The sequence below is a fragment of the Aquila chrysaetos genome, chromosome 23, assembly GCF_900496995.4.
Source record: "Aquila chrysaetos chrysaetos chromosome 23, bAquChr1.4, whole genome shotgun sequence".
Lineage (NCBI taxonomy): Eukaryota > Metazoa > Chordata > Aves > Accipitriformes > Accipitridae > Aquila > Aquila chrysaetos.
Genome location: NC_044026.1, coordinates 19,665,542 through 19,809,166, shown reverse-complemented (window position 1 = coordinate 19,809,166; position 143,625 = coordinate 19,665,542). Strand labels below are relative to the sequence as shown.

The window sequence follows — 143,625 nt, the reverse complement described above, 5'->3', positions numbered from 1 at the left end:
TGAATGGAAACTCTTTGAAGGGCATACAATATAGGTAATTCTTCATTTCAGAAAGGGAATTTATAAGTTTAGTTTAGTTCTGATCTGTCTGTTTTTCTGTATTGAGACAGTACACTCGGTTACAATGTGAGACTGCTTGCTAAGGGCCAGTTCCTCAACTGGTTCGGTCCTTAATTAGGGAGCTATCTAGTGGTGGTGACAGAGATTGTATTGGTAAAATTACAAGAAGGAAAAGAACATCGAAGAGCTTCAATTTTTAACATTATTTAATACTTGCTTAGGAGGTAGGCAGCTCCCCCATTATCTGCCTGGACCCAGGGTGCTCTGTGGCCTCTTCTGTTCCTTGGCAGACTTTCCAGTTGGGAGTGGTGCCTCAAGACCAAGGCAGACTGGGGGATTTGTCAGCAGTGAAAAGTCTGTCAATCATCCCCATCCCAAAATAAATGCGCTGGGAAGTGTGTATGAGCCACAGGAGAAGGAAACAAACCTCTTTGTATGAAAGGGGACCTGTAAGACTACAGTCTAATCTTCTGGTGTTTTCACTCTTAAAAAATACAAGTTTGCTTTTCCTTGGTCTGTGCGTAAAATTAAATCTCAGGGTGTGTAATAAAATGTGTAAACCAGCAAGCAGTGTAGAGCTGACTAGGCTGCATGGGCATTAAATAACATCAGAATAGGCCTTTTCTGTTTTAAATATAAATGATGAGGATATAATGATTTCATGACTGTCACATGTGTGACAGAAAACAGAGACTAATTATGTGACAAAACCTAGAAATTCTCAGTAAAAAAAAAAAGGCTAGGTCAGACAACTTCTGACATTTTTCCATACTCAGTATTTTGGGGTAATCTCTAACCCCCTTCTGTGCAGGGTGAGTCACCGTACTGTATCCTGTCTCGTCTTATTTTGATGCTCTGATGTAAATGACCATTGTATGAACTGGAACAAGTTGCCCAGAGATGTGCTGGAGTCTCCACCCTTGGAGATACTCAAAACCTGACTGGACGTGGTCCTGAGCACTGCTGTAGCTGCCCCTGCTTAGGCAGTCTCCAGAGGTCCCTTCCAACCTCAAAGACTCTGAGATTCTGTGATCTATTCTGTGCTGTAAAGCAGATGTTTGATCTAATTCCTCTTGAGGTTTTTTCCTGGTTTCTTTGTTGTTTTCCATTGTGAAACTTCCCTGTAAATGCACGTAGACTATTCTCAGATGTAAAACACCCAGTAAAACTAGGATGGTATTTATCTGCCCTAATTTTAGAAGTCTGTAGCAGAGGCATCTGCTGCAGAGTTGGTTGCCCTAGATGCTCCTTATGGTACATTGAGAGAATTTTAGGGTTATATTCAGAGGCGTATTTTTGTTGTTTATTTTAAGATAAGATGAATAAACCTTTGAAGTCTCTGTTTCTGTCCATCAGCTAAAAAGGCAGCCAAAAGTTACAATTTCAGATAATTCAAGCTATTGGAATGTTTTGGGTTGTTTCATTGAGTTTTTTCCAGTGTCTTTTTCCAAAGTTTCAACTACCATTTCTGCTCTGAACTTCATCTACTGAAAAAGCCAGGTGAATGGGATACACCATTTTGTTACTAGAATAATGAAGTAGCACTGTGTTACTTTTTAGTAATTTCTCATCTTTTGAGGCTTTGACACCCGGAACCTTTCTGAAATCTCTCGTTTTTGTGGGCACTTTGTTTTCATGGAAGAAGTAGACAGGCATAAGACAGTTGTTTACATATTTTGAAATACAACAAACCCTACCTGCTAGCACTGGAATGCATCACGTATATTTATTGTAGATTTTCAGTACTAGATTAAGTCTAAGTTTCACAGAGCATTGCCACTGTGAATTTTAAACTCAGTTTACTTCATTTTTATCCAATGTGTATAAATGAAGAGCGTACTGCAGGCAAGGTCTACAAGAAGTTATCTACAGTAAGTACTCTGTTATTTTGGTTTTGTGATTTCAGTAAAATTATCGCTGCAGTATTTTGATGAAATATTTGATATAAAAGCCAGCTCAAAGCAACTGCGATATGATCAAGTGCATAACCTTGATCAGGAAGTTGTCACTGTCTGCTTAGAGAGTCCAAGCTCTCCTGTCCAAGCAGAACAGAGTCTCTGCTGAAAGATGATTTCTTGTACATATCCAGTTGCTGTTGTGCAGACTTGTACCCACGGAGCTCTACTTCATTTGCTTATGGACAGTTAACTTTCTTGTCAAACAGACATATAAGTAGCTGAAGTCAGTCAGCAGAGACCTGGAAAGGTCATGTCTATGATCATGCAATATATATGAATAGTCTCTATGAGCACAGAGGAAGACAGCATTCCTGCTTCGCTATTGTCTGGGCATTCGTGGCTAGTTCAATATCGGCTTTTCCTTGTTGCTGTGTATAGACAGAGTACCATCTTGTGAAGCCTCCTGCAGTCTGCGAGGAATCCTGTGAGGAAAATATATTGCGGGATAGCATGGGGATGAAACAATAATGCCTTGCGGGCTCCCTGAAAAGTTGCACGACCTTTGAATAGTGTTTAGCCTTTTTTCAGAACTTTTAAGAAGAAATGTAATTCTCTATTAAGATAGTTCAACTTGTCTCAAAGATTTTCTTTTGCTTTTGCTTTGTATGTTAGATTCAATAGGCCTTCAAAAAAGGACATGAGCTCAGCAGCAATTTTTCCAGGAATAATCCCTAAATTGTTAACTTTGAAAAGAAGGCTCTACCAGAATTGCATGGTGGTCAATTGCAGCAGCAGCATTCCACTGAGGAAGAGGTGATAGAGAAATGTCTGGCAGCATTTAAACCTAGGCAGTCTGCTGCTGACCTCCTGACCCTGTCCATTACAGCTGAATGGCCTAATAATGGGACGGTCCCCCCCCTGTAACTAGCTGCACTTCTTTTATTCAGCTGCAGAGAGATGAATGCAGGAGCGCCTTGGGGCTGTTACACAATACTGCAGGAAGTTCCAATGAATCCTCATTGCTTTTCTTTTAGGGAGGACTGATGTATATTTTGGAAAACTTAAATGTCCAACTTAAATGCACTTACACTGCCTTTTTATTTGGCAGAGGGAGGGAAATGAAAGGCTTTTCTTATGTACATCTGGAATTGCCTCTTAACTAGAAATACTTCCAAATAAGGGTAAGCCAAGTAAACACCCACTGGAAAAATTATTTTACTGCATTGCTATTCCTAGTGGGTATTTTCTTTGGTTTATTTATTCAAGTTCTAGTCACATCACGTGCATGGATGAGATTTCATAATTGCTATTGATTTCTATGAGAATTTTTTTTTTTGTTATAAACCAGTGTGATGTAATCCTTTAAACACCAGCATTTGCCAGTGAATATCAGTCCAAGGGTGGCAATTCCTCTAGTTTGCCTGTAATCTCTGAAGGCAAGCATAGCATTTCCAGTGAAGGGTAATATTGATTAAAATTTTAATTCTTCTAAGCTTCCCTTAATTTGCTTTACTTTGTGAATGGTGACACCAACAAGTCATGTCTCCATACATATTATTAATTTCTCTCCTGTTTCAAATTCCCTGTTGTCTTCTGAAGAGTTTATAGGTACATAATTACTTAGAGAATACAGAGAAAAATTATGTTGTGCTGGAGCTGTCAAGCAGAAAGAAGATGGAACTACTGTCCACGGCCTTCTTCCTTCATGATGGACATTACATACTTCTGCTCAGTGTACTTGAGGAAGTGTTTTAAATATTAACCTCAAACTGTTCTACCTCAGCCAGATTTCCCATCTTTTTTTTTTTTTTTTTTTTTTTTCTGTTTGCTATCTTGGCTTTGTTTTTTACAATGAACTTTTTCTCCGTTTCCACATTATGTTTATACAGCTGCCATTATAGCTTCTGTTACTACAGCCACAATGTTACTAATGTAGGAATCTTCCTCAACTACTGCTCTATTTATCTAGGATATTACAGCTAACTTCTGAGGAACAAAGGAAAGGAAACTGGTTTTGAATAGTGGTCCTATACATCTTACAAACTAGCTTCTGATATGTAAACACTTTCATTCCCTGCTTCTTCTTTACCCACATGCAAATACAAGATCTGTACCTGGGCTTCAAGATGGACAAAGAAGTCAAGCACACACCACTTTCTTAAAGGTAAGAAGCTTACTATTTTGGGGGGAGGAGGAAAGTGGGAGAAGAAGAGGAATGTAATGAAGTGGGTGTGATTCATAACAAGGTATAGTATGTCACCTTTATAGGCTGAAAAACATCTTAATTTTGCAATGTTCTACATCCTCAGTGTTTGGAAATATATCGAAAAAGGCAGTTACCTGTTCCCAAATTCTGCTTCAAGGACAGAGCAGCACAGTGCTTGATGGGAGCTGGGTTCCTGTACATGGGAGCAGAATATCTGTATTGATCTAAAACATCACTCAAGAGCAGTTCGAATTCCACTGACTGAAAATCAACAGGAATTGGAAGATGTAATCCCAGCCTGGTAAGTGTGACTTTGAGGTGCTGGACTGGAGAATGGGAAGATACTGGTTACCATCCACAGGTGACTTGTTTGGAAAAAACTTAGTCCTTTGGAAGGGTAACCATGGAGTAACACTGGAGCTGATTTTGTTAAGGTCTTCACTGCTTTCTGGATAATGAAAGGTCAAAGTATACCAGCAAGAGGACTGAACTTCTTTGTCTCAACTGGTGATGGACAGGATGAGAGAAGAAACTTTGTCTTTATAGAAAAGCATGCCCTTTTATTTCTAGGAATAACGTTTGGGTTCTCTGATGGTTCAAAAAACCCTCAAGTGAGAGTTTGGGCCTTTGATGGCTTTGGTGAAAGAAGGCGGCTTTATTAGTGCTAATTAAGCTTAAAAGTTCCACTTGGTGGGAGTTAAAAAAAGAAGCAAAAGTGAAGTTGTCAGCTATATAAACTTGTAAGTGAGGAGGCATTCCAAATGCCTTCATACATACCTGCTGTATTAATGTGAGGGCAGATGAATGAGTAGGTATTTGGAGAAAGAATTAAACACAGACAGCTCAAACAGTACCATTTTTCATGTGGTATTTCAAATGTGTTGTTTCATTGCTCCTTCTTTATTTGGCTTATGTAGATTTGTTAGTTGTCAGACTGCAACTGGAAGATTAATTACAGATGCTAGTGGTAATCGTATATTTTCATGTATAAATCTACTACAGACAGACTTTGAAAGAGAAACACTGTAGGATTGCAATGTATATTTACTTCAGTCTGAAGTACCTAATAATATATGCAAACAATGTATTGCAAACAATATCTTGTTTGCATTTCTTTTAGGTAGTAAGGACTTTTACTACGCGGAATGTGTCTTTGATGTCAGTCAGTTCACAGTCATCTACCCACTGGCCAGTTTCAGAGGGACTGAAGGAGATTGCTCACAAACAATTACGCAAGAGATAATGCAAACTTCCTGCAAACAGGGAGGGATGGAGGCTCTATTAAGAGCCCTCTACTGAGGAAGACTGCAATATGAACTGCACTCTTACTGTCCCTGTGAAAGAAGGTGTAGCCTTAAAACCAGAGGGAAAACATCCCTCAGAATCTGCACTTCATCAGCATCAGAGGATTCACACGGGAGTGAATGCAAACAATAAATAAAGGGTGACACACATCCATTAGAGATGAGTTTTCAGGGAACTAGTTGTTTTAATTGCCTGCGTGATTCCTTTAAACTAGACACATCTAAGAGTTAAGCAGCTGCTCGGTGATTTTGCTCTTGCAGAAAACAGATGTTTCTGCACGGTGCAAGAGCAGCGGAAGGCAGTCTGGGAGTTTGGAAGCAGTACGTTCCGTGTGGCTTGGAGGGAACCCGGGGCCACCTTCTGCAGCCCTCACCCATCTGATAAGCCCTACTCTTGGGAGCAGCATGCGCTAGTCACAGCAGTCAAGGGTCACCCTCAGGATTAGCAGAATCTCAGCGTCGCATAATGCTTTCACATTTGTAACACGTTTCTTCCTGCTAGCTATAAAAGGGAATTCACTACTACCTGTTGCAGTGGGTTTGATTTGCATCAGAAATTGATCTCATTTGCAGTACAAGATATAGGTATGAGCTGCTTTCACGTAAAAAGGGCAGATGAGGAATAAGATACTATCAAACATTGCAAGCGTGTAACACCACCAATGAACTCTTTGTCTTTACAGGCATAGGTTACAAATTACTTACGTATTAGAAGAATAATAAAGATGTGAAGCTGGGCCTAATAAATCACCCCAAATTACACATTATATGCATCACAGAGGTGTGTATGAAAAGACCTGTAGTTGAGTGGTCAGGACTGTATTAAATTGCTGTAATCAGCATACCAGATCTTGGCTTTGAATTGCTAGGAGAATGACTGGAGGTGGTCATAGCATGTGAAGTAACAGGAAGATAGTGAGCAAATATGTTAAATTTAGCAAAGGGTCAGAGTAACATGATGATCCATGAATGACCTTCTGGTCATGAATGACTTAGAAGATGGTGGCTCTGATTTAGCAGATCACTTTAATCACAAATACACTTGCTTATCTCTTCTTGCATGATGGAGTTTCCATGCACATTTGTACGTAGAACTGGAGTTTCTAACCCAGCCCTCTGTAAAAGCACAAATGCAGTAAGTGGAGGTAGCTGAGTAGTATTATAGTTGCCGTAAAAAAAGTCACTTTTGACCTGTTGTTTTTGAGGTAGGTTCAATGTCATGGGGATTTTTAATTTAATAACATGTAGATACACTTCATCTTTTAAAATAGTCACCCTGCGTTGCTTCTGTCTCTGCACATTACCGTATCCACAAAAGATAATTGTTTAAAAAACGCTGAGTGAGAATTGGTGCAATGTCTTACCTTAGCGAAACCTAAAAACAGAGTAAGGTTTGATTTCATTGACAGTTTCTTATGAGATTCTCTTGCATATTCTAGCTGAAACTATTGCTATTTTGGCTGCGATGTCTTAAAAAGAAATTGCATCCCAATGTTCTTTATATTGCAACTTTGCAGCGTTGTGATTTGTTTTTACATTTGGTCTAAGTTTTCCATGAGTGTTCTATCACACTTGCAGTACTTTCGGCATGTTTGTTACTTTGATGGTAGACCTGGTGTGTTGAAGGGGAGAAGCATTTTGCTTTCCATTTGCCACAAACACTCTTCAGTGAACAATGTCCTGTAAATTCCAGTTCCGGGATTTGAGGGATTTTAAAAAGAATTTCTTTAAATACCTAAAAGCACTGAACATGCTCCCATAAATTTTAAAAATTATGGTGAGAAGACTTTACTACCTCTTTGCAGCCTAAATATCATCATTTGCAGTTAACTTACGATGATTTAAAATTGCAGATAACAAAAACAACTATAAGCAAAACCAGATAAGGCTGATTTATTGTCATTGCTCAGGGTGAGAGAAATGCAAAATCATTAAGCAATCCCATGCAAAAGAAATATGTCAAGTACTTTCAGTTTTCATAATCAACAGTGCTGTTTATCTGATAGGGAAGTTGGAAGATATTTCTTTAACCTGAAGTACCTTTCTAAGAATAAATCCTTTGGGAGGATGTGGTACAGTTCTCTAGGGTAATACCATCCTTGGAGATCTGAGCTGACTTAACACTCTTCAGTCACTCTGGAGAATGGTATCAGCCAGCTGTATCAAGCCAAAACCAACAGTCTGCAGTTTGGCTTGAGGAGCAGATTGTGTGGCATCCAAGATCAATTTGTAAGGTAAGCATGAAAAAAGTGGGTCAGACCCAGTGTAAACAGATGTTCACAAATGGGGGATTGGGTGAGGGATTTAGAGTCTGTAGTGCTTTTTAGGAATCAGGCCTTGATTTAGGAGCTAACTGCAGATGAAGATAAGTTATTTTAAAAGGGTCATGGAGGTTTCCCTAATTATGTATTTCTAGCCTTAAAATTATGGGAGCTGGGAAAAAAAAGGAAAATTACTGAGGTATACCCTTCATTTTTATAAATGACTAAGTGGAAGCATAAAAGAATGGATGGAAGGGGAAAAAAATAGGGATTTGGAAGGTATAGAATAAAAGAGATGATATTTTTGAGAATTTCAGAACTTAAGTACTTCACCTCTCTCCCCACTGTGAGAGGTGATCACCAAGAACAAATGATTTCTTGCACATGGCAAGTGAAGGGAATGTAGAAAATGTGGTCAGTGTAATTGAGCAGGATTCCTATCAGCTGATTTGCTGCACATATATTCCTGATACAGTAGCAGCTCCCAAAAAGGAAATGTGATGTTCGTTCGCTTGTTGGTAGTTAGTGAATATGTGTGTAGTATTAACATATGAGTGTTTCTCACTGTGGTACTCATTAAAAATTTGACACACCCAAAATCCTTTTAGTGCAAAGTCATAATTTCCTAGCAATATTAACTTGGCTGCATTGAAGAGTAAAGCATAGAACAATGTGGAAAGGACACACTACACTTAGGCATTTGATTAATAATTGAAAAGAAACTCCTTCTAACATTAGAAAATACACACCAGTTGTGGAGTATTGGAATTTAACAGAAGTGTATGTAATATTCAGTATAGCATCTCCAGTGATACTACTGTACATCTCAGATAGTAAACTACATCTCTATTACATGTAATTACTTCTCCTAGCAGTGGTGCAGCATAGTTCCATATGGAACAAAAGCTGTTTCCTTACTTTTAAGTAATCGCTGCTGCAGCCTGCACGGCTAAGGTGTGACTGTGAAGCAAATGTAGTTAATAATGGAGGGAAGCTTCTAAAGATGAAAGCAATATGTTATGCCAAAACAAAGAGATTGAATCAAATAGGGAGTAAACTGATCTAGAGGGAAATCCTTTGCTAGAGGTTAATGCTACAGGATAGCAACTAAGGCAGAAAGGGAGTTACTGGAAGTTATTTAAGAAACAGACAGCATGTCTAAAAGCTGAAAGGGACCTGCAGAAAATTTTGGAAGACCTCATTTCACCTTGAGGAAAGAAGGACACAGGGTTGAAATACTTCAATTCAGTTGAAGCAACAACCCCAGATGGGATACTTTGTGAATTCTGTAAGAAGTGATAAGTCATTGGCTTATGTGGCATAAGAATTTAAAATGTTTCTACGAAATTGACATTTTCCAGGTGTCATGGTTTAACCCCAGCCAGCAACTAAGCACCACGCAGCCGCTCACTCACTCCCCCCCCACCCAGTGGGATGGGGGAGAAAATCGGGAAAAAGAAGCAAAACCCACGGGTTGAGATAAGAACAGTTTAATAGAACAGAAAAGAAGAAACGGATAATGATAATGATAACACTAATAAAATGACAACAGCAATAATGAAAGGATTGGAATGTACAAATGATGCGCAGTGCAATTGCTCACCACCCGCCGACCGGCACCCAGCTAGTCCCCGAGCCGCGATTCCCCGCCCCCACCTCCCAGTTCCTATACTAGGTGTGACGTCCCATGGTATGGAATACCCTGTTGGCCAGTTTGGGTCAGCTGCCCTGGCTGTGTCCTGTGCCAACTTCTTGTGCCCCTCCAGCTTTCTCGCTGGCTGGGCATGAGAAGCTGAAAAATCCTTGACATTAGTCTAAACACTACTAGCAGCAACTGAAAACATCAGTGTTATCAACATTCTTCTCATACTGAACTCAAAACATAGCACCGTACCAGCTACTAGGAAGACAGTTAACTCTATCCCAGCTGAAACTAGGACACCAGGCAGTATATGAGAAGCAGAAGAAAAATGCATCTGGAAAACACTCTGATTTTACTACATGGCTGAAGGACATCTGAAGGAGTTGCTTGCAACCCTGAAGACAGAATCCATCTGCACTGGAGCTAGTCACCCTGGACTCACTGTAGATTCAGTGGAGGCAAACAGGCTTGCTAGGACACACTCTTCATTTCAAAGCGTGTGTGTACTTGGTCCAATAAACCTGTATACTTGTTTGTAAAAGTCTAAAGTTAGAGGAAAGGAATCCAGTCATAGGTACCAGTAATTCCCTTGAATACTGTGTGATTTGGCTTGGAGCAAGAAGTTTCAGAGGTTAAGTTAGGCTTCAGATTTTCAATGCACAAGACTGCTAGGTTCCTCACAGTCAAAGCTGGAAATACTGCTTTGATATTTACACCAGTGTGCTTGTTCAGAGCACTTGCGTACATGTGTGCATGGATATATATGCACAAAACTGAGAAGTAGCATATGCAGAGCTGCAGTTCTCTGATAGGGCTTACACACACGCACAAATGTACCCTTAACACTGCCTTTGAAGGAGGTGCTAGACTCTCCTGGGAAAGTTGGTCATTGTCCAAGATTACCTTGCTGACTGTGAGTTGTAAAGCAGCATTAGGAACACCTTGAGTCTGTGAGGTTGGACACAAGGAGAAAAGACACCTTTCTAAATCTGTTCTTACTGTCTGCTCCTCAGATGGCAACTGTACCTAAGGCTTACAGACGTAGACCAAAGAGGCATCTGTGCCTGAACAGCTCACTATACAAGTCTGTGAAACCCCTCAGCCCAGTTCAGTGCAGTCCTTCCTATATGTTTTTTAAAAGTCTGTGCACTAATTTTGATTTTTGTGTCTCACTGTATTTCAGTGCTGACACCCTTTATTCACGCCAAGCCTGGCAGTGGGTATGTTGGTAAATCTGTATTCAACTCTCCTTAAAGCTTCTGTTCAGCTCTACAAAACTGGCAGTCTGGTGAATGACAAGATGACAAGATTTGCAAGTATGTGAGACGCTGGTCTTAATAAAAACAACAAAAGTCTGTGGTTGAGCAGAACAACATGCTGGTGGATTGACAGCTCACTGCTTTCATTTCCTCTTCAGTCTCTGCGTACTGCCGTGCTTTCAAGAAAAATGCCCACAGAACAGGTTTATATTACGAGATTATTATTTACATGCTCAATGTCATCTATCAGATCTGTTTTGCCACCTGCTGGAACTGATTTAGGACCCAATGCTCTCCACCCTTTTATCTCAGTGGGGCTGCATGCCTGCACACTGTTAGGGGAGAGCAGGGGCCACCCACGGAGAGCAACGTGCAGGGAAAAGCTGTGCCCCCGACAGCACGCTTTCCAGCAGGGTGACCTAGTAAATAGATGATTAGGATGATCAGAACATAGGGATATAGTTTTTCCATGTTCATGTCTGTAGTCCTGATTCCCTTGCTAAGAAGTTTAGGACAATCTGTAAGTCTGCTCAATACTTCCAACCAAACGAAGAAGCAGTAATCAGAATTTTAATATGTATGCTATAGTTAAATTGGTCTGGTCTGTATGTCTCAAGATACTGGGAATTATTGCTTAATCCTCAGCACTGGACGAAAGGAAGCAGATCCAATGGGGATTAAATGCGGTAGCCAATAAAAGTCATACTCTATGAAAATATTACAGTTAGAAATGAAAGACAGCCTTTCCAGATAGCTTTCCTTGAGCTTTTACAAATGTTTAGACAGCCTAATCTAACCACATATTTAGAACAGCTATTTTCAGTGAGACCCTTGTGAACTGTACTGTTAGTTAGCATTCTTGGCCCAGGTTAGCAATGGAAAATATTTCTTATCTGATTTGGCTGTATTTATAAGTGAAAGACACGTAAAATGTATTTTGCCTTTTGAAACTTTTTTGATTTACAAAAAAACCCAGGGGTCATAATGTATCAGAAAAATTGCCTGTGAACATTTATGTAAGTGTCTTTGATGCTACTCTGCAATGCTTTTGTAAGCATTTTATGTATAACTAGCAACATATTTTACATGTATAATCTAGGTTTATGTAGCTAGTTTTCTCCAGTATTATAAACAGACTTCAGTGTCTGGGGGTATAGTCAAAGCTTTGCCACTTAACCATGAAGCCAGAGATTGACAGTCCAGCAACAAGCCATAGGAGCTACTTTTATATTTATATATAATTTGAAATGATCTTTCATATCACAACATTGCTGTTTCCATCCATCCCTTAGAAAAGTGGGGAGAGGAAAAATGATCCCATATAAAGTCAGAAGTTCAATATTTTGGCAAATTGGTACTAGTGATCTGTAAATCAGAATTCTCAGAAGGGACCTGAGAAAATAAATTCTCCAGCAAGTATATGTGTCCTTTATTAAAAAGGCACTGTTGATATGTCCAAATTGCAGATTACTTCATATAAAATCCTGTATGTTGCTTTGGAAAATGGTATTCAAGGCTTAAATGAAGACAGAGTGACAGTGAGGACCTTGTGGGACAGTTCCATGCAGACAATGAAATATATGTCATAAGAATGTAAGATCTTATTTGAATGGGACTATCCACTTTTTACAGACTCCTCTCCTTTGTATCATCTTCTCCTGCATTTTAAAATACGTATTGACTGATGGCAACTGTTCAGTTTGAGAACAAGGTACCTCTGCTCCAATAATTGCAGCCTGAAGGACACTTCTTGGTAAGACTTAATATGAGAGTTGTTCACATTGTTGCCATAAGCTATAACTGTGGGCTCATCACCTTCCTTACACATCCTGGTAGCCTTCAAAATATAAATTTACAAACATACTCTCAGAATTTGAGATCAGAAAGTTCCTAAATATTCCATAATGCTTGTGCTTTTATTAATTGGTCAAATTTTTCTTCATTTTCATGATACACATCAATCCCTTGACCTCTGCATTAATTGCGAAGTTGGAATTGGAACGGGGACCTTTTCATTGACATCAGCATGGACAGTTTCACCTGGGCTGATCATTCCTTTTAAATTTCTTTTGCAATTCTAAAAATTTAACTACCCCAGAATAAAGTTCTTCTTTTTCCCAAAACAGGACAATAGGATAACAGGACAACAATAGGCCTGTAGTTACACTTAGCATGCTAATTTTCCTCCAGATGAGTTTGTCTTGTGTATTGCCTACTTTTCCAGCCTTGGGGATCATCTGTGAGACTGTAATGGGAAGATAGAGTGTCTCTTTAGGGAATGAAAGTAGACACCCTAAGTCACTATGAGTCTTGGATCAATCACATCATGGTGGGGTCCTCTCATCCTCTGTCTCATCTGATCTTTTGCTTGTGTTCTGCTTCCTCTTCTGCTGAGTGCTCTTTATTGTATTCAGAACAATGGTGGGTGGGGTGGTATGCATGCCAGAGAAATATTCTTAATGTGGAGTCCAGCTTGGCAGAAAGATTCATAAGTAATTATCTGTTGAAATGTGTTTACTGTATTTGCTTTGGTCCCTCAATAGCAGAAGACAATTAAAATCAGGGAAGTCAATGTTGCTTGCATCAAAGTCATAGAAGATGCAGATCTGCACAAAACATTCCTAATAGCATACATTTTCTAAGCCTCAGGTAGTCCCTTGGACTATTTGATAATGTTGATTAAAAGAGGGACAGGCCCTCTCCCTGAGGTCGAGAGGCTGATGTCCAGATTTCTTCAGGCCAACCCATCAGGCTAGTGTTTATGAGCATGTTGGCTGAATCCAGGCTATGTAGTATTTGGCCAGGCATCTCCTCTAAGCTCCATGTGATGTTCTTGTGGCTTTAAGTCATAATTGCCCCTTTTTATGACTTTTTAATCATCATTATCCTTAATGACTTAATTATTAGATCATAATTATGTATGTAACATGCCTTGGGGCATGGCAGGAAGAATCTTGTGCATGTTTGAAGATGCAAAGCCTGCTTGAAGACTATCATAAAGCTCAGTGTGAGGGGAATCAGGGAATCCCCTTGCTACAGTTGTGTTCGTTGATAAAGAGATCTCGGGAATGAACTATTGCCAGAACCATACCTGGGTGTTGCCTTGGAGTGAGCTAACTAGAGTGGTCCAAAACAGGGCCAGGGAGCAAGGCAACCATGAGTTAGGGCAGAGGAGCAGAGATCCAATACTCAAAACTCTCTGACTGTCTCTTTTACATTTAGCAGTCTAGAGGTATCCTCAGTTCCCAGTCAATCCTGAAAAAAGTTGATTAACACCTCCTTATTGGATTAAAATCTGCTTCTTAGTGTCTTTTATGGAGCATTGATAATTACTTTTGAAAACCTGAAAACATTTTACTACATGTCCAGCTCTTTAAGATTTGGTACCTGTCAGATGAGGACTGATCTTATCCCTGAAGAGCTTTCTGTCAAAGTGAAGACATCACAAGAGCAAGAGTTGAAGATTTAGGTACAGATCATAGGTTATTTTGCAGTGTTTTAAAACTTGTTGAAAATTTGATATTAAGGTAACTACTGTTTTCTAACTGGTCACAGCAGGTATATATTCCCAGAAGTTTTTTAGTTAATTAAGGTTTAATTTCCTTTGGACTCATGTCTGCCTGTTTTCTTTGCTTTTTTTATTTATTTATTTATTTCTTACTTTTAATAAGTAAATGCTATTTCAAAATCTAAAAGGGGTTCACTTTTTAAATTAGAACTTCTTCTATCAAATTTCTCAGCTGCACTTAAAGATTAACCTAGCAGTTGATACGAACTTAAGATCTCATTATTTTACTTGGTTCTTGTCTTTTCCCTTGTCTTTTAAACGGCATAGGTTTGCTTGCCGTTCCCTGACTGCCCTCCTAAACCTAGAGGATTTTTTTATGAATACCCCACCAAAAGGCAATGCCAGAGGCTTAAGTTCATGGTGTATTCATCAAATACCACCAACAGAGTAATTCACAGATGGATGAGGAGGTCTCTCAGAGCTGTCGTGCCATTATAAAATACTCTGTGTAAAATCTTATGGTTTATATGGCCAAGTTAACTCTTCTACTCTACAACACTGTGACTGGTGGGTGATCCATCAGGCTTTCTGTGTTATCTGGAAACAGTTGCGGAATCTTGGACTTGGGAGCAGATGTGGGAAACAGCAGGTAGTGGTCTGATCCATAAAAAATAGGTTTGCATCGGGTGTGAGACCAGCAGGCTCAGAGATGAACAAATACCGGGGCACTCTCTGAGCTGCTTCAGGACTCCTCCTGTCCTTTGAGAAGCCTTGATGGCACCTGGTGTTCTGAACCCTGATGTCTGCAGTGGATGGGCATTAGCGATAAGTAGATCATTTCACAGAGGTGGCTGACCAGGTGATGATGGATCTGAAGCGTTCATTTATTCTTGGTATGCAGGCAGACGGAGCCGGAGTGGCACTGTCAACTTGAGGATGAAACCTCTTTACAAAAGCCAGTTGGCCAGGGCATCTTCTATTTTGTTTTCAATAGGAAATGCAGGGTGAGGTTGACAAACTGTGTTTATGTTTGCACATTACTGATAGCAATAGGATGTAATACAAACATGAAATGGGGTTTCTTAGAAAAGCACAGAAGTGCTTTTGTGTTTTAAGTGTGAAAAAATCATCCTATTAGAGCTAGAGATGAACTTTGTGATATACATACCTTACAGTATACATTTACTTCTCTAAACATCCTTGAGAGAGATGTCAGGGAGCTGACTTACTCTTTTATTGGCCTAGTGGTTGTGAATGTTAAAGCAGTGAAACCAAATGTAAATAATAAACATTTCATCCCCACACTTTAAGTTGCACCAGACAGGTTTTATTTTCAGATTACTGAGTTGTTATTCTAAAGTGTCCTTAAATAGGTATAAGTCCTGAAATTAACTTTTGGGGCTTTGCTGTCATTGTAAACCACTGTGTGCATACTCTCAGGTGTTCACTGCAAGGTCAATTATGCTGACTCTTGTACTTGTTCTCAGACCATCTGTTAGATATGCATATATTGCTCCAAGGATGTTGCTTCAGGGTGCTACAGAAGTAAGCAGGGAAATCACCTGCAGAAAATAAAAGTATAAACCCCTCTGTTGTCATCCTCTTGCTTCATACCTCCCACAATATAGTTTCAGTTTGCCTAGGACTTGTATCAAAATTTGCTCCCTCTGAACCTCTTCTTCATTTCTACTTCTCTGCCTCTCTGACCTGTTAGTTGCCTTTATTTGTGAAAATGCCTGTATGGGGAGTGGGAGTCTCTGTACAGGAGAGATGCTGGGTGAAGGCAGTTGTTCCAAGGAATTTTTACTGCTGAAAGTTCCTGCAAAAAGCTGCTGCATTTTTGATGAAGACAGGGAGAGGAAGGGAGGGTGAATACAGGTGTCTTTAAGCTATCTTGTGTCTCTGGCTTGGCCTTGGAGTTCCTTGCTGGCCTTGAGGGACAGGATGTTTTCACAGTATATTCTGGCCATACCCACCGGGTCAAGAGTCTGGGACTTGGGCACAGAAATTATTCCCAGGGAGTTGTTTCTGCTTGGTTCAAGGCCTCATCTCCCTGACAGGACATCAGAACTAGGAAGCAAGAAACATCTGAGCCCTGGAACTTGGCCAGGTGCTTGAACTTGAGGTATTCTGTATTACTTTTAGCTGAGAACTTTTTTGAGTAGACTGGATATGATTAAAATGTCCAGAAAAGGCCAAAGGCTAATTTACATTTTGGGTAAATACATTTGGTTGTGAGACTAGTTTTTTCTGTCATTCCGTTATGATAGACTAAGTCATGCCTACAGTTCCACCGACCGCTTATGTTGGCAGTCTAGCCTGGTGTCTGAAGTGCAAAGATGAAACTCATCTTGCATTTTCCACTTCTATCAGAAAGCCTGCCTCCCTCAAAGAAGTGTCATGATGAGTTGGATGGAGCTCTCCAGGAGGACCTGAAGATGATCCTGCGGTAAGGACCACTTCAGCAAATGTCCTTGCATGAACTCAGCTTTAAGTGGCCAGGTCTGTAACGTATTTGCTCTTTGACCTCTGAGAATGCAACAGTCACTGGACTAACTGAGTATTTTCCCATCTAACAGATGTTTTATGATGCTATTTTTATCATTATAAAGCTGCATCAGATCTCCCTGATGTCTTGTAGCTGCTCTACTGCTACCATCCACCGTACAGACACTTGAATTATATTGCTGTAGGACTCTACAGTACTGGATGAGAAAAAAGGAGATGTTTAAACTACAAGCTGTGTTGCTGCTCTTCCATGTGGAAATATCTAACTTCTTGTTCTGACCGAAGAGTAATTGCCAGCTGGTGCTACCTTGTCCATTGCAGCAGGAGTACAGAAGCATGTCCAGCAGGAGCAGATAAGGCTCTTTAACTTGTCCAAGACGTTACGAGAGACTGCAAGGCTAAGGATGTTGATATCCTCTGCAGTCACATCTTTCTTTTGAGAAATTCTAGCCTTGATGTGCATAATACAACAAATGTCTACTGAGTTAACACAAGTTGGTGCAAGCTGCGCATACCCTTGAGTCCCGGGGTGATTTAGCAACAGAGCCATGTGTACTGGAGAAAATGAGAACCTGTTATAATTTTCTTCATCTGTTTTGCTTGCAACCCATTCAGGATTCAGCAGTCTGGATACTCACTGTGCTTTGCAGTTGTACCTCGCTTTCTTACCGTACAGTAGAAGAGGATGAAGTGTCAGATTGAACGTAGACTTTGAACTGGTGATGTTGAATCCATCCTCTTGGTATCTGCTTCCTTCCTTGGCTTTGTGAGCTGTTTCAGACATCTAACTTGAACAGGTAGTGATCTTGAGATGTACTTAAACACCAGCCAGCGTTTCGCAGTCTGGAGGCAAGGCCCTTGCTACAATAATAGGTGTGAAGGATGGCATCTGCTCCCTGGTCAGAGCTCCCCCTCTCCCTCCTCCTCTCTCTCCTCCTTCTCCTCTGCCTTCCCTCCTCCCTTTTTTCTTTCCCTTTCTTCTCCTTAACCATGAGACCTCTTTTATCTTTCTATTCAGCTTGCCTTATTTCTCTGTAGAAAGCAGCAAGGACTTGTAAAAGTCACAAGTGAAATAAAGGCTTGTGAATGCTATTACATGCCTCTGTAATTAAAGTTTGATTACCGTTCCAGTTGTGCCCTCATTAACGGTTATGTAAACACAGGTGGATGTGAAGACAAGCAGACAGAGAGCTCCCATTATTGTAGATAAATATGAATTACAGGAATCCAGAGAGAGGTCTTGCTCTCTGGATCAGGGGCCATGTAGGTTAGGCTCCTTAGAAGTTGGAGTTACACAAACAGACGCACAGGAAGCACTGAAACTAAAGAAACACCAATTTCTTCATACTTGGGCTAGCTAAAGCTGTTGCTCAGCAAAACAGCCATCCTCTCAGTGGTTTTCCATCTTTCCAGGCATTAGGTATTACAACTGTGAACTAGAGAAGGGTAACAAGGCAGCTGTGCTCTTCGGGAGGTTGGGGCAGAGTCTTTCAAAGACGAAGCAATTCAAAGGTGTGTTCTTCTCTCAAAACTTCACCCAAAAATGTTTGTTTGTGATTTTTATCTGCCTTTTGTTGGCAGTGCTCCTCCTGCTGCGTGCCGTTAACAGCAGCGTCCCTCCTCTGAGCTGGGCCGTGGCGTGGCTGAGAACTGGACTGGTGGATATTGCGGTTCGCATTTGCTAAAGCTAAGAGTATGCCTGCCCTTCAGCCAAGGGTGTGTTTGTAGCTTGTGTAGACATTCCCTAGAGAACTTCAAGCCAGCTAGATGGAGGTGTGGATAGCAGTTTAGCCACCGCAGCCTGGAGCGCAGTAGAGGCACAGCACCCAGTTGGGTTGGCCCACCTCTCAGGCAGGTTTTTCAGCCTGCGCGGAGCTCTAGGTTTGCTGCAGCAAGTAGACAATTAGGCTATCTATCTAATTTAAGGGTAGCTGAAGTGTAAACTTAGGAGATGAAGCAGCAGTCTGGCTGGTGTGAGGGCTGGCTCTGGAGGTGGCTGGTTGGTTCTGCCTCCATCACTCCACTCGCACAGCTTCGGCAGAGTCTTGTCATGCTCTGAATCTGAGACTCTGCAGATTGGATTTTGCATATTTTTCTAAATTTTATCAATCCAGCTTAGCACTTAGTGTGATGTTTCAAGCATTCTGCTATTTGATGGAAATTTCTGATGCCAGTAGCCGTTATACTAACCATTGCTTTATTTCAAAAAATATTTTTAATGATTATGTGATAATTAATTTAATGTGTACTGAGTGACCTCAAATTGCCATATAGTTGCTGTGTCATGAGTGTCTTATTAAATCTAAGTTAGATTCTTGTTTGCAATATTTGAGAAAATTGACCCGATTTTTCTTTTTCTATGTAATTTTCAAGAAAACAAAAGTTCCTCTCTGTGTGGATTACTTAGAGGGAATGTACAGATCTGCTCATAGAATCATCTTACAAATACTTATTTAATGACCTTCACTGGGAATTATGTTATTTCCCTGAACATTGCACCATGCTGAAACTTGAAACTGTGCAGAGTTCTCAAGTGCAAAGTCTCTGGTGAAATAATACGTTATCTGAAGTAAAGACAGTGAACTGCCCCTATTGATTTCCAATTTTAACTGCAATCTAAGACTGATCAATTTAATTGGAGTTTATTTAGGGCATATCCTCACAAACCTTCCATCATCTGAGTTGTCCTATTGATTTATGGCTTACTCTTGTGTTAAAAGGCCTGAAATATCTTCCTTTTGTGTTTTGTTACATTTCTCCAAATGAAGATGGTTTTTGTTTGAAGTGTTTCCCTTTTAGTTTTGTCTGGCAAATAGTGACACTAGTCTGGACCTATCTGCGGGTGTAAGTTATTTTCAGATAGCCAAAGGAATTTACTGTCTCACCTGAAAGAATTTCAGCTTGAAGAATATGAGTTGTTCAGCATTGTCAAGAAATTCTTCTGTTCCTTGGGTGTGTATGCATGCAAGAAATGTGTAAGCTAAATATGGTGCTATTTATCGAGTTCTAGCCATCTGTACTGGCCTTTTTTCTCTTTATGTGCTGTGAAACCCAAGTATAGAACCTGCAATGCACCATGGTAAGCAGTTCTGGTAAATAAGCTGCATTTGGTCTGCATATTCTATCTTAAAAATTAGTGGAAAGTACCAAGAAAGTATGATTAATCTGTTCTTAGGAATATCTACCAAGTTCTGGGTCTTTTGTATGTCCTCTTCCATCACAAAAATACAGTATGGCAATCAGTGAATTGGAGTTTCTGTGCAATGCATGTGAGACTGTTACTTTGGAATAAAGACTCATATGCTTAAAATATTGTTGAATAAATGATACATGATGTTTGCAGATAAATAGATTTAAACTTCTTTTTATCTGAATTGTTCGTCCATTTGAGACATCAGTGTTGATCAATATTTGAAATAGACTTAAGTAAACTAAATTTTTAAGCTCATCTTGCAAAGAGCTGACTTGTTGCCACAATATTAATCTATTAGCTGCTCACCCTACAGTGACATAAATGTCTGAATTCTCGGTTCATTACACAGTATTTAACCTTGTTGATGTCAATCAGCTACAAAAGTAGAATCATGTAGTCATGTAAATTTTACTTAAATACTTTTTTATACAGTGCTAGATTTGAAAAGAAATACAAATGCAAGCCATGCACAGAACTGAGCAGGTGGTTCTACAATAACAAACTCAGATAAGAAGCTAGAATGTGAGTATTGTGAACTTGTGTTCATATATTAAATGAAAACATAGGGCATAGTCCTAGGAGGTGTCTGGTCAGATAGCAAGTCTGTTCACTGCTGTTGCAGGCAGCCTGCAATATAATCTCAACATGCTTCTGAGTTTTGAGCTCCAACGCAAAAGTATTTAAATTGTTCTCAGTGCAGCAGTAGGCAGGAAAAATTATAAGAAAGCTGTGTGAGGAGCAGGGCTGAGATGGTGCTGGAGGGAGCACTGATTTGTATCCTGAATTGGAGGAGAGAGACGAGAACAATAGGGAAAGGGATGGGGGCACTGGTGCAGGTGGTGAAAATGCTGTTTCCCAAAAATCCATCATCAGAGTTGCTCTGCTGTGCTATCAGCTGATTTCTCTTGCTTTGCCTTTGCTTTCACTAACAACTTTGAGCTAGATTTAAAGTCCTCTGAAGTTAAAAGAAGGGTTTTTTTCCTTCTTTGCTAGTCTTTGTGTCTGACTCCTAAGGGAAAGACTAGGTATTTTTTGTCTTCTGCCTGCAGCATCTAACTTGCTTTTGCAAATGAGTTTGATTCAGTGCCTGAGGGTCTGTTCAGTCTTCCTGCCAAAAAGCCCACTGAAGCCAGAGGTGGGTGAATTTTTCCGATGAACAGTTTGTTTTGAGAAAGATGCAAGTTTGGTCTTTCCAAATGTATTTGTAATTCAGAGCTGAATTTGGTAAGTAACAGTGATGAACCAAAACACACACAAAATATTACTGAGGTGTTTCCCTCCAACATTTCTAAAACAAAGAGCCTTGATTTTCTAGCGCTAGGATGCTGAGAGTCCCTTTAGTACAGTTTGGGGGTCTCGCGAGGGCAGAAAGGCAATCACCACCCTCACCGTGAGGCTGAGGATCTGAGACCCCTTGGGTTTGAACTGCTTTCCATCTTGATTTAGAGCAGAGACCTGAACTATGCTCTCGTTCTCAGAAATGTGCCTTCCTTGCTGATTTGCAGAACATACCACCACAGGTACTTTTCACTCTCCCCACCGAAGCTGGTTTGCTTCATGTAAGCAGTTAAACACTCGCTGGGCTGATGGGAGAAATTCCATAGCTGGTATTTAAAAACCTCAGTGCTGCTCCTGCGCTTTCCCTTGCTTCTGCCAACTTACGAAGTGGAGAGGTGATGCCTGTGAGAAGGACAGAAGCAATCTGGCCGACGGCAGGAGGGAAAGCTCGCTCCAGGTGCCTGGTCTGGCTGGTGGAATTTTGCACCAGCCCTGCCAGGGGAACAGAGCAGCTCATCCCTGAACTGTGCTGGGGACAGGCTGTAAAAGTGTCCCACTCACCAGGCTTGAGGGCGCGAGGGCATGTATTGCTTCTTGCCTGTTTTGTGAATCCGGGTCTGTGTTTCAAATAATGATCCCATAAATGAGAGATGTGGATGGCCAGGCACTCCAGTTAACTTCCAGTTAACTACAGGTCAACAGAAAGTTACTATCGTGGAGTCCTGAGAGTATAGTGGTTATTTTTTGTTTGATCCCTTATGCTGAAGCAGTGCGTCTGAGGCTAAAGCATGTTCATTTATTTTAGCAGGCTTTCAGCTCCTGCAAGGAGATTGATATTAGTATCAGAAGGGAAGCAGATACATTAAATGAGGTCAAGGCAACTGTACATAAGCATTAGATAACACATTATTTTAAAATGATGGATGAAATAGTTAAAGTATTTTAATGGTAAACTACTGTACAGACACAGACTGTCCCTCGAAGCATGGGGCCTGTGGAACTGTGTGAGTATTGCTGGCAGCCTGGTGCACGGGAGGTACGAGGGGTGGCAGCAGGTACACAGAGAGAGGAGCTTTTTCACACCCAATTCAAAGAGATGAAACTCCTGCTGTCCTTGTACGAACCAGTGTGGGCTGGGTGGGGGAGGAAGCCAAAAAATGAGAAATAGGTAGCTTTCACAAAACAAGTGAGAAAAGGCAAAGCTAAAAAACAATACAGTTCCATACATGTTGTTAAAACATAATGACCCAGTTAACTGACAACAGCTGGAAAGACTGGATTCAAATAATTTTCTCTCCAATGTCCATTTGTGATGAATACTTAAGAATAAATTATGCAAGATAACGATAGTTACAGAAGCGTGACTTGTATTTAATAGAGCTGCTGCTTGGGTGTCAGATGTAGGAAACCAGCGCTCTGAAATAATAGGTACATGGTTGTTTTGTAACAACTGTAGTGTCTGATTCTGCAAATCCTATGCAAATCCTAAGCCATGTGAGAGTGGAACTACTCTTCTGAACATAATATATTATATGAGTTCAGCAATATAGATTTAACATGCATAATTATCAGAGCCTTTGTCTGTGTTATAATTTTAAATGTTACATCTCCATTTTGGTTTAAAACTGTGGAAATATACAGAAAAAAATGCATGCACATCTTGGGGCAGAAATAATGATTGTGTTCTGCTGCAATAAACACAGTTTTTTTCCTTTTATATCTGTAGCTTCATGAGCTTTCATTAAAAAAACCAAAATCTTGCTTTTTGTCAAAGATAGTTTTTAACTTTCCTTTTTAAAATCTATTCAGAAACCCCGATGCCACATAAGATAGAACACATTAAAGAAAGTCAGTCTTTCTCTTTTCCTTTCCCTCCCTCTCTTTTTTTCAAAGAAGTAACTTAAAATATGTGTGCTGTGTAAGAACGTGTGCTGAAGTTTCATGTTTCAGGTAATCTTCTTTAAAATAATGGGAGTCTAGATTGCATCAGTTAGTTTAAAAACTGCTATGCTATTGGTAGGGACAAAATGGGATTAGAGCCAAAATTTGACTGTGTTACTGCCAAAGTCTGTATCAGATTTAAGACACATGCTTCTGCAAGCTTCCATGAAGGTTGTGAAAAAAGTTTTAATACAGAGTTGGATTACAGCTCTCGAGCTCAAAACATTGGCCATTATACTACCATCTTAAAAGCCTGCTGTAACACGGAGCACAGAATAGAGCAGATTTCTTACATTTTCTGGACCACAGATGGATTTTGGATGCCTCTTTGTGTCTTGATGGAAGATATATTAACTTCATTAACTGGAATCCATACCTGATCACTTGTGACCTTGTATGTTTATACATACAGATATATATCTATTTAAACCCTTATCATGATTTTCTTTCAAGTGTATCTAAAATCTGCTCTAAGAAATTATATTCTCTAGATGAACTTAAAATTGTTTTGAGCAGTAAAGAGCCAGATATTTACTCTCAGATATTGGAATCCTTTGTGAGTTTATAAGAGAAATTCTGGAAGCTTTTCTCTTCTGTACTGGTGATAGAGAAATGCATTTTGAAACAGACGCCTCTAGCTGTATGACGACGACTGCGTAGTAACCTGTGGATTTTGAACACCAGAATGTACAAAACGTGGGCAACTGTGAATATATTCATAGTTTCTTTTCTACATCTGCTGCAGGGATCTGACTATGAGAATGGGTCTGTGAAGGTAGGTGATCTTTATTTACTGTCATTCTTAATCCAAATTGCCAGAATTACATACATTTCACGTGCAAGGTGGTGGTCTTTTTGCTGTTTTGGTGCTTGGGGTTTTTTTGTGATGGTTTAGTTGCACAGATGTTTAGCAGTCACAGAGGAAAGAATCTATAAAGAAGTTCAATCCATATTCACTGTTAAATATTTTATGTCTTTTTACTAGTTATTATTAGGTACTTGTATACTTTGTTGTTAAATTAAACTTTTAGTGTCAGTCATGCAAAATAAAAGCAAAATCTAAACAAAAATGCAAGTCAGAGCATCTAGAATACTTGTTAAATACACTTTTTTATTTCAGGTATTTATAATTGCAGGAATTAGTATCCTGGTATTGAAAATTTTCCTCTAAAAACACGTGTTCATCAGTTGTTCACTTGTTTGCCAGAAATCAGAGAAATGTTTTTCTTTTGTTTTATTAGGAGATGTTATCCAGGACTTTAAAATAAGCAGCAACTAGTAATAATAGAGTACATTGCCTGGCAATTAACCTGTCTACTGAATATAATACATGCAATAAAATTTAAGCTGAAGCCTCACCTTGAGAGTAGGATTTTTCAGATCTGACTTTCTGAGACAATGTGAGAACATCCAGGACAATCATTTAGAAAAATCAGAACAAAAACTGGAACAAGTTTCTACATGTGCAGTGTGTCCAAAAAGGATTAATTCAGTGTGTGGTCCACAACAAATTATTTGTTTTTCACTAACAGAGCAAAACAAGCTAATACTTTTGTTTTCACTTCAGAAAACCTCCCGCTTGCAAGAGATGACCACACACTAGTCTGTGAACTGCACTGCATGCTGACCTGTGTTTGAGAAAAGAAATGCTAAGTTACGTGCTTAATTGCAGACTGCTGTTGCCAGCATGAGAAGTTAGCAGTGGTGAGCAATGTGTGCCTCAGGGTGACTAACAGCTAACCCCTTTGCCTGCTCACCATTCACAGGCTTTTAATTTACAACCTCAGCAATCAGTTCTTTGAAGGCATCAGGACCAAAGTAATCAGTCTTGTATACATTACCTTTATGCACTGCATGACAAATCACTGGTTTCTTGCGTGTAGGAATCCCACTATTTAAACCGGAAAGCATTTTCTAATATAGAATATGAACCATTGTATAATTGGCAGTGATGATAATTCTGTCCTCGCGTGGGACACAAGTTTATTCAGCTTAATAGTAAACCACTAGTTAGTCCTTTAATTAAATTTTGAAACCATATCCACTTTGCCTAGAATAAATGCAAGAGCTTTTCTTGCTAATTTATACTGGTTTATAGTTTATTCACTGTGATAGGATTGCCCATCCAACATATGTACATCTGTAATTGTTTTCATTGAAATCTGGCTACCACTCTCAAGCAGCCAGCTTAGCCACAGGGTACTGTATATAACAACAAATCACTGTTAGTTTCCCAAAGGTATTATTGTGTAGATCACACTAAAAAAGGGCTGTGTTTCACATGCATTGGCCGCTGATTGCCATATGGAAAAGACTGGTTTTCCGCTTGTTCTGTCTCTTTCTGCGTAGACAGATATTTTTGGCTAAGCTGTTGATTATTTTTTTTTAATGTTTTACATAGTATGTTAGGTTTCTGGGTTGTTTTAGCATGTATGACCTGTGGGCTTTCGTGTGTGTACATATACCCCCCCCAAAAGTCCTTCATGTTACAGTGTTTAATTGTACACAGGGTTATGCCTATTCTTACCAATCGCATTTCAAATTGAATTTGCAGAACACAGAAACAATGTATTGCATTCACCTACCATACCATATTTTTTTGACATTCTTTAAGATCAATGGTAGTATTGCCTGGATATAAAACACAAGGTCAGGATGCAGGTAATATGCAATTAATGAGACCCAAGAAGGGTTAACACCAGCAACCTGCTGTCCTCCCATGATGCGTGTTCACATAGCTGAGCTCTGCCCAGGAGACCTGAAGTTTTAAGTCTGTTGATGCTGTGAACAATCAGGTGGTGTCAGTGTGGTATCATGCGACAGAGTTTTCAGGGGGCTAAGGATTTAAATACTCTCTTACCCACCTCCCGCAAATATCCTAACTAATGCCGTGAACGTTAAAAAGCTTACATACAAGCTGCCATGATTCAGCAAGGGTCGCCATTGTGCTTGGCTTTTCCCAACGCTTCGGAAACGCCCTGCTCTTCTGGATACAGGGCTCCCTTTTCCCCCATGTGCGCACCAAGGCCGGTTGTCCCCTGCCCGTCAGGCCCAGCTCCTCCTTGTCTCTCCATTCCTGACCTGTTCCAGTCCCAGCATTTGACCCGTGTTCCCTCACCTCCAGGACTCAGCGTCTCGGTTTCCCTACTAGGCTCCCGTTCATGGCCTCCGTGTGCCGCCCTCCTTCCCACTTGCTTCCTCCTGGGTGGGGATGTCCTGCTTCTCTCTCAGACCCCCAGGAGGTCTGTCCAAGTTCCTCAGAGACAGCCCTACCAGACCCTTTTGCTTTCCAGTCCTGTCTGACCACGGTCCCCCCTTCCCTCCTCCATCCCTAGCTTCTCGCTTTGTCTCTGTGGTCACGACTTCCCGGCTTTCTTTCTCCTGACCCCGGTTTCTAGCTCTGGTCTCCCTGGATGCTCTCGGTCTCCTTGGCCAGGTCTTGCCCTCTTCCATCAGTGTTCATCTCCTTCCCCTTCCACAGGCAAATCTGGCAGCTTCCCTTCGCTGGTTGCCCGACGCCCGTGGTCTGAGGGCGAGGAAGGGCAGGTCCTCTGCTCTCAGCCCCATGGGCTGGACCGGCGGTGGCCTGCACCCACATCCTGCTCCGCTCCCAGATGGAGTGGGGTCAGCACAGGTCCCATCTGCTGAGCGCCTAGCTGCTAAACTGTGGCAGGTCTCTGCTGTTGCTCTCGGAGGTTTTTACGTTTGGGTGGATTTTTGCAGCGACAGCAGTAGACGTATCTGGGCCAACGAAGGTTCCTCAGGTGTCAAAACTTCACATCTGTGACCCACAGCAGGGAAACGCCAGACGTTTGCAAAGACGAGATTGCCAGGAAATGTTTTTGCGTGGATAAAGAAGGACCTTCATCCTCAACTGCAGTCAAACCGTTTTGACAGCGAAAGCAAAAGAATTATTAAAATCGTTTTGAGGCAGACATCTGGCGTGGAAAGTTTCAGCCTGAACATCTAACGTCTGGCAGTGTTATAAACAACTGGAAAACAGTCTCATGATGGGAAGCGGTGGGCAGCCTCAGACCGGGACAGCGCAGCCGTGCAGGTGTCCGGCAGGGCTCCTTAGCTGAACTCGCATCAAGGCTGGCAGCAAGCCCCCTGCCTCGCACGCCAGTTGCTTGGTTCACGATGCCAGCCTGACGTATGAAGTCCTCATTGAACAATTAGATTTCCACATGGGTTTTCTGAAGACTGAGCATTTTTTTTTTTTCATCAGGAAGTGCTTTAAAAATTCCATGTTGAAGTTTTCTCCTGACAGTCTCTTACGTTTTGGAACCCCTCAGCTAGGGAACCGCAAACTTCACTGTCTCTTTTCCTGTCTCTCCCCCACACATTTTTCCTCTCCTAGAGCAACGACAGACATAGGCTACTTTTTCCAGAATTTTAAAATTAGATGCGAAGAGCTATGTCCTATATTCACCAGAGCTGAGTGAATTTTTTGCCAAGAAAAGCCAAAGATCTGTCAGAGCTGCTTCTGCCTTCCAACACTAAAACTGCCTGTCTAATGAGGCTGCAAGGTCTTGATCTCTGAGAATTTGAGTCTCATTGCTCTCTGCCCTATTCTGCCCCTTATGTTGTTAATAAAGTGTTAGGGGGAAGGCAAGAGAAAGGGACAATCGGTAATGCCCAAGGTATAAACAGACTCACAGCCTTGTCTTTTTGCAGAGGTCTTCTCCCCATGGTGAACTCTCCTTTGGCTCATTAGAGAGAAACCCACAACCGGTAGGCCTGAGGAGTATCACTGAACTAGAAATCTGCTTTCTGATCAGAAGACCGAGGGGTTAGACATGCTTAGCCCAGGAGGTAAACATGGCTGCTCTCTGTTATGTGCACTCCTTTTCCACAGCTAAACCTTTTTTACTTCTGCACTAAATATTGGTACAGCCTTGAGTGGTCGTTTTTGCTCTAACAGATCTTAGATTCAGCGATCTCATATTGCCACTGTGAACTGGACAGAGGTGGAAGCCACGTTCCAAACACAGCTGGTACATCATCTTTATCCACTGGTGAGGGTGAAACAGCACTTCCCCATGATCCTCAGGCCGTGGACCACCTAAGTGGAGAATGCCGTGCCCTTGGGAAGGCATGGAAATGCTGGAGAGCCATCACACCACGAGCGGAAGGAATCGGGAGGCTCTTTGCATCTCTCCCTTCTCAGAGCCAGCTGCAGTCTGTCTGTCTGTACAGCCAGAACAGAGCTCTGCAAAGAAACCTGAGCAGCAGAGCTGGATGTAAGCTTTTGTCTCTTTAATTACCACTGACACTGTTTTTCTGATAGACCTACACAGCTCTCTAATAACTGCTTGCAAATGTTGCTTAGTTTCTAGACAAGAGAGATTCTAACAAATCTTCTATCTCATGGGTTATCTTCCTCAAAGGCAACTCCTGAAAGTACAGCACACTGCTCAACAGCTAGAAAAAGCAACTCTAAAGGTTGTTGGAAACAATTTGTTTAAACTAGGTTTTTCATCCTCACATCCAGCTTCCTTTCGAAGTTGACAAACTCTTTCAGATAAAGATTATGAAATTGTGGTTTTCAGAAGTATTTTATTATCCCAGCTTTGTCACTGCTGCTTTTGATTCTCTGTGATTACCATCTCTTATAGGTATGATGAGCCAAAAACGTGTGAAAATGTACTTGCACCACTCCTGCAGAAATGATTGTTTGTGCTTTTCCTGCAGGAGTGGGAAGCTATCAGCCAATTTGTTCTGACTTATCTGCTACTGCCTTGACAAGGTACAGTGAAGGATAAGAGAACAATTCTGTATTGTTGCTATGCCACATGGCATCTGTCCTTGGGTCTTATCAGTTTGGAAAGGGAACTACTAACACACTGCTACTTTTCAAGAGCAGTTCTCGCTCATGAGAAATAGCAAAAAAATCGCTCCCATTCCAGTCCCTCTCAGCTAAGATTGTAATGTCTGAGGAAAAAGCAGAGCTCTGAAAAGTACATCGGGCTGTTTAGATTAACAAGATGCAGCATTTGAGAAATTCATTCTAATAGTCAGCTGTTTGAAATGAAGACAGCACTAATTAAACTTTGACATCGGTGGCTCACATCTGAAACTCTGAAACCAAGGCAGGGCAGGAAGGCATGTTCAGAGGGCAGTGGAGCAACTTTCTGTTAATTTGTGGTCACAAGGCAACCAAAACAAGCAATCGGCTCAGACTCAGCGAGTGTTGCTTGTCTCTGTTACCTGCAGCCTACTTGTGCTTTCTCCCTCACAGGCATTTGCGTTGTTTCTAACCACTGATGTGGTGGTATTGATGCAGGGTCCTACAGGAGGCAGAAATAGTCTGCTTGAAAATGGAAAAAAAACCTGGTGCAAACTGGCTTGTGAGACCTCTGCCATTGTGTCTGCAAATTTTGTTCTGATCAATACTGGCCCTGCTCCAGACTAGATCTGAGTAAGGTTTACTTCTGTCTTATCTGCTGTCGACACCACATTGGTATTTGGGAAAAATAAATAAGGTATAGTTGCTGTAGGTGACACCTCATTTATTCTTATTCCCATTAAAAACCTTGTACAGCAGTTTTTATAGTTATCACTAAATGACTGGGACCTGTGTTTCTTTTAGACCTTTCTCTCAGGGCAAGTAAGTCCAGTTACAAAACTGGCCATTGCTGTTTCTTGGGCTTGGCTTTGAGATGTAGTCCCAAAATGACTGTATTGTTAGCTTTGCTGAGGGGGGGGGAAATGACCTGAGATACTTTGCTGCAGGGAAGTAAATCCGATATGATACCTTTCCTACAGAAACCCTTATTCCTTAGGAATTTCTTATTCCTCCCGCTATGTGCTTATCTACTTTTCCACCTGCTCCCTACCTCCCCAGCATGTTTTGCAAATCTTCATGATTCTTGTTGGGATTTGAGGAATGGAGACAAAATGCTATGTGCCCCCACGAGAGCTCCAGAGACCCCATTTGCCCATGGGAAGACCAAGCAGAATTTGCTCTTTTTTCATGTCCTTGTGAAAGAGCTGTATATATGGGCTTCTGTATCAATGAATAGCGGAACCATTGAGCATGGTATTTTAGTTTGCTCGCATTAAGAAAAATTCAGCTTCCTGAAGGACATCTGCATATTTTTTCTATTTCCCCCCCAAATGTGACTTAAAGCGTGCGACCACTCAGCTAGTGGTAGAACGCCATCTAGGGTCCTTGCTGCTTCAGCAGAGTCATACCGAGTACAACGGACGTGCAGCTGAACGTACGGGATTTGGCAATCCAATGTGGGTGCCACAGGCGTTTGGAAAGGGGCGACTGCTCTCCTTATTATCAGGATGTCAGGATGGCTTTGTCTGAGCCGTGCTTTTGGATGGGAAGTGTGCTGGGCTAGTTTTGAGAATTCGTTGTCGCTGACTGCAGTGTGGTCACTATTTGCGTGCAGTTGGGGAGGGAATTCTATTTGAGTCAGGTTTAATTGCAAAAAAGTTGCATCATGTTACTGTATCATATGTCATGTTGCACATAGAGAATGTGCCATACAAACAGGCAAAACTTTTCACTTTAATTAGCAATGTGACTCAGAAACCACGTTAGGATACTTTCCTGAACTGCTAGGGAAATATTACTTAAGAAAAACTACAATTCCAGGAAAATGTGTGCATGTGATTGGGGTAACATAAGTTCATTCAGTATTGGCAATGACTTTGCTTTGTGAAGTGACATTTTGAAACCTGGCTATCCAATTGGCGAGTCACACTTCCAAAACATTTATTAAAGTGTCTTGGGGAAAACCCAGAAACCAATGAAAGCACTAACTGAAGGAACCTTTATCACATTAAAAAATATTTTCAAGTATTAAAAGAATACATAGTCATCTGATTTCATTCAGGTTTCTGTTACTGAGCCATTCCAAAATCACTGTCCAAACCCCAGTGACTTCCAAAGAATGGACAAATATGAAAAGAAAGTGACTACAGTGTGGACACGCTCTTTGTAAACACATATAATGTGCTATTTTTGACATATGTACCCTGTCACAGCGTTAGACTAGCACCTAACATTGTGTATGATGAAGTAAGCGCTATGTAAGGTTTCTATAGCTGCGGTCTGTACCGAGCATCACAGCTTCCCGAACAGATTGCAGCAATGCAAGACGATATGAACAAGCATACAAGCAGAGGCCCAGAAAACATACTGTAAGACTCCCAAAGCTGTCAGTAGCATTTGGGATATATCAATGAGAAACCACCCTGGACATTTATGACAATCCATCTGTGTCCTTTCACTGACCAAGCAAATATACTTTGCGTGATCACCGTAGGAGGGACCTAGAGGTAAACTCTCAATGTAGATGACAGAAAGAAACTCCATACCATAGTAGACCTACTCTTTTATTCCATCTGCCCGTCTGGCGTTTCCATCACTGCCAACAAAATGATGCCCATTGAATGTTGTTGCCTTCAAAATCACACTTCAGCTGCTGTGAGGATGTTTCCCATGAGAGCCAAAAGACCTCGCTGTGGGAAGAAATATTTGTTTAATGAGAGTTGTAGCTGATTCTCAAAATGTTTCCTGGCTAGAAAAAAACCTCCCTCATTTTGGTGTAAAGATCTAGCTGGCTAAAATTTTATAGTTGTGACAGGTGTTTTGATAAAATATTATCAGTCTCTTGCTTTGGATATGAAAAATATGAAATATTCTGAGATTTATGCTTTCACAAAATCATGTACAATTTTGATATTTTCAGTTCTTTGCTTTGAATATTTTTGTTCATTCAAACCAAAAATACAGCAACTGAAATGTCTCGTCTCTGAGGATTTTGATAATGTAAGCATGCTACTAAAGTGCAAGAAGTCTGATTTGTTTGCTGTAGCACCACAAAAGATCTATTCTAGTTCAAAAGGCCATTCAAAATATGAAACAGCTGTTCTCTTGAAGCCATAGGATAGCTAATATGATTTACTTGTGAAAACATATCATCTTCAGCTAAAATAGAAGCTGTTTTATCACCACCTTGACCACTAAGTTTAGGAAACGGGTAATTAAGTCTCCTGTCTTCACTGCCAGTAAGGCTGGAGCCCAAGGAGACAGACTGCCAAGGAGAGGAGTCTGGAGTGAACTTTTTACCACACTGAACCTCGGAGGTGGAGCAGTCTAGAAGTTGCTTCTCCTCCAGTCTTTGGTCTTGGTCAGATGATGTACTGACAAGGTTTTAGCAAAAGAGGCCTTCAGACATCACACCTGTATCAGTGAGAAATGTGACAGTCTCAGATAAATGTCCCCGTCAGCCCCCTGCCCCCTCATCCTGGTCAAACTATCAGTTTTACCTTTTCACATTTCTCCCAAACCCACAAGTAACATATCTGTCAGTCCTCCTTTCTGTGCTCTGGCAATGCGCCACTGCTCTTCTTACAGGACAGGCTCTATGCAGGTTCTCTTTCAGCAGCCATGACACAGAGACTTCAGGATGAAGTGGTGTGATCGCACAGTCACCCTTTCCTCAGAGGATGCGTGGCCAAAGCCAACACTCCTTAACTCTCAAGGCAGACAAGAGAGAGGTTTCACATAGGCTATGGGTGGGGGAAGCAAAAGTTTTTTTCCCGTGCCGGCTCTTCAGTCCTTGATCTTTTTCTGGGCAAGCAGGCACTGATGAGGGTAGAGAGGTGACCTTCAGGCTTTCCACTCAGAGTACCATTTCCTCCTCCGCAGGCACAGCAGGAGTAGCCGTCCGGGCATTACAGCCAGGCGACGCAGGTCTGACACGTGTATTTTTGCTGGTGAGCATTATTCAGAGTCTCCCTTTGATGCAGTTGCAGAAAATGCTGTAGTAGTGGGCACAGCTGAAAATATTAGCAGGCAAATCAAGGTATCAATTATCTGAGAGGGCTTTGGAAAACAAAAAGTGCTGCCCTGGTGATTATCCTCCGAGCCCCAAAACCCCGACTTCTTTGATGACCATATGTCTGATGCAACCCTACGGTTTCTCAACTGTAACACCGTCCTTACTAATTTTATATTCAGGGAAACAATGTGGAAGCCATTTTCAACCTCTTAAAGAAGAAATTCAGCCCAGTTGCACATTTTTTGCTATATACTTGGACAACATAGCTGTACGCTTTCAATACAATTCTCACTGGAGAAAGCACCCTTTTAAAAAAGTGACAGCTGGAAATCTGCCTGACAGGGCCTAAACTTCTCCCCACCATAAGCAGCATGTCCCTCCAGGTTATTACTGCTGTAACTCTGGTGATCAAGTGAATGTTCGGTCTGGATAAGGCAGTGCACTCAGAGAGCCTCAACTTTTTTCTAAGTATTAGAATGGATTTGAGTATTTGTTTAAACAGTCACCATTTGAAGGTGGAATGAAGTACTGCATACTCCTGAAACTTCATTCATACTTCTGATAATGATGGCAAAGACTGTAATAGTCACTGAAAAATCCCGTGACAAGCCATCTGTTTCAGAGAACAATATTAGTAAAAAGTAAAAATATTTCATTGTGTTGTTTCTCTGTGGTCATGTTCACTATAATTAAAAATAGCTTATTTTTGCACTAATAATGCATAGATAATCATGCTTCCGGAGGGGATACAGTCAGGTATGGGACTTCATACTCAGAAGTTCACAGCTGACAGAGAATCAAAATTCTGATTTTATTGGAGCTGTTGAAAGGTAGATGTTCTTCCTCTCCTCAGAAATGAAGTAACAATGGTGATGATAAAATTAGTGTAAACTAGTATGTGTTAGACATGTGGTAGAGTTAGATGCCTCATGCTAGATGTTTATAGGATGATGCAGTTGCTTGTTGATAAGGCAGTAAGTCACTCCTGCAAGCCTGATGTTTTCAAGCTGCAGAAGATTCCCTTACTATTTTATTACCCATTACACAACACCCCAAGGATACAAGATGCTGTATTGTAGACAACATTTGTTATAAAATTCAGCAATGGTTGAGTCCCTGCTATCTCAAAATCATGGCCAATCACTCTGAGCAATATCTTCTTGTGTTTCCTTGGTAATCCCTTTGGATGAATGCCTTCCTCTGTTTCTCTCATCTTTTACTTTGGTTGTAGACACCGGGTTACGGATAGTCTCTTTATTTTGTGTTTGTACCTGACCCCATACTCCTAGGAGCCACAATAATGCTAAAAATACTACTAATAATGATGAAAATCCTTAAAAGGAGTTCTTCTTACTGCACAGACTCTACACAAGCTTGTCATCCTCACCAGGAAAATGGTCAAACATGAGACCTTGTGCTGGTTTTGGCTGGGGTAGAGTTAATTTTCTTCATAGTAGCCAGTATGGGGCTATGGTTTGGATTTGTGCTGAAAACACCACGACAGACCTCACAATAGCAGGAGCTGCCCTGTTTTCCTGCCAAGAGAAAACAAGACTTTTCCACAGGAACTCCCTTGCAGTTCCCTGGCCACATCAGCTCACAGTCTGTGTGCTGCGAGCCACAGCACGGCTGGGCAGCTACCCCACGGCTTTGAGGCCATCAGCCAGTCCCAGGTCCTTCAGACCTTGGTGCAGTTGCACATCCTGGTTGTTTATATTTGTGTATCTGAGAAGAATTGACCACTGTCCCTCATAAATTGCTTGTGCTTTGGATAAGGAGAGGGGATTTCATGTCGTTTGAGTGCTCTCAGTTGAGTGGGATTCAGGTCACCTAACTACAGCTGAGCTAGTGACCTGCCGACTCCTCCTTCAGCATCAGTGGGGAGAAAGAGGCAGTTTGGAGGCACAGTTTATCCGACAGACTTCAGAATGAGATGAACATTCACCCAATGGACCTATTTTTCTTCATTAACTATAACAGGAGTCTCAGATAACTAGTTCATATTCATACAGGTGAATGACCCATAGGATTGTTTTTTTTTTATTTTAATGATCATGGGGTGGCAGGGAGCTGTAGGCACTCTATCTTTGCAAGGTGAGCCCTGAACTATGATCAGCTCATACACTGTCATAAAAACACCTTGGGGAATGCATCACAGAAGAAAAGGAGGTTATTTTCAGGCATAGCATACATAGCAGCAAAGTTCCTTGGTATTTTCATGTGGCGATGAATCATCTACCTAGTATTTAAACTGGTTTGAGTGTAGTTCTGAGAATAGCCTTTGGGCAGCACTGGAACGGGGGGAGTTCAACGTCTGGTTGCGTGAAGTCTTTGTCTTCTACATGCCTTCTCTTGAACTGAATGCAGCTGCTACTGCTGCATTAAGCACAGAATACTCACATAAAGGTTCAAAATGTCCTCACATGCTGCCAGCACTCTTTGTTGATGTCCAAGTGCCCTCACTTTGTGATGAAAGTCTCCCCCCCCCCAGATTGGTTAATTTTGAAAGATTTAGTCTGAACTTAGCTTAAACCTGTTTGGCCATGTTTGTGATACAATGGCATTAAGAGAATCATCGCTCTGGGTTATGCAGCTACAATCTGCTTTCCCTGGCAAGATAAAGCTGTTACCTTCTTTTTATTGCTTAACTGCTGAGAGGATGGATCATGAAACAGTGCAAGGTTATTGAGAGGTTCCTTAATCATTTGTCCTGGCCCCAGACGCAGTGATAATGTTGAAGAGTTCCATCAGTATTTATGCAGCCCTTGCCACAATAGTATCTGTGACCCTAACTCAGAAAAACATTCCTTTTCAGAAGAGCTCTTACATGTGTTTAGCTTTTAGCAGAGGTTTATGTCCCACTATGGATAAGGACTGTGAGGCTGGGGCTTAAGGAAGGTAGTCATCTGTGTAAGCTTTCAGGATATATTTCCTGGGTCTGTGGGTGTGCTTGAGTACAGTCTGAAATGCAAGCAGGAATTTCCTCAGATTGAGCAAAATATGGATTTTAGTCAACCTTTATTTTTGCCTTTTCATGTACCCAAAATATTATTCACCATGCATCTGTTTTCTTAATAAAAATACTGATAGTTACTGATGGCCTTGAAAAGAATTAATTTTGGGTCCTAGGCATGTGTTTGTGCTATAGGTCCTCATATAAATTTAGGACTTTAGTGGGCCTTTCTTTTACTATTGTATTCTACACAACTTTCCTCTGTTGTTCAAAATACCTCCAAGAGATCCTGAAACACAGCATTAATACAAAGACCATCTGTGTTAGGCTGGCAAGAGCAGCACATGCAAAAAAAGGGGTTCCACAAACATGGGTTCTGCTGACTCAGGCATCAGTTTGAAAAGGGTAGGGTATTTTTTCTTAGGCAAGAAACCTAGGAGCTTGTCAAGCATGGAGAAAAGGTGCAAACTGCTGAGCTGCAGCACCTGGTAGGAGATTGTCAATACTGATTCTCAAGAAGGGGCCCAGCTTGAACAATGTAGACTATGTGTGGGATTGTGCATCTGTATGACATGATGCATGAGCCAAATATTTGACTAGCATAAATCAACGGGGTAATGAACTCACTGTCTGATTTAAGCCAGCATCCAAGGTGGGGAAGGCCACTGAATGTATCACAGCTTTTTCTCTTGTTCCTTTCCAATGGTAACTACTTTTAGTGTTTTTCTGGCATCTGAGACTGCTAGGAAGAAGATAGATAGCCCATTATGGTTTCTTTTGGAAGGACTAAAGTTGTAATTATCCAAAAATCACAATGCTAACCCACGTTATCATTTCCTGATGTCAGTGATGTTGCTCATAGCCCAGATAGAGGAAAATAGATATTCCTCTTTGAATTGAAGAATAGTTTTGGAACATATGAGTGATCAGTGTTATGAAAAACATACAGCTTCCTTTAAATATGAATCTGATTTTTATCTCTGGGTATGGGATCCATTCTTAGATAAGGTACTTCCTAGAAATACTATATTAAGAACAGCAGTAACCTGAAGAGATAAGAATGAACTACTTAAACCTACTACTTTGATATTTGTTATTGATGAGTTCTATGCAAACATTTCTTGTGGGCAATAGCATTATGTGTTTGGTTGACTACAGGGTGTACATTTACAGGTACTGAAAGTTTAGGACATTCGGAGCTTTCCAGTGATATGGCTCCAAAGGTAATTGGTTCATTTTGGGAGCATGTAAAGGACATTGCCCTGGCCCTTTGCCAATGGCTCCTTCTCTACTTTCTTTCTCTCTCAAGCCTTAATGTATATTATAAGCTTTCTGAGGCCAGAGATCATCATTTTGCTACCTGCGTGAACCACGCCAAGTGCAGTGCAGTCTTGCACCACATCCAGGTTGCGGCCATTACAACCAACAACTCCCACAGTGGTGACAGCTAATCCCAGCTGACTACTAAAATCTGGGTCAATGTAAGGGAAGTGGAGTGAGGGCATGGCAGGGAGAAAAATGGATGTTCCTCTGCACCAGGAGGCTGAACAGCTCAGCCTGAGGTAGGTCTTAGTAGACTCCCACCTGGCAGAATATGGGGAAAGGAGTAAAAAGAAACAACGTAAAAGCATAGTGGGATCCAAGCAGTACAAGTTGATGAGAGCAGAGTGAAGAATGGGAGGGGAACCTGGAAGGAAGGACTGTAGTTGTCAGAGAAAGCCTGAAAAAGGGAGCTAGGAAGTATGTGAAAAGTAGGAAATAGCATGTGCAGATGACTACAGTCAGGAGAAGCAGACAGATAGCAGTTCTGTTCCTCTTGCTTTTTGTGAGGAGCTGGATCTCCCAAAAATGTCAGTGGAAGTTTGACCTCTCTGCATGCTTCCCCCTGCTCTGTGTCTGAGTGGGGAGCTCCCCTCCTGTTCAAATGCTGATTTTAACTCAATATCACTGTGAGAGGGGATAACGTCCTTGATCATCACATGAGGGGTAGGTTTGGGATGCTGTTGAACCTAACACCTTCCTCCAATTTCACATTTTGAAACATTTATTCACCTTTCCCTGCAAAGCTGCACTTTTTTAAGTGGGGCTTTTCAGTCAGCCAGATTATGCTTGTCTATATCTAAAGAGGGCTTGAATTTAAACTGCAGTATGTGAAGGAAGTCTCCACATCTGCGTGGTCCTAGCAGCCCTATGGCACATCATCTATGGCATTATCTGAGACCGTAAGGGGTTCTGTGTTTTCATTTGATGATGTCCTTTTCAAAATAGGATGACCAGAAATGAATGCTTTGGAAAGATTTCATGACAACACGCTATTCAGTGCTGCTGTGCCGTAGCAAGAGGATGCCTGCCTGAAGCAGTTCAGTCTGTGGTGTCCGAGGCCATAGGGCTGTGCCCGGCTGGTGGGGCTGGTGCACCTTCCCCACTCTTTTCATTTTTTAAGCTTTTAGTTTTGAATGATTTTAAGTGGTAGATAGCTACCTCTATAGTCAAAGTGTATAAGGATGAGGGATGTCCTTCTAGATGTTGAACAGTCTGTCCATGCTCTAGCAAGTGTTTAGAAGAACATTTTAGGTGAGAGTACTGTAGTAGTCTCAAAGGAGACAAACCAAACATATAAGGTGATATTCACTGTTCCTGTTTTGGCACTGTCACAGTTTCAGCCCAGCCAGTAACAAAGCACCACAAAGCCACTTGCTCACTCCTCCCCCCCGCCAGCCCCGGTGGGATGAGGAGAAAATATAAAGAAACGCTCGTGGGTCGAGACAAGGACAGGGAGGGATCACTCCCCACTCATGGGCACGGGCAAAAGACAGGCTCAACTTGGGGAAGGAACAACATCGATTTAACTTAGTACCAATCAAACCAAACCAAGGACACTGAGCAGTAAAACCCGGCCTGCGAACGCCTTCCCCCCAGCCCTCCCTCCTGCCCGCCTCAGCCCCACTCCCGGTTCTCTCTCCCTCCTCCCCCCGGCGGCGCAGGGGAACAGGGGATGGGGTCAGTCCGTCATACCTGGTCTCTGCCGCTCCTTCCTCCTCAGGGGGAGGAGGACTCCGCACACTCTTCCTCCACGAACTTCTCCAAGGTGAGTCCTTCCCGCGGGCTGCAGTCCTTCAGTCCCAGCCTGCTCCCGCGCGGGCTTTACCACAGAGCCCCGGCCATCTTGGGCGGCCTCCGCTCCCCTCCATGGCTGGGGGGGACAGCCTGCCGCCTCACCGCGGGCTGCGGGGGCATCCCCTCCTGCCTTCCTCCCTGCCCTCGGTACCCACAGAGGGGTTCCTCTCCCATCCCAATCCCCCACTCCCTGCAGGTTTCCCCTCTTAAATCTGCTCTCCCACAGGTGTTTCCACTGTCCCTGACGGGCTCGGCCTGGGCCAGCGGCGGGTCCGGCTCGGAGCCGGGGGAGCTTCCAGCAGCTTCTCACAGGAGCCGGCCCTGCGGACCCTACCCTGCTCCCAAAAAAACCTCGCCACGCAAACCCAAAACAGGCATTTATGTAGATTGGAACACAGTTAGGTGCTTCTCTTCATATGTTTTATACCCCAGATAGCTGTGGTGAGATTTGTTTGACCAAAGATCCACCACACTGATACCTCTTGTGATGTGGTGACCCTGGGCTTGCTGGACAGCCAGCAGAAAGACTTTCTGTGTGATTTCAAATGAATCATGCTCTGAAAGTGTCTTTATTTCTCTCTCGGCTATAGAGGGAGCTGAGAGTGACTAGCTCACAGACAAAATAGACATCCACACTGTAAAAATCTACAGCTACCTGGGATTCAGCCCTCCCTTAAAAGCTAGCAGTGCCTTCAGCTCACCACCTTGCCTGGTGTCAGGAATGCTCAGAGGGAGAGACCGTCCTTTATCTCAATGCTGTTTTTACAGGAAAGGGCATCAGGACATTCTGTACTGGATAGGGACTCCTGTGAAGAAGTTACAAAGTCAGCTGTAAAATCTGTTCCATCCAGGAAGACGTCAAATATAAGAAGAAGGAAGACAATTATTCTGCCATTGTGATGGTAGGCAACTGGTAATCCTGTCAGACTGCAAAGCTCGGATGGGCATTAGGAAAGATGAAGAGAGTAGAGGCAACAGATTCACTCACTTCAGGATTGAATAGCCCAGGCAATGCTGAGCAGGGCTGGAGCCGACAGAGAAGTGATAACTCAGTTCCAAGGGCTCTGTGTGAGTTTTGGATGATCATGGTTTACTTAATTAGGATACATTTCTGATGACTGCAGAGGTAATTCTGTAATGAGCACTACTCCTTCCATTTCCTTTGACTGTACTTCTCCAATTTCCAATATATGAAAACCAGTAAGAGGAGGAACAACCTGCACACATAGGCAGGCTTTGTCAATGCCACTATGATGCATCAATATCAGAGGTACCTTTTTTTAATTACCAGAATTCAAATCCTATTGGAGATGCATGTTTTTGGTATAAAAATGACTTCTACTCATAAAACTTGTTCCTCTTTCTATACATAGTACTTGTGAAGGTACAAAGTTAGTTAATTTCAGTGTATTCAGTCCACATTAAGGAACTTCTATAGCTTTAAAAATAAAAAAATCCTTACAAATTCTTGCTTCAGATAAACCCAGAGATCTTTGCTTACCATGAAGAGGCATGTATGCTTTTTCTGTACTCTTTCATCTTAGGTTTAAAACTTATTTTCCTCACGTAATAATAATTAATAAAAACTCATGATATTTAACTAAAAGAAATGGAAAAGCTAGTCCCAAACTACTGACTCTTACAAGAAGTGCAGGCATATGTCTTCTAACTTACAGAATACCATCATCTCATTTTACAGGTTCTCTGTAAATTCAGTCTAGTTTAGAAGTCTTGGGTGTTGATTCAGCTAGAGCATCTTTTTACTGCAATGAGAGAAAAAAAGTCTTGTTAATGGTTAATAGAGTTTGGTTTTAGTATCTTTGGTCCCATTACCATGCCAGTGCTGGTCCTACACTCGCATGTTTTGCAAGGTCAAGGACACAGTTTGTGAATGGGAGTGAATGTAAGCTGCGGTTCTTAGAACAAATAAGTCTTGACGCATTGACCTCAAGCTGAATTTCAGATTTCCTAGATCAGCAAAATTCTGGGTAGCTTGTTTGTAAAACTGTCTTGAAATTCAGTTACTGGTGCTAAGTATTCACATTCCTTCTGAGCTATTTGTCCATAAGTATCAAGATGGGCTTTCCAGTTTTCACCACATATGAAATGTATGAGAAATCATTCACCTATGAAAAAGAGCCATCTCCATAATGAAACATGGCAGCTTGCTAGAGCACAATGTAGTGTTCTGTATGGGCATAAAAGAAGAGCAAATAACTTGTCCTGAGTTAACTACATAGGGAATTTTAGGTCAGTGGAAGGTAATTACCCAAAAACGAACTTGGCCCGTATGTACAGGCTAACATCTGTATCATTGCAAAATAAATGCCACAGATGTTTTAATAACAAATAACAGATGCGCTCAGTGCCTGACTTTCAGATCTCATCTAAAAATGTTCCTCTTATAGGTGACCCTTTCCCCTACCCCTTCCCCAGTCCTATACAGAGCACTCGCTTGCTGCTGGTTCAGACTGCAAGCTGCTACACGCAGCATCGCCAGCTTCCTATACTTCAGCTTTGCTTTTAAGAACTGGCGTTTTATTTATGACAGTTGGCACTGGCACTGCAGCCCTTTATTTGCAAGTCAAAAAGTACAGTCAACTGCATGACCACAGAGTACAGCTGAGAGCACCAGCCCAGTGCAACACAGACATTTACAAAGATAACCTTTTACTTGGGTTGGAGGCAACAGTTTTCAGCAGATCTGGTGAGTCAGTGGCAAGAAATACTCAATGCCTTGATAAAGGCACAAACACAGATGTTGGAAAGCAGCAGCAGCCAAAGAGACCAGTATTGTTATGGGGTGCTGTGCAATATTAAGCTTCTGTTAAATGGGTATTTTTTAAGTGAGTTACAACTTTAAACTGATGGGGTAGGCGTTTGTAGGGAGCGTTCTCCCGTGGGAGCGGATAATGGTCATGTACGTCATGCGGGTGGAAAATGCGATGGCTGTGCTCACACTGCTGCATAGCCACAGCGCTGAGGCTGGACTTGAGGCCACTTTGGCTGACTTGGGCACGACCCAGACGGTGGTCAGGATGGGAAATGGCAGATGCATCCTGCGCTTTGCAGCGCGTTGAATGTTGTGTTTGCCCGCCGTGTGGATGGGCCGGCGTATTCAGGGCAGCTTCCAGCTGCATCGCCTGCCCCCGCAGTGGTGTCTCACGGCTGGCACCAGAGTTTTGGCACCCGAGGTGGCCTGCCGCGGAGGCACCTGGGTTGTGCTCACCAGCTGAACTCAGTCAGGTTGTCCGTAGGGGTGACCCGGGATTCACGCTGGCATGGCTGGCCAGCTCAGGCACAGCAGCGATGCGATCGGTGTCTGCCGGGTTCCCTGGGGACCAGGGATGCAGTAAAGTCCACACTTGTCAAATAGCTCTGAGGCCTGTGATGGAAAGGGAGAGGAAGTGCGTATCTCCCCTTCCCAATTTATATGGGCACAAATCCTGCAGGTCAGTCTGGTGCCAGGTGCTGCCAAAGCCCAAGACATCTCTGTGTGCTCCTGTTTTCCCAGGTACTGTTGGCTGTCCTCAGTAACGTGCTGCCTTTTTGTATGAGTGCTCCATGTGCTACACTGGGGACAGGCTGTAAAGGTACTGGCTTTCTGACTTCCCCCTTCCCTTCCAGAGGACATCTCTGTCAGCATTGGAGCGGTCAGAACAGCAGATCAGGAGAGCATCCAGCCTGGAAGAGCTGCTTCGCATCACTCACTCTGAGGACTGGAAGCTGTGGAAATGCAGACTGAAACTCAAGAGTCTGGCCAGTTTAGACTCCCGCTCTGCATCACATCGCTCCACCAGATTTGCTGCTGCTTTCTATGATATCGATACACTGAAAGGTAGGCACAGGCTTGCGGCTGAGTCTGATCACGGCTTCAGGACCACTGATTCTTGTGCAGTAAAGCGTGAAGTACCAGGGGTTTCCTAGAATACACCCTTACTGGAAACAACAGCGCATTCACAGAAAATGACTTTGTATGAAAAAACGTCAGGCAACAGCCTGAGTACACCTCCCTGTTTTGTGGCCAAATCAGGCTTATTGTTCTCTGTATACTCTCCGAAGGGAAAATGTATTACGTATGGATTTGTCAGTCCACAGAAAGGAGGGGAAGTCAATCTGCAAAGAACAGGTCAGAATGACTGGCCGAGGGGCCGGCCAGCAGCATTGTGCTAAATCTCAGAGTTTGCTTGCAGGGAGAAACAAATCAGCTTTACTGCAGGCATAGAAATCCCTTTTTTATTAGGTGTGCTGTGATATAAGGCATTGCATCAGCAGCAGTGTCTGGGTGGGAATTGCAGAGGAAGGAGGTATTGCCCTAATTTCAATCTATTTGAGGAAGTCTCTCCAGAGAGAAGTAGATCTTGAAACAACCACCCAACACCTGAATGCAGGGAATCACAATCTATTCCCTTATCTGGAGCAATAATGAATATCTTGCCTTGTAGGTGAGAGCCTCAAGAGGCATTATATGTTCATAGATGTAAAATAAAGGATCAGTTACTATACTTTGGTCTAGCAAATGGATATCCTACAGCAGAGCTGCACTGTAGCCTAAGAAGGACAGACTGAGCTATTCGTTTCTGTTCAGTCTTTACCCTGAAGTGATATGATCATATTGCTTTCCTTTTGGGAAATCAGATATTGCTGATCCTGTTCCAATACCACTTTTACAATAACCACAGCCACATTTGCACACCATTACTCAGCTAAATTATGGCTGAGCAAAGGCCTTAATTTGCTTTTCTGAGCCACAGCACAGAAATGCAGACATGAGTGCCAGTCTGAAAAGGGTTTGCATATCACAGGCATGGTTTTAAACTTCTCATAGAAATTTTGTACAGAAAGAAGCTAAATCCAATGCACACTGGAAGAACAATTAAGAGGGCTTTAATTAATGATAAACATTTTGTTTACATACCTTTACGAGTCTACACAGCAACACTAACAATCCGTAGAGTTATTAGAAGTAGTACCCAGTGTCAAATGCTGTAATTCTCTACTCACTATTGCTCATTTAGTGAGCACCAGCATTTCTGAAAAAGTAAAATGCTCCTTTTATCAAAACAGCAAGACAACAGAGGATGTTGTCAAGTGTTACTGAGGCAGCGCATGTTGCAATGGGCTTTTTTCAATGGCAGATTAATGTAACTGTTCAGGTAATAAAGTCAGATGACTATAGTCATATAGATGTAATTTTCTGCTTGGAACAGCTGTTAGGTCGCTTCCTACTTTCCCTTTAAAAGTCTAACTCTAGACACAGAGATGTCAGCTTTCTCATTCAAAGTCAAGCCACTGAAATTTAAGTTAAAAAAAGCCTGTTGGGTCATCCTCTCCATTCTTCCATCCAAAGTGGAATTATTCCAGGACAGAAACTACTTTTGTTCTAATATCTTAATATGTTCAAGGCACTTAAGCTCCTTTTAAAAAAACCAGGCCTATAAACATGTATTTCTTTCCCACACCCTTTCCAGTCATTAAGCATTGACCTTTTTGCCAAGGGCATCTGTTTTGTTTTAATAAAGTGTTTTGATGAGAAGGCTGGGTCAAGGCTCCTCGTTGTTTCACTGCTAGACCATCTTCCATAGCACTCCGAACTCCAAGCAGGGTGAATTCAGGACTTTGTTCCTCCTTTCTAGAGCTTTAACAATTAATTCACTGAAAGCTTGTGTCACCTCATCTAACCACAGGCCCCTCGGAGCAGCTCAGCTCACCTAGGACTGCAGCACTTTCAAGCTGGAGTCTGTGTCAGAGCCAAATTTCTCAGCAGCTGCCCTGTGCTTGCTCACCGAGCAGATCGGGGTGACCACGGTGCTTCTGAACAAAATGTGACACCCGCTTCTTTGACTGGCCCCTTCCTATAACAGCCCTTCTGCTAAAGAAGTGGTTAAAAAAGTGAGGATGTGTGCAGTTGGAAAGGTCATCACCACTTACACTCATTGAAGTGACCTCTGAAGTGATTACACACACATACCTTAAAGAGTTTGGCAAACACTTTATTTTCTATTTTAAGGCCTAGGATTAGATTGCTGTTTTGATAGACTAACATGACTCCAGAAAATTCTACTTATTTTAGTGATTCTTCTCTTAATTTATGTGTAAAATCAGAATTTGGACCCCAAGCTCTTATTTCTTGTACTTTTTGCATGACTGGGAAGTGGAGTGAATCAACCCTGGGGAAGGACTTTGCAGGAATAAACAAAGTGATTTCAATATAGCAGAAGAAAAAGTTAAAAAAATTAAAAAGAAAGTCAGGTAGGAAAGAGAGAAATAAATGCTCATCTGAAGACAAAGTATAGCATGTAGATTAAAAGTATTCCAGATTTATTTTTTTTTCTTTCAGAACTTCCCTTTAAATGTATGCACTGCTTGCACAATAGTAGGGACGTGGACTTCATTAGAAGAGAGAGCAATTTTCTTTGTAGTATAGAAGTTACTTTTAATCTTTCAGAAGCCTGCTGGAGGGGGGCAGACAGAAAAAATGTTTTTCATAATTTTAAGAAGGACTTAAAGCATAAGCATTGATGACTCTTGAGTAATTCCATAACTTGAATCAAGTAAGCAAAAGCCAAAAAAAGCAGGGTCACCTCTTAACAAGACTCGAGATAATACTATGTAAATGTCACTTTTTTCTCCCTCTGGTTCAGTTAGTTAAAGCATTATTCCTTCTCACAGTCAGAATTTGACAGATCAGTCTAAAATAAATTACTAGTCTACAACAATTCAGTATTTGAAAGATGCCACGGTGTTTTGAATAGATAAATCATGCTTGAATTCATATTCCTGTTATTCAAACTTGAACCCCCTGATGGTACTGAGGTGTGAGAGTGTTTGTCTTGGATTTCATTAGGCATTTTGGAAACGGTGCTCGCTGGCTGACATCCAGTAGGAGTATTAATGCCCTCTGACCAGAATCTGTTAATCATTAATGTGCTTTTGCAGTCAGGCCCAGGCTTTACTGAGTCCGCGGTGGGGTACACACAAAGAGAGGATAAAATGACAATAAGGAGGTCTACCCTGGAGAAAAGGAGAACATGGTGTGGGTCACCTTTGTCAGACAGACACCATGGAACTGACTCTCAGCTAGGGGAAATCAATGCAGCTCTACTTAACCCACTGGAATTAACGCAGATTTTGGTCATCCACGTTGAAAGCTAAAGGCGGATAAATGTAACAACCTCTCTGCCAGTGCAGCTGGTGTAAGTTACTGGGATAATTTTGCTCTCAGACTCTCTGGTCCTTAGATCAATCCAAGCAAGTGCAGATTGATCCAAGTAAGTGCAAATGGCCTGCCAGCACTTCATTTTTATTTATATAATGCTTCTGCCTCACTAATCAGAAGTTCAACTTTGCCATGATTGCTCATAAAAATGGTGTTTTCTCCAGTAATAGATGAGGAATGGCAAAAGACTCAATGCGTGCCAAGGGAAACCTGCGTGGAAGTGGCCAAAGAGCTGGGTACAACAACCAACAAATTTTTCAAGCCTCCCTGTGTGAACGTGTTCAGATGTGGAGGCTGCTGCAACGAGGAGAGTCTGAGCTGCATGAATACAAGTACAACTTATGTGTCGAAAACGGTAAATGAGGCTATTCATCTGCTTTCTTTTTACCCTGGCTCTCCAAGAAGGGAGGGGAAAGAGGATGTTTGGTTTCTGAGATCCTGTTACGAAACATCTGTCTGCACTACCATAACAAACAGAAGAATTAATTTTTTATCCATGCAGAGAGAATGCAGGCACATGCAATAGCATTTTACATTCATGCTGCATTATTAAAAATGGGTATCTGTGTGTAGAGACGGAAAATCAGGCCCTGAGAAAGTGACTGCAGGCTCATGTAATGTTAGGGAGTTTAACCCTTCTTTAATGTATCTCTACTTGGACCTGGGACCTCGTGTGGGTATTGGCTCATGGGAATCCTCTGCACCAAAGGATTAAGAGCAACTCTGGGAAATTTTGCTGTGTGAGGCCAGGAGTCCAAGTGCTGCATTTTCAAAATTGCCATCAGCGCCAAAAAGGCTGGCTAATAATTTTGGATATGCAGTTTTGCAAGCCTAAAAAAGAGACATTTTCAGCAGGAGAATCCAGATGCTCTCAATTTGAATGCCTCACGGTCTGAATGTCCCAGAAAGAAAGGCTTAAACCAGTAGTCAATTACTGCTCAGGTGCAACAGGCGACAAATATCTGAGTTTTAAGGACCAGTGCCAAAAAAATGACCATAAAGAGAGCAGCTAGAGAGCTTCTTTTTGTAGACTCCCTCTAGTGTCTATGTACAGAGATATCTTGTTCCAGTGGGTGACTGAGCAGGGCTCCAAGTTTAGTACTTTCAGTCAGCTCTACAGATGAAACCATCTGTGTTCACACCTACAGAAGGAGCACAGGAGACTGCTCCTGCTTGATTAATCTTCATCTTGTGCAGCCCTCCTTATAGTTGATAACACCTTTTGACTTGGAGTAATATATTAAATTCTACTTATGAGAAAGTCTTTTCTTTAAATCAAAACAAAGATCGAGGGCAGTTGTTTTAAAAAGAAAATTGAAGTCCTCATGGGGAGCAGGTCCAATTCACTTCTGTATTTGTTTCAGGTTTGTTGGAATGTAATTCCACTATGTCTGGTTGTACTGGAATATAGCTGGAGTAAAGTAAATCAGGGCCCGTCCTTCTTGCGTCAATGTTCATTAATTGCTTTCATTCCACACCAGAAGGAGAAAGCCGTTGGCCACACACACAAGACATCTGATCAGCTCAGGGAGCTAGGTCAGGCTAAAAAGTATTTATTTATTTATGTGTTTTTGGAGCAGCAGTTCCTAAGTTTGTTGAAAAACTGCAGTTTTCCAGAGTGTAACATTCCTTTAGCATCCTTCAAAATAACCATTCCCTCAAAAGCCCCCGGCTAAGTTCCACTCCTGGATACACCACCATCAGTCCAGATTTACTCCTCTAAAATGAATGGAATTACTCCCATATTAGTCAAAGCATTTTTTTTTCCTTGGTATAAAATATCCACTGAAGGATGCTCATTCCACCTCAGGTTAGACCCTGTGACACCTAAGTTTACTTGTCTAAGCAGTCTGGCTTAGGAATACTTCTCAGCCCCTGCATGTGGATGCAGCATTAAGCCGAGACGTGCTGGCAGGCAGAGACGTGCCCTGTGCTCTGGTTTCCATGGGAAGGAAGCTGGCTTGGGGGGGAAGAGGGGGTGTGGGTCGCTTCAACAGCTCACGTAGCTGCCCAAGGAACCAGGGCTCCCACAAGGCTACTCAGAGATCATCCTGAACAATTTGGATGCACTGAAGGTAGTCTGTTTGGTTCCTTAGGCTCCTGCTGTAGTCAACAGAGAGATGTTTTCAGGATGATTCCTTGCAGGAACCCAGCTGAAGCAGAATGAACTCTCCTCTGTTTCCTCCTGTTTCTTCCCTCTCTGAGGAGGCTGTGCAGGTTAAGTTAGGCCCCTAAAGATGCATGCTGTGATTATACCCTAGGACAGTTAAACAGCCGTCTCCATCAGTGGTTGAGATTCAACTGATATAACTGAGAACAAAGTTCCCAACACCTACATCTTTTCCATTTGGCCCTAGCATCCAGAAGAGGCTTTTGAGTGTGTTTGCAAATAATTTTGAATGGTGTTGGATATTTAATAGCTGGCAATACAGCATTGAGACCACTGTTTTGGCAAGTTCCTACCTTGGTGGGCATTGCTTACTCTTCAAAACTCTCAGTGCCTACCTGCTCATTTATACCTATGGTAACTATCTCTAGAAAAGAGCAAGGGTGGGAAAAATGGTGGCAAAGAATAAGAGGTTTTGATTTAAAACTCCAAATATTAACTGTATAATGGAAACTGAAAAATAAATGTAATTTCACCCACCTAGCTCTTTGAGATCTCAGTTCCCTTGACAAGTGTTCCTGAGCCCGTGCCAATCAAAATTGCCAATCACACAGGCTGTAAGTGTCTATCAAATACCCAGCGCCATCAGTATGCCATCATACGAAGATCTGTCCAGTACCCGGAAGAAGATGGGTAAGTTCCCTCATTTACAAATTTCTACACATGTTTTGTTGTCCAAAGTATGAAAATTATTTTGTTCTGATTTGGTCATTATAATGGTCCATTCACTTTCTGTTATCCCAACAGTTTTTCCAAATAACTTGATTATCACTCAGGGTTAGAAAGCTTCAGCTAAACCTGGTGAATTATAAGTGAATGGACACCAGAATCCAACAAACAGCAGGCTGGTTCAGCAGCATCTGGAGTCACTAAGACATTTAGGTGCTCGAGCGGGGACTCAAAGTGCACATACTAGCACTATGCTCCACTGAAGCTATTTGGGTATGTGTGCATAGACTTTTTCAACCTGACACGAGCAACTTTGCTCATGCATTATTTAGCCAGGGCACACAGAGTGCTGTGCTCAAGGCTTAAGCCCTCTGCCATACTTCATGGCACGTCAGGTCAGAATCAACGTGAATCGTGGCTTTTAACTTTCTGGCCCAGCCCTGGTTTGCATCTGTCAGGCTCATTGGCTGGAGAAAAGCGATCTCACACCTAACTCCAAAATATGGTATAAAATAACCTGTAGTCCTGGTGAGAACAGGCTACATTAATTTAGCAAAGACTCTAGAAACACAGATAGCTTGAGTGACTCACTGGAAGTCAGCTCGGATGTCTCTGTCTAGCCCTGCAGGTAGGCTTGCCCCCATACCTGCCCTTCGGTCACACATCTGATCTGGGGGAGAGGTGGCATTTCAGCAAAGCCACTCCAGCCCACACTCTGCCTGCTAGCCACTCTGAATTCTCTTCCTACACAAATACAGAAGAACCTCAGCCTTCTTCCAGTTTGCGAGTTCCCCTCCCAGAGCCAAGTGCCTAAAAGTCAAACTGGCCCCTCTCACCCTGAAAACAGTCCACAGTACCTCCTTAAGCATGGGCAAATTTAAACTGGAGCTGCACTTTCTGGCAGCATGGCAAAATTGAATACAGTTATGTGGCATGAATACTGTAAGAGAAAGACTACCCTGGGTAGCACAGGGCTGTTTTATGGAAAAGTGAAGCAGCGAAATTGTAGCTGTTTCCTAAGGGTGTAATCTGAAATACGTGCTGTACTTGCTCTGTCTAGTTGCTGGGAGCCAGACAGCTCAGCCCTATCAGCAAAGCCATCCAGTCCCAAGGTTTTCTGTTTGCAGCAGTAATGCACACAGATCCCCTACCTTCATGGAGTACAAGTGGCAGACCCAGCATACTAGCAGGCTCGTTCTACCAAATGACTACACTGATGCTCCTTTTTTTTTTTTTAATTCCTATCTTTTTTTTTTTTTTCATCTAGATGCCCGTTTACCAACAAACTGTGCCATAACGGATGGATCTGGGATAGTGACAAATGTGAATGTGTTGTAGATGTACAGCACCCCAACAGACGAGAAGGTAAAGATGAAATTACAAATGGACACTTCTGCTTACTATCTCCAGGCTGCTTGTGTTTCATTTTGGTTTTGTCCCATTTTTTCATTGAGAGAGTTATAGTTTTGATTTCACATCCCTAGATAGATTTGGCTTACGATGTAGAAACTCACCTGAAAATAAACACTCGTATGTGTTTATCCCCATCTCATGTTGTTTGCTTGGACGTTTTACTCCCTCTATATTAGCAACCTGAATAGGAAATAGGAAAGTATCAAAAAGAGTTAGTGAAGTAGGCACCCTGGATAAATTTTTATTTTACATGGGCCTTAAATTGTATAATGGGCATTAGGGAAAACTTTTTAATTGTAGAAAAAAATATGCCCTGGAATATATTGCATGGGGAAGGTGCTGAATCTTTATTTTGAGAGTTTATTAAGAACAGATGTATCAGGAATAAGATTATTAGCTGTAGTCAGTGCAAAAGATTATATGACCTTTCAAAGTATTTTACTATTGTTTATGATAATACTGAGGTATTTAGAAAGCTTTCAAACTGGTATGCCTTACATACTCAGGTGTATGTAAGTATACCCCTTTCAGGTCTGTGGAAGGAAATGGAAGAGGGTAAAATAATCTGTCAAAGAAATTTGCAGGAAATATTTGGGGGGGGGGGGAGTGTAACTGTGTAAGTCTAAAGATACTTGCTAGCAATAAACATTATGAGAAGTTACAATTTCTCCAAGCCCTGTGTGAGATTTTTTAAAAATTGTTTTTCTCAGGAAATTGCACCGGTCAAAATAAAATTATCATAGCACTAGAGCAGACGGACACAGAAGGAAGCCCTGCCTTTGTGGTTTAACCTACATGCAGCAAGCAAAAGAATAAACCATCCAAGGCAACAATTAAAGCAAGCTGGCAAGCAATTCCAGGACTAGCAAGCTAAAATAAAACAAAATAACCTCATAAACTGGTCTGTTGATTACAATCTCCTAATGTTAATAAGCAAGAGATCAGTTGCATAGAGGTTTCTGTAGGATCTGTTGTCATTCTGGATCAGATCATTTGGCCATCAGGTTAGGTAGTTAAGCTCAGGTTAGACTTTTCACTCAAGAAAGGATTAGTACTCTCTATTTCAGAGTACGTCCAAAGGACTGTGAATAGGCAGAGTCCTCCTAACTCTTAGCCTTTTGTAAGGTCAGCTTGGAGCATTAAAAAGTGTGGCTTCTTGAATTACAGCTTTTGTTGACATAGACTCAATATTTCCTCAGATAAAATACCATTCTCTGAAGTACATTGTGTTTGGCAGTGGCTGGGACAAAATAACTTAAAATCTGTCTTTGAGGTTGAAACAAAGTGAGACTGAAATATTCTACATCACTTCACACATGCCAAGCTTTATCACCCCAAGGAAGGGGTTTGTCTTCCAAGAATTTGGGGCAGATTCCTTCCTCCCTTCCAATAGGACTTGGGTTTTATTCTGTCTGGATATTGGTTTTCCGGCATTAAGTAAATAATAATGATGGTTTCTTTCAAGTAATGTGCAAGCCTTTTCTGGCCACTGAGATCAGAGCCGAGGCTGCAGAGGTCACGGACGCAGGTTACATTCCACATTCCATAGAGTAAATCCAAGAGCTAATTGTAAAACTACAGGAAATTACCTTCCCAATGACACATTATATGCCATGACCTTTAACCAGGGATGTGCTGCTAGCATTTTAATAAAGCTTTCACAAAATGTTTTCCCTTTTTGCTAGGATTAGCCTCATATTGTACTCCAGATGTGTATTTTGAGGGAAGATAGATGAGGTAGACAGTGCCTTCACTTGGCTGGGGTTTTGTTTCTGAAGCAGAGTATTTTCTTATTCCTTGAACTCACAAGTGTGCATATGCGCCTTATCAAAGTGCTATACCAGCTCACACGTTACTGGACTTAGTATTACTTTTGCAAAAATTTCCGAAGTATATGGATAATGAAGTTCGTTGAGTAGTGAGTGTGATAGTTTGTGTGAATGTGCATTTTTGTCATGAGTATAGACTAAATCCTTTTTGAAATTTTATTTTTAAAACCTGTAAAGGTTTGTGCATTCCATAACCTAACACTAGGCTCTTTTAATATACAGCTCCCAAATAAAGTATTTTTATACAGGGTTCAACCCACAAGAAATAGCAGTATTAGAGTAAGTGAAACAATCAGCCCAATCCTCTCAAGTCCTTTTCTGCACTGTAAGTTACAAGAGAAATTCTGAAGATCAGAATCTATCAGAGAGTACATGTTGTGAGCCCTAGTGATTGCAAAGAAATAGTTAGTCTCTTCAAAAGCAGGATTCAGGCATGTAAAGCTTACCACTAAAAGATGTATGTGCTATTGCAGGACTCCCTCCTCTTGCTGAGCTGGCTATGTGTGGACAACATATGGAATTTGATGAAGAAAATTGTGAATGCATCTGTAGACAGAAGTGTCCCACAGATTTCTTTCAAAGTAAAGAGAACTGCAGCTGCTATTTGTGTAGGGAGAGCCAGGAGAGCTGTGCTCTAAAACACAAGATATTTCATGCTGAAACCTGCAGGTAAGTGTTCCTTGTCATTCAGTGTCTACGCTGCAAGATCTGAATTAGCTTGTGTAGATGCTGGAGGTGCAAGTGCTGAATTAGCTAGGAGGTCCACCCGGGATTAAATACCTTGCTGCAGTTAGGGAGACAATAATAATAATAGAGATGATATTCACAATACTTTTACCTCATAGGAGGATTCTAAGGTTTATTTAATTAACATGTTTTAAGGAAATCTTAAAACAAGGGTGCTATTCACCTACCAATATTTATTACTTTTTAATTCCCTAATCTTAATGGAATGATCGTTAAAACTGCTACAACTGAAATTACTGTATGAGACAGGGGATTTACAGTGAGATACCGGTCTTGCATTTGTACGTAGGTAGAACCCATCCCGAGTTCTCTGCGACAGCTGGATGCAGTCTCATGGACATCTAGGGACAAAGGCTCCCTAAGCTGGCACCCACACCATATAGCTCATTCCTTATTCAGTTTGTCCTCAGAGCAAGTGATTTTCTAGAGCTAACGCAATTTTGTACACATACAAACCCACTCAATCAGCTCTGATTCCACTGAGAAGCAGGAATATTGTTCTGGGGCTGTTATACTCCAGGCATTTCCCTAATCCTTTTGTGTAACTAGTTTTGAGGTTTCTTTGCCAAAACTCAGATAGAAAATTCCCTCTCAAAATACCTGTTTTCATGCATTAGTTTGTTTTTTAAATTTCTAAGAAAGCCTTGGTCCTGTGTAGAGACCTGGGAGCATGCAGTAACTCGGTCTGAAAGTTTACGTAATGACAGTCAGCATCCATTTTTCTTGGGTACCTCAGCAGAGCTGCAGTTCACTGAATGGTCACCCACAGGATCCATTCACATCGACTTTACAGGTTCATTCATGGAGAAGAAGCTGTGGAAGAAGTAACCTTTGGATCTTTAGGTTCAGCTTTGAAAATACAGACAAGCATAAAATAGTTGAGAAGTATAGAAATAGCTAAAACAATCTGCAGAGCTGAAAGTGAGCATGAGAGATTTGGTCATTTATGTGTTTCAGACAGGTGGGAGGGGATCAATGCAATCAGTTGTTTGTGTGAGTTTGGCTTCTAGAAGTTACTATAATCTCGACACAGGACTTCTATGCCAGACTTTCATGCCCAATATTCCTGGAGGACCAAAGCTGAAGCATCGGGTGGGCTAAGGTACTTTGCAGAATTTGAGGGCAGCACTATGCAGTGCTGACACTCTGGGCTTCACTGCTCTCAAGAAACGAAAGCATTACTTAGGTCGTGACTGTCGACAAGTGGACAACAGCAAGACATGTTGCTGTAGACAAGAACTGTGATGAAAGCTGAGGAATGTGACAGTAAAGAATTATCATATTACAATACTGCTCTCTTTTTGCTTTTTTCTCCTTTATCAAACAGCTGTGAGGACAGATGTCCATCACAACCCAGAACGTGCCCAACTGCAAAACCAATGTGTTCCAGGCATTGTCGTTGTCCGAAGGAGAAGAGAGGATCTCATGGGTCCCAAAGCAAAGAAACTCCTTGACTGAGCTTCCCCTATTCTCCAAAAATCCACTGCTTTGCAAAGTAGCTGTCACTGACTTTCAAACAATAGTAAACACGAACATCTTCCACATTAATAGCAGAAGAATGAATCCAGTCTGCATTTATTTATTAGAGTAATCACTAACTGCAGGTGAATCCTCTGGGACACTGATAATTGCTCTCTAAGAGGTAACAACAACCAATGAATTGCTGGCTGTGTGGAAGAAAGAGCGGAAAGAGCCTGTTCGATGTTATGGAAGATGAAGCTGGTATATTGGTAACAGAGTCACAGTCACCAGCCAGTGTTTCAGAAATTGAGACTGGGTAATCTTAGCCTCTGAATCCTTAGCTAATGCAGCTCCTGGGTGAAACTTTCTTCAGAAATTCAGTGTACAGGATTTGGCTTCTAATAGGTTCAGCACTGAGTTATTTGATCTACTGTCCAGCTTTGATTATCATTTTGAGTTTATTGTACAACTACTGTCAGATGTGCCATATTTAATTGTATATAAGAAAATAAATACATCAGTTATTCGAGTGGTTTTGATTTTTCTCTGTTATTTTAAAACTCTGCCCAACAAAAAGAAAATAAGCAAAAACCCAAAGCCATCTCAAGCACAGCCTTCTTATGTTTGTCCCACTGGGACTGGCTTCTGCCCAAACCCAGGTCAAAACAAGGTCACTTGATCCAATAGTTTCAGTAGAGAAGAATCATTTTTCCCACGTCTGCCTGACAGCCATGTGTGATTTATTTATTTGTTCCTGGTGTAGTGTGTTAATGTCCCTAAGGGGATAACAGCCACACTAGTACTAACTCTTCAGTGATTTTTTGGAAAGGGATGGTTCACTAAAAGATGGTTTTCCTTTTAGCTTACCATGCTATGAAAATATCTCCTTTGCACTGAAATTCCTTTCACCAGTGCGAGGCCTGAGTAACAGTGTCTTAATGAAATCAAATACAAGGACAGCATTATTTTCTGAGCCACTGAAGTCTGGACCGAGCCAGTCCAGAGAAAATACTGTGAGCAATAATCCTGAACTGGAAGTGATAGTCTCGATGACTGAATCATTTTTTTTCCCCTTTGCTGAAGTCTCCAATTCTATACTGGACTGTGAATGAAGGGAATAGAGCAAATGAAACAACTGCTACAGAGATGGAAAGCTTGACACAACACAGGGAATAGAAAATGGCTTTTTGATGTGCATCTCAGATTTTTTTATATTTATATAGGGAAAAAATAGATTGCTTTAAAATAAAATTAGAGCCAAATCCTGTAAGATTGATTGAATCGTTGGGCAAAGCACCAAACAATTTAATGTGTCTTTTGTCCGAGTAAGGCATTTAGGATTCGCCCCTGGACGACTGCTCCAGGCACTTCCTAAGTTCCTCCGACCGAGGAACACGGTCTGACCCGTGAGCGTACTGGGTGGAGGCCCCGCTGTAGGGTCGCCCACCAGTCTGTGCTGGGCTCGCCTGCCGAGGGCTTTCCTCCGGAGCGAAGGACGCGTGCAACGAGCAAGCGCTCCACGTGGGCAAGAAGGGGAGCGTGACCCCGCTGCAAAGGCAGGTGGACCACCTTGGCAGCCGCAGAACTCTCACATTTCCCTCGCTCCTCTGAGAGGCTCTGCATTCAGACACGTGTACGGGGGGGGGTGAAGCCCCTGAGCTATACAAGGGTCCGTAAAAGGCACAAACCGCCCCATCGCTTCTTGCCCAGCTCAGTCGGGGGCACCCCGACCTCGTGGCTGGATTGCCGATAAAGGCTACACCACCAGCACCTTCCTCAGAAAGCCAGGGAGCTGCAGAGGCAAACCAGACACTGAACTGGTGGCACCAGAAGCACATGGAGTAAAAATACGCCGTTGTGCGAAACTACGGCAGTATTTGTACAGCTAAATTCTGTGGAAAGAGTTTAAGCTTTCACATTTCCTAGCTTTTCTTAAATTGAAGTTTAGAAACTGGAACCCTGTATTAATTATGCCTGAGTCTCGTCAGTGTTGACCTGTAGAGGCTTCCTCAGTTTTCTGCCCTGACCTGTGAGTATATTAACTTTTTTTACAAAACAGAACTGCTCCAACCTGAGAGACAAATAAGCCTGCTTCAACTCCAGAAGGCTCTCAGGTAAAGCAGTCACTGCAGGGGCTGAAACCATGTTCAAAAGCTTTTCTTCGTGAGGCAGAGAGGGATTTGAACGTGAGCAACCTAACCCCCAGGAGAGTGCAGTAGCCATTGGGATACCCGGGCTAGGAAGGGACCATCACTGACTACCACCGTGAACCCTGCTCTGAGGTTTTCACACCTTCGTGGACCCCTGGAAAACAGACCTGTGCCTGGAGGTCTACCTCAGGACTGAAGATCCCAGTGGGAAGGAGTGAGATGTTGCCATGTCCACGGCCTAAACCTCTGGGTGAACTTAACCCTTAACCTCACTGACGCTGTGGCACACCCCTAAAATCTCTACTTGGAAAACCAGGACTAAAAGGAGGCTCTGGGTGGAGATGGAAACACAGATAATTGGGATTTGATGAGGATTTAGAAAAACTCATAATGTTATTTTATTTGTGAAATTCTGGATTCTTCAATCCATTTAAAAATATTCAACAAACTTTAAAATAGAAATGCTTTATGTTATCTTTCATATCGATACGTCAGAATTTAATAACAGAGTTTTAATATAACAATTCAGAAGACTTAAATGAAGTATGTAAAATTCGTAGCAGATCTGTTTTTTGACTGGTGTCATTAGCTCTTAACCTATGACTAAATGACCTTCTCAGGGGGAAGGTTATTGAGCAGAGAAATGTTCTCTTTGAAGTCTGAAATGCCTTTTATTACTGTGTTCAGCGTGACTTGTTTTTTAAGCATATGGACATGATTTACAGATTTCATAGCCAGAATAATAATGCTAAAACTTCCTCTTATGGTGTGTCTTAATTTTTATATAGTGAGGAAGATCTTTAATGTGATATTTGCATTATTGCCTCTACATATTCATGTGTATAATAGGAATGAGAATACTTAAATAATAATTGTCAATTCTAAATAAAAACGCATGAAGTGTCTAAAACCACCAGGTTTTATGAGTAGCTAGCTTTCACTTGCATATGCTTTTTGAAGGGAAGGGGCAAGGGAAAAGACTGAATGAGAATAATAGCGAAATATGCACACTGCATTTGAAAGGGTCAGGAAATTTTATCTACTTGCAAAAAATGTACTTGACTTCTAGAAGGACAGAGGTATGTGTGATCTTAAAAAATGCCGGTGACACTGAAGAAATTCAAGCAAATCTTGAAAGTACTGCTATCATTTACTTCGAAAGCCGTCGTATGTCATGTACTGTGACATTGCTTATAGCAAGCATTATTCATAGGAAGGTTGACAGACCATATATAAATCCTGTCATACTCATGTACATTGCAAACATATAAATCTATATGTATCCTTTGGCCATCAACTCCAGCTGACACTTAAGGTCCCTTCCTGTTTTCCAGGCAAAAAAAAATGTGAATCTGCTTGGGTTTTTTTTTTTTTTTCTTTGTTTTCTTGTACCACTGTAAGCTAGGAGTTATGCTATTTAAATCAAGAGTTATTTTGCTTTACAGTAGTGTAAAAAAAGGAAAGGGAAACCTTGAAAACCCCAAACAAAATTTGTGGAAGCTCCTTCAGCTGCCAGTTTCCTTTGTATTTTCTAAATAACTGATAAAAGTGTTTGAACTTTAAAATATCAAAGAGGTTGTCACCTTCTAATTTTGGACTCCTGGAGTGAATTCGTCTCTCTGGAACTACAAGGTGGTTACCAGGACAAGTGAATCTATGTTCTCATTTATTACAGTCTACATTAAAAAACAAACAAGTCAGGGGTTACAAATGATGTACTGCCATTCATTTTATTTCTGTCAGACTCCTACATCAGCAGTTACTCAAAAACTTCAATAAAAACTTTTCACTCGGGGGAAAAAGTCTGTTTTAAACTAAGTTAAAAGGAAATTTGCCAATAAAGCAAAATGAGTACATAAAAGGATGCTGTCAGGGCTTGGTCTGTATTTTGACTTCTATGCCATTAACACTCTGCTTTGTTTCCACTTCTGTCATACTTTACAATACTACTCAGTGTGAAAGGTCCTCCCAGGTTAAGAGCATTGAGGATCCATGACTTAGTGTGAACTGCTTCATTTCTTAAACATCAAAAACTACCTTTAAAATGTTTATGGATGAATAATCAATGATTTAATTCTAGTCTGCATTAGTAGATGCTATATATTTAAAAATATAACAGTGGTTATATAAAAAATACCCAGTTATTGAGTATGATTACAAATTAAGCATCAAGAAAAGAAGGTAACAAAATAGGAAACATTCCACCTAGTCTTCTGCCCCACTTGTTTTGCTAAGTGGTATTTTTAATTGGTGAAGACTGTATCTCTAATAGGTGGCTTAGTATCACAGGTCCAGCTGACATAGTAATGCAAGATACCCAGACTAACACATCAGTTTCTGTTAGGTGACTCATTGGCAAAGCATTTATCCAAAACTGGATCCCGCTGCCTATGCAAACTCATGTGCCTCCTTTGCTTTTCTTTTTTTCTTGGGAAAGTGATTCTTGCTCCCTATGAATGGGCTAACTGTTCAGTATTGTGTTTGAACACTCAAATATGGTTGCACAGTGGTTATTTAGCTTCACTCCTCCAGTTCAAATGATGAAACACAAGGAAAAGCTCAACATTTTCACAAAAACTATGCAACAATTTTTTTCAATGTTGTCTCCAAAATAAACTGCAATATTTTCCTGTAGCTCAGTTATGAAGGCATATCATGAAAATGCCTTCGAAGTCATCCGGTCTCTCTGATCTGCCATTTTCCTGTGCATCCCATTTTAAAACTACCCACAGCTCACTCCTGAATTTTTCATAGGTAATAATGCCTATGCCTCTCTACCTGTCCCCTAGAGGTCAATCACCTTATCACCTTGCTCTGCTCCACATTAATTAAATTAAACTCAGAGCACTAGTTTCCAACCTGCACAAAGCTGGAAATCTGTGGCTTCCGTTTCAAACCTCAAGAAGGGTTTGCGTGCCTGGAAGCCTCTCTGAGTCTTGCCAATTCTAACAGTCAAATAAAAAATACTGCTTCCTCTGTGGACCTTATCTTGTTTTTATCTTTAGATATTCAAGGCTACAATAACACTATCAACTTAAAGAAACCCTTGTTTCATTTCATGGATTTTAAAGTATAATTACAATGAATTATTCTTGCTTTACAGTTTAAGTCTGGATATAAACTATCAAAATATTGGATAGCTCATGCTTAGTTTTTATAAGAAACTCAGTTTTCTTTTAATTCAAACTATAGAAAGCAGGCAGGTACTACACTAATGAATATCATGAACAAAGAGAACAGCGCTGATAATGTTCTGGAGCATACTTGTGGTAGGAGCATTAGTAGCAGGAAATAACACATACCAGGTGCAGGTTCTTCAGCTTTACACTGAGAACATTTTGTATCACCCCCAGGACGAACACGTTTTAAGTTTCCAACAGCTCCATCTGCTGTTGTCACTGCACCTTTTTTTTTCCTCCGCTAAGAAGTCCTTAACACTTGTTTAACTTTCAGTTAAACCCATTTTGTTAGCATTTTAATACTGAAACCCATCTGAGAATTCTGGCACTTAAGTTTGTATTGACTCTATGACATAAATTCCCAGGATTTTTTAAGAGTTCATCAAGTACAGTCTTAAAGGTACAAACAGAAGACCTCTAAGGCCTTCCCTTCTAATGCAGCTGATGCATGAATGCCAAAGCACTTTGATGTGGCCTCAGGGCTGCAGAAACAGAGATTTAGATCTGCAACTAAACAGACAGTAAAATCTAGTAAAGCTGAGAAAAAGTAAAACCAAGTCTAGTCTGGTCAACAGGCTGAGGCTTCATAATAACTGATACGAGATCTGTGTGTTACTGTATCTCATTTGATCCAGATCAGATACAGGCAGAATTGCATTTCTGTCAAATTAGTCAGATGACTTGTTAGAGCTGATGCTGGTGGCATGCTGGCTGCAGGACGGATATCCCTTAGGTCTGCCAGTACAGAGGTAACCAGTCCTTCTGACGGATTTCAAATGTCAGGGAGAGCACAGCCATCACTTTGCATTATGTACCCAGGAATGTCTTCTGCCCCATTTGGCGAGCCCTTAAGCTGGATCACTGACTCGGCTGAGAAGGCAGAAGACAGCCAGCACCCAGGTTTTGTTTGTGACGACTTCTCCTGCTAGGGACCAGGAAGGACTCGGAGACCAGGCGCTTGTAAATAAATGCATTAATTTAATACACCAGCTTATTACACACAGCAAAGCCACTTCACCAAATAGTGATAGTTTTTGCTCCAGACAGGCATGCAATAGAAGAAACATTATCCACCAGGCTGAGGACAGAGTAGCAAATTCAGCCTGAGAGGAGGCTGAGAGGGAGCTGATCGAGCACAGTACCCAGCAGAAAGTTTTCCAGCATTTTCAAGAACACCACAGTGTTCTCATGAGGCAAGACGGCATCTGCTACCAGAACAAAGCCACAGGAGTCTCTTTAAGTGTCGTCCATCTTCTCTCTCCATTAACTCGATTTATGAGGGTGCTTTAGGGACCATTCAAGGACCAGGCTTGGAAGCAATAATTACTTTGCTGTCACTGGTTTAACATCTTTACTCTCTACTTTACATATCCCACGGTCTCACTCTGACCTTGTACGTGCTCTAAATGAGGGAGTGAATGCATTGAGTTCAGGCATTTAGAAAGGAAGAAAATTTGATTCTCTCTTCAGGTGTTGTTCCCTTCACAATGGCTTCACCTCAGATCAGGGCAGGACAGACTGGATCTGCCCAGGATCAGTGACAATTTTATGAATAAACAACAGAACACCACAGCCAGCAAAAAGTGTGTGGTACTCCATCCTTGTGAACCAGCCACGGACAGAAAATTTAGCAGCACCTTTGCCAGCTTCGCAGTGGCAAAGACTCCTTTCCTTTCCATTACGCTCTTTCCTAGGCTCCTTGGTAGACAAATTTTTCAAGGTCGTTTGAACGTGACAATGGGAGGAGGCTGCTGATATAGGAGGATTGAGCTGGACCACCGACAGGTATGACATTAAGCACAACTAGACACACTTAATGAAGAACACAGATGTCAGGCCACCACAGCTAACATGCCGGGCCAAAGGCAGGAAGGCTCGGCCACAATACTTTTCCTGACCTCCTTCAGAAAGACGTTCAGAGCCTATGGCCAGCTGCTGCAAAAGTGCCAAGTCCCCTCCAAAGTTCAGATAAACATAGAGGGACAAAAAATCACAACTGCTGTGGCATAAAAAGAGGTTTCTGACATTAAGTGGATCTGTCCTGCAGAAGGTTTTGTGGGTCGGTGCCAGTATTCTAGATTTGCACAGTGGCTGGTCAGCATCAGCTTACGGAACATGTCAAATCCCCCTTCTTTCGCTGAAGAGAGAGGCTGCTATGTTGTACACCAGTTACGGTTTCTCTTTGGATTTTTTAAGCTTGCATACCTAGAATTACAACTTCTCTAGACAGCACACAAGAAGAACTAGTCTAAAAAGAAAAAGTCATTTTCCAAACAGTTAAAACCGTAAGCATGGTTTTTCTGACAGCTAAAACTGGAGGGACTAGTACAGCTTGATTCTTCAGGGCAGCCTGGCACCAAGGGAGGTCACCACTGTCATTTACCAGGGATTTACCAGGATTACCACATCATGGGGTGCTGCAGCTGAGAACCTCCAAGTGCTTTCCTCCTTCTCCTGGCACTACTTTTTTTTTTTTCCTAGATGTAATTTAAGGCAACTGCTTTACACCCAGGCTGCGGTTTCTTCTGAGAACTAGGATCCCTGTGGCCCCCTGGTTCCTGGTCTTTTCTTCTTCCACAGCAGCATACGTGCTGCTGCAGGTGAGAAGCCTCCCCCCTTCTGGCCTCATACTCAGCTTCTCATCCTGAAATTCAGGTTCTTGCCACCCCACCCCGGAGGAGCACCTGATGATGAAGTCAGATTTGCCAATACCGGTCTCACCTTTCTGAACACGAGAAAAATTCAAACAACGAGCAATGTTTTTTCTTATTCAGCACACTAACGTCTTTCACGCTTTTCAGTCCCCAGAACAAAGTGCCTGATGTCCTCCTTGGTCCTTCCCGGGATCAGCCCCTCCACACCACGTCTGTCCAAGCCTCAGCCTAACCAGGAATCCAGCCAGCACTGCCGTCTTGGTCAGCTTGTACGGCCGCTCGCCACACACGTATTTGCATAGGAGTGACGACAGAACCAAATCTGACAAAATTTGTATCAGAAATCTTGGCCAGAAGTAGCTGCCGAACATAATTTGGGGAACCTATAGGAGGGGCAAGAACAACCCTAGCCCGGCGAGGCAACATCTTTCTTGGCAATCGAATGGAGCCGGGCCGGCGCTGAGCTGCTGGCGGCAGACTGCAAAGCTCCTTGAGAAAACCAGAAATCAGCCACGGGTGCCAGCCTGGGGCGTCAGAGCACAACTGACACAACCCAGCCGCCTTCCTCAGAGTGGGCTGTGAAAATCACGGTATTTTTATTTTCAATTAGAGAGAGCAACCTTCCAGCACTGGTGGCAAAAGGCCTGAGAACATTTCTAGAGTTCCAGCTCTGGAACAGCACACCGCAAAAGGGGCAGGGCAAAGCCTTTGGAGTTTTCAGGCAATTTTATCGCTTTACAGCGCGCAGCTCGCTTTTTTCAGCCCTTTGGACCGTGCTTTTTTTTTTTTTTTTTTTTTTGCGTACAAGTTTTTTGGTTTGGTTTTGCGGGATTTTTTTTTTTTTTTTTTTGACAGCGACCAGCCGAGTCTGGTTCCCCACCACAGCAAAGGCAAACTGCAGGCGAGCGGCCACCGCGCTGCCCTGGCGCCCGGGAGCCGGGCCGGCCCCCCGGCAGCGGGCCAGCCGCCATGCCCGCCGCCACACCCGCCTCTCCTCCACAGCCCGCCGCGCCATGGGACCCGCCCCGCTCCCGCCACCGCTCACGATTGGCCGCTTCTTTTCCCGCGTGACGCATTCGCCGGGCGGCCATTGGCTGCGGCGCCGCCGCGACAGGCCGGAGGGCGGGAACGCCCCGCTGCGTGACGAGAGAGGTGGGAGGGGGGAATAGTCGCTCGGTTGCCGCGGTGACCGGGCGGCCGTGCCCGGAAATGGGTCGGGCGCCGGGAAGCGCCGGGAAGCGCCGGGGGAGCGCCGGCGGCCGGCAGGTACGTCCACAGACGCGCGGACGCACGCGTCCCCCGCCGTCCCCCCCCCCGCCCTCCAACTCCTTCGAGGCGTCCGCCGGTTGCCGGGGTGATCGCCATTTTAAAGGGCCCGCCGCCGGGTGCGCCTCGCCGGCGCTGCCGGGGACCCGCGGCGCGGCCTGCGCGGGAGGGATGGCCGGGCCCGGCGGTGAGGGGGCCGGGGGTCTTGGCGGAGCGGCCGCCGCCGCCGGCGAGTGATGGCGCCTTGTGGTTCCCCCCCGGCAGGAGCGGGGCCCGGGATGGCGGCCGGGGGCCCGGCGAGGGTGTCCCACAGCGTCTGCATGGTGTCGGACTTCTTCTACCCCAACATGGGCGGCGTGGAGAGCCACGTGTACCAGCTGTCGCAGTGCCTCATCGAGCGAGGCCACAAGGTCCTGGTGGTCACCCACGCCTACGGCCGCCGGAAAGGCGTCCGCTACCTCACCAACGGGCTGAAGGTCTACTACTTGCCCCTGAAGGTCATGTACAACCAGTCGACGGCGACGACGCTCTTCCACAGCCTGCCCTTGCTCAGGGACATCTTCGTGAGGGAGAGGGTCACCGTCGTCCACGCCCACAGCTCCTTCTCCGCCATGGCCCACGACGCCCTCTTCCACGCCAAGACCATGGGGCTGCGGACGGTGTTCACGGACCACTCCCTCTTCGGGTTCGCGGATGTCAGCTCGGTGCTCACCAACAAGCTGCTGACGGTGTCCCTGTGCGACACGAACCACATCATCTGCGTCTCCTACACGAGCAAGGAGAACACGGTGCTGCGAGCGGCCTTGGACCCGCGGATCGTCTCCGTCATCCCCAACGCTGTTGATCCCACCGACTTCACCCCAGACCCGTCGAAGAGGGACGACGGTACAATAACAATCGTTGTTGTCAGCAGGCTCGTTTACAGAAAAGGTAACGGGGGGTGAAATGTAACTTTAGCTTCGTTTGGTTTGTTTTTCTTTAGGATACGGTAAGAAGGGCCTTGGTTAGGTACCACTGGCGCTGTGGTATGGGTTGGATTTTAGGCGGGAGCTGTAAGGTGGTGGTTCTGAACTTTTGCATCTGTGCGTTTGGGAAGAAGAAATGTACGTTTTGGTTTGCACATGTTGGGTTCAGCGGTGCATTGCTTTTGTAATACTGAAGATATTGAAATTTTTTAAATGGAAGGTTTGGCTTATATTGGGGATATGATTTAGGCCCTAATCCATGTATTCTGTTAGAAATGTTTTAACTGTTTTTTTTTTTTTTTTATTTATTCAAGCAACAGCACCTTAAGTGAGCCCCCCCCCCCCCATTTGTCTCCTGGTAGATCACAAGTTGTCTTTTTTCACAATTTTGTGTTCAGCAGTGTAACTGTCTTCAAGAGACTTTTTTTTTTTTTTCCTTCTCTTGAATAGAGTTATAGCAGTAGGCTACATCATGGTAAGTTCTAAAATCAAATACAATAATGGTTTCCCCTAACTTTTCTACTCTTAGGTATAGATTTGCTTAGTGGTATAATTCCTGAGCTCTGTCAGAAATATCCAGAGTTACATTTCTTAGTTGGAGGAGAAGGACCAAAACGAATCATACTGGAAGAAGTCCGGGAAAGATACCAGCTACATGACAGGTTTGTTCCATGCATGCCTATGACCCTTCAATGTACTTTAGGGGTGGGGAAGACAACAGCAACATCCTTTCTGCCTGACAACCCGCCCCCCCCCCCCCCCCCCCCAAAAAAAAACCACCCCCCCCCAAAAAACCCAAACAAACAAACAAAAACTTAAGGCTGGAGAAGATGAAAACTATTGAAAGCAAGGCAAATAGACCAGACACTAACTGAAGACTTACGGAGTTGGACTGTGATCCTGCAACTTAATTCATAGAAGTCAACCCTGTGTGAACCTTCAATTGAGTCGGAGAAAAGCTGACTTAGACATAAATTTATCATATTCCTCTCTGAAGCCCTGATGCTTGGATCGCATATTGCCATATGGCATAAGGTGTTAGACAGCTAGTTCGTGTCACTGCTGCTTGTGAGGATGACTGCTAGTAATTTATTTTATTATTTCAGTATGAAACTCTTCAGGGTAGTGCTTATCTAGTATGTGTTCTTGTGGTACTACGAACATGTTCCCTGGTGCTACTGTGTTACCGAAATGTTTCTGTGATGCATACACATTTGTGTATTTCTTTGGGGTTTTCTTGTTGTTCAAAGACAGTTTTATGTGGCAAGGACAAGCTTCTTAATTTTCCATTTCCTTTTCTCTGTTTTCTGTTGCCCATTCTGTACTTCAGTCAGTGATTCTGCTGATAAAACTGTTTGTTAGTATTGTTCTTATTTTGCCCTTTTCTGTGTCCCAGTATCTCTTCAAAATAATACCTCCTGATCATTGTGTCCTAGATACTTTTTTTTTTTCCCCCTCAGACTGAGATTGATCAGACCTCACATTGAAAATTCACATAATAGGTCTAATCAAAAAGGATGACAAGTCTTAATTATTAACTACGTGAAGCCATGTTCTCTTAGAGAACTGGAAAGCTCAGTAGCAATGTTTTGAAGACAGTTGCCAGTAAAACAAACAGAGCAACTTCTTCCCCCAACTTTATTTTCAGAAGTTTCTTTTAGTGTGAAAATCAGCAGCACTCTTCTATTTCTTCATTGCTGGAAAAATTTAGAGAAAACGGAACAAAGGTGTCTGTGTTTCTTCTCTCACTATATAACTGTGATCCATTGGCACATTTTTCAGAATGTGTAACACCATACTGTATTATTACAGTCCAAATCTAGTGTTTATCTCTTTTCTTTCTTTCTTTCTTTCTTTCTTTTGTCTTTTCTTTTTTTCTTATATGCAGGGTACGTCTCCTAGGAGCCTTGGAACACCAGGATGTTAGAAATGTTCTAGTCCAGGGGCACATTTTTCTCAACACTTCCCTCACTGAGGCCTTTTGTATGGCAATTGTGGAAGCAGCAAGCTGTGGTTTACAGGTAAAAAAACCCCCAAAAATCTCAACTATCTAGAATGCATGTATCCATTTTAAACAAAGTTCATGATTACATACTATGTGTTTGTAACATTTGATTTCATCTGAGGCTCTGTCTTTACAAAGGTGAGCAAATATTATCCCCATTTACAGATCACCTGGAAGCTGAGACAGAAGGGTTAACCGAAACTGCTTAAGCTCCCAGAAGAAACTTGTGCAGAATTGGGAATAACATGTAGATCTGCTAACTCTCAGTTCTCTGAACTAACCAGACTGCCTCTCCAAAATGCTATTTTGTATGTACTGCTTTACAGAGTTTCGGGGTAGTTGATGTTCATGAAGGTTTACTTTGACACTGCTTTAAGAGAAGCTGCAGAAAAACAGCTCATGAGCATGGGTGACTGGTCAGTCAGGCATATTGAATTATCAGACTACACCATTGTACTAGAACTGTTTTCTTCCTGCACCAAGAACTGACATTTGTTTTATTATATTAATTGAAAATGTATTTGCCTTGCCGTGTAGGGATTCAAGATAAGAGTTGGAGAGAGAAAAACCAGTAAAAGCCCTTTCTGGCTAATTTACAACTCGGACTGACAACTCAAAGAAAGTTAAATCAACAGCCATAAAGATCTTAGATTTTCACATTAAAATATAAAGAAACTTTTTTAAAAAGACAGACAGATAAGAGTGTCTAATATACAAGAAGTATAGAAAATGTGAGGGACTTCTTTTATTTTTTTTTTTTTTTTTTTCTCCAGTATCCTTTGACAGTAGTTACTACCTAGTTGTGGTCATTATTCCCCTGTTATCTGTTTTGCTCTCTAGAGGTGAGGAAGTTCTGCAGTTTTCTTGTTGTTGCCTGCTGCTTAGAGATGATTGTGTAATGTGAGTCTTAGTAGTTCCTGATTTCCCTTTAAAAATAATAATTCAGATTTAAAATTACTGAACTTCTGAAGAAACTCTTGTAAACGTTCAGTAGCCTAGAAAGCATAAACTGAAGGCAGATGTGGTAAAACTGTCCTCCCCAAGTAGAGGTAATCGTTTTCGTGAGAGGCTATGGAGAGAAAGTCCAAAATCTGGTTACACATATTTAGTCGTGTACTATGACAAACAACTTTAGGAATGATGTCTCATAAACTGCTCATTAGACCAAGTCTTCTGTTTTATCATGCTACCAAAGAATCATTCTAAACGTTGTTAAAGGTAATCTGCTATGCTATGTCTTTTCTAGGGCCTAGACCTTTAGTTTGCATACAGGTAAAATTCCCAAAGCATTGCCTTCATGGCAACCACTCCTTTTAAATTTTTTTTTTTTCCTATTCTTCTTAAGTGCTGTATCTAAACGGTGTAATAGCAGTGTCATCGCTCGATTTTATTGTTATGCAGCATACATGCTATTTCTTTTGTTTCTTTCAAAGGTGGTGAGTACAAAAGTTGGTGGGATTCCTGAGGTGCTTCCAGAAAATCTCATTATTTTATGTGAACCTTCCGTGAAATCTTTGTGTGATGGATTAGAAAAAGCTATTGCCCAGCTCAGATCAGGAACACTACCATCTCCAGAAACTGTTCATAATAAAGTGAAGACATTTTATACGTGGAGGAATGTAGCAGAGAGAACTGAGAAAGTATGTATAACCACTTCTTTTAAATTCTCTTAAAGTACATTTCTGAAACAGCTGCTTCTTTGAAACATTACTATGTACATTCTTTATGTAATCTTTCAGTGTAATTTTTCAGTGTGTTTCCTTTCAAAAATACATGGTTTAAAAAGGTTCAGACAATACTTCCCCCCTGCCCTGAATATATCCCTAGGTAGGTGGGTTTTTTCCTATTTGCATTTTTTTTCTATGCCCTAACTGCTGATAAATATTCCGAAGAACAGCCTAGATCTTTAGTTACATTTCTACTTACATATTTTTTCCAGTCTTCACATTAAGTAACTTTTCTGGCATAACTGGAAAACATGCTGTATGAGATGTATGAAAAGGAGAAGGCAGAGTTCATGAGGAAGTTTTGTCTGTCACCTGCTAACAAGTGGTTTAAAATTATGAGAGGTAGTTTAATGCCAGTAGGCTGAACATAGTTGAATTTACATAATTTATTTTCATTACATCCATAGCTTATCACACCTTTGAAATAGTATTTCACAATTAGAACTGCACTTCAGCATAAAAACTCTGCTGTTAGTGAAGAATGTTTACTGCAATAGTGTGATAAATGCCTGTGGAGATCTGTCACTTCTGATTTCAGCCCCTGTGTTTTAGTAACGAGAGTAGCTGAATCACATGCCAGTTAATTACTTTGTAGTGTACTGAGATATACATCTCTTATAAGTCTCCTTGAAGTATCATGTACAACCAGTTTATTTTATTGTTTTCAAGTACTGTCAGTACAATTCATTTTATGATTTTGAAACTGCAAGCGGCATTTCAATTGCAAAGTTTTTATAGATGTTAGTCTAGATTTCAGTTTTCCTTATAGCCCTTCCTTATAAGAAAAAAACAAAACAACAAAAGCTCTGTGAGGAAAATGTTAGTATAATTGGAAGAAGTCTGCATGGAAATTATGTTATACAAAAGGCAGTTGTTTTGTTAGCTTATTGTGAATTTACCCATAGGATGAAGTCTGTAATATTCTCTAGGAAAAAACTCTGTATCCTTTAAGCCTTTTTTCAGTTGTGTCTAGTGGGTATTTATGTTTCTGTTCTATGAAACACAGGACTGTATATTTTTTAATTATTTTTTTTAGTGGTTGCGGTTAATATGTATATTAAGTCACGAGTAGCATGTATTTGCTTTTCATGTTCATTGAATTTGAAGAATTTTACTAAGAATTACTAGTGTTTCTTTAAATAAAAATCAGTGTACTATTATGATTTGCTTAATTGTTCAAGCACAGAGATTTGGAAGATTGCCAACTCATCTATGCATTCATCCATCTTTGTGTTGAAAATCTAGTAATTGCATGTTCAGATTCTTTTCCTGTGACTGATGTGAATATGAGATTAGAACCCATTCAATTAATTAAAAAATCCCAACCCTCTCTATATAATATTACATGAGCGACAAATGATGCAGTCTTCCTATTTAATGAAATACTCTTGAGGTCTGTCAAAAAAATAGAACGTTTCTTTTCCTTTTTCTCCTTAAATAAATAAATGAAATTTCTAGAACAGTACTCATAAATCAACATCTAAAATCTGCAAAGCTTTTTTGGGGGGTAATATTTGTGCCATCTAGTAGTTAGGAATAATTTATTTTGCACACTGACAACAAAGTACTGCCTGATTTTTGAGGTAGAAGCAACATAGTTTTAAGATCTTACTTTCTGTCTCTTCTCCATTTAGGTGTATGACAGGGTGGCAAATGAAGTGGTTTTACCAATGGATGAGCGACTTGACAGGCTGATGTCTCACTGTGGCCCAGTGACTGGGTATATTTTTGCTCTTTTTGCTGTTCTGAACTTCCTTTTCTTGGCCTTTCTGAGGTGGATGACTCCAGATTCCATTATTGATGTTGCAATAGATGCCACAGGACCTAAAGGTGCATGGACTAAGCAGTGTTTTGGGGGGAAAAAAGGAGTTAAAGAAGAACTTCCAAGCTCCTAAAATGCTCAAATGGAGAGGAAAGAACACGTCAGTCACTAAAAGTTTTAATGCTTGCTGATAGAGACATTAGTCTTAAAATTCTTCAGTTTCTTTCTGAAGTTCTTGGAAAGAAACTTGGTTAAATGTGCTACCTCAATTTAGGATGATGTTTTAATTTAGTTTTGGATTCATGCAGATTTATGGAGATCTCTTTTGCACTTAAAGCTGGGAGGAGAACATGGGTTTTTATATGTGTCAAAAGCCTTTGAGACAAAAATACAAGATTTTTCTCGACAACTTGAATATTACAGAAAGTGACTGTAAACTTTAGTGGTATTTGGGAAAGCAGAATACAAAAATTACTAGCTTACAGTAGTCCCTGCTAATTCCTGATATTTACTGTGATTATTATTTTGAGACCTGTTTAAAAATACTTAATTAAAAACCTAGCAAAACACACCTTTTCTCATCTAAAATGAAAATGGCACTTGAAATTAGTCATGAAGTCCATTACCATGGAAGTTTCAGAGACTTAGTTCTAGCAGTTGTGTCCCAGTGACAGTGTTTTGCCTGCATAGCGTTATTATTTTGAAGTTCTCTCCTAGTCAAAACTGGATCATCCTGTTGCTAAGTCAAAACTCCATAATGAATTTTTGGTATTTTCAGAGGTGCTAAATTTGTCCTGTTCACTTACATGTGTGAAAGTGATATAAAGCTTATAGCAGTTTTTTTACAGTACTTAGGTGAAGAAATTATATTATTTAGAGATAATATAGCCTTCAGAAACAGCTCAGGCCTGAAAACTCCTCCAACAGACTATGCCAAAGTGTGAAGTAACGTGTGTGCGCGTGCACGCGTGAGAGAGAAACCTGTGAAGGGCTTGGCAAGCACCATTGTGCTTGCTCGCTCTGTCTCCCTTCTCTGCCCCCCGCCCCCCCCGCTTTTTCTTTTTTTTTTTTTTACCTTCCCCTTAGTTATGACCAAAATGGCATTTCAGTCCATCTCTGGGAGGGACAGACAGTGCTTAGTATGCGTGACTTCACCTAGACCACATCAGAGACACTGCAAGTGAAATCTTGGGAAGGTATCCTTTAAAGGGAAATAACCGATAGGTATGCCTTTCATGGAGAGGAAAGAAAATAAAAAGAAGTGGCTCCTTGCATCTGTTAGTAGTCCTGAGTAACGTATACCTGGGCCAAAAGGCAGCACAACTTACCAATGTGCGAGGAGGCATTTATCTCATTCCTGTCACCCACCTCTAAACCCCGCCCCTGCCTAATGCACTGGGTTAATTTCTTTCTCAAGCATCACTAAAGACTAAAAATCTTATGATTTTATGACTGAGTATTATGTAGTGTTGGACACTGTATTAATATTAAAACTGTGCAATATGAAAATACTGTTCCCAAACCCTTGAAGGGCAGTATTTAAAACACAACTTCTGTCAATATCATCTTGTTTGTGTACAGACATAGTTACCCTAACATCTGATTTTTTATAATTTCACTGAACATATTTTCATGAAACACAGAAAGGTAATGTGAAATAAATGCCATATACAAAGTCTATTTTCTTTTACTAGAATTTTTAGCCTTTGATATGTAATATACAATATGCATTGTATTGGAATTTGAATTTTTCAAACTCTACATTAAAAGTGGAGGTCAGCTAAAATGGTGCCACACAATGGCTAAGTGGGTGGAATTAACGTAATGTTTTACTTTTCAAAGTTACTTTTTCTTTTTTCCAAACACTCAAGTTTATAACAACTTTAAAAAAAAATACTGATTATCATTCCAGGGAAAAGTTTTATATATATTTTTTTAATAATATTTTGTTGATTCTTGTTTATTTCTTTTTGGTTTCCTGCAACATCTAGAAACACAAATCAAATTCTCAACAGGATTGTAAGAATTTATTCAAAATAACTTCTCTTTTCTCTTGTGGAACATGGTTTACTTATGAATAATATAACAAAACCTTGTTATAATCTTGTTTACAAGACAAATTTACAGTTTATCTAAAACTTTATTTACCTTTCCATAAAGAATGGATATTTTTCATTAATATCTGGTGGTTGGAGTTCTTATGAGAAAGATGATTATTAAAAACCATTCTGCACAAGCTGCCACAAAAATTTAATCCATAACTGGTTTAACTACACATATGCTGTTTCTCAAGTAATGCAGCTTGTATTACGCATAACTCTTTGCGGGACTGGTTCACTTACTGGTCTTGTGCAGTGGAGTAAGGGCTGATGTCACTGAATCATTTAGTTTTAAAAAGCATCAGTGGGTGAAATGGAAAAGTTTAAATAAAATAATCACAATAATAAAAGAACAGACATACGAGTATATTTAGAAATGAATAAAATAACTATTTAAAAAATCTAAAATGTTTCAGTTGTGCTTGCAGGTAACACTTGATCATTGTGAAATACTAGGGAAATGTTACCAAAGAGAGAGCGATACTGAGTAATGTCTTGCACAGAGCAGAGCCTCCAGTGTGGAGGAGGAGGGAACACTCCCAAACCTTTTGTATAGAAGGTCCCGCCTTTCATAGGAGGGACTATTCATCTGCAATGAAATTCCATCCCGCAGGCACAAGGAGCAATTGTGTTTCCAATACATTATATGCAGACACTGTGAGTTAAGGTATAGACGGCATCTTGATAACTGAAAATTGTATGTTAAACCAGAGCAAGTATCAAGTAAAGTATGAATGTAAGATTCATCTTTCAGATTGTGTTTTTGTGGATGTAGATAGATCTGTAAGAAGGTAAATACACTGTAATGTACTTATTTTTGTGGTCAATTTTTTCTGCATCTTTTTAAAATAAAGTTATTTTTTCTCCTTTTCATACTTATTTCTCTTCACTAGTCCTTGTTTTCATACATGCTTAGGCTTATAAATAAATAATTGTAAAAGCACATCTTTTTTGATGCTCCAGTAAAATACAGACTTCATGTGAATAGATACAAGAACAATCAGTCTCAAAAGAAAATGGTTTTACAAACTTTTTTATATTAAAAAATATTTAAATATTTTTAATGTTTGATTTGCTATCATTAAGCTACTCTCATCATATTTGCTGTACATCTTTTATGACACTCAGTAGTATCTTGACTTCCACAGTTTTTCCTAATTATTTTTTGACGTAGTCAGATGATAAAAGGTGGATATTTTTTGTTAAGGGAATAAAACTAAAGGCAAGATGCGGTTATACATCTGAATTTACATTTGTACTGAAATTGAGCATTTTTCTTGTAAACTTAAGAGATTGGATTATTTTCAGATTCTGACTTGCTTCAACACTGGCATAACTCTGGAGATTATATTTGTGCGGGATTCATTGAACTTTAACCATGCACAAGCTGGCTGTCTAGCACGTGCTAGTTCTTTTAGCTGGTTGTTTAAGCAGGAGGGACTGATGGGACGCGGGTCGAGAAGGAGTCATCCCCTTGCTAGCACAGGTGTTGGGGGCAGATGGGGGAAATTAACTGCCTGCTGGAATTTGCCGTCTTCCCGCCCAGGCAGCAGCAGGAGTTTCGATAACCAGACCTTACGTGGTGCGACGGGCGGCGGATAGGTGAGATGAATCCCACATCTGCTTGTTTGAGAGCAACCAGGGAGTTGCTATGTACGCCCCTTTCTAAAAGCAGGAGTGCTGTAAGTGTGCTGACCTAAGGATGCAAATGAGGCAAGGCTTGTATGGGAACTAGCGTCATTTATTAGGTCACACTGATAGAAAAGAAAGAGGTAGGCTCACCGTACGTCTTTGTCCTGATCTCTTCCCTGCGGGATAAAGGGTTTCTGTCTCCTCTTTTTTCCCCGTTGTCTTATTTTGATTGAACGTATTTGAAATTCAAACTCTCAACTACATACATTAGAAATATACTGCTGTAATTCAAAGAGTATCTGGGATAAGAATAGACTGATATCTCTTTTAATTTCTTTGAGAAGAGGATCCCTCTAATCTTTTATTTCCTTGCCAAATTCTTCAGGTCACGTCTGACATTTCTCACTGTTAGCTAAAGTTAAGGTGAACCGTGATGAAAATGAGTTGTCTTCTAAGCTGGACTGCCTTTTCTTTTGTGCTTATTCCTTGCACGTTTGTAAACTAAGGGTATGTAAACATTAGCTTTCCAGTTCTTTGGAGGATCTAGCTAAACTACGTCTATTCATTCACCATCTCATGACAATTTTTTTGAAGGATTAATATATTTTCTGGGTATTTTGATTTGACAATTTAGTAATTACTTTAGCTGAAAGCTAGAGTGATTCATGGAGTAGTTTGGGCAGCTTGCAAAAGTTCTCAATAAGGCATGTTTTTTCTACGGAGGGCTGACTTGTTCACTCCCGTCTATCTATGGAGTTGCAAAATCCATCTAATTCAACTCATAGCAATGTTGCCCAAAACAGCTAGGGAGGAAAGATGAGATTCCTGTTTCTGTGTTGTCATTGCTCTTCCATTGTGTTATGTCTGTTCTCGTGCCTACACTATGTTGCTCACCTCTATTTAGTTTCAGAAATAACAGACGTTTCTGAGTGTTCACACCAGGTCTTGCTACGGCTTACCTGACTACCATCTTCACAGGTAATAATACTTCCCACCATGCTGTTCAGCCATCTTCCCACTGATGACTTTTTTAACCCGCTGGAGTAATTTTCCTAGTGTTCTTGTACACTAAGAGTGGATTAACAGATTACATGAGCTTTTCTCAGATGACTCCATTTAACTAAAAAACTTCAGTTGTCTTGTTCTGAAGCCACAGGGTGATTTTGCTACTACACAAATGGAGCTTGTCCTTCTGGAAGAGTCATGTTCCTGTGACTGCTTCCAAGTGGTCAAACTTCCTCATGGTTTTTTTAGACCACTTGGAGAGTTCTTCAGTATCATTGGAATTTCACCTTCCTTTAGGGATAAGAGAATTTCAGTGGAAATCACCTGATCTCTAGTTTCTTGTATTTTTCTGAGGGTTGTGGACTTGTACAATTCTACCTACTACCTGGCAGGCTGATTGTGAAAGAAGATCAGTGGATCTCCTTTGCCACCAAAAGTCTGGTTTCTAGTCTTTCTCTTAAAAGGTGCTGTTCTTTCTTGCTTACATCCTATTGAGTGCCAGTTTTGTAGATCCTACATGAGAAAGATTTCTCCGTCATTTAGACTGACCTTTTCTTTGTAATGATCTTAATTTTTTTCTGTTTGTTCTTTTTCTCTGCATCGTATCTTCTGTTATTTATGCCTTTTGCTATTCCTCTGGCTTAGGAGGAGTGTTTTCATTATCTTGTGTTTTTCTAGGGCTAACTGATCATCCTTTTTTTGGTCCACTTTTGTTTGCTAATTTGTCCTTTTTGTTTCCCAGTGGAGCAAACTTAACTGCTTTTCTCTGATTCCTTAACTGAACTTCTCTTGCCATGTAATCCGTGTCTTCAGCTGTCTTGTCCTGTGGCAAACAGTATTGAAGTGACTAAAAGTAGGCAATTTTCCTCTTTTGGATTCATAGGCATTACAGGTTCTACAGGTATATTACTGTGGAAGGAAAGGTATACGTAATATTTATGTCAGGTGTTAAGTTATTGGTAAAAATGTAATATCTTGGTTTAATTCAAAATTTTAGAAAAACTGCTTCACTTGAAAAATGAAAAAATAGCTTGGGGTGGTTTCTTCAGTCTGTCCACATGTATTTTATATAGCATTCTAGTGCATCTCAGAGGGCAGAGTACTGAAGACAGCAAGGTACTAAACCAGCTGTATTGCTACAAAGCAAAACAAATTGCATCTAAAATGTCCTGAGAAACAATTTGCCGTAAAATTTCCTTCTGCATATCCACCATCTCCTTTGGATCTCTAAGAGAGGAGAGTCATTCTGCTCTTTCCCTTGACAGGTCTGTAAATTGAAGGGTAAGAGAACCTGGGCATGGAGGGGATTCAAAGAAAGAAAGAAATCTCCCTCCTGCTGTGCATATAGGAAAATAGGAATTAAGAGAAGTTTAAATGAAAAGGAGATGGGGTATTCTACATAGATTCAATTAATTACATGCAGAAAAAATACTCTGTTCTCTATGGAAGCCATGGGCCTTCAGAAAGAAAAAAGGGCAGTTAAAGAATGGGTGCATCTTCTTCAGTTTCAAATATTACACCTTTGAATCAATGATGGATAATGTAAAAATATTTCCATTCTTTCAAAACAGTAAGATGCTGTTTGCAAGAGATATTAATAGACACCATTCTTTATCCCTGAGTGATGGAAAATACCAGTGTGTTGTCATGTGTTTCTGATTACACACTTTCAAGGTATTTTTTTCCTCCTAGAACAACTTTAACTTCTTAGCCTTGGCTTTGAAAATATGTGGTTTTATTTCAGTTTCTTTCATGATAATGCTTTTCTTTGATATGCTTGCCTTTGTTCTGTATCTGAGTACCAGCAAGGCCTGTTACCAAGACGGGAGAGACGGAAAAGTATTCTTTTTGCAGTATCTCTGAACAATTTCTGCAACTTTACCTATGCAGCCTTTGTAAATGAAACTGCTACATCAAAGAAGGAATATAATGTGGATGTATAGGCTTTCAGGTGGTATGGACATCATCTATCTGAAAAATTATTCTAATTCATGTGGGTTTGGAAAGGATTTTCTGTTTGTTTCCTGTATGGCACGGGATGGTCAAACTACCTTATCCTTGGTATTGTTATTTAGTATCAAATAGCCCATACCAAATAAAACCAGAATGTATTTTTGGTAAGTGAGGAACAGCAGGTTCTGGAGGGTTTAAAATAGATGACATGTGATACCAAGAATAGCCCGGTGCAACTTAGCCGACCTGAGAAACTATTCAAAGAGCAAACCAAAATGGAGGGCAGTTCTATACTCCATGCTTTCACTAACATTTATTTTGCCATTTTTGCTTTGTTTTGCTTCAAGCTTTTAATTAAGATTTCCTTGGCTTTGCTGACCCATTTCTATATTGTTAAAGGCAACAGAAAAGAGGCTGCCAGGATAGCAGAAGAGATCTATGGAATAGTCCCAGGTAAAGTAAAAATATGGACCCTCTAACATTTAAATGTGTATTATTTGCTACATTTTTGTGACTTGAGGATTTAAATCATTGAGTTGCCATGAAATGAGGAATCTGTTGCTAAATGCATGGGTGAATGTTTTAACCTGAAGTGCCTTCCATTTCTGGGGTCTTTGCAGTGTCAGTATCTGTTGGCATGATTTAGGTGTGCAAAATATGAGACTCCAACAATTACCCAGCTAGAACGAGGACAACATTTGCTCAAGGCACTATGGTAAATAAAAAGATTGTTCTCGGAAGCAAGGCATTCTTTAGTGGGCTTAACAGATGATTTTACTAAATAGCTAGCTTTACGGCCAGAGAATATTTAGGGAGAAGTTTTAGCATGTTGATTTTCTGAAAGGAGATACTAGGAGGGTATAACTAATGACTTTATGAATCCAAGCCAAGAACCCCTGTTTTGTTAAATCAGATGATAAAAATGAATACAGCTAAAATTATTCTGAAAAATATATGGCACGGGAATAGATCGTATTTAGTAGGTCTTTTTTTGTTGTTTGTTTTTTTTTTTCCAAGTGATTTTACTCCTTCACATCACTGCCATAATAATGAGTAGACACGCATTTGCATGCCTGGTAATTCCACTAATTAAAATGACAGTATTTTAAATTTACTAAGACTGAGGACATATTTTCCTACTTGAAGATTCTTATCAGTGTTGTGACATCACAGATTTTTCTGTGACTCATTTGTTGGGCACTTGCTTCATGATGAATAGGGCCACCATGAACAGTGAGCAGAACATGGGTGGTGCGAGGTTGCCACCCAAAGCAGAGAGATTAAGATCTGGCCAAGAAAAATACTGCAGCAAAGCATTTTTTACAAAGCCTTTATACGCAGGCATGTCTGGGTTATTAATTTATTTGTTATTATCCAGAATATAATTCCAATAATTTATTACTGTCATTTTTTTCCAAGCGCCTTCATGCAATTGTAGTCAGACACGTGGCAAACAGCAGTTTTTCCGTCGTGCAGGTTCTTATTGAAGTGCCTTGAAGTTTAGCAGACCGCAACATATTTTTATCTGCAAGTTGCCATTTGCAAAAAGCCATTAAGGATAATCTTACAAAACCTAAGATCATGTGATGCTGTTGCTGGGGCACTATATTGGATTACAGGCGGAGCTTCACAGCCTTTTCTCTTTGCAGTGAAGGAGCGCGGCAGCAGCAGGGCTGCTTAATTTCTCTGTAGACTTTTAAAAAGACACAGTGTTTTCAGACATGTCACTCACAACTGTGAAGGGAAGAAGTGCCCCATATGGGAACTATATTTGCCACACGTTTCAGGGAGGTAGGTTGCTGTGGCTAGCATGGAAGTATGCAGCAGCATGTGTTTTCACGGTGAGGCATGCGTGTGCATCCACATGCATTGTAAATGCATGTGACGTGCACTGGCACATGCTATGCTACATGCATAAAAGGTTAAATAAGGCACTGCAGCTCTGCTGTCTGAGTTACTTCGGAATCTTCCTGCTGTATAGGGGCCCTGGGTTTTGTCACTTGCAATGTCTTCTGACTTTCTGAACTGAGCTTGCCTATTTCAGTCACCAGCATGATGAGGGATGTGGGGTTTTTTTGGATGTTTTCAGGAAAATGTTTCTTAGTCCCTACCTGGTTCCTGTTTCCATCATTTTGCCTGGTGTGTCCTACTTGGTCCTTAGGAGCCTGGTTGTATATTGTGCTGGCTGGTCTTTCCATGCCAGCTTGCTGCCTTAGGAGCCCTGGCACAGCTCCTTAAATAAATGGAAACAAAAGTAGTAACTAAAGTTAAAGCCGTAACCCCATGAGCTGAAGTGCATCCCGGTTCTCGGGTAACAAAAGGAGACTCCCTTGGCCAAGGCTGAAACCTCTGCTGTGTCCTTGGCCTCAGGTCCCCAGGGATGTGTCTGTGTTGATTTCTCCCTGCCTTGGGTTAACACCTGAAATGGAGATAAATCACCCTTTCCATTCTCTCTGGTGTGCACCGTAGCTGAAAAAATTAAACAAGACAAGGGTTTCAAATACAGTGCTCATGGGGTTGCTGAACAACAGAGCATGAATGCAAACACTGGTATTGCTTCTGTCCTGTGGCACTGTAAATGCAGCTGGCCTTTGGAAAAATACTTACTACACCCTGTGTTGTGGTACGGTTAAAAATTTTAATATAGGGCAAGTAAATTTGCTCTCTACTTGAGTTGCAGGGATTTAACCTGGGCTGACTGACTATGCCTGTAGGTCGTAGCTAGGCTAAGGAATTTTTTTTTCGTGGCACATGAATAGATTAAGATAAGGAAAAGGGCAAGCTAGCCTACATGAAGGAGTCTGAACAGTTCAACAACTCAAAATGATTAAGGAAGAAAAGTAAGGCCTCAGGCAGAATTTATTTTTTCCATGTCTTTTCTGAAACCTTCCAGTGAGGAGGAGGATGAAACCTGTTACCTGGTAGTCTGAGCTGGAGGATATTATTTATGAAATTGTCAGTTCAGGAAATAAAACTGCCAGGGACATGCCAGAATTCATTTGACAGACAAGTCATCCCTGCATCTCCCTCCTACGAGTCTCTTAATGACGTGCAAGAGAAGCTGGAATATGATTTGTGACAACAGCTCCCTAGGAAAGACGGAGGCTGATACGGTTTTGAATAGGAGAATTGCAGGGCTCTGAAGTCCCCGGGTGAGTCCCAGCAGCACTAAACTCATGGTCTTTGCTGAAGCATGTTTTTAGCTCTTTTTAAAAGTTCTGCCAAGAAGCTTTTGTTTAGGTCCCTTAGCGAGCGGCCAGCTTTCTCAGGAGTGCTGAGCCCTCAGCTGCTCTGCTGAAATCAATTTATCAAACAGTTTCACCGCTGACCCCCGCATTGATTTCAGTCCCGATCTGCGTTTACACGCAGCTGTTTTTTTCTCTGTCCTCCCAGGATCTGCTTTTGCTGCTTACCTGAATTAACTTCTATGCATTTGGTATTTCAGGCAGCTGGGCAGACCGGTCCCCCCTCCACGACGCTGCCTTCCAGGGACGCCTCCTGTCTTTGAAAACCTTGATTGCACAGGTAAAAGCCCACAGGTAAAGAAAAGGTTGGGAAGCAGCGTAGTTTCTGTTGAATTGCATCTGTGTGTTGGTGAGCTGGTAATAGACTGCAGCAGAGCATAAGAAATGCAGCTGTATAAATAATAGATTTGCGTGTATGCCTTTGGGCATGTATTAGTTTGCTTAGTTAGGATGCTGGGGACAAGTCCAGGACAAAGACGGTTACAGCTTGTAGCTTGCTGTATGATAAACAATAGTCCCTGGGTTCTTTCTCAGTGATAAACCATGCAAACTGGGCTTGGGAATAGGGGCAATATATATATATATCAGCTATTTAAAAAGAATTGGTAGAAAGCTGTAAAAGTACATCTTGCTTTGCTTTATAAAACAGCAAGCATGGTCTTCCTAAAGAGAGAGCTGTCAGCCTTAAACCCTCTGCTCCAAATGAAACCAAGAGTTCAGGCAAAAGAAAGAGAAGAGGAAAGAATATACTAGAAAGGACAAGAAGCTGGATCTGAAAGTGGGCAGCTGGAAAGAGACAGGTTATGGTTCTTCGTGCTTTGCCAACTGTCTTCCTTGCCACCTTCGCTTAAACTCAGTGCCCTCCTCTGGCATGGGTGAGCAACTGCCCCCCACACCCCACCCAGCCAAGACAACTGCAGGGAAATGAATTCCCTGAGTGTAAGCTCTGTGACTTGGCCATCAGACCTTTTATATTCAAGGTAAATAATTTTTACCAGTGAGGCCACAGCTCGAATGGACAACGTCCTCAGGGAGTGGAGCCGCCGGTGTGAAAGCCTCCACTCTAGACATGTATCGAGGCATGGCTGCAGCTAAAAGAGGTTGCTGTTTAGAGCCAGTATTGCCCCTCTTGTTCCCTGATCCCTCTTTCCTTCACCTGCTGATATCAAATGATTTCATGGAAAAGGAAGTGATGGAAGTTTGAGATAATAAGGAAGAGGGCTTATTCATTCAGGTCTTTGCCGGTTTTCTGACCCCCTCTATCTCCATTTATGCTGACCTTACACCATCTTATTAGTGGGGCTACACTATTATTGTGGTTACACACTAGATGCCCCAGTTGTACACTGGTCATGGTTATACACTAGAGAAGCAGCCGGTGTTGTGGCTATACATTAGTTAGTTAATCCACCCTTTCTCCTTCTCCTGAAGACATTTAATTTGGGGAGTGAAGGATGAGGGTCCTTACTGATGAAAAGAGATCAAGGGAGCAATGCCTGTAGAGACTGAATTGGAGCTGATTCACCACAGTGTGATAAATGTAGGGATGAAGCTGTTCATGGAGCAGCATAATCATTGCTCATTGCTTCAAATGTACTTACACCACTAGCCTAAACTTAAATATGGAGCTGTACTTCAGAGTATGTGTGGGACACTGAGAAGTCTCTGCCGTAGGACCATAGCTTTCAAGAAAGGCAGTGAGGCTTCTGCTCCCCACGGGATGCCTGGACATAAGGGAACAGTGGAGCGCTGGAGTTTTAAAAGAGCTCAAAAACTCACCAATGCCTGTTCTAGCACTGAAAGAAGATTTTTCAGATACATTGGGAAGAGTTTATAACCGTCTGAAAACAAGGTTTAACATGAGCAGTGTTTCGCAAACAGCTATAGTAAGATCTACAACTCAGTCTTCATTTTGTAATGGAAGGGACTGCTGTTTTGCCTTTCACTTGCAATGACTGAGTTTCATTTAAAAAAATATATATATATGAATAATGATTGAGAATATGATTCTATGATTCTATGAATAGGTCTCCTCTTTTTATCAGGACTATCTAGAAGACATTCCTCTTCAAGGAATATGCTGATCATTAAGTATAAAACATCTATACAATTAGAAAATGGAATGATCTCAACATTTTTTCAAGGTTTTATCTACTCCCCTGGCACTGATGTAATGTACAGGAAATTTTTAGCGACAGCCTTTACATTAATAATGCTTTCACGTAACTGAAAAAACCATTGTTTTTCTATCATAGAATTTCTGTCTTAAAGAGGTTACAGTGGTTGCTTTTAATGCTCATTGCACGGGGACTGGTGACTTTTACAGTGCTCACAGATACCGATTTCTGCCCGTCGCGTTTGCTATTGCCTACCAAGAAGTGCACTGCTGCCATCTCGTGCGCTGCCGAGTTTGTAGCACATCAGGTAGAGACCGGCTGGGTTACAAAACACCAGACATCGAGCGGAGAATGGAGCTGCTTCCAGGCCTGTTCTCACACGTGGTTGTGAAATCATCATTACCAGGAGATTTAGCTGCATTCTGGGGAAAACACATATGCCAATTGCTTTCTCCTTTGTGAATATGCCTGGTTTCTGCTTGTGCAGGAATAGATGTAAGAACTGTCATTTAGGGAAATACCTGCAATAAGGCATTTGTAAATCACAGTTCGTTCTTCCAGTGTAAAACGTTTCCTGGGTTGTCAAATAAGAGGAGCTGATTCATGGGTGGGATTTATCATCTCACCTATGTTATGGGTTTACCAGGTACTTGCTACCTGTGAGTGAAACACACTGGGCACCCCCTAAAGTCGGTGGGAGTGTTTTTAGGACACGATTCACCTGACCTACTAGAAACAGCTGGTTTAGCATGGGATGAATGGTGTGTGTCCTAGGGGAGCCTGTTTCTCCCCACTGAAGGAGCCGAGGGCTCCCGCCGAGCTGCTGATACCTCTGCCAGAGGCGTCCCCGTTCAGGGAGGTGAATCCCACTGGCCGTAGCTCCTGGTGCCGGACTTTTACTTAACAGGGAAGGTAATGCCGCCTTTATCAGCTAGAGAAACGTGATGTCCGTGATTGACCGTGCCTTGTAAAGAGCTAGAAATAGAAGGCACGGCTTGTCCTGGCCTCCTCTTTAACCCCATCGCCAGCTGCCGCCTTTGGGGACGAGCACCGAAGCCCCGAACGGCATTAATCCAACCCGTTTACCTTCCCCGGACACACACCCAGAGACGCGGCTCTCCCCTGCCGTGGTCCGGCCGCCCTTGGCACCCGCGCCGGCCGCGGGGGAGCCGCGTGGTTCGGGCAGGGGTTCCCTCTCACGCCCCCCGCCCTGCGTTGCAGGGTTTCGACGTGAACCTGGTGACGACAGACCGCGCGTCGGCTCTCCACGAGGCCTGCCTGGGCGGCCACGTCGCCTGCGCCAAGGTGCTGCTGGAGAACGGCGCTCAGGTGAGCCCCAGGGATGCGGGCGTCTGGACCACGGACGCTCCCTGCGTCGGCGGGGAGGTGGGGCGGGCCGCCTTCGTGGCAGGGCCAGGCTGCAGGCAGACGGGAGCATCTCGGGCAGAACCGGGGGGCAAAAAAAGGGTGCTTTGTTGCCACGGGTGATGGATTTGCCTTCCCCCAGTGGCTGCTCGGGTCACCCCGTTATTCTGTTTTGTTCTCCCTCTGTATGTGAAACGTAGTCGCGATTGATGGAAAAGGAATGAGAGGTGCTAGGTGAAAATAACCTTGAAGAAAATTACTTTTTTCCCCCCCGTAACGATCACTGGGATTGCCTCTGGTTTTCTGTGGGATGGTTTGGGAGTCTCACGTAAGTAAAAAGATGTGCTTGAAGCAATGAAACATTTTATCTGCTAATAAAATAACTTTTCCCCCAGTTGGACCTAAGGTACAATACATGTTAACAATGGAGATACAGGAATGGATGAAGTATTTAAGACTACATTTCATTCAGCTGGGTTTTCAAGTACAATTTGTATGGCAAGAAATTGAGCAACACCAAGACAGGCAATCAAGCTATCCTCTGCAGAAGAAAATGCATTTGTTAACTTCCCGAACTGAGTGCCAAATTTCAATCCCTTAGAAAGATGAAAGGAAAACCCCTTTCTGCTCAGTTTTACTTGATTTGGGTATATTAATGGCATTGCCTTTTTATACCTGAGAGAATCGTCTCTGAACTACCTGTTGCTTTCCTAAGACATCAGCCTATTCCTGGTATAATACGTAGTTCTGATGTTTTTTTGGTTTTTGCTTTCACCCCACTCTGTTCATAAATAAATTCAATGGGCTGTTGTCTAACTTGTGGGAGAAGATGTGCCATTCTGCTGCTCTCCTTTCTTGCCGTGCTCTTTATTTCTTTTTTTTTTACCAACCCATTTACTCCTCAACAGCTGTCTTGCCATTCTTTCCTCTTTTACCAGTTAAACCAATGCCCAGCAGAGAGGGAAACCAAAGAGGTCATTTTCCTCCTTCACTTATCTCCTTGCTTACCCTTGGTTTTCAGCTTGCTTGAATCGCTGGCCCTGTTGTGAAGTGATGCTGATAGACGCCCAGTGCCTGCAGCAGCTCCAGCCACATCTGCTCGATGAGACTGTGGGGAGGTGGGACGCAGTGCTGGGCTGCAGGGCTCCAGCATGTAATCTGTCTGAAATGCAGATACCCCCAAGGCACATCTGTTTCTTACTTTGTGCTGGTTTTGAAGCTGTGCAGGATGAGGGATAGTTTAGCTCAGCAAATAGCAGGAGGGGAAGAAGATCAAGGAAGAGTCTGGGATCCGTAGTGATGATGCTGTTGAAACAGCGTGTTAGTTGGAGCTTTGCAATTTCACAAGAGCAAGCTGCACTTTGGGCTCCAAAATCTGAGCAGACACATGTCCCCTGTGCTGTGGTACCTGGTATCTCCCCATAGCGTGCTGGCTTGCCCACCTCCTGGCCCCGTCACGATGGTTTTCCAGCCAGATCTGTTCCTGCCGCTGGTTTTCCATGAAGGTGAGCAAGCAGAGGAGGCACCGAGGAGCAGGGGCACCTTGTGGGAAAAGGGGTTAACTCGTACAGCATCGTAAACAAGTTGGTAGTTCAAATGAGAAAGGACAAGTGATATCTAGGACGGTATCAACTGCAGATGGTCCGCTGCTGAATTACCCGGAATAAACCAGTAGGTCCTTAAACATCACTGCCTTTCTCCGCTTTAAAGGCAAAATATCCTGCTAGTTAAATTGTGTGTGCTAAGGTATTTCTACGCTGGTGCTCCACCCCCTTTGCAATGCAGGGGATTGAAGCTACTCAAGCTGTCCACATAAAAAAAAATTAAAAATCTGCGTTTTCTGAGCAACTCTAGGAGGAGCATTCATAGTAGGCAGTGTTGCCGCCTTATGGCGCTAGCTATGTGGGAAAGCAGGCAGGCCTCAAAGGAGAATGTTCTATATGTTGTGCCACAACACATAACTCTGAAAGCTGTTAACAAAATCAATTCTGAAATTAAACAAGCATCTTTTTCTGGTGCATTTCTGGCGTGCACACGAGGCACGCTGCAAGGGCATTCCTCTTAAATCAGATTATCCTGAGCGTGTCTTGCTGTTCCAGGTCAATGCAGTCACCATTGATGGGATCACTCCTCTGTTTAATGCCTGCTGCAGTGGCAGCGTGGCCTGTGTCAACATGCTGCTCGAATTCGGAGCCAAGCCGCAGCTCAGGAACCACCTTGCGTCGCCCATTCACGAAGCGGTCAAGAGAGGTAACGTTCAGGCTGTGAGTGAAGCTAACAATGACTGAAGAATACATCTTTTATTGATGTTAAATTTTTTTTTTTTTTAAAAAAAAACTTTGTCTGTACTGGTATGGATAAATAGGTTTGGCTTATTCCCAGCCCTTGTGCCTCACTGGCTGTATCTGCAGCACTTCAGTAACGGCCCTTCTTCTCTCCGCAGGTCACAGGGAGTGCATGGAGATCCTTCTGGCCCACGAGGTTGACATTGACCAAGAAGACCTGCAGCACGGGACCCCGCTCTACGTGGCTTGCACCTACCAGAGAACAGACTGTGTCAAAAAGCTTTTGGAGCTAGGTACACCTGGAAAAGGGGCCGGGGGAGAGCTGTGGTGGGGTGAGCCCGCACGGCTGGTCTCTCCAGGCTGCCTCTGCACTGCAGACATCACGGGTTATTTCCACAAAGGGTGTTTGGGCAGCCCGAGTCTGTGAGACTCATCTGAGGCTATTAAAAATTTCACCTGCATTCATGAAGACTTTATGATTTTTTCAGTAAAAAAAGCCCTAATTACAGAGACCTCCCTGAGACTGTCTGAATGTGAAAATAAAATACTTTTAGTTTTCTAGAATGACGACAGGAAGCACAGACTATGCTGGCTAATATTGGTGACGAAAATCAACCCTTGATTATGATAAAGTGCCATACTAAGCATTAACTTCACATGCTTCTCAGTAGATGATGAAGACAGCAGTAAAGCTGCTTGAAAGAATCATCACTGCGGGTCCAGGAACAGCCTATGAGCTAGCATAAATTTTTGCTGTCGGTGTGCATTAGCTGACTTACTCCTGCTCGAAGTGTGGCCCTGCTGTGCCTGGTGACCCTGGGGCAAGCATTTCCCCTGCTGTGCTCCCAGAGTTATCATAATGAGATACCCAAAGGGTCATCGTCCATCCCCCACCCCGTTAATTAGATTAACATAATGTGTGTTACATTTTATGTTATTAACAAATTTACAGAGCATATGGTAGGCTTTGAACATCTATTGGGCTGAAGGTCGAGCTGCTCAGTTCTGTCCAGCGCAGACAGGGTTCGGTGGCTCCGAGGACTTTTACACAGCAGGTATTTGACCTGCTGAGTTCTGCACTGCTGCTATTGAGAGAAATGAGGGAGGCCTGTGTGCCATCCATCCCCATCATTTGTCGAGGCTACTGGGGGAAACCATCCTGTGCGATGCAGGTTCGGACAGTTCCTGCTGCCTCCCAGATCTAACCATGTACTCTTGTTCACTCAAGGAGCCAATGTGAACATGGGGAAGCGATTAGACACCCCGCTTCATGCGGCAGCGAGAAAATCCAGCGTGGAGGTAGTTGTCTTGCTGACAGACTATGGTGCTAACCCGAAATGCAGAAATGCTGAACTCAGATGTGCCCTGGATCTTGCCGTACCCAACAGCAAAGTGGAGCAGGTGCTTCTGCTGCGGGAAGGTAGTGGTTTCCTTTCTTCTTCTCTCTTTTTAAGTAGAACAGTACTTATATCCTTTACCTCAGTACATTTTCTTAACTGCTTTTATAAGTAATGCTCTATGTAAGTTCTCTTCTCTACCGATTTCAAGCCTGCAGCACATGACACACAAAGGAGTAAGAGATCTCTGTTTTCCTGCTAGAACTACCACCAAGTGTTAAGGTTTTAGTGGGTAAATTGGTCAGTTACTCTGTGCTTTCTTTTCCTGTCTACTGACAGAAAATTATACATATTTACCTATCAGGACTCTAAGGATTAAAAACTGCCGTGCGTGTTTATTCACAGATAATATTTTAGTACCACCACCTTGTGTTCAACTTGGCACGGTGGCTCGATGTCCTGCTTCCCACGGGAAAAGCAACGTGAGCGTGTGTGCCCTCGGCCGCCAGCAGAAAGCAGAGCTGTTTGCCAGGCGGCTCTTCAGCTTCACGGCACGCAGCTCTTCCATGCGGTTCACGGGGCTGCAATCCCAGCACAAACCAGCTTACTTTCAGCCTTCCTACAACCAGTTATCTTTCCAGTCTACTGGAAGAAACCCTGAGCAGAAATTAATCTCGATCCTCTGGTGCTGTTTTCACCGGCACCACATACAGCCAGAGCTTGATGCACCCAATAGCAATATCCCTGGGAAATGGACATGCTGAATTAAGTCGTGTCCCCCCCTCCTTTAACCCCCGTGTTTCCCAGCTCGCTGGTACCCCGTTATTTGGTCTGTGCCCCCCCGGGGCTTTGCCAGCATGGAGGGTGAACGGTGCTCCCCCGCGCAGGCAGCCCGCCGCCTCCCTCAGCCCGCTCGCTCGCCCTCAAGCAGCAAAGCGCGATGTGCACGGAGAGCCTGCTTCCAGCTGCAGAATATTGTTGTTATTTTTTTTTATTAATATTGTTAACGTTGCACGTAGGAAGTGTGCCGACCCTCCGCACACAGGTGGGTTTTATGGAAGAAATGAAACATTGGCTTAATACCCTTCTGTCCTGCTCCATTTCTCCACGGCTTTTCGTGCAGAGCTTTAATCTGTCATGTCTAAAACCTTCTGGGAGGACTTTTGCTTGAATGCTTCTCACCTCTTGTGACTTCTGTCCCTGTATTTGAGACGTTCAGGGCTCAGCAACGTCAGGCAGCGTGAGCAAAGGCAGTACTTGCAGTTGTCCGGCTCCAGTTGCCCTGTGTGAAAGACAGTTTGTGTAGGTAAAGAAATATCCCAATATTAATAATTTCCTCTTCCTAAACTTTCTTTTTGATTTCCACTTTCAGCTTGTTGCCCTCTCCTCCCTTACAATCAGAGGCACTATAGGGGCACTTCAGCTCCTGCTGGCTCTTCGCTTTTCAGAAATGAAATTTCCTCAGTTTCCTCACCTTTCCCCTCAGTCCTGCTTTCAGATACTTTGCTGTATCTAACATCTGCAGCTGCCCTTTTCCCCTGCTTCTGTGTTTTCTGAGGTCCTTCTGTCTGAAATAAGCCCCCCAGCTTTCTTTCTACCCCCTGACTTTTCTGCTGTGGTTACTTAGCTTGCTCCCTTTAACTGCTCCTCTTCCTAGCTATTAAGTGAAGTGAAATATAAAATGTTTCTGTTTTCCTAACTGCTTTGGGAGATGGTAGCTTCTTCACGTCAGTGACAGTAGTACAAGTGCTCTTTTCTATATAGCCCATATTTTTCTATTAATTTCTTCTCAGAGGGGGCATTATCAGCCTCTTTAGGCTCCTAAATTTTCCTGTAGTAAAAGCACAGGTTATGAAACTTACCTGGAAGATATAAGGACAGGCTTTTAAGCACACATCTCTACCCATTGCTTGCCAAACACTGCTGTGATCGCTACTGTTTGGCCAGCAACCGGAGGGGAAGGGCTGAGACACGGCTTGGAAACTGAGCACCTCCGAGCAGGCGTAAAGCTTCCACCTGGAGCAGCTCCAGCGAGAGGAGAGCCGAGGGGTAGCAGAGACATAGTCGCGATCGAGTTGCATTTGCAGGTGCAAGCCTGCAGTTGCAGAAGCAACGGAGCCCCGTTTCCAGCGGGTTTGTGCCCGGTGTGCCCCTCACCTGACCCACAGTGGGGTGGGCTGGGGGGACCTGTCCGGTCACCCCCTGGGGAAGCCACCAGGGCAGCGTCCAGCGCCGTGCGAACCACTGCCCAGGCGGCCTCACCGTGGTCCCGACGAGTCCTCCGACAGCCTTCCTACCAGCCGACCCTCTGATGTTTAACAAGGGTTTTTCACACGCAGCAACTTTTCCCCCAAGGCAAGGGAAGGGCAAAAAGGCGTCTCACCTTTTTATTTTTTATTCTTTTTAAATTTATTTTATTTTATTTTTTTACCCTCAATGCCTTTTTGCACCAAACTTTTGGAGACTTTCTATCTTCGAGATGTTTTCCTTTCAGTCAGACTTAATTAAAATTGGATGACACATTAAGAAATTATTTTGAGGAGCACTGATACACTGACTGACATACACAAATATTCAGAGACAGTGTGGTCATGTAAAAAGCCTAAGTTGTAGTTACTACTTGTGCAGGTACCTGCTGAGACACCAGCGACTGGAAGAAGCATGTTCTGTATATATGAACAACTAACTGTATTTGCCATATCCATCCAATTACGGCTGGTCTACACTGAGCACCTCTGCAGCTCCCCGTAATTCCTCTTGTCTTTATCCTCACAACACCGCTGGGCATTGTCCTGCATCCTGAGCAAGGGCTATGCATCCTGGTGCTCTCTCTCCAGTGCAGCCACCTTAATGGTATTTTAAGTATTTGCTCAAGAAAAGATGCAGGAAAGCCTAGCCATGCATGCAGAAAAAGGTTTTTAGTGCTTATAGTTTTCAAATCCCTGAACCAACTTTGACAACATAAATTAAATATGAACAATAATGTATTTAGCTCTCCCTGACTTCAGCAAGTCATTGTGTAGTGCTTGATCTGATTTTCAAATCTTGCTGGTGTTTGTTGCTTTCTGACTTATACTGTTGGTGGGGTTGGGGGTTCTTGTTCTTGCCTTTTTTTTTTCCAGGTCCTGCCAGCCTTGCCCAGCTGTGCCGGTTGTGTATCAGAAAGCATCTGGGTCGGTCGTGCCTATATGCAGTCCACAAGCTGCACCTACCTGAGCCACTTGAGAACTTTCTCCTTTATCGATAAGTCCGTGACTATCTTTACCCTGGAAAAGAAAGAGGAACACATGGTTGTTTACTCCAAAACTATTATATCAAAGAAAAAAATCAAAGACATCATTTACTGTCTACTGTGGATACCAAACATTAGCTGCTACATGACAGTGCAAATTGAAAACACGTTTCACAGTGAATGATATTATGGGTACAGTTCCCTCACAGTCTATTGCCACATCCACTTATGCCAGCCTGAGAAGTTGTAGTACATGAACAATGCACTTGACGTGTTTGTAGATGCACATGCACACATCCACCCACCCGCAGGCGCACACAGAGATTTCCCCTGCATTTAGTGTTATATTTATTCATGCAGTATCTGTGCATCTTCCTCGTCTTGCCTATCCAATCTCACTGTCAAAAATCAAGTGGCTGTTATTCTTCCACTAGTGTGAGAATGAAAGCCTCCAGTGCCCAGCGTCAGCCATATATAATATATTGCACATCTTTTGTTCGCATCCTGCCATCTCTTTCCCATAGCCTAGTGGAGCCGCAGCAACTTCCAGCAGGCTCTGGCTGTCCAGCCACTGCACATGCCCTCGTCCTCAGCCCAGCTGCCCCCAACGCTAACACATCTTGTCCTCTGAAGTGCAAGTGATGTTACCAAAGCAGGTGGGGGTGTTTGGAGTAAGCCCACAAAAATGTGTGAAAGTCTTAAAAAAAAAATCTTCATCTCTTCTAAAAAAAAATCCCTCCTAAGCTGTATCACCTGAGATCTGGCTGTGTTCATTACATGAATAATTTTTCTTAGCTTAATTCCAGGACGGAATTGCAAATGTTTTCATAGGCAGAGCAGGTCACCTTTCAAGGTCTGTCCTTTGCAAGGTTTAAAGAAAAGCAAAGGAATGTGTTGCTGCTCTTTTGAGCTTTGCATGCTTTGATATTTCTCAAGATAAGTCCTCAGACTGTAGAGCCAGAGAGAAGCAGGGCCCCTAAAGATGATTGTGCATCACCCAAATGTTCTTCTTGTTGGATATTGCTCACCAGGAGGAGAAGTTTGCAGGCTTGTCTGCTCCCTCGTCCCCTACTCGAGAGGTTTTCATTACCTCCCTGGGAAAAGGGATTTTTGAGGTCTTATGACTTTGCCCATTGTGGTATTACTTTAAATACTGTCAGGGTTAGTAGCCTGGACAAAGCAGAGCTAAAAATGTGCACCTCTGAGCTGAGAAATGCGGAATCCAGTGACTGGTGCAATGCCTGCATTGCTCTGTAAAGATTTGTTTATTTTTCCTGTGGAGGTTGTTCTGAGGGGAGAAATGTTTCTTCAGACCTGAGTTTACCTAAACTTCTGCCATGAGACAGGTGATGGTGTTTCACTAGCTGTAGTAAAATGGGAAGTTGGAGAGTCTGTCTCCATTTTGCTCAAGGTTCAAGAGGCTGATGACACATTTTCAGGCTATGAGGTGTAGTGGTTTCATTACAACCTATGCATGCTGGTATCAATTTTCACTGCCCATACATCTTAAGTCAGGGGGAATTGGCCTGCTGGAGCCTGAATACGGGACTGGCTTCCAGCAGCCTTTGAGATCCTGTCCCTGCTCCAGCAGCAGCAGCCTCTCTGGGTCAATGCTAATCCCTTAACTTCACCATGACAGTCTCCCTCTCTGAGACATAGGTCTAACATTTCCCGTACTTTCTTATGATTAATTCAGCACAAATAAGATAAATTGTGCTCCCAGCAGTTCATGAGACTGGACCTGCAATTTTACAGCCAAAATTGAATGTAGTTTTCAGTCTGTGTTTGCACATATTGAATGCTATCTGACAGCAAGAGCTATTGCCCATAAAGGTGTCAGTGACATGAATGACCTTGTATAGTACAGTGTATCATGAATCTCAGAGATTTGAACTCTAAATTCTCAAGGGCCTCTGAAAATCAAATACTATCAAGAAAGAAATGTCTATATTAATCTGATGTCAGCAGATCTCTCTCAGTCTTATCTTTACTGCCAGCTCACCTACTCTGTTTATAAGGTGGCAGTCAGAATACCATCCGCTATCTAAATAGAGAGACAGAGCCTCAGCTGTGCGGGCTGTCAGACTTGCATTGCAATCAAGGAGCTAAAGCAATTTATGGAATCTATTTCGGCATGTGTAATACTGAATTGATTTTCTACTGTGATCATCAATGAAAGCAGTATTTCACTTGCATAGGATTTTAAATTGAAAAAATGTATCTCCATTAAGGAAATGCAAAGTCTATTCAGCGTCTCAGGAAGGTTTATGTTAAGAAGCAGCAGACACTGCCCTATATTTATTGCTGATATTAGCTTCCCATCAAAAAATCACCTCACCTTTGCTTCCTCCTGGAGACATCATTCTTCCTGAAATTCTGTATATCAGAGACTCTGGAGGGAACACAGCCCTAATAAATCAGAAGAGAAGCTCAGAAGTCCTGACATTAAGAAATTTCATTAGAAACTTTACCTAGACTTTCTTGCTCTTATTTCAAATGATTGAGTTACCCATTTAATTCTCATTGACTGTGCTTTGTGTTGTAACAATACACGGAAATATTACTGAGGAAATAGCTGGAGGACGTATTTCATTTTTTTGCAAATATGCCATCTCATGTGAGAATAGGGAAAGACTGGGACAATTTTCTAGGACGCTACTGAATCTTGTTGGTGATTTTTCAGAATGAGTTTGAACAACATCTGTCAGGTGCTTTTCCCCAGGCAGGAGAAGGGCTAACTAACCTCACAAGTTCTCTTTCCTCCAAAACAGGTGGTGTTTTCTCTGTCATTCTATGTTCATTGACAGAAACCAGTTATTTGGGTAACATACGGTTTTCCTGGCAACACAGACATTTTTCTGTGCTGCAGTGTCCACTGCTATACCACATCCCTCTGACTTTACCCCCAACAACTGCCAGTACTATCTGCTTCAGTGAAAAGTGCTGCATATCTCAACAGGAATGATTACACGATATGCCAACTATTGGAAAAGTTTTACGGAACCACAAACACTTACTGATTCTGAGTACAGACACTGACTTGCAGTGTAAACACGAGCTTGCACTATGGATGCTTGCTAGCCATAAAGTCCCTGGTCCTGAGTGTATTTTGCAGGAGTGTCTTAAATAGGTTACTGATGTGCAATATAATCCCCAAAGACTTCCTTTTATCGTTCTCAATCTGTTGGGCCACTTTTCAGTTTTCTTATCCATCTATTAGGAGAGATCCAGTGTGGACTCAGAAATGCCAGTGATGAGGACCTCACAGATCTCAACCTAATCAGATGTTGACTTCAAGACATCATTCATTACTCAGTGTATGTCTATCATTGCTCGTGATCCAAAGCAAAACAAAATTAAATGGACTTTGTATCAGCCCTGTCTTTATCTTTAAAATAAGCAGTCTTCATATCTATGTTCTTTCTACCAGTAGATGCATTCCCATGTTCCCAAACATCTTTACAATCCTTTTTTTTTTTCCCCACTGTATCTTTTCTCACACCACTAAGCTCTTGTTCATGAGCATGTCTTTCCTGATCAGCTTCTCCTGGATTCACGTATTTCTCCTCTGTCACTAAGATAATAGTTTTTAGTTTCCTCCTTGAGGAGTCTCACTCTTCAACAGCAGGCATTTTAGCCAAGGTCAACCTGTCCCCTTGTCTGATGTTATTTCTCTCGCTCACCAGGCTGCTGTGTTGGGGTCCCCCACTCCGAACCTGCACATCTCAGCCCTCCCTAGCCCCGGGGGAGGGCACTGGTGTTCGAAGACCCGTCACCCCTTGGGACGTGTCCTGCTCACAGGCTTTTCAGCTGGCACATCCTTGTGGGAGCAGGACTGTACTACCCACCGTGTTCACGCAGAGCTGGAGCAAGTCATTTTGCCGTGCTGGGTGCTGTCTGGGCTAACTCCAGGCATGGCTCCCCTACTTGCTGTCCTGCTGGCTGCACACAAGTGGTTCTCTCTGTGTCTGATCACAGCAGGAGACATGCCGCTGTTGTTCACACTTTGCACAAATTTGTAAAGACAGTTGTGGTGATGCTCTTCTTGCTGTCCCCTTGTTGCTATCTCAGTACCCTGGCCCAAAACCTGGCTCCACAGGTTTCCCTGTAGCTTGAGAGCACTTTTTCCCAGAGTCTCATCTACAAGCAGTCTGGCTAATGGGCCACCTCCTCAGGGACATACAACAGTGAAAAATAGACCAGCACATTTTGAAAGGGTTTAACGAACAATGTTTCTCATGGTAGGTAGGAAAAGAAAAAATACATTCTAATTTGGCCCCTAAAAGATCCTTGCTTTGGTCTCCTCACCAGCCGGTTGGGTTCAAGCTGCTTCCAGGAAATCCTGTCTCAACATTTCATAGCAGATGTCCCTGATTTTATGTCTGTCCAACAGAATCTCTCATTCAGAGTGAAATTAAAAAGGGCGGGGGGGGGGGGGGGGGGGGGGGGGGGGGGGGGGGTGGGGGGGGGGCGGGCAATGCTATACTGCTGAAACTTGTGGTCATACTCCAGCAGCTGAAATTCCCCGCATCTGCCTTGAGGTGCCGACATCTTACCTTCCCAGGCAGATGCAGGCTCTGAGGGAGGCTGTCCGTCCGTCCGTCCATCCATCCATCCACCCACCATGTGCTCCCTCTTCTTGTGATGGGACGTGCCCGTGCCACTTTGGACAGCGGGACTGGGGGCTCATCTCCTCCCAACTCTGCCTTCCCCCAGGGAACTCGAGCCTGGTCAACATCCACCTCATTGCATTTAGAATTCTCACCACTCATGCTAGAAATTAGCGTTGTGCTGCCCCTGTGCAAGCCCACGTGAAGGGGACCAGCGTCCCCTCCGTGCCGCTCGCTGTCCTCTGCTTGCTGTCTGCTCTGCAGGGCAGGAGGCACAGGGGCTGCCCGACACCTCTCTGTCCCAAATCTGACCTCTGTGTCCTGCAGCACAGCTCTGCTATCGGCATTTAACAACCCTCCAGTCCTTACCGGATTGAAAACTCTGGTGGTGTGTCCCAGCAGGGCGTTAGGGCAAGACTGATGCTAATGAAAATGAAACACATCCACTGACTCTTAGTTGAAAAATCTGGCTGACCTATATGCTGGGCTGGCAGTTCATGATGCCTTTGTACATTTTTTTCAAAAATTAACATTTTTCACACACCAATTGCTCCTCACTGTGATTTTTTTAATGTTCTGCAAGACATGTGTAATATGTTAATGTCAAATATAGATTATTCCACACAGACCTTCTGTCTAATTTGATTTCTATTTCTTGAAAATTCCTTTACCCTTAAATTTTATACCATTTGTAGAAACTCATGAGGCACACTGCAAGCAAATGGAAAACGATGTCAGTTTTGGAATTGAAAAATCTTCAATAAAAGGTACCAGGAACTGTGGAAGGAAGCGTAATTCACCTATTCATTTGGGAATAACATCTGCAAGGGGGAGAGAGATGAATCAGCAGAGCATGTCATTCTAGCAATTTAACAAGTCAGCCAAAGCAACACATTAGTCAGCAAACCATTGCAACTAATACGTATACTGACAAGCAATGGATCAAGTTTCACGTGTGAAAGATTTTGAACTTATTTTTCAGTGAATTAAATGTATATATCCAGAACTTTGATTCACAGCAATTAGAACAGAACTATTGTGAATACCAAGACCCAGCGCATAGTCAATACAGCAATTTTTGTCATTATGCACCAAGTGTGCGATATTATCTTTTACAAATTTGGGCTACCAGAATCACAAACGCTAACTTGGCTCATTTTCATTTAAGTGCAAAACTGAAGTCTGAGAAATACAATTGTGTTCCAGCTATGTAAGAAAATAAAGTGATTTTGGTGTTTATGATAATGAGGTATTTGATGCTTTTAGCTACAAGATGTACTGAACTCTGCGGTGACTAGAAACAGGGGAAAAAATGAAACTCGCAAACCAGTCTTTGTGAGGAAGGCAGGGTTTGGGTTTAAATCTATGTTTTCTTGAAACAATCTAATGGACTAATATACAGGGCTTTCTGGTATTGGCCTTTCTCCCAGGTGGAGAGATGCGGTGGAAAAGGTCCGAAGTTGGCGAGAGAAGAAATATCCTGCCCTTTAATAGCTTTCCAGGCCTGGAGGCTGTGGCTATTTCATCTGATCTCCTCTGTAACGCAAGCCAGAGGACCTCACGCAGTGACCGTGCTAACCAAGACTGTGCTTTGGCTACGGCGCGTTTCCCGAAAGGCGGAGGTGAGGCTCCCCTGCGCAGCCAGCCGCCCCGGGAGCCGCTCCTCTGCGTCCCAGCCCCAGCCCTGCCGCGGTGGTGGGACAAGGGTTGTCTTCTCCTTGGCATACGTCTGTTCTTGCCCAGAGCCAGGAGCTACTGCCGCCGCCAGCGAGACGGTGCGCCGTGCCGGAGGGGGGTGCCTGGCCAAAGCCGGCTCTTAGCGCCTGAGATTCTGGTAACCCACACTTGTAGAAAATAAGATGAAAAATAAGGTCAGTGAGGACAAAAACTGCTACATTGACTACGTGCTGGGTTTTCTGGTGTTTGGTAGGTGAATTCTGCAGCATCCTGCCATATTTTTAGCTGCATGCTACCAGGGGCTTGCTGGCAGTAAGTTTTTGTGGTGGATGGTTCATTTTCTGCCAGGTTTACCTGCTGGCTGTGGAGGTTAACATGCCATAACAGTGTAGAAATTAGACAGGATGGGAAGGGAGGGAGATTTAGAGATTTCCAGAGATAACTTGTTCTAACATATATTTTCTGTCCCAGGAGTGTTTGTGAGTAAAACGTGCTTTTTTCTCCTAGGAAGAAAAGAATTAACAAGTCCACAGGCCTTATGACTTACTCCGTGTATGATGCCCATGTCGTGCTCCACCAACTTCACAAACATTATTCCAACTTCTTTTTTTTTTTTTTTTTTTCCTAAGGTGGTAAGGAACATGCTTTATGCTTTGTATTTGGAGAAGGGAGATGTATGAACTTACTGAATCCTGGAGAAAGTTAGTTTAGAGCTAGGATGTTAACAATCCTTGTTCGCTGCACTTTTCTTGCACTAGGTGCTGACTAAACACGTATTTTACTCCAGTCACAGTGAACAAATGGTTATAGGTAGTGACAATGGCCCTGTGTTTCTTTGAAGGCTGGTGTAGCAATCCCCATGAGGGTGATAGAGTTTATTAGCATTGGAAACAAGGTGTATTTTTTTCACATTTTATGCATTAACAAAAAAAAAAAAGTATACCGACTAGTTATGGCAACTGGAAGAGTATTAAAGAAGAATTAAATGAAGAATATTAATATTAAAGTAGCATAACACTGGCTGAGGACAGGGCACATGATGGGGGTATAGAACAGGCAGTGTCTAAAAGGTTCAGCATTTTACTGTATTTTCAAATATTAAATCAGGGTATATCTATCCCCAAATATTTTTAAAAGAATATGCCCACTTTTCAGATGGACCTTCATGAATTGCTACCTGCTTAAAGATCGTCCTCAAACTCTGTGTAAACACTACTGTTCCCTTTTCATGTTGTCTCCATCACAATGTAAACCGAAATATTTTTAAGGACACTGGCCCAGAGGCACACATCCTTTGTTTATTATTTGTATCTCATTATCCTGCAGAGAGATGCTTGCTTTTAACAGTTTCAGAAGGTGGGATCCTACTGCCTGTAGCCTGAGATGTGTATAAAGGTATTTTGGCTTTGGCCCAGGAGCTTTGTGCCTTTCATCACTGAGTACCTGTCGAAGACCACTCGTCCCCAGATATGCCAGAATGCCTCCTAATTAATGAATGAGATAATTTTGATTTGCTACTTGTGCTTTCAGGGTCACTACAGATTTACAGCAAGGCATATATATGAAACAAGGCATCTCGAGTAACTGCAGTGACTGAGGAACAGATTTTTTGGGGTCGGGGTTTTCCAAGACTCCAGTGAAAACTTTCCTGTAAAATGATGCCAACAAGTAATGCCAGCTTGTTTCCACAAGCAGGTTCCCAAAGGCTGTCAGCATAGAGAGGGCAAGAAATTTCACCCGGAGCCTGACACTGCTTTTTTGCTAGAAGTGCTTTCCAGTTCTGCCCCCAAAGCGCTCCCCTCCCACCCACTGCGGGCAGCCACAGGAACCACAGCTGCTCTACTGCGTGTCCGGGGGGACCCCAGCTCATTTGACATTTATTAAAGTCTTTGAGCTGAAATGACTCATTCTGTGGAGAAATTTTCTGCTATTCATCCATTGTAAATGGATAAGAAATACCTAGGCTTTTCATGCTTGCAGCAGCTTGGGAAAAAATATGTTTTTGCCACTGACTGTGAAATCACTTGTTAGGGACTTTGTTCCTTCTTTTTTTTTTTTCTTTCTTTCCTTTTTTTGGATGTGGCTCGGGCACAGCAACTAAAAAGGCTCATCCTTGGCACATTTTAACAGGTAATTCTCTTTGCCAGTATAAATCTCTAGCAAACTTTGTCATCAGAAGAAACGGTAAGCTGAGCAAGGGGGTTGTTCCAGATCTTCAGATGCCTGCCCCAGTGCTGTCATAAGGAGAGGTGATGCAAAAATAACATCTGGGCACAACATGCTCACTTTTTCAAGATAGAGAACTCTTGTTTTGTGGTCTGCTGAGTGCCTAATTTTGGGTAGAATTGTCACTAAGACTATTAACAGCTGAAGAAATTCTGCTTGTGCCAAAAAATGGGATGGCTACATCCCAGGTAAGGGTCACTTTTCTCCAGTTTGCAGACTGTAGGGTTTTGTGACATAAGACATTTCAAGGTTGGAACAAAGATGGGGGAATCATCACAGGAACTGAAGATGCTCTGACTAAGCAAAGACTTCAGGACCAGCCCAAGGGACAGGTGTCTAGTTATTTGGGAGTATACCATGACTCAAAGGAGAAATCATGCCCAAAGAGTGAAATTACAGAGTATCATCCTGTAGTCCTGACCAGAGCCCCAGTTCTGAGGAATGGATGTGGCAACTGGATTCTGCACTTCTTGTGGCTTCACCCTGGTCTCTGCCTCTCTGGTGCTGGCAGAAGACATGTGTGATCAAACCAGAAATGCCTTTTGTGAACCCTGTGTCGATTTACTCCATGAGATACAAATACACGTGGACCAGGACACCAACAGCCCAGGATAAAGTGTGCCTGTGGGCTACCAACCTGCTGTGGGGATCTCAGAGGCCCCCCTTTCAGAAAGGGTGAAGGAAGGCAGGGATGTCTACCCCCATGGGGAGGGCTGCAGGCTCATCGGCCCCATTAGGTCCTCTGTGCAACCTTACCAGCTTCCAGGAAGACCAGTCTACAGCTCATCTCTCGAGGTAGAGGTTTATAGAACGCAACATGACCAAAATATGTGCAACCAATAACAGACTATCCAAACGATGACCCTATCAGTCAGCAGGTCTCTTGCTCAAAGGACCAAATGGCCAAAGTCTCCCTGTCCGTGGGTGACTAGGGACTAAGGGATTTCTGTCTTGTAGACTGCTTCTTATTATGGTTGAATTTAAAGCTCTTAGCTAATGCTTCTTCACTTATAAACCTTATCATTGCATATTTGGATGCATATGCTGATTCCTTTTAGCAGTGGAATTGCTGACATGTTTGTTAATACTGCTAAAGATATGATCACACGTAAGATGTGGCAACCTAACCACTAAACTCACACAATACTAAAGGGGAAAAATTGTTTTTCCATTCCTTATTTTACATGTTAATCATCAAAACCAATATTTATACCGGTTTCTCCATTTACACATTTTTTCCCACAACATTTTTAATGTGGAAATCTCAATGGCTAAGACACAAATGTAATTTCCAGTCAGACCAAAGCGTCAGCTTGCATCCAGCACGTGGGGCCAAACCCGGGAGCCAGGAGGCATTCAGCAGGGAGAGTCCTGGTAGGGGCTGACCCTGTCCTCATCTGTATTTTATCAGCAGTTGTGCATCAACGCATGCCCAGGTTGCCTTCATAGATTCCCTGCTGATAGGGTTTGTGGACGATGTTACACTGCTGTTTTTATCTTTTAACATAACTGATTATTTTTAAAGATATGGACAAAGAAACCCTAAATAAGATTCCAGATCTCTTGCATGTGTTATAGAGAGGAATAAAAATGAAACCAAGTTGGTTAGGCTCAGCAGAGTTAGGATCAGAATTAGCCCAGGATTAGCAACTTTGTATGTCCAAATACACAAATGTAAATTCTTCCCTAGCAGACAAATTGAAAAAAAAACAACTTAATTTTTATTTCCATGGTGTAGACTTTTGCATGGAAGTTCTGCCTACTTGCACTTGTACTGTGGTTTCAGCCCAGCCGGTGACAAAGCACCACGCAGCCGCTCACTCAGTCCTCTCCCCCGGCCCCGGCGGGATGAGGAGAAAATGTAAAGAAACGCTCGTGGGTCGAGACAAGGACTGGGAGGGATCACTCCCCACTCATGGGCACGGGCAAAAGACAGGCTCAACTTGGGGAAGGAACAACATCGATTTAACTTAGTACCAATCAAACCAAACCAAGGACACTGAGCAGTAAAACCCGGCCTGCGAACGCCTTCCCCCCAGCCCTCCCTCCTGCCCGCCTCAGCCCCACTCCCGGTTCTCTCTCCCTCCTCCCCCCGGCGGCGCAGGGGAACAGGGGATGGGGTCAGTCCGTCATACCTGGTCTCTGCCGCTCCTTCCTCCTCAGGGGGAGGAGGACTCCGCACACTCTTCCTCCACGAACTTCTCCAAGGTGAGTCCTTTCTGTGGGCTGCAGTCCTTCAGTCCCAGCCTGCTCCCGCGCGGGCTTTACCACAGAGCCCCGGCCATCTTGGGCGGCCTCCGCTCCCCTCCATGGCTGGGGGGGACAGCCTGCCGCCTCACCGCGGGCTGCGGGGGCATCCCCTCCTGCCTTCCTCCCTGACCTCGGTACCCGCAGAGGGGTTCCTCTCCCATCCCAATCCCCCACTCCCTGCAGGTTTCCCCTCTTAAATCTGCTCTCCCACAGGTGTTTCCACTGTCCCTGACGGGCTCGGCCTGGGCCAGCGGCGGGTCCCGCTCGGAGCCGGGGGAGCTTCCAGCAGCTTCTCACAGGAGCCGGCCCTGCGGACCCTACCCTGCTGCCAAAAAACCCCACCACACAAACCCAAAACAACTTGGTACACAAATGGGCAAATATTCAGGGACAGAAAAAGGATTTCGCGCTTGTATATTACACTAATTTGGGAAGGACAGAAGTGCAAATGGAGATGATCCATGAGAACAGAATTTTTGCAAACACACCCAGAGAAATGAGGTGGAGGTCCTCTTGAAAAAAATGTTGCCATTTGTTCACTGGTAGGTTCCTGATGTTTGTTTTAGACCGAGAAATTGCTTAAAAATAAAAGGGCGCTGCTCAGATATGAAACTCCTGGTGTGACCGTGACTCAGTGAAATCGATTGAACCGGGGGGGGAGGAAAGGAGCCCGTGCAGGGCTGCGATTTCCATGCCATGCAGACAACACAGGGCCTCCGGTGGGAAGCGCAGCTCCCCAGACATGTGTTTTCAATATCCGTAGGGTATGCCGCGATCGCTGCTGTGCAGCAGGCGTTCAGCCCTCCGTTTCTTGCATACGGTCGGGGCTTGGCAGATAAGAGGGGTGGTTTTGCACAGTCTACAGCATCCAGAGAGGCACGCGGCGAAGTTGCCTGCAAACAACTTGCTTGGGAGCGGTGCAGACCCGCGTGCGCGCTCGTATCTCTGCAGGTTTTCTTTGCAAATCCCCTGCAGGCAGAGTTTGCTCAACTAGTTGAACTGGCTCTTTCTGTCTTGTTTTTTTGGCAAACGAAGAATTTCCTTCCTGATAAAAACGGACGGCGGGCGCCCCGATTGGGTGCCGTGTTGGAGAGGATGTGACATCAGGCACATCTCTCGCTTCGCCGGATCGCTGGCTGCCTACCAGGGCAGTCAGGGAGCCGTTTCGTTAAATCCCAACCCAAGTACTCGAGTTTCTGCACAAAGTGCTGTCGGCACCACATCCCAGTCTGCTGCAAGGTCTGTTTGACTCGTGCGTGCAGAGTCTGCTTAATAGATCACTCCCACTGCTGGGGGCTCGCCGGGACGATGGAATTTGAACTCTGGAGACCAACCGCGAAGTGAAAAAACAGAAATTGGACAGACGGGGCTGAGATGGATGATGAGGGAACAAATCAAAGCGCCAGCAAATTGCAAGGAGCTGGAGGCCAGGCATCTGCAACATCTCTATCAAACCCGCTGATGAGGGGTAAGTAGCGCTCCTGCCTCGCCACAAGCCTTCACCTCTGCCGGCGGTGGCAAAGGGCAGGGTCAGGCTACGGTGGCGTGCTGCTCCCGATGTCCTGCTTCCAGGGCAGGTCCACAGTCGGTCCCACAAAACGTCCCCATGCCCTTGCACTTCAGAAGGGATTTTAATAAGCTATTCCTATTTGATACTGAATTTTTGGTTGGTTTTTTGATGTATCACAGGAAAGAGTGTCTGATTCTGTACTGCAGTTTGTACAAGCAGAAACAAATGCAGCACTTGAACCACAGCATGCTGAAAAAGAAGTTGCAATGTGGCGTGTTTGACTTAGATTAGTGCCAGCTGGAAGCTCAGCACTGGCTCAGTTCCTCTTTTTTTTCTTTCTTTTCATTTCCTTCTTCCTTCCTTTCCTCCTGTCCTTTCTCCTTTCTTCTTCTTCTTTTCATTTTTCTTTTCTCTTTTTCTTCCTTGTTTTCTTTTTCTTCTTCTTTTTCCTTTTCCCATTTTCCTTTATCCTTTTCCTTTTCTTTTTTCTTTCAGATGAGCAGACCTAAGTGTTGTTGCCCAGGCTGAGCCACCAGCCCTAGCAGGTTCTTCTGCAATGGCCAGGGCATTGTGGTCAGTTGTGACAAATGCCGTTGTGGTCACCGGTGAACAGTTATTCAGACAAATGGCCTCAGTCTGATCATTGCTCTGTTGTCTGCCCCAGAACCGTTGAAAATATGACACGGTGACAAAAGACAAGTAATTTAACTTCACATAACACTTTAGCTGGGTGTGTTCCCTGCAGCTCTGTTTTCTGAGAAGCTACTCCTTCAGCTTATGGCGCGTGCAGAAGGAATGAGGTAAATTAAGATAATGCGACTTTACATTGTCCTCACTCCTTTCCTGGGCTGCTCAGGATGCTTCCGTTCATACCAAATAGAAAATTAAGACCCTAAAACCACAACGCAAAGATGATGAATATATCTGCTGTGTTGTCTGCCTCTCCTCATGCATGTCACGTATGTACATCCTAAGGCTGGGGTGGGAGGGACAGGATGGTGATGTTATTAACAGTATGAATTGAACCAGGTCCACACTGGAGATGAGCTCCAGCAAAATGGAGGCTGGAAGGAGGGAGCCCACATGCTGCACTGCCGCACAGAGATAATTTGGTCCTTTAAAAATTAGAGTTCAGTCCATTCCTCTTGTGTCTGCTTACTGCTTAGCAGAGTCAATAATCTCTGCTGGCAACTTAGAGCAGGAAAGTATGTGGCTCAGGCTACATGTACCACGAACTTTAGGGGAAAGCCTTAGAATATGAAAAATACCATTTGTAATACTGTTATATATAATGCCGTAGGCATATGTGTGTGCAAATATGTATGCAAGAGCACACCTCCACTGAAAGGATTTCAAAGCCCCTTGCAAGCTGCACCGTGGAAATAAACCAGCCTGGGGACAGGCACGGAGTATGCAACACCCGCCACATGGTCGGAGGCTGAAAAAAGATACTTTCAGCATCACCACAAAAATGAGTGCTCTTCTAGAAAGGTCCCATGAATGCTCTGTTGTCCACAGGGAGCAGTCAGGGTTTGCATGTTTGTGTGGTTATTGCTATAAGGCTCCCTCTGTATACGCCACCCTGCCAGCGCTCACATGCCCAAGTGATGGCAGTGCAATCAAATATGACCAGAGGTTTAATGTAACGTCTGGGCTGGCTGGGATTTTCCGCAGTGAAAGGGGAGCTAGATGCCACTGAAAGCCAGTAGTTTTTGGATGTCTAGATGTTGAAGCTGTTGAGGCCTGACTCGGCTTGCCTGTGGGCTAAGGTGTGGGTAAATTTCAAATTTGGATAAACAGTCTCGTTCCTCTGTGAAAGAGCAGTTGTACATATTTTTGGCCATCAGAAATCCTTGTTCCTGTGGTGGTACATACAGTGAACGCAGCTGTGCCACCCACATACACCAGCCTTGCTCCTTACTGGGCAGCTCTGGTGGGCAAAGTGTTTTGAGGACTTTTTTAAAAGTCACTATTTCAGGATTTTAAAAGTCCATGGCCAGTTAGCACTGGCATTTGCTTAGGCTTCAATGAAAAGCCTGTGTATGGTATAAATGCTGATCATTTATATTACTGCCGGCGTGCCTCCTGTGCTGTGCAGAAGGGGGGAGTGAGGCCCCAACATCCACTTCAGCCTCCCTCCTCCTCCAGGTGAGAAACACGAGTTCCAGCCTGGAGCAGGCAGAAAATAGAGACTTTGTGGTTTGCAAAGGGTGACACCCAGGGTGCAGGAAGCAGGGAGATTTGCCTTCCCCTGGAGGGAGGTTGCCTCCCCAGCATTGCTTCAGGGTGGAGGTGTTTGCTGCAGACGGAGCTAGGATAGGAGAGATGGCAGATTGGGGCCATGCTGTTCACGGCAGCAGATTTGGAAGTAAGCCGTGGCAATTAGTTGTCAGACAGGCCTTTAAGCACCCTCTGCCCGATGTGTCCAAGGCTGGTGTGAAGCTACCATAGGCCTCCACTTCCATTTAGGATGAAAGTCTTGGTTCCTCTCAGTACAGAATTCCCAGCTGGATTATGACGTGTTGGCACATACCTCTTTTTATTTTCCACTGACATCTATTTTTGACACTTATGTGGTCAATCTTTTAATTCATTGTTAAGACTTGGCAAAATTGCAAGCTAATGGCTAGTCTATAGATGACTATGGTCTGGTCTGGCTCTTTTTAGGCTCTCAGTAGAAACCTGCCTTTTCTCAAGCAAGCACTGAATGGATAATTTCTGCACATGGATGTGATGGTATGACCATGCACCTCCCTCTTTGTCACCAGAATGCTGACATGATGATATAACAACTTGGTAGTTTGCACAAAACCCTGCTTGTATTTGTCCAATAAAAGATCAAGCTGCAGCTCAGAAAACTTGTTCCTCAATCTAAATTTTTAGAATTACTATAAACATGCTTCCCTTGCAACTCATGCAGATTGGGCAATGGCATTAGTTTCTAAAGGGGAAAATCAAAAGCTTTTTACGGATCCAGGAAACACAACAAATGGTAACACAGGCAGGATCAGCAAGAACAACAGCACTGGTCAGATAAGCATCATTTGACACACATCACTTAAAGCAAAGCTATTTTAGTCAATTAGTAATACTGTGCTTTAATAATTGTAGCATAGTTTAGCTGTCCTTATGAGACCAGAACCACAGCTTCTGGAAATGGCTGTTCATTTGCTAAAGCCAAAGGATATTTGTGAACTTACTGGAACTATGTGTTTGTTGTGGGACATGGCTCATGGAACATAGAGGGAGGCAGGCAGAGCTCAAATGTTGCTAATAACAAAGAATACAATATTCTTTACAAACTAATTGACGTACATTACCTACATTTCCTGAGTTCATTCCTCTGTTCATTTCATGTACTTGGTACATCCCATAAAGCTGTATTGGGGTTCTAATTTTGGCCTTCTAATTTTGAGGCTTCTCCCAAATATGAATTACATCTGAGTTGATGAATCTTTTTGTGCCTGTGATGTTTGAGTTGCTTCTCAGTTTCTCATTTTTTTCCCTTTGGCTTTCATAGTGAAAGTAATACAAGACTGGAAAAGATCACTTGACTCAAGGAGTCTCATCTTGTTAGCCATTTCTATACTGCTAAATAAAAGAGATCGGGACCATTTCTGTCTTTGAGACCAAATCGTGCAGACTGACTTGCCTTCACATCTTCACCTGCTTAAAGCTGAATGCTGAATTATCCTTCTGGCTTTCTTTACTTGGCAGTGCAGATTTACCTACCTGGTCTGCACAGTCTCTGACAGTGCCTCATAGTCACAGGCAGCAGTGGAATAGATGGCAGGTTTCAAAGTGTCCACCAAACACCGAGTCTGTAGGCCACGGTCAATAGATCACCAAACACCTTCCCAGTTCCCTGCCAACAAACTTACGATCTGAAGGAAAAGACCCAAACCCACAGCTATAACAAATACATGCCAAGAGCAGGAGAAGGTGCCAAGCTTTCTCCCCAGGAGAGCTCAGGAAAGAGATGGTGCCCCGTGCTCGGAGGAGGCACAGCCCCGGGGCTGATGGTCCCTCCAGCCTCATCTCCAAGGCATCTCTCCTTCAGAATTCAAAGCTGATTGCCAGTCATTTTAACTGAACCTTTGAGCAGGATATACTGACCAGGTAACAGAACCTCCAGCCACCAGATCTGTGTCCTGTCTCTAGTCATGGTCAGTCTCCAGTGGACACAAAATAAACCTCCTTTCTTGTCCGAGGGGTGCCCAGTGATAGCTTAGATCAAGTAAATATAAACCAATGAACGATCTAGTGTTTTATACAAGCCCTCCCCCTTTCCCTTCCCCTAACTAGGTAGCAGTCATAACCAGAGACAGGGAAATGAGGAGAAATGGTGAAAATCATGAATCAGCTGCTCGGCCAATCATCCCTGATGACAGCCCTGTTCCTAAGGGCCTTGTTCCACAAGCTCACCCCCCATTTCAGGCTTCAAACCCACCCTGAGGTTATTTCCAGGATGTCAATGGGATTGTCCTGTGAGCCAGGAGCATGCTGGAGCATTATTAGGGAAGGATTCTCACAAGAGAAGGTGAAGTCTTGATTATTCTGCTAGATTTTTTTAACTGCTTCATTCAAATAAGAACTATCACGGGGACCAGTTGGGTTCCCTCTTGTGATGTGTGTGTGACTACTACCAATTTGACTCGCTGCTTGTGTCCAAGAAGGGAAACACTAAAATTTACCGTAGTTTAGTCCATCGATGGGCCATTTTTCAGAGTTGATAAGATGCAATATGTACATATTTGCAAAAGCGTGCTATGCAGATAAGCATTGTGATGGGCGTCAAGTGGCTCAAAAATTGTGTACTGTAGTAGCAGAAATATCCTTTTACCTATACGAACAACTCTAGACAAATGTATTGCACAGTTATAAAAGAGTCTTGAGAGAATAACTATAAATCTATAGCAGACCTTTTGCAGGCACAGTCTCCCCCCTACCTAATATAGGTACGAAGGCAAAGATCTTCTGTGTGTGATAACACATTTCAGATACCACCATCTTCAGGTCACGATTTACTTAGTGCAGAATTTTTCAATCACAAAGCCATTGTAAGTCTCGCTATACTAGATCTTGTTTAAATTTGATGTCCTTTACTGAGCACACTCGAAGGTGAGAGCGCGATAGCCCAAGAGGCTGGGCGACAGCTGACACAGTCGGTGATCACCCCACTCCAGCACACCATGGCATAGCCAGAAGGGGCAGGACATTGGCCAGGAGGGGTTCAGCTCTCCCATGCACGTTCATACCTGAGACAAGATCTGTGGATCTTGTATAAGCACTTGTATAAGCACATCAGCTAATCTGTAAAAATTATTTTAAAGAATTATGGTGGTTTATTAGGTGTTGTTGCTGAAGGCGGACTTCTTACTGTTAAGCATCCTGTTCCACACATGTGATATAGTATAGTCCTGAAAACCTCAGCAACTCATCCAAGTTGGTCATTGGGGTTTTCTCTGTAGTTAGTGGAAGGATAGTGAGATATCTCCAGAGCAGCAAAATGTATTTCCAAAAGAAGCTGGGTGAAACGCCCTCTGGAAATGCATCTCTTCCTTCCCAGAGGCAACCTGGGCCATTGACGTAGACCAGACACTGGGTTTTGAGGCAATGAGTGCTGAAGGAGGTAGTCTCCCAGAGGGATTATTGTTGTCAGCTGGCTCTAAGCCATAAAACCTGTAATATTGCAAATGGTATATAAGTGCTGTACCTCACTTTGTGGTTTCAACAACTCAGAGAATACAGCTATTACTTAAAATGCACCGCTGCACAGGCTAACACCAAACACTGAAAACTGAAAGGCAAAATCAACAGGTAACACAATTTATCTCCTTGTACTTTGGTACCTTCTCTTGTTAGGTATTGTTGACTCTAGCCCAGCTCTGAGCAGGGGCAAATGACTGAGCAGCCATACCCTCTTCAAAACACAGTCCTTTTGAGCTAATTGGTAAAGTCTGATGAGCTTCCAAGGCACTGAAAGTAATTTAAGTGAGGGACAAGCTCCATCACAGCAAGGTGATGTTCTGCAAATCCCTCTCGTGTCTTCTGAAGGGGAGCACAGCTGCTCAGCGCCAACACGGTATGAGTTAAAAACACACCCAGAGAGAAGCCATCCTCTTGTCTCATTCTCTCCTGGCAGCTGCTACAAGGAAAGCTTGGCAGCTCAAGTAATAAAGTAGAAGAAGAGAGGTTTGCTGGGGTCATGCAGTTGAAGTAAAGTACGCTGATGAAACAGTCCACTGAGTTGTTAGCCTTTTTTCCTGTCTTTCTCTTTATACAGACTTTGTTTCAGACTGGTCTCCTTTACACGATGCCTCTATCCACGGGCGTCTGCTTACTCTGAAGAAACTCATCAAACAGGTACCCCTCCGCTGGGTTGATATGATCTCTGCTGGGTTTTTTCAGTGGTTAAATGCAGTCTGTGCTTTACTGTGAAACCTTCAGGGTGAGAAAGTCATGTTGACTAGAATGCGGTGAAATCTGTGTGTAACAGATGGGTTTTTTCCTATAAGTGGTTCCTTGCCTAGCGCAAGCTCTGTGCGCTAAGCTGGTGATGTGCCAAAATATCCTGGGTCATACTTTAATTCTGGTGCAGGTAACGAGACCCCGGTTGCTGGGGTCTCCGGGCGGCTGGGGGATTCCTTCTGTAGCTCCTGCGCCTGCAAGCAGCGTTTGGTGCCGTGGGTGGGGGGCAGCTCAGGACCCAGGCAAGGCTCCGGCCGAGGCTTCAGTTCAGCCACCCACACATCTGCGGGTAGCTGGGGCCCCTGTTCCTGCTGCAGAAGGGCAGGGCGAGCTATGGAGAGCCGATTTCTGAACCTCACTGCTCTGTTTCTTCAAAATTCTTGGATTTAGCCTGTGGAGGAGTTGATGGAGCGGGAAGAGGTATTGGAGACTCTTCCAGCTTAACCTTCTGGAGCACCAAGATTGCTAGAAACAAAAGATCGTGTAGAATCAAACCAGTGGTTTCTAATGCAGGGGCTGGCTTTCCTTCAGTGTGCCTAGCTGCAAAGAGCAGAAAACACCTCAGAAGCGTTTCAGGATTCGATTCAGTCAACCAACCACAGACTCAGCAGGCAGGAGGTCAGAAGGCTTGAGCAGTGATGTAAAAAGGCAGCAGTCATGTCCCTGCCAAGAACTCTAGCAGCAATTTGTCTTTTTTTTTTTTTTTTATTTCAGATTTTGCTATTCATGGTGTAGTAGAAATAAAATCATGCTGAGTTCCTAAAGGGATGTCTGTATTGTCCCATTGGACAGTCCACTGCCTACAGCTTTCTGCGTCGACTAGCAGTGTGTAGAAGGCGTGACCTCTGGTGTGCTGTGCCAGTATCCACTCCAGCCAAAGCATCACAGCCTCTTTCTCTGCTTACCTATTGAGATGAGTAACTCCAGGCAGTGGAGGAAGGTCTGATTACATAAATATTTGAAGCTAGAAAGGGTGGGGCTTTTTTGTTTGTATAGGGGTTTTGGTAGTTGGTTGTAATGATATTTTCCATTATTTCATCAGGGGAGCGATGTTAATCTTGTTACAGCAGACCAGGTGTCTCCTCTTCATGAAGCCTGCCTAGGGGGTCATGCTGCTTGTGCCAGTGTCCTATTAAAACATGGTGCTCAGGTGAGTACGATGGACATTTTATGCCAGCATACCACTGATATACACTCTCTACTTAGCTCTGCATAGAGTACATATGTTATAAAATGCACTTAATAAAGCAATCCAAAAAGCACAGATCTAAAAAACTGTTATTATTCTTTAGATGAAGGTGCAGTGTTCTCATCATTTACTGAAAGAATAAGGGGAAGTTCCTCTTACAAAGGGTTTATAATCCTGCAACAGTTAACGGCGTGTTTTATTTTCTGCACGCACTAATCTCATTGGTGTCAATATGCAGAGTCTTAAATAGAGGTGTAGGACTACTAGGATCAACTGATGATAAAATGGGAAGAGAATGGAAACAACATGCAAGTAAAATGGTGAAATGGGTGTGTCTCATGGCCTCCACTTTTCAAGCTAATGTCGAAATTAGAGTGAATAAGAAAATTAACTCATTATACAGATGTTACCTTTCAGTTTAAAATTTAAAAAAAAGGCGAAGGCTGCACACTTTCAGCTAAAAATGGACTGTTTCAGGAGAGGGCTATGAGCAGGTGTGTTTCAGCTGAGATAACTGAGAAATGGGCACACATTTAACTTGGTAACTAACTCCCGAGAGACCCTGGAGCGACACTGGTTAAACATTCTTTTGCAGGAGGAGAGACTTGGGGGCAATTTTTAAAAAGATTTTTTTAATGATCTTTTTAATGAAAAGTTGTAATCTTCAGAAGCAGTAGGCAGTTTTTGCAAGGAATTAAATAAAAAGTATTGAGGACCCTGTTTTCTGTTGAGAAACTGGATAATTTTCATCAATTTTGAAATACTGAGAAGGCAAAAAAAAAAAGCCTGATTCTGTTATTTTTCCCCCAGGTGAATGGAGCTACTGTCGACTGGCACACTCCGTTGTTCAGTGCTTGTGTCAGTGGCAGTGTGGCTTGCTTGAATTTATTGCTGCAGCACGGAGCCAGCCTACACCCGCCCTGTGACTTGGCATCCCCCATCCATGAAGCTGCTAAGAGAGGTAACCCCACAGGCATCAGCACTCCTTTCCATGTTACTAGCAGCGTGTTGAAGTGGAAGAGAGAGTTAAAGAAGATCATTTTCTTGATTTGGGTCATGTGAAATACCTTCCTGGTCGGTGTCATCACAAGTGGTGCAGTTCCTCCCACCCCTGGTGCTCACCAAGGGCAGCTCAGCTCGGCTCTCAGGACCTCTGAGTTCATGTGGCAACATCTGGAAGGAGATGCGTTGTCCAAGTCAGCCCCCTACCATGTGGACATCTGGGGGAGTCATCTGGCTATCTTCAAAAGCAGTGGAGAGAAACACAACGTGATTTGACTAGTCTTTGGTAGACATCTGAAATGAGTCAGATAAAATGCGAGGGCTTTTGCCTGTTTTGCTAACCGTGGCTTTGCAGCTCCCGTTTTCCAGGTTGGAAACACTGGAGTGGATGAAAGTATTACACTACCATCTCTTGACAAATCATTGAATCTTTGCCAAATTACACTCATGCAATAGAGAATTTGCTGAAAAAAATGCCTCATCTCTGTGAGTTGACTCTTCCTTTATCCCTTTTAAGGTCATGTGCAATGTGTCGAATTCCTCGCATCCCGTGGGGTAAATATAGATCACAACATCAAGCATCTGGGTACTCCGCTTTATGTAGCTTGTGAGAACCAGCAAGTGAACTGTGCCAAGAAGCTTCTTGAGTCAGGTAAAAAGAAAACTAAAGGATGGTGTGCTTTTGTTTCCTGCAACATCTATCTTTGGATTCTCTTTGCATCAAAAATTTAGAGGAGCTCCTGCTCTGGGACCTGGAGATGTTTCACTCTTAATGGCAGCCCTGGGTTAAAAGGGGTAGCAGGGTAACCAGGGTCATCTTGACCCAGGAACTTGGCTTTACAACTCCCATCAAAATGATGGGTGATCCTGGATTTCACATGGCTGGTGGTGCCTGGAACAAACACCATCCTTTCCAGTGTCTCTGTGTGTGATGCTGCAGTTATCTGAAGTGGGCAGGAAAAATTTTCCTTTTCTTCTTTTCCTCCCTCTTTACCCAAAACAATTGATTCAATTATTTTTATGTAGTATTTCTGCAAACATGTTTTAATTCCCGCTGAGTTCATAAAAAGTTTGAAACATTTCCAACACAGAAAAACATTCAGCACTACATACATTGCATCAAACAAACCTAGCTATAAGTCTGAGCGCTTGGATAATTATACAAGGCCATTTCTTGTTATCTACAGTAGTGCAACTCTTCTAACCCAAGGGGCCATATAACCTAAAGTAGCCACGTAGCTAGTACAAAAACAATGGACCAACAAAGCTGCTTTGGAAAAAAACAAGCAAACATCATGTAGATCATCTTTTAGGTGGGTGATCATCTTTTAGCACAGTGATCTTTTTTTGGAAGAAGTCAAACACAAATTAATCTAAATATTAAATGTTTGGCTATTACTTTCTGTTTTCTGCTATTTTGTTTTTTGCTGCCTTCTATATATGAGGATGTGTACTATAAAAACATTATAAATGGTTTTGAATTAGTTCTGCAGCTCACCTTTCTTAGGGTGTTTTAGGAGCCATTAGCCTAGGATAGCAGATGGGGGAACACTCATCAGGGGTGCTTGCTTATATCCTCCTCTACCAAGGGCCTCTAGAACTTTTCCATCCTCACATTTTTTTCCCCAACAAATACTTTGGCATTTGGAAATCCCACCAGCTTAAGCCTCTGGTACAGAGCAGGTTGAAACCCTGCATGTATTTTAAGGGAATGGGGCACTGGGATGGGGAGCAAAGGTGGGCCGTAGGTGGAACTACCTCTTTGTCCTGCTTGAAGGTATCCATGGGTTGGATGAAGGACTTCCTCATGCACGATTACTTTGGGATCATTTTCTCAGTCACAGCCCCACTCCTCCTCAACCAGTGCATGTGCAAATTGTCATACCAAGCCCCAGGGTAAGGAAATCCACCTCTGGGTGGATGCTACAGCATCTATGGATTATTCAAAGAAATAGCAGCTAGTGCAGGAGATGGAAATAGGCTACTGTGTAGTCATTATTCTTTGTCTTCTCTTGGTGTTCAGGAGCAAATGTGAACAGCGGCAAGGGCCTGGACTCCCCTCTGCACGCAGCCGCCAGGAATCGCAGTGCAGAGCTGGTGACACTGCTGATTGACTTTGGAGCGGACATTTGGGTGAAGAACGATGAAAGCAAGAGGCCGATGGAACTGGTGCCACCTGGCAGTCCTGTGGGCCGACTGTTCCTGCAGAAAGAAGGTACCACTTAGCACTTGTTTTATTCGTTCACTCAGGATTTGTTAGGGAAAAAACACCCAAACTACTGTAAAAGGCTATGCTATTCCATGCTACTAGCACTATAGAACTGAGAATAACTAAGCTTACCTCCACTCTCCAGCATAGGGACACTATGTTTTCTAGTGTCAGAATATAGTGGCACGCTAACGGTGATAACGGTAACAACAATAACCCATCTTTTGACCTCCAAGTTGTGAATCTACTGCATCAGGGAGCAATCAGATGGAGCTTGCAATACAATGCAAAATAGAGTTTAGGGTGAAAAAAACAGCAAAATGCTCCTTAGAAATTAGTGGTAGCTTTTTCTGATTACCTAAAGCACTGAAGTCAGTGGGAGTCTCTCAGTTCCTTTGTGTCTGAGATGGGAGTAGACCAAGGAGCGTTATCTATCTGGAGCGTGCTGACAAATGCAGGCAGCAAATCACCTCTGACAGGAGTTGAGGCTAGGTAATGAGCGCTAGGACTGGGGTCTTTGGTTATACAGTATGCTGATGGTCAGGTGCGTGCCAGATACTGGTCTCAGCATAAATGCAAAATTGCAACCAGAAAATTTTTAATGCATGTGATACTAAAAAAAAAGTATATATTGAAAGAATGATCTTCTAGTTCTCTGCCCTTTACTTTTATTGTTGGGCCAAGCTCTTATGTAGGTGCAAAAGTATCTTTAAAGTGAAAGACTCTATATTAGGCTTTTTGTGGGGATTAAGGAAAATTGCACAGGAATGATATAATGAATATATATTTGTACATACATTTATACACTAGGCTTTTTTTAAATGCCGACGTTATGTGCTGAATAATCCAGCAGTATCAAACTGTAAGCTTAACCTTTAGGAAGTGCTTATGTTGTACCTCTAAATGAAATAGTTCCAGGTCATTATACTTTATTGATTATGGATAAATTAATGAATTATGGAGAGAAATTTTACTTACCATTCTCAAGGAAAATTAGAATAAGGTATCTAGTGTCTACTCATTGGAGCACTTATGTTCTTCTTTAGATGTTCTTATTCAGTCAGTAAACTATACACATTACTAAATAATCTGGATTTTCATTATTTTGCACAAGTTGCTGATGGTGTGGTCCACGACTCTATTATGCCAGTTACATGTTGATGTGATTGTTGTCATGACAAGATTTACACCAAGGTAAAACTGGAATAACAAAGTGATGAATCAGGCCCTGCTTGAAATAGTAACATGAAAATAATAGCATGAAAACAACTGTGCTGCGCATGTTATGCATGAGCAACTGATACTTGGTTTCCCAGCCTAATCTACGGTGCACAGAGCGGTGATCTTTCTGAGCTCCAATTCCTGCTGTGTTAGACTCCTGACTCCCGTGGCACCACGTGTGTCCTGTTTATTTGAGATATAGAAAAATATTTCAGGCACACCCTGTGGAGCTGACCCGAGAGCCGACAGCTCGGGCAGTAAGGAACTTTGCTACGTGAAATTCAGCAATCGAAATCAGAAAGGATAGATGCCTGAAGGGCCTTTTGCTGCTGAATACTGTTTTTCTGATGTTCTCCAACATGCCCTTCTCTGAGTAGGGTCATGCCTGATGGACAGCTGACGTCTAACTTCTTTGGCTGACTAAACGGTTGCACCCCGGGAGAGTGGTGCAGACGTGACCCCTCTGGTTCCACCCCGAGGTTTGGAAATGTGCTGCGGGGATCAAGAGTCCCCCCCAGCCCCGTGTCCCCTCAGCACTGGCAGAGCTGAGCTGCTGCTCTCCTGCCCTGCTCCCACGCACGGCTCTTCTCCCCCCAAGCCGCAGATGCCGGGGGGCAGCAGCCCCTCGCCCCAGGACTTCGCCGTGCTGCCGGACTACTCACACCCTGCTTGAGTTGCAGGGAGGGTCCTACCCGTGGGCAGGAGAATGAGCTAATGATCCAAAAATGCACTGTGTTTTTGAAGAGCATGCTTGCACTTGCTAAATATTTTTCAGTGTAGTGGCAACGCTTGCCTTTGGTAAGTCTTTAGGTTTGGGTTCTGGGGTTTTTTTTTTGAATGGAAGCTTCTATAATGAGATGTTTACAGGCAGGGCATTTATCTGTGGGATCAGGATGGCCAAACCCACGTGCAATAGCCCATTTAACATCGGCTTGCCTTGTTCTGTTCCCAAGCACAGGGTGACTAACTCATCTGCTGACGCCCAGCAGAAGGCTGCAGCCCCCTGCACAGCCCTTCCAACAGTGCGGCGGCGTTCAGCCTTGCAGAGCTCCTGGAAATGTGGTCTCCTGCGTGAGGGAAGTCTCAAAAGCTTTAAAAGCTGCCACCTCACCGCATTTTTTGGTGCAGCCCACCACCACTGACATTGCAGCTCTCTGGTGACCGCTATCTCACTCGCCCAGCAGGCAGGCGCCGCAGGTGGCACCTAAACTGTCCCCTCCCAGCTCACTTACCTCCCCCTTGCTTTCCACGCTGGCTCTTCTTATCTCCTCCCCACTCCTAGCATCCAGCCCCCGTTGTCCGTGCTTGCTGACCCCCCCTCCCCTTCTTGTCTGCCCCCCAAAACCCCCCGCGACCCTCCGTGCTTCTCGCCCCTCCGTGTGGCACATCGGGGCGCAGATGACGCGCCGGGGGGGCTGAATGTCGACAGGTGCCGCAGTTAAACCGTCACACGGGATCTGCCTCTTCCTGGAAAGGATAAGGGACCCAAATAAGCGTATTATGCCTTTATACTTAGATTTTTAAAAAAGCGCCACAGATCCTTCAGCAGGGCTTGTACTTATCAGCATGGGACAATATCAGACAACACAAACTGCTTCACGCTCGTGTGAAGAGAAGCTATTTAAGAGAAGCTTAAAAGGGAAAGACTGATGCTGCTAATGCTAATTGCAGCCATGTAATGACAGAGAGCGATTAGGCTTGAATTGAACCGCAGGCGGGCTGATGTCCTTTGGTGGGTGCAGGTCTGGCTTTTCACTGCTGAGCGTTCTGAGGGCCACGCACCCCCGGTGGCAGGAGGTGGGGGGAGCGGTGATGCACAACTGCTGTTTCAGCTTTACGGTTTTGGGGTGATAAAACCACGTGTGTAACCTCTTCCCTGGCTCTTTCTCCAGGGCCGCTGTCCTTGATGCAGTTGTGCCGCCTGTGCATCAGGCGGTGCTTTGGACACAAGCAGCATCAAAAAATAGCCGGACTCCTCCTCCCGGACGAGCTGAAACATTTCCTTCTCCACGTTTAAGCCTCTCATGCTCAAAATGGTGCCTTTAATAACACAGCAAGGTTCGTTGAGGAAAGACTCTTTTCTCGTCAGTAGTGTTGCCAATGCCTGCAATGTTAATTTATGATAGCTGTTGGTCTCTGGTAAAGCCCTGGGTCCAAGAAACACAGGACTGACCGACTCGCTCAGTCCTCGCTGCCACCACCCCCAGCAAATAGGTCATTTGGAAAGGAACAATTCTGCATGGTTGCATGGTAAAGCTTGGACATATGACTCGAGAGCCCCCTAGAAAGTGTAGAAAATGAGCATAGCATTTTAAAATAGATCTCTTGATTCTCTGACACAGTTTTAGAGGGCTCATGGTTGACAGCCCCTTACAAAGAAAAAAAAATGCATATCCCAGCCCAGCACTAACAGCACTTCACGTGTATATTAGGGGTACTAAGCACAGCTACACTTTCTCTGTAAGCAGCACTCATGTGCCTGTCATCTGTGCGGGCTGTACCCACACCAATGTACGGATAAGGAAAGGGAACCCAACTGAACCTACTTGTAAAGCAAGCGAGGCCCTCTGGCAGATGTTACTTATTTTCTAAGTATATCACACTGCGGATAGATGAGCACCAACCAACAATCATCTGCTTTTAGGCCAGCATCTGAAACACGCGTTTCTGCTGTGGCAGCAAGTAGGTCACTGCTGATGGCAGCTCCCTACGGTGCAATCATAGTGGGGGGAAAGTTTTTAATCATCCATTAAAATCACTTATTCCTGATGCTTTGAGACATAAGGGAGCCACACTTCAGAACTACACATTTTCTCCTTGTAACATATTATTTTTCAAGGACACAGACTAACAGGCTATCAGTTGCAGGCATTGAGTGCTTCCCCTTTCTACCCTGAAAATCAGGTGATATTTCCTAAGCATTTCTCAGCATGCATCAGAAAAAAATCCCCCTTCCCCACCCAAGAAAAGAGATCGTCTTAAGAGTGAGATAATTTTTTTTCTTGGAGAGGTGCTACCTCATTCATAGCATTTTCCATGGGAGTGGTAACAATAACACCTCTAATCTGTGGTCATAAAACAAACAATGAAAATACTGAAATTAAAGTCCATTCCAAAGTAAAGAGATAATGGATAATTTCTGCCCCCTGCTCGGTTGCTGAGCTGCTGGCTCACTGTATGTGTCTCTCAGACAAACATGACATGTGGTTCTTATTCCACCGAGGTCATAAGAACAAATATTTCCTCCAGCTAAACTTTAACACTGGGTGTTTTTCTTCCCCTCCCAGAAACACATCCTGCTGCCACAAACCAAAGTGCAGTTAAAACCACCCTGTGCTGTCCCGGGCGCTCCCGTGGGAATATCGGCTGCCTGATACATGCGGGAGCGAGGATGCTGAAGCTCCGGCTCTTCTGCTTGCCACCCTGTCTCCTCTCCGGCTCTGGACCGTGATGGATCTGCATCACCCGGGAGCAGCAGCGCGCCCACCACCTCCCCTGAGGGGCTACCTCCTACCCCCTGCGTTGGAGGGGCAGGCCACGTGCTTCAGCGCTTTTGGAATTTCTTTTCTTTTTCACTTAGCTGTGGACACTCCTGCAAGAGTGGGCTTGGTGTGCGAAAACCGTGACAACATCGTTAACGCCAGCAATGAGATAGACGGAGTCCTCATCTCGTAAGTGGAGAGATGGGCAGCCTTCAAATACACAAACTTATTTTGGCGTTTACTAGTGTGCTGGTGTGTGCGGTGCAAGTCTTCCTTTCACATAGGGGAAGTTAAAGAGGATAGGTCAAATGCTACCTGGATGCTCATGTTTGGTGTAAATTACAATTTAAATCCTCAGCCGGACAACGTGACTGCTTGCTATAGGTATCCAGTATGATGGTTTGATTTTCTTGTGCTGACCGAACACAGCAAGAGCAGTTCTCTTGGTTTTGTGGGATACTAAATTGTACTCCAATGGGACAAAGTGACAAACACAATTAGGTCTGGAACTCCCCTTGTGATAGAGGCACCTAAAAATCTTCACTTATCTGACCCGATTCATCACACATAATTTGAGCCACGTAAAAATTCACTGGCTGGTTTAAGATGGCCTTCTATATTCTTTCCCTCCTGCTGGGGAAGAAAAATAGACACCGGTCTTCATAGGCTGAATAAAAGCAGGCATCTTGGATGGGAAAGGAGGATCCTTCTAAAATCAGTATCTTGGTTAAGCTGAATTTGCATTGAACAGGCAAGGAACAGACAACAATCCTAGTGCTTAACTTTTGAAGATTAAAGTGTGAAGAATCCCTGGTTGGGTGACACATCTGAAAGCTGAAGATCCAGCTTATTATATTTCAGAAGATGAAGAACCATTTTTTTACATACTAGTTTTATCATTTACCCTTAAGCATCTTATTTTGTAACTTTAGCCCATGGGTTTATAGGAGTAATGCTAATACCAGGAGAAAATTGCTCTTAGAAGGTGGTGAGAGTGTTGCTTCTAGATTGCTTTTCTTCTGGAAATTTCATAGTGTGACTCTGTTTACTTGAATACCTCTGATCAAGTGTAATTAGGATGATTTCTGTATGCTCAGCTTGTACCATCTCAGTATGTTTGATTATTTATTTTAATATAAATTGTGATCAACACTGGCAAATTACAGCTTTATTCATCAACATTTATCCAGTTATAAACTGTAAAAGTTGTACAAGATGCAAACTGAAGAAGCTCATATAGGTGAGGTTTGGATCTGTTTCTGTATTTGAAACCATTCCAAATGTAATGCAGGACTTGAAAGATTGTCAGCAATATATTTTACCAGATTCTTTGCTGTTATTTTGTTAGCAGTTTAATGGTAGTCAAGCCACAATTGCATAGGATATTTGCTCAAAAATAAATGGTTTATAAATGGGTTTTTTTGATTGTCATTAATTTTTTAATTGATAGCACTAATTTTGTGGATTTTCTGATACTGTGGAATTTTGGACTGAACTCTATTTGTTTGCAATCCTGCCTACAGATGGGTAGTGTACAGAATAATTCCTTCAAATAGACCTATAGTAAAGATAAGACTAAAATGCAAATACTGTGCAAATCTTGCCTTTTGCTGGTGTTTTAAGGTAGAGTTGGACTCTTGCAATTCTTTTTCTACTCACTTGAGAGTTAGTGAAAAGGAGCCAGAGATTTCACAAAGTAGGAAAAGATGTAAATTAAGATGGTCACCGTCTTTAGGTTTTGGTTTTTTTGGTTTTTTTTTACCAATTTGCATCAGTTTGTTTCTCCTGTCTCCTCAGCAAGAGGCACATGTAATGATCTGGGTGCCCTTGTCTGTGCCTACGCAACAAGAACCCTTTACTGGAAGTGAGCATGTGGAGACCCTTGTATGGCCAGAAGTCCAAGGGGTATCTGCCAGCATCCAGTGGGTACACCGCAGGGCTGGAGAGACACGGGAGGGCTGTAATTCCCTCTCCATGAGATGCATCTCTGAAAGAGAGAAGGCAGTGCCAGCAAATTGCTTTACAAGATGTTGTTTCTGCTGGATACAGGGCTGCTTATGAAAACTGTGGAACTAAACAACCAACACCTCAACAAAAGAAGACAACTTGTTTAAGCAAGAAAATTCTGATTTCTTGAAAGGTGTCTGACGCAACAAATCCTTGCAAAGTTGTTTTGGCTCTACAGCAGTTGCTAGGTGGGATCAGCCATGTCCCAGGACTCAGTTCTTCATTCTGCAGTCGTGTGCAAAGGTCCACAGCTGCCCTGCCCATTTCTCACCATTTTCTTTTTTTCTCTTAACTGGAAACCACAGACATCTTAATCTAGTAAATGTAATATACAGCTTTGGAGCATATGCAGAGAATGTCCTCTTACCTCTCCACTGACATGAATGCATTTCAAGATGACTAAGAAGGAAATAAATTTTGCTTTACTAGCTTAGCAAAATGGGACAAACCAGCTGCAAAATAGCAGATTAGGGGTGCTAGAAGAGAGAAAAGAGAGTGCTTGTGTCCCTAAATCAGGATACACTCAATTCCCCTCAGACTCATGTTCTTGAGAGCCACAGGTCCAGGACTTGATGCTCCTGAAGCCACTTTTTCTTGCTTAACACATGCACTTTATCTGTCAAAATGGAGACTGCCTTGCCCTGCAGTCCCAGCCTGAAGCCTGCTAGCTTTGGATAAAAATTCCCCAGAGTTATTTCTCTGAATATCGAACAATTATTTGTCATTCCTTGATACGTTGCTCAGCTCACTGCTCCAAGGGATACTCACTTTCATGCACACAGGCATTTAATGCAAAAGTGCTCTCTAGGATGCCTCGAGGAGTCCACTTTTCTTTAAAATGACAGCAGTGAACTGTTGCTGGGAAGAGAAATATTTCTAATTCTTACATCCCCATTCAACACGGTAACCCTTACTCCAGCCCTACCTGAGTGCTTGGGTAGCACACCTGGACAATACCTGGTCATGTCACCATGCAACAAGGTCTTGTTTCTTTTCTATGCCAGGTGAAGCCTTTCCTTTCTGAACTACTGCCCTTTGCATTTTTAAAGGGCTTGAAACTCGTTAATCATCACCTATTCAAGAGACACGGGACTAGATTCATGGCTTTAACGCCTGTGAAGTAAAATTGAGTTTCTAATCTGTCAGTTGTCTCACTTCACAAATTAAACTGTGGAGTCTCTGCCGAGTCTGGGGCTTTTGAAATCCCTAGAGCTTTTCGTTCTGTGGTCTGAAAAATACAGTGGTAGCAGTTAAAGCAGCTCTTTGTTTCATGGAAGCACGCTGACTCTGAATCCTGAAGGTTCATGCAGACCCGAAAAAGATGTTATGACTATGACAAATATAGGGTTGTCTCATTGTCATTGAAACTGCACTTTTTATTAACTTATTTTGGGGAACAGGAAACATCTTGGCTTTGTCTTGATTAAATAATTGTCCCAAAACAGGAACTGTTGGTGGTGTGAGCTTCTGCGTGGAGTGAATCTCCCAGCAGCTGCTTTGCTCTCCCCAGTCCTCCCCGAAGATGTGTCACCCCTGCAGATGACTCCACTTCTGCACCCTCCTGACAAGCATGAGGGCTGAGGCTGACAAAATCTTTGTCCCTTCCAACTGTTTATATCTAATTTTTCCTGTAAGCTGGCAGGCAGCACCTCTGCCTTGCCAAGTCCCTCGATGAGAACTATAGACATCCCTTTCCAAAATAACTACATTCATATTCACGGGTTCAGAACAGGTGACAAATGTATTTCTGCTCCTCCGCTAATCAGACCTTGGTGAGCGCAAGGTGTGAGCATATCCTGACTTCCTTGGAGTTAAGTCTGTTAATTCATCCCATAGGAAAGGCGAAGCACTCCTCTGGCCCTGGGAGTACCAGCTTACTCTCTTTGTTCACTGACCGCTGGAGAGGGGGGACAGCTCTGCTCACAGCTCTGTCTTTTTTTTAGTCAGCCAGACACCCTAGCTAAAAACTTTTCCTCATAAAGCAAAGGTTAAGACGTAGCTTTTTCTCTCTTTCAAGCTGTAATTACTTTTATTATTTTTGAGGCTAGAAAATAAACAAAACCAACCCCAAAGATTTCAATCCAAATCAAGCAAATATTGCTCATTATTCTTGCAGGAAAAGAACAAAACACATGAAAAATATTATCCACCAATTGGGCTATTGGGACATATTCTTTAGAGGCGATGGAAGCAAATGCAAATCCCCTCCTAGAATGAAATAGGTTCAATCTCTATCTTTGCTATCCCTGGCACTTTGGAGCTAGATCCCCCTCGGTTTTGGTGAATCTAAGCCTCTCTCTCACCCAATTTATCCAGCAAGACCGTCTGACTTGAATTCACTAATAGTTTCTCACTGATAGCGCCTCAGTACACAAAAGCGTAAGAGCAGACGTTTGGATTAGGGCATCCCTGGGGCAGGGGCTGGCAGTGCCGGGGGGCTGACGGGGGGGTCCGGGGCCATGGGCAGGGTGGGGGGAGCCCCAGGGGGCTGCCGTGGGGCAGCAAGTGCTGGTGATGCCCTCAGGGCCTGGGTGCCTGGGTAGCTTGTGAAATCTCAGCATCCATGGCATCCTATAAAGAGGAGATCCGTAGCTCCATCCATGTATTTTGTGTATGGCTAATTCCCCCCATTTGTTCTGCAAGAGTTTTCAGCTAATTTTATCTGAGAAAATGAACAACTGTTTCTCACGCTCTCCTCGGTACTCCCTTCATAGTCCTCTACCTCATCCCTCCCTCACAGCCTCTTTTTCCCAGGCCAAAGACTCCCAGCCTCTTTAGCCACTCATCAGACAGAAGCTGGGTGACAGAAATATTGTGATTCTATTTGTAAATAAAGTATCCCCCCCCCGCCCAAAAAACCCCCCAACCCAACCCCCAAAACGGCCAGAGCTATCTAACGCTTCCCAGCTGCTTTCCTTGCGTGCCCTGAAGTGTTTCTCAGATAATTCTCTGTTCCTGGCTCATATAACCAGACAGCTTAATCCAAAAGAAATACCTAGTGAAAACACGCTCAGCTCAATTCCTGGAGGGGTTTTGCACGTGCTTTCTCCTTTCAGTTATCTCATTCCATAAAAATGATCTTAATTGTTTTGCATGCTTATCCTGGATTAAAAGGGGACAGCTACGTGCAAAGGGCACAGCACAGAGAGCTCTTCTTTCCTGAGACACGGAAAAAGGATTGTGCCTCATCCCTGCATACGGTCTGGAGTTTGTGTCTGCTCTTCTGTGTCCCTGGGCAGCTGAGTAGAGCGGCGGTCAGGCGAGGCATTTCTTTCCCACTCAGCAGCGTGATTTAAAGCCCCCCAAACCCCCAACTCCTATGAACCTGGACTGAAAGCCAGAACATGGAGAGACGTGTGGGATAGGAGTAACTGAGCACATTTCTGGCTTGGCAGGCTGAGGCAGGGGTTTGCTGCCCGGGCACAGGAGCCCTCCCGGGGCAGGAGACCGAGGGGCAGAGAATTGCCCACCGTGGGGGCTGTCAGCCCCGCTGCCTTTGCCCACTGCTGCGGACAGTGCTAGGTTTAGCCAGCAGATGGTATTGCTGGCACACGCCTCTGCAGAAAAGTTTTGCGAGAGGAATAATCAGGGAAAAAATGGAGCTAGGAGGGTCATGGTGCTGGGAGTGAACGCAGCCTCAGGCTCACATGGACCAGGGAATCGCCCATCATCGCCACTTCCATCCGAAAGCCATGCAACTGTTTTTTTACTGTCCTACTATTGCCCAGCATTTCTGCGTTGATTGTCCAAAAGTGGGATTCAGCAGGATGCATAGAATGCTCAGGGTTTCTCTTAAGTAATGGATTAACTGTGCTTTATATTTACCTTCCTTTTATGGTGAAGACTAATATTTTTACCATTCATAGATGCCGTGAAGAAAGCACTGGAGAACACTGGAAAAAACGAATGCAAATGCTCTCACTTGGTCAGTGGTTGCCAATGACCTGGTAATTAGAGGTATCCTGTGGCACTCCCAGTCTTAGAAAGGTCTGCTTGTTGCCTTAGTTTTTTACATAGCAGTTTGCTTAAGATATTTTTCCCTCAACATCCATTAACACTTGACAGAAAAAATAACAGTTCCAGAAAATGGAATATCCATACCTATTGAAATTACATATAATTAACCAATTAGACACTGAAATCTGCCTCGGTGTTCAGAATGAGTACTTACTGGAGTATAATACCCTTCAAACCCCCTTCTCTATTCTAAGGAAATAATTACTATTGCCGGATTTCTAATTTCACAGGCTGTCTGTTACCACTTTATAGACAGCAGCTCTAGGCAAGAGCCCTTCCCATAATTTATTTTGCATGAGAGTGCTCCTTGTAGCTCCTTGGAGCCTTCTCCTAAGAAACATGCAGCACCGGACATTACAAAGCCAATTGGTGCCACAGCCAGGACTCATCACATCTGTGCTCCATGCTGTGCAGTGACTCTGATTTCAGGGAAATGTCTTATTTCCATGTCCTCTCTACAATGCTTTGTTTATACCGCTTTCCATGGTCTACAGCCCAGAAGATGTATGCATTGCATATGACGATCTAATTCAGCTTCACATCTTAGGAAAAAACAGCCTTCACATACTGACTACATGTAGGCTAGGCCTTTAAATGTAATGTATGCTGTGAATTATTATGGCAGATCTTCACTCACCCTTCTAGGTAAGGTAATTTAGTAAGACTTACAAGTGACTGCCTGAAGATGCGCGTTTGCCTTGTGCAAAAGGAGGCAGTTGCTTTAATAGCGTTCTCATTTCTCTGAATCTTCTACAGGAGCTGCCTAGAATATTGCAAATATCAGTGAGAAAAACCGTGGGGAGCAGGAAAGGCATCACAAACGGCGTGTTTGTGCTACTTCTGTGCAGCAAATTGCAGCCGGCTGGTGCATGTAGGAGGCACAGCTCCTTCACCTGTTTCTTCTGGCTCCACAAAAGCCGTAAAGGAAAGGAGACAGGAGCTCTGCTTTGCTGTCTATCACCTGCATGCCTCTGGACTCTCTTTATTAGAAATCACCCTTGCAGCCTGCGTCCATGAGACGGGGAGTGCTGTAACCCGCTGGGTGGAAACCATGCACGACAGAGATATAAGTGCTGGGGAGTTTCTGGTTCATTTAGTATGGGCCCTGTCTTAAGTGATGCATATTTTAACACTAAGCTCCAGCTATGGTCATCTTGAGGCTGCTGTTCCCTCAGCAGCACTGTGTTTTGTGTGCTGGTTGGTAATAGGTGCATGTGGGCTGGAATGAACAACCTGGTTTCCTTATCACGCATCAGCCTTTGAAGAGACTTTGGCTGACAGTAAAAGCATAGTGGTTTAACTACCATTTTGGCCTCCTCAAACTTTTATTAAAAGTGCAAATATTCTAATATAACCAGGGGAAAAAAGAAGATTTCTTGGTGGAATTTTGTACAGATGACTTCTGTTCTCTTTTCTGATCACTTCAAACAATTTTCTCTCTAAGAACCCATTCTTCCTTTCACTAATGCACTTATTGACTCATATCTATGGAAGCACCTTGCCTCCTGGCTCCTTTTGCTGGCTCATTACATGTATTTATTGCTGCATTTCTCTGAAGCAATTTCATTAAATTCTGCTTTGTGGTTATCACAGAAATCTACTGTTGGTATACAGTGCCCTTTCATACTTATAGCAAGTGCAAGTTAATTCTGTCTCTTAAATTTTATTAATCTCTTTCAATCATTTGAAAATGAAAAAAACAGTTAAGTTACTGCAGGATTTTGCCTCTTTCCATTAACAGCAAAATAAACCTAATTTCCTGCTGCTTTCTGCTTTATAGCTCAAGGCTTTGGTGTGGATTACTTTTTTGAGAGCTATTATGATTGCCCACAGGCAGAACAAGTTCAGTAAAATATCAGCTGCTGAATCTCCAAAGAAACATTCATTGGGGAAAAACTTGCAGCTCTTTGTTTGCAGCATTTTGTAGTTACTTAAGAGGCATTTCTGTTCCCTTAGCTTCATGAAAGGTGACCGTTAGCATTAGCATTTTTAAAGCACCACAAGTATGAGGCATGGATGTGAACAGTGAGGGATTTGGAGAGCACTTTTGAAAGAGTCCAAAAGGCAGATTTAAAAAAAAAAAAAAAGTTGAGAATTATACATTGGCTCAAAGGCACGTTTGCATCCAAATCCAGGCATTACCCCCCCCCCCCCCCCCCCCGCCCCAAATAGACATCTATAATTTTTGGTAACTATTGTTCATGCTCAAAACAACACAGTCACACAACTTCCTTTGACATCCAGATCCTCAAAGCTATTTAGATGCCACAGTACACAAATTTTGCTTGGGCCAGAGTGTGAATGAGAGGTCCGATGGACTCACGGTTTCAGTACCTTATGCAACCCTGTTGCATTTTTCAAACACATCTCAGGACTTAGTTGCAAAGAAATCCCCAAATTCCTGTTACTCCACAGTGCAAGGTGTACAAGCGTACCCTCCATCTCCCCAGCAGTTCTTGGATGCCTTACAGCCAGCTTCCACGACTACAGGGGACCTCCTTCCTCTGACATGTGGATGACCTGAGGATTTAGGTTCTCATATCTGCACTTGCATGGCAGCATTTCATCCATATGCAAATGTAGTACATGATGAAACTGGAATTAAGTATTCCCCTCTGGTGAGTGTTTCATAATTGCTAAAAAGAAGCCCATGGTTGATTTGGCTTCACTGAGGCTGAAGAGTATCTGGGTGGCACAGCACACCCTGATTTCTGCTCCACCTATTGGCAACATCAGGGACCAGATTGGAGAATGCTTTTGCTTCCTTCAGACCGCTGTGACCGAGTGTCTTTCCCACCAGGAGGAAGGGGGGTACAAAGTGGAGATAGAATTTACCGGAATCTCACCCATCAAAGAGGCAAAATGATGTTTCGTGCACATCTGAAACAGCAGTATGGGCAGATGGTCAGATTGTAGATGTTATTCTCAGTACAGCTGGGAATCATAGGATGTTGTTCATAGTCCTTACATGTCTAAAGAGTTCAAAGTTTTTGTAAGCTTACTTATCTCATAGGTGGGTGACCAAGGAAAGGGTGCCAAGTTGTTGTTAAAGTAATCAGAACAATTTGGCTGGTTTGTTTCATGAAGTATTGGATGTCATGCTTCTCCTGGAGAAAAGAACTGAAAACATGACAAAAAATATTGGTGGAGAAATGAAAAAAAGAAAAAAAAAATCTTTCCTACAGCTTTGTTGAGAAGGAAGAATGTCAACGGGGTAATAATCACAATGTAGTGCATCCTCCTACACTTCCCTTGTTCTCCCCCATGTTTATAAAGGGAAACCCTGGAGGCTTTGCTGGTCATTTTTATTTTGCACAAAAGCTTTAGCTATTTCTCCAAAACACATATTTTTACCCAAGATATCTTGACGTCAAGACTGGGGTTTGGACTAATGCACAGTAGTCAGCTGTGTTTGGAGAGTGCTCAAGCTACAGCTGCTGCAAAATCAAATGGCCCAATTGTTCAGCAAAAAATGGACACTGGGACAACATAGCAGCATTACTTTTGAGACAGGGCTGGCTTCACCTGATCTCCAGCTGCAGTTCAGGACACTGACTCTGATGTTTAAATCCTTAGGTGCTGAGGCCCCAGCTGCAAAGTTCGCTTGGCATGACTGTTTCCACTAGCACCACTTCTTCTTGGCCACCGAGAATGCTGTGAAGCAAGTTCCTGCAGAGCTGGACCTGTGGGGCTTTGTCACACAAGCGCATTACTGGGAGTAAACCACAGTAATACAATAAAAAGAGTGTGATTTAAGGCTGGTTTTCTGCATGGATGGTGAACTACTGCTTTAGTGGGGAATATTATACAAACGTAGCGAACAAGCTGTCTCCTTTTTAGCAGACAGGTCCTTGACCCAAGGATCTCATGGGTCAGAGACCCTAGCTGGAGTTCCTCGTCGCCCCTCTAGAGAGTAGGTGCTAACTGCTCCTATGTGGATTCTCTGGTGTCTAATAATGGCTAGACAGCAGCCTTGCTCTCTGAGCAGACACAGATAAGCTACAGCTGTGCTAACACAAGTGCTGGGGCTGTTCGCTGATTCTGAGACCAAGAGCAAAGAAACCTGCCAGGCGTCTACCATTAACCTCTTCCTCTCCAAGACAAAGTGTCTGCATCAGCAATTAGGACTGGTCCCTCCTGGCCTGCGCCAACTCCCAAACCAACCCCTTTAAAGAATGCTGGTTTTCTAACAGTGTAACAGTATGGGAAGAGATTTTGAGTTTGTGTTTCTGGGAATGTCATGGTTTAAGCCCAGCCAGTAACTAAGCACCATGCAGCTGCTCACTCCCCTCCCCTCCACAGTGGGATGAGGGAGAGAATTGGAAAAAAAAAAGGTAAAACTCACAGGCTGAGAGAAGAACAGTTTAGTAGAATAGAAAGGAAGAAACTAATAATGATATTAACAACAATAATAAAATTATAATAATAATAAAAGGATTGGAATATACAAAACAAGTGATGCACAATGCAATTGCTCACCATCTGCCAACCGGTGCCCAGTCAGTTCCCGAGCCGCCACCCCAGGGCCAACTCCCCCCAGTTGCTGTGACATGGTATGGAATACCCCTTTGGCCAGTTTGGGTCAGCTGTCCTGGCTGTGTCCCCTCCCAACTTCTTGTGCCCCTCCAGCCTTCTTGCTGGCTGGGCATGAGAAGCTGAAAGATCCTTGACTTTCAGTCTAAGCACTACTTGGCAACAACTGAAAATATCAGTGTGTTACCACATTCTTCTCATACTGAACACAAAACATAACACTATACAAGCTACCAGAAAGAAAATCAACTCTATCCCAGCTGAAACCGGGACAGGGAAGTTCTCTCTATAACATGCTGGCAGAGACATAGCTATAGAGTTTCTCTCCTCTGCCTGGCCAGCTGTTTTCATGATACGTTACACATGATGGGTTCAAAATTTAGTGGAGGAAAGTGATGGCATGTACATGCCACATGCTTGCATCTCTTTCAGAAGTCGTGCACTGCATGGAGTGTACACATCCTTGGGATATGTCAGGTGCCAAAATAACAGGGAAGATGAGAGATGGGCCAGGGGGATGGAAAGGGAGGGACTGTGGGCCATTGAACAGGCGTGTTGATGCCTTCCTGCCCTCCTCCGTGAGGGGCTGTGGCAAGCACCCAGGTTACTCACCCAGCCCGCAGGCACTGGGACCCTGCCACCCTCAGGGCTGGCCTTCTTCAGGAGAGGACCGAGCTCTAGAAGATGGAGCTGGGTGAGAGCTTTGGATGTTAGTCGTGGGAAGTTTACTGGACTTAACCTGAATACTGGGAAAGGCAGCACTGGTGTTTCATGATCCCACTCTTTTCTTTAAGTCTATAGTTTTTTTAACATGCATGAAGCAAAAGAAATAATTTGAAATTATTTCGCCTCCTTTTTTCTCCTTTCTAGTGCATTTCTTACTAACCTATACCAACTAATTATAATCACAAGAACTAAGGCTTCAGGACGAAACCCTAAAAAACCAGACAGTGCTAGCAGTAATGCTGCCCCTTCAACCCCAGTTCAGTTTCCTCGGACCTATGAATCCTGCCATGGTCTTTAACTATATGATAGCTGTTCTTCCCCTAAACCCTGCATCATCACTGCAGATGTGTGGAGTAATGCGGTTCCTTCTCATTGCTCAGCGTGTTGGCACCCTGCCTCATTCATTGTAGGCTATTCAAACCATGCCCTGATAATAGGTTTATTAATTTCCTCCAGCGCTTTTCTTTGGGGCTGATCGCTGCCGTGACTGTCTTCTACACAAGCATTAGACAATTCATTGTTACAGTTCCCCAGCAAGGAGTCCCCACTGTACAATCAGGGAGCAGAGTCACAGCAAGATTCTTAATTTTGGATGCCCATTAGAGGTATCTGGCATCTTTATTTCCCCCAGCTGCTTAGTATTATGTAGCACTGTAAATACTTAATATGCAGCTGGTTTTCATTTCAGTTGCAACTGTGAGAAAGTTATTGGTAATCAAGCTAGATGTGGAGAAAACGCATGCAGCATGACTGCTTCTTTTTAAACACCATGTTTATGTATCTCGCCCGGCAGTACGTATATAGCAGTTGCTAAGGGCAAAGTGAGACCCACATCTCCAGGACAGCCTACAACTCCCTGCGCCAGGACCTCATCCTTCCCCCAGGACATGTAGCTTCTGGCTTCCATGAGAAATACATCTCACAGGACTAACAGCATCTCTGAACTCCAGAGGACCAGAGCAACCAGGAGTGAACTCTGGAGATGCAGCTGCTATTTCTGATAGCGGGAGGTGGTGGGCTCTGCTCCCAGCCCTGTATCCTCTTCTGCCACCTCTCCCCTTCTTTCTCCCTTGCTCCTCCCTTTGCTTCTCCTTCCCCCTGCCATTGGCAGTGACTGGAGAAATGCAAACCAGTTGTGAAATGCAAACCAATCCCGGCAGACTTTATTAGTTTGGCCTCTGTTTCAGACCACACCACATTTTCACTGTTGATGTGGCTCAAGGGTTCCTCCCTGGCAGTCCAGCATGTCCTGAATCCCTTCTTTCTTTGACCCCATCACCAGACTCATCCCTGATTCTTCCTCCCTTCCTCAGTAATCTCCCACCTGCCCACCCACAGCTTTCCTATGTTCAGCCTCCTTTTCCATACAGACTCACTCTTTCTCTCACCAGGTTTTCCATCTTGCTTTGCATGGCCCCCCACCACCCCCCGCTCCCAGCTCCAGCCCTGATTCCTTTCCAAGCATTCTCTGGTTTAGCTTTCCCCATCTAATCTCTTTCTGCAGTCACTCCCGCTCTCCGACCTCACAAGTCTTGTCCCCATTTACAAAAGGTGGGGTTCTGTTGTACCGTACTTGGGAGCCAGCACTGAGAGCACAAAGGAACGGTGCTTGCTCCTCCCTTCTCTGATGGCCAGCACACCATGGGCACCAGTGTTTTTAGGAAAAGCAACTGAAAGGAAATTCTTCTTCACCTGAAAGTGGGAATGAGGTTAATAAAGCCCTCATTCCTAGCCTTTAGTTTCCAGCTGCTAGCAGCTATCTGCAGACCAACACAAGAAATATAAGAAGATGATTTGGAGTAGTCAACATGGATTTATAAAGGGAAAGTCTTGCTTGACCAAACTGATAGCCTTTTATAACAAGATTACTGGCTCAGTGGATGAGAGGAGAACAGCAGGTGTTTAGCTCAGCTTTAGCAAGGCTTTTGGAACTGTCTTCTGTGACATCCTCATAGACAAGCTGTTAAATGGGCAGTGAGGTGGACTGAAAACTAGCGGACCTGCTGGGCTCTGAGGGTTGTGACCATCAGGAAGCTGACCTTGAGGCTGCTCACTGCTGGCGTATACCAGGGATCGGTACTGGGGCCAACGACCTGGACGACAGGGCAAAGTGCACCCGCAGCAAGTTTGCAAGTGACACAAAACTCCTGCAGGAAAAGGCTCAGAGGGTCCTTTAAAACCAAGTTAAACATCAGCCAGCAATGTGTCCTGACAGCAAAGGCGGCCGACAGCCTCCTAGGTGCATTAAGCGGACAGTTGCCAGCAGGTCAAGGGAGGTGATCCTTCCCCTCTGCCCAGCACTGGTGAGACGAACCTGGAATGCTGGGTCCAGCTCTGGGCTCCACAGCACTGCTAAAGCAAGTCCAGCATGACCACAAAGATGATTAAAGGGCTGGAATACCTCTCACGAGGAGAGGCTGAGAGAGCTGGGGTTGCTTAACCTGGAGAGGAGAAGGCTCAGGGGGATCTTGTCCATGTGTATAAATAGCTGGTGGGGGAAAAGTAAAGAAGACAGAGCCAGGCTCCTCTTGGTGGTGCCCAGTAACAGGTCAAGAGGCAGTGGGCACAAACCAAAACACAGGAGGTTCCACTTAAACATAAAGAAAAAAATTTTTACTTTGAGGGTGACCAAGCACTGGCACAGGTTGCCCAGAGAATCTGTGGAACCTCCATCCCTGGAGATATTCAAAACCCGACTGGATGTAGTCCTGAGCAACCTGCTCTAGCTGACTCTGCTCTGAGCATGGGGTTCGGCTAGATGATCTCCAGCAATGCCCTCCAGCCTCAATTATTCTGTGATTCTGTGATTTATTCTGCTAGCACAGGTAGCTTCCAGAGGAGGAGTTTGGTCCGTAGTCCACAGTTTGCTTACATTTCTCCATACAATCACAACAGCGACATTCAATTACCTGCATGTCACCTTTATTTCACACCTGCACTTACTGGAAGCAGATTCATGAGTGTAAGCCTGACCTCTGTTTCTGGCCCTGAAAGGCAGTTTCATGGAAATTGAAGGGAATGCTGCCGGGGTTTTTTTTTTTTGTAGGGATTTGCAAACTCTTCCCAGAGCAGGCAAAACCATTCAACTTCTCCCTATTGCTTTTTTTCTAGCATTAAAAATAGTACAGAATAAAATTTTGCAGGACATCATAGAACTGCAGACGTAGTGTGCAAGGCAATAGATTTTAAGGAAACTTTTCTATCTGCCTGAGAAAGATTTCCATTGACAAGCAGAGCCCACATAGCAACAGCAGAGGCAAACTGTTCATCATTGAAGTTTTCATTTGAAAAATATGCTTATATGGATTTTATTATTTTGTAAGCATGTAATATGGTATTGCCACTGCTGGTAATAGGCCACGAACTTTGTACTGAGTTTGCAAGGCTTCAGGCCTGAGGCTTGTCAGGCTTGCTCTGTATGAATATTTCGTGACCTGCCTGCAGCTTCGTTTTACTTGGTTTAGTTGTAATAATGATTTTTCTAATTGACTGGGTGTCTGTGGGTAAAGAGTAAATGTGTAAAAGCATGCCAGGAAATATCAAAATGCCCCCAGGTGGATCCTGGGGTGAGGAAGAAGAAACCATCAATGTGAACATCACATTCTTCCCAGCAAAAGCCTTCAAATGCTGATGACTTGCTGTAACCACCCCCCACAATCACCATCATGAAACCACCTACACTGAGGCTCAGAGGAGCAGGGAGAAAGTCAGCATAACTCCTCAAAAGGGGTGGAAAATAAGAAGTGTTTGTATATCAGCTCTGATTGTATTGTATTGTTATTCTTTCTTTACCTGCAATAATTAAATCTGGGCTAATAATGGTTATACTGTTAAGATTTCAATTATGCTAACAACAAATTCTTTAAACAAAATTTTGAGTGTAAGGATTCCTAGTTTTTAAAGTCCAGATTGTAGCATGTCACTTGATAATCACCAACAAATCCACAGACAGTGGATGGTCTTAAAAACCTCATGATTTCCATGACTGCAACCAGCTATAAATCAGGCTGTGGTAGTTCTGTAGAGTCCTCCAACAATGCAGCTTCCATAGCTCTACTACACATGTAAGACCATAACTATGAGACAGACTTCTTGATTCAAACTAAGTCCAGTTTAGCTCTCAGATGTTATTTCATCTAAGAGCTAAAAGTCACTCACAATGTTTTCATGATTGTTGCAAAGGCTAACTCATTTTCTAAATACTCAAAAGCATTACTTGGGTTTCTGTACCATTCTGTCACTTTGCTGAGCCGTCAGGAAAGAGTGAGAGATGGTCTGTAAACCCAGTAAGGCTGTTGTACATTAAGACTTCCCAAGCAGGTAGGCTTGAAAGAGTTTAGTGAAGAAACCTGCAAACTTTTTCATAGCTTTCTTCTTATTTTTCTCCTTGGATGACAAGGAAGAAAATTGGGGCTAAGGTGGAACAGCTAATAGAACAAAAATATAGAAATCAAAATTGCCATCTCTGCTTTGACCTCAATATGCCAAGAGATTAATGTCCCCATGTCAAGAGGGCAGATCACCTCTACCTTAATAGACCGAAAGACTCACCGTATGAAGTTGCAAGACTTCTATCAAGGACTTTATCAAGTTCAAGTCATTTAACTGAAGAATTGCTGACACTGCATCTATCTTCAGAAAGCAGAAAAGTACAATCTGGATAACAAAAGAATTGATATATCCTTCTTCCCCCAAATTACTGTCCTTGATGTTACCTGAAATTGCATGGGGAGATTCTTTAGTGGTTGAGGAGGTAGAACATAAAAACATATTGATTGCCTTAGTAGCCCTGTGTCCACGTTTTTCTGCTACCATGCCTTCTTGTCCCCGAAAATAGGGTGACATCGTTACTGTTGGGAAGTTTGGGCTCTGTAAGCAGTTTAAGATCTGAGTCATTCTGTAGGTTTAAGACCTTGCTGAGTAATACCTTCTCTGAAGGATATCCTTTGTAAGAAAAAGACAGTGTAAGAAGATGTCCATTCATGCAAAAGATTCTTGAAGAAAGCATCCCCAAAGACAGACTGTGTCACATTGGTTCCTCTGCTAATATAAGACACTTTGGAGATGTGATCTGTTGTTTACGCAGGTGTGATGCATGGGAGTTGTTCAGAAAGGTGGGATGACTTCTTTTCTTTCTTTTCCTGTAGGACATACATTAAATAATGCCCGCTAAGGGAAAGGCAGAAGGGAACTTGTCTCCAAAACCTGTACTTGTTAATAGCAGTCCTCAAAGGGTCCCTTTGCAATTTATCAGGAATCACTATATACTTGTGGTGTAGGCTGCTCTGGACTGCCTGCACACACTACTCTTTTCGGATTCTCTGCTTTTGGGAAAACAGACCATTATATGTTTCTCAGGTGGTCCATAATTTACTCTGCCACTAAGGCAACAAAGAGGCATAATACTAAAAAAAAAACCCAAACAAAAAACTAGCAAGAGTTTATACCTTGGGACTTCAAGGTCAAGCTTCTCATTGCAAGGTAGGAAACAAAAGGTTATAGGTTAAACAAATACAGTCAGAATTGTTTCTAAGCAACAGTGTATTCTTCTTGGTGCTCATTTTCTCTTACCTCATAGTCGCAGGATGCATCTTGGCCAGAAGAACTGGAGGTTTAGTACTAATGGCAAGAACCTCTCTTCTGAATGGTGCCCTCAGTTCTTATTTTAGGGTTTCCTGCAGGGCAGCCACCTCAGCATCTTCTCTCCTCTCCATTCTATTATTTAGATTTGGAATATTAATGCAAATGTATTTGATGGCTCTGCCAGGATGCTTGCATTTTAGGTTCTTCACTCAAAGATTATATCACTCCAGGGTTCATCCCTGAAAGAGCAGGAGGTATATGGGCTGTGAAAATAATACGGAGGCTCTTGCTGGAGGTGGCTATGGGATGTTACCCCATCGGCTTTAGCCTTTCTATCTTGCTGCTGATGCACTCACATCAATTGTTATAAAGGCTGCTGGTTATAAATGTCTTCAGGTAAGCTTACAAGTTCTGTTATGTTATTAGTTTTCTACACAGAATGCAACTAGGCATGGATGCTAGGTTATCAGTTACTCTGAGCACGTTTGTAAGAGGGCAAGCATCCTCTGCTCTCCTCAACCGATTCATGGGATCCTGTGGCATGACAACTCATTTGCTTTAGTATTTAGCCTCCGCAATCCAGTTTCTCATCCAAGAACAAGACAAAGCCCTCAAAATCCAGGGAGCAGTAGCTGAGGCCAAAGACTTCTGGGAAAAAAGGGTTACCCTGGAATATGTTGCAGAGGTGCTCGTTCAAGCCATGTTTGCCCTTTCTGATCCCTTAGTCTGTCTTTTCATTCCCAGGCTCTACGCGTGCACCAATGGCCAGGTTGGTGCTCTTGGAGGAAGAACCTGTGTCCCATTGCTGTGGAGATAATTGCCCTTGCAGTTCTGAAAACAAGGAGGACTGCAGTAACTTACTTTTCTGTACCTTCCAAGTACTTTTCTCAAAATGGAAGCTAGATGAAAACTCTCTGTGTCTACAAGAAACCTTTCTACTGGGACATTAGAAAAGCTGTGGCAAGCTGGAAAAGCGATGTCGGAAATACAAGTTTTAATACTTTTTACTGTATGGATGATGGAGCCCTGGCACAGGCTGCTCAGAGAGGTTGTGGAGTCTCCACCCTTGGAGATATTCAGAAGCCGTCTGGACACTGTCCTGGGCAGCCAGGTCTAGGTGGCTCTGCTTGAGCAGATGGGTTGATCAGGTCCAGAGGTCCATTCCATTCTGTTCAAGTCACTTCTCTGCCTGATGCAAACCAGGACTTACCATGCGGGTCTCACACCTATTTCCCCAGCCTCATATCCAATTTTTCCAGTGTCTCCTCTCCTCCTGGCCTTGTTAAACTCTGTACCAACTTCTAGTATTTGTGGAAGGTGGGATCACTATGCAGACGAGCACCCTAATCATAAAACTGTTGACTGTTAGGAGGTTGATAGTACACCTTCTCCACCAGTATCTGAATAGAAACTCCAACTTATCAAATGTAGCTGATGCACTTCTGTGAGAAATCCTGGCTTCAAGTGGTTCACATTTCACCTTTCAGGTGACCAGAAAAACTTCCAGTAAACTCTACTCCTAAATAGTTTAAAATGTGTCATTTTTTCAGGGGTTTCCTACTTGTCTTTGGAGACTATTCTGTGGGTAAATAGACCTCAGTATTAGGAAAACTTCCTTCATATCAAGCCTGTTTCCCTTTCCAGGATTTCACCTCATTAGTCCAGGATCTACTTCTCTGTCCCTTCTTAGCCCTCTCGCCCTGCATATGAATTGTCATCTGTGAAGTCACAGGGCAAAGTATAACCTACATTAAAGAGGACTCCAGCAAAGTTGTGAGACAATGTCCATTCCCCAAAAGAAAAAAAGGAAGAGGGAGAAAGAAAAAGGGGCCTACTGTGTGGCAAAAGCAATTTCTAGAAAAAAATAATGACTGAAACTTGCCAAGGTATTGAACGGGAAGACTAATAGTGAATTCAGCTATTGAATGACAAGTAAAGTTATATTTCCCTGGAAGGGTATACTCTGAGGAGCCAAAAGAGGAGCTGAAAATCAACACTGTATATTAATGGTACAGAAGATTGTAAGTCTTAAGAAGAACAACTGTGTGCTCAAGAATTTGAGCTTTCCAGTGCCAAATAGAGCTGACAAGGTAGGATGAATTGTACGAGCAAATGTAGAGCTGTACAAGCTTGGGTTATTAACCAATGTCCTAATAAGAGACTGGAACAACCACAGTAAGAACCTGCAAACATCTGTGAGGGTTTTTTTCCACTGTAGACGCAACAAGCTCCACGGCTATGCTGTACATTAGCGGTCACGTACTGACAAAACACCAAAGTGTTGTTGCTATGGTAAATGTGTTGTCAAATCTGGTTTCAGGCACCTATGCAAGAACTATCAACGTGGCTCCTTTTCTGTCACATTAAAGCTAGCCTTGAGGGTGGCTTTTAAGCTATACTGAAGAGCATCATGACTGATAACTGCTAGTTAATAAGTCATTAAGCAAACAGTTTTACAGTCAGTCTCTGTCTATTACAGCAAGCGGCACATGCTGGGAGAGTATGTAGCGTCTTGGGCACCCACACTTTCTCAGGTATGTACACAATTATTCTTAACCTTAAAATATAAGTAATTAACAAGGATGAGCACAGCCTTCACTGGTGAAAATCAGTAGCACTCTGCATCTGCTGAGGTTCAGTCCATCCTCACCATATTTTCTGTTTTAACCCCTACACCATATGCAAAATTCAAAGACAAATGCCCACTAAAAAGGAGAAGAAAAATCATTGCTCCGCAGGACACACCTACTGGGTGTACTCTCCTCTGAATGATCCTTCTGCTATGAGGAAGGTTTTTATATATTGGATATGGTGAAGCAGAGATAAAGGATATTCCCTTTTGTCCAGCACAACACTCCCTTGTAGCCATCTCTGAGGATAAGGGTGACCTAGGCTCTCTCTCCTATCTCAGGGGTTTAAAATCCTTCAGCTTTATCTCTTTGGATATATGAGCTAGTGTGTGACAGAAGATGAGGAGTGAAGGGATGAAAGGGATTATGACTTGCTTCATACCTGCCCTTCATCACAGGGACAAGGTGTTAAATCTGGATGAACTGAAGTAGGATTTCAAAATATGACATTTGGCTTTTTGGTCAATAATAAGTGAACTTTGATAGTAGGAATTAATATTCTCCTGTTAGGCATCTCTCAAAATATCATCCAAGGGTTGTCATTCAGCTCTACTTGGAGGGGAGACACATTTGGGAAAACAGAGGATCCCAGAGGCTCCAGCTAGGTTTTGAAGATGGTCCCCATTATTTTGGCCATTGTTTGGAAGGGAGAACGCAACTTGTAGCAGGTGAATACAAGGAATCCTGCTTAATAAGATACACATTAATATTTTGAATTCTGGAGCATATACAATATCCTGCTAAACCTTCTCATGAAAGTACAACAAAATTTCTATTTAGGGAAATGCAACAATACAGCTTCCAAGAGAAAGAGCAATTAATGGAGAAAGAAACTAAAGAGCTGGCCTCACAGCCACACCAAGGAGGTCAATGTCTTCTGAAGTGGCATGCAAAACACTGCATTCACAGACAGTCCCGCTGTGTTCAAAGGGTTTATTTGAAGACCTGCAAGTTAATTAGAGGAAAGTTGAAGGGCTGTCAGATAATGCTAAGCTTCATTAAATATTGGCTCCCTGGCAAAACCTAGGAGTGAGACATGATACATTCATTTTAATTGCTTTATGCTTTTACTGCATCTTGGCTACCTTAAATATCAACCGCCTACACAGATATAAATACCCAGGCATGAGGCAAAAGACAGTAGGGGAACATCACTGTCTTGGCAGGGGTTATACTAAGCCAAAAAAGTCATTACTGAACATATTTTTGTTTCCATCAGACAGACAGACAATGTAACAATGAAGTACCCTCTAGGTTTTTCACAGAGTTAGGAAATGAGACATCTGAATTGTGACAAGCAGAGTTAAGCAGAATGAATTTTTCCTCCAACTTGAATAAAATTAACTGATCTTACTTTCTTTAGGCTTATTGGAACTTTTTTCTCTGTACAAATCATTCTCTGCTATGTGAATAAAACTTTGGGACTTTGGAGAATCCAACAGGATTTAGATGAAATTTGTAGTATGTGGGCAAATGTGGATGCCTGCTGAAGACCACAGAGGGTAGCAGAAGGATAACAGGGCATGAACTCAGAACAGTCATAAGATCAGAAAAAAGTCATTCAGTGCAATGGTTTTTAGGACTCTCAGATCCATAAATCCATTCCCATGGCTATTTCTACAGCATACAGATACGGTAATTAGGACGAGCAAATCGTTTCTGAGCAAGCTGCAGTACACTACAGAGAGGCTTACTGAAAAGTATTTAAGGGTCTGCAGATCAAAAAAAGGTTGCAAACCACATATTTGGTCCAGGCTAACAAGCGAAGCAGGAGTGCATGAGCGTCTGGGGTCTTTTACACATTTGTGGCTGCAATTCCGAGCTGACCAACCTTATACACACATTGCACTCAGCCCTGATGGAGAAATATCCCCTTACTAAGATGCTCCTCTGATTTGCAAAGTAAATCTTTGTGGGATATCATGCATTGCTTTTAGAAAGAGAATAAATTTTAAATCTACAAAAGAACTTCTATGGTCATATATCAGTATGAACCATATTGAGTGTTTACTCAACAACTGCATGAAAAATCTTGACTTGGTTTCACTAAATCGTCCTTTCCAGAGAGTTTTGAAATACAGGGGGACAATTTTCAAATGACAGGGAATCTGCCACATTTCTAGCTGAGTTGTTGCAATGCCTCACTGATGATTAATTGCACTTCAATTTCAAGTTGAATTTGCCTAGCTTCTGCTTTCAGAAGAATGTGTTTTCCCAAGGCCCTCTGCCCCCGCCCTTTCCAGAAACTGTCATTTTAGTAACCGATGCAAAATATTTATTCAAGATGCTGGGATTTGGAGGGGGCGAAGAGCAATCAATACTGTGTGTTTTGGGAGGAAAGTGATCTCTTACCTCAGGGATGGTGCAGCAAATTGCAGCCTCAGCTCTGAAACCTTCCCAGGTAAACTATACCATAGCAAAGTTGCAAGTCGCAGCTTTGATTTTTTTTGCTATTTACAGCTCTGCCCAGCCTTGCCTTTATCAATAAACATCATTAAGGATTGTGTGCAAATCCTGTCATTCAGTCAGAATGAGAAAACCTTCTTTGACAGATATTTAGATACAGGAGAGCAAGGAAAACAACCCCCCTTTCTGATGATTTCTGTGGAGTTTGTCTAAAGTACAGCTTTTTTATATAGCATTTGCTTACAAACCTCTGGTCATCGCCATCTGGTTTTCCTGCCAGGTATGGCTCTGTTACTCTTTCTGGTTTTACATGCAGGAAACACCAAGACTACTGCTTTGACTCAGGCGTCTCGGAGAGAGTTCATCCCTGACCAGCAGCACGTACCTGAAGCAGCCTCCTGCATCCCTGTCCCTGCGGGGACATGGAGAGAGGCCACACAGCCCAGAGCATCCCAGGCAGGTTCCCGCAGCTGGGTCCCTTCCAGAGCACTGCTAAGAGGTGTTGCAGACAAAGCCACTGAGTTTTATATATAAAGTGGCTGTTCTTTGGTCTCTGTTGGCAAAGACCACTGACTGCACGACTTTAGGGTGACAGGGTTACTCAGACTTCCCCCCTCTCCCAGGGAAATGGCAAGAGGAGAGGGAGGACATGGTCTTCTGGATGTCTGACTCATTCATCCGCCAGGCTAAAGAGCAGGAAAGTAGGGAAGCTTCTGGAAAGAGGTTGTCCCAAGGAAGACTGGATCATACTGCATATGTACAAAGTTAAGTTGACAAAATTACACCGGTGCTTTTGTTCTGAGTGATACATTTTGTAATTCACTGCTAATTCAATGGCTAGTGTCCATCCACAGGACAGTGTTTTATCAGGATTATGTTACCCTGTGGAATTGGGGGTCAGGGAAAAAGGGTTTATTTTCCAATGAAAGCCAGAGATCTCTTCATATCCCCAGTCAAAGCACCAAAGGATCCTTGCATCCAGAGCAGCAGAGCTATGGCAGTGCACACATTCCCGTGGGTGCAGGGACACGCACGTGCACGCTCCTGCCAGGCGAGGAGCCATCCTCTCCCTGTCTGTGCAGTGCCCACGGAATTCTTCCCCGCTGGTAATGGGGGGGTGGCTCAGGTCCTGCGGCTCATGGTGGCATGGAAGCACTGTGCACAGGGAGTGCTCGGGACTGGGCGCTCTGCTGGAAGCTTTTCATGCCAGCGTTAAAAAGCAAAAGTGGACTCTGGAGGGCAAGCCTGACCAGCTCTGCCATCCAGCTCCCAGAGGGGACCTGTGTTTTTCAAGTTACACCAAGGACTGACCTGCAGTCCAGCTAGAAAAGTTACCCCTACTTCTTGATCTGGGGATGGCATTTTTCACTCTGAACGACTGTGAGCTTCTCACTTGCCTTGTTATGTTGTCGTCATTATCAATGACAATCTGCCCTTCAATAATCCCCAGTGAAAGTGCACGTACAGCTGCTTGCCTTATTAAGTGGATGAATCCATGTGTGAATTAATTCAGCTGCGTATTAGTCAGAAAAGCTTGGCAAAGAATACTGCACTTGGAGTTGTCTGAATCTCTTTCCTTTTTTTTTGGTCTGTTTTGGTCTTCTCTTCCCTGTCACCAAAGCACATCAGGTGGAAGTAGGTACATGTTGTGTAATTCTTGCTTAAAGAATAAAATGTGGGGGTTTTTCAGTTTCCCAGGTGACGAGTGCCTTGTGACACACACTGTGACAGCCCAGGCAAGACACCATCGGCCAGGGAGATGTGTGAAACCCCCTTTGCCAGTTCAGGGAAGTTAACCTGGAAACATAGAACAAACACGGTTTTCCTGACATTTCAGGCAGATGGGGGGGTGGTGTGGGTGTTTGCACCAAATAAGTCGTCTGAAGCTTGGGAATCTAGGATAATAACTTCTTCTGCGTTTAGGCTTTTTTTCCTGGGAGTTATGTTATTTATACAGTCTGTGGTGTCCCTCATGCTTATTGGCTGGTGAAGATCTCGAAGAAAAGTTTTCTTGTAGACCTCTATGTACGTACACAGAAGAGGTTTGTTTAAGGGTATTATATTGTAAAAAAGAATAGTGTAGATTATTTGTCATAAAGATGAGTCTAACAAGACAAGAATATTCTACTTATATACTGGAAAACAGGAAGATATGGACAATACCTTGTAGAGGACCTTGTAACTGTCTCCTGTGTGTCCCTTTTCACTCTTAACCTGAGTTGCCTTCTTCTACCAGGTTGGGGATGGCCAGTGAAATCTCCACCGGGGGCTGCTGTGCAGGCACATACACGTCCTTTTTCTGCTGCATACATCCTGTTCCAGCACATGCTGGTGCCCGTCTTCATGCTGGAGTGTGCACTGCCGGCACTTGGCAGAGGATGAAAATAAGGCTCTGAAAGATTTTGGCAAAGGTTTTCTCCAGGGTAAGAGCCGCCTTGTGTTCAATATGAGAAGAAGTTACTCCTGGGCTTTTTTGTTTAAAAGGATTGAATGTCTCTAGCTAGACAGCAGGTAACTTTATCCATGGACAATTTAGCAGATGCCACCATATAGTGCCTTCTCCCCCTTCCCCCTCCCACACCACCCATTTTGTAGTCTGCCACGATGGTTTCTTTGGCACATGAAGCCACAGAATGTCTTCAAAAGTACCTGGTGATATGCACTGAATTTGAAAACAGGTTTTCTATTTTTGTGTAGTCATTTTAAAGATAGATTTTTTTTTTTTGAACCACCACACAAAGGATAACCTTCCTGTTTTTTTTTTCCCTAACTTTGTTTAAATTCAGAAAATTCCTTTTCTATCTTTTCCTCATCTATTTAAACAATCACAGCAAGCTAATGCTTTGTGAGCCTGTGTTCATTAGAGATTACATTTTATTAGATAACCTTGAATCAAGTTGCATCCAAGGTCATGGGTGAATGCAGCTTATGTCTCCATCTCAGTTCCCATCTTATGAAAATACCAGCAGTGAAAAACATGAGAAAATGAGATTGTCTCAGGGCAGCATGCTTTGCTACCCGACTTTTTAGAAGCCCGACCACCAGAATGGGGTCTACTACTCCATAAAGGAGAAGAATGGAAAAATGAGGGGTCTCAGAGCAAGATAGTCAGGAACTAGTATGTTGAACAATGAGACATTTAATATTGCCACTCAGAAATATAAAGAACTGAAATAGGTCTTAAATCCCAACCTACTGTGGGATGTAGGCACCTACCTCTTGGCCATAAGCCTCTGCCTGGCAGTTTCACATTGAACCCACCCCTCCACTCCTCCCTTCTCCAGAGATAAATGCTTAGCCAAATTTGCCATAAGAACTCAGTTGGATCATCAAGACTTAATCTTTATCTCCAAGGCAAGAGGAAAAAGGGTATTCAGGTTGTTGATTTAAGGGTATTCCGGTTAATCAGGGTATTGGATGTTTTTGGGTTTGGTTGGTTTGGTTTTGATGGTGGTTTTTAGT

The 143,625-nt window shown here is 43.1% G+C and overlaps 4 protein-coding genes across 8 annotated transcripts; all 4 read left to right on the top strand.

The window, feature by feature from the left end:
• Positions 1-23,198: 23,198 nt before the first annotated feature.
• On the top strand, positions 23,199-54,965 carry VEGFD (vascular endothelial growth factor D). Its single transcript, XM_029999255.1, has 7 exons — positions 23,199-23,833; positions 42,559-42,769; positions 46,315-46,505; positions 48,802-48,950; positions 50,254-50,351; positions 52,702-52,897; positions 54,303-54,965. The coding sequence occupies exons 1-7, from the start codon at positions 23,744-23,746 to the stop codon at positions 54,427-54,429; spliced, it is 1,062 nt and encodes a 353-aa protein (XP_029855115.1). The 5' UTR covers positions 23,199-23,743; the 3' UTR covers positions 54,430-54,965.
• An 8,519-nt stretch (positions 54,966-63,484) lies between these two features.
• PIGA (phosphatidylinositol glycan anchor biosynthesis class A) lies at positions 63,485-73,118 on the top strand. Of its 3 annotated transcripts, none has more exons than XM_041119524.1 (6): positions 63,485-63,685; positions 64,183-64,615; positions 65,180-65,312; positions 66,539-66,671; positions 68,089-68,295; positions 70,017-73,118. In XM_041119524.1, exons 1-6 carry the CDS (start codon positions 63,629-63,631, stop codon positions 70,275-70,277), a joined length of 1,224 nt encoding a protein of 407 aa, XP_040975458.1. In that variant the 5' UTR covers positions 63,485-63,628; the 3' UTR covers positions 70,278-73,118. The 3 variants fall into 3 exon arrangements, with proteins under 3 accessions (XP_040975458.1, XP_029855045.1, XP_029855044.1); XM_029999185.2 differs by having other exon boundaries at positions 63,639-63,685; positions 63,950-64,615; XM_029999184.2 differs by lacking the exon at positions 63,485-63,685 and having other exon boundaries at positions 63,724-64,615.
• Positions 73,119-77,087: 3,969 nt separating this feature from the next.
• On the top strand, positions 77,088-93,789 carry ASB11 (ankyrin repeat and SOCS box containing 11). 3 transcript variants are annotated; one of them, XM_029999215.1, is made up of 7 exons: positions 77,088-77,286; positions 80,279-80,358; positions 83,417-83,524; positions 85,660-85,810; positions 86,004-86,138; positions 87,074-87,265; positions 90,305-93,789. In XM_029999215.1, the coding sequence occupies exons 1-7, from the start codon at positions 77,109-77,111 to the stop codon at positions 90,427-90,429; spliced, it is 969 nt and encodes a 322-aa protein (XP_029855075.1). In that variant the 5' UTR covers positions 77,088-77,108; the 3' UTR covers positions 90,430-93,789. The 3 variants fall into 3 exon arrangements, with proteins under 3 accessions (XP_029855075.1, XP_029855077.1, XP_029855076.1); XM_029999216.1 differs by lacking the exon at positions 77,088-77,286 and adding an exon at positions 78,492-78,624; XM_029999217.2 differs by lacking the exon at positions 83,417-83,524 and having other exon boundaries at positions 77,101-77,286.
• An 8,287-nt stretch (positions 93,790-102,076) lies between these two features.
• On the top strand, positions 102,077-119,676 carry ASB9 (ankyrin repeat and SOCS box containing 9). Its single transcript, XM_029999065.2, is given in 8 exon segments — positions 102,077-102,645; positions 108,974-109,053; positions 110,201-110,308; positions 111,158-111,308; positions 111,867-112,001; positions 113,373-113,564; positions 118,067-118,113; positions 118,116-119,676. Coding segments are annotated over 8 exon segments (1,146 nt in total). The 5' UTR covers positions 102,077-102,551; the 3' UTR covers positions 118,455-119,676.
• The last annotated feature ends 23,949 nt before the right edge of the window (positions 119,677-143,625 follow it).

Bases quoted from the DNA above. Each gene is read 5' to 3' on its own strand.
- VEGFD (XM_029999255.1), top strand. From the start codon at position 23,744: ATGTACAAAACGTGGGCAACTGTGAATATATTCATAGTTTCTTTTCTA. The intron at 23,834-42,558 runs GTAGGTGATCTT...CTTCCCTTCCAG, and splicing joins ATGAGAATGGGTCTGTGAAG to AGGACATCTCTGTCAGCATT. The intron at 48,951-50,253 runs GTAAGTTCCCTC...TTTTTCATCTAG, and splicing joins CAGTACCCGGAAGAAGATGG to ATGCCCGTTTACCAACAAAC.
- PIGA (XM_029999184.2), top strand. From the start codon at position 63,922: ATGGCGCCTTGTGGTTCCCCCCCGGCAGGAGCGGGGCCCGGGATGGCG. The intron at 66,672-68,088 runs GTAAAAAAACCC...TTTCTTTCAAAG, and splicing joins CAGCAAGCTGTGGTTTACAG to GTGGTGAGTACAAAAGTTGG. The intron at 68,296-70,016 runs GTATGTATAACC...TTCTCCATTTAG, and splicing joins TAGCAGAGAGAACTGAGAAA to GTGTATGACAGGGTGGCAAA.
- ASB11 (XM_029999215.1), top strand. From the start codon at position 77,109: ATGGAGGGCAGTTCTATACTCCATGCTTTCACTAACATTTATTTTGCC. The intron at 77,287-80,278 runs GTAAAGTAAAAA...TTGGTATTTCAG, and splicing joins GATCTATGGAATAGTCCCAG to GCAGCTGGGCAGACCGGTCC. The intron at 83,525-85,659 runs GTGAGCCCCAGG...TTGCTGTTCCAG, and splicing joins TGCTGGAGAACGGCGCTCAG to GTCAATGCAGTCACCATTGA.